General features: G+C 46.3%; 1 protein-coding gene and 1 long non-coding RNA gene across 3 annotated transcripts; one reads left to right on the forward strand and one right to left on the reverse strand.

Moving 5' to 3' along the window:
* Positions 1–7667: 7667 nt before the first annotated feature.
* Positions 7668–67298, reverse strand: LOC147666012 (uncharacterized). 2 transcript variants are annotated; one of them, XM_086949324.1, is made up of 4 exons: positions 67153–67298; positions 12894–12965; positions 12182–12234; positions 7668–11659 (listed from the first exon to the last, which is right to left on the reverse strand). In XM_086949324.1, exon 4 carries the CDS (start codon positions 10560–10562, stop codon positions 9087–9089), a length of 1476 nt encoding a protein of 491 aa, XP_086805450.1. In that variant the 5' UTR covers positions 10563–11659; positions 12182–12234; positions 12894–12965; positions 67153–67298; the 3' UTR covers positions 7668–9086. The 2 variants fall into 2 exon arrangements, with proteins under 2 accessions (XP_086805450.1, XP_086805451.1); XM_086949325.1 differs by lacking the exon at positions 67153–67298 and adding an exon at positions 39468–39561.
* A 59900-nt stretch (positions 67299–127198) lies between these two features.
* On the forward strand, positions 127199–127754 carry LOC147666013 (uncharacterized). The gene is made up of 3 exons (XR_015304939.1): positions 127199–127268; positions 127507–127608; positions 127693–127754. It is a non-coding gene; the product is annotated as an uncharacterized LOC147666013 (long non-coding RNA).
* The last annotated feature ends 16425 nt before the right edge of the window (positions 127755–144179 follow it).

The following is a 144179-nucleotide window of genomic DNA, read 5'->3' on the forward strand; positions in this document are numbered from 1 at the left end:
TAAAGTCGCAGGCCGAGCGATGGCATGATGCTAGAGAGGAGATTCTAGACATTCAGAAGTCAGCGACAGAGGCGGAACTCGCAACCTGGGCAGCAGAGGGGGTGCTGGATGATGAGGGTTGTTGGAGGAGCAAGGACATGGAACAATGGAAATTGCCTGCAGCTTACTTGCAAGCGATGGTTCAGATGACACATGGGTTGGCACATGTTGGAGCTCTTGCAATCACTCGACTGTTAACACGAGTTTGGGAGCATCCTGAGATTGCCAACACTGCTAAGAGAGTAGTGCAGACCTGCCTGATATGTCTACAGCACAATCCTGCAAAAGGGACTCATACTCCGAAAGGAGGGTTCGTTCCACCTTCTGCGCCATTCGAGGTACTCCAAATGGATTATATCCAGCTTGAGCGTTGCAATAACCTTAAGTATGTTCTAGTGGTGGTATGTGCTTTTAGCAAATGGGTTGAGGCATTCCCCACGAAGGATAATACAGCTTTGACAACGGCTAAGGTGTTGCTCAAAGAGTACTTCCCTCGCTACAGCGTTTGCAAATTTTTGTGGAGCGACAATGGTCCTCATTTTGTTGGGAAAATCGTGGAGTACGTGCTGAAAGGATTGGGGATTCAGCAAAAGTTCCACGCTGTGTTCCACCCTCAGTCAGCAGGTCTTGTTGAGCGGTATAATGCTACTTTGAAACTAAAGTTGGCTAAGATTGTGGCATCCACGTCTCTGAAGTGGCCGGATGCCTTGCCGTTAGCATTACTCTCTATTAGATCAGTGCCCCATTCTCGAACTGGCCTCACACCTTATGAAGTGGTGTTCGGAAGGCCCATGAATATATGGGGAGCTCCTAAGCCGCGGTTGTTACATGATGTGCCTTGTATAATGATGAACGACTATTTGGCACGATTAACAAATGATTTGCTTTCTATTCATCAACAGGTTCGAGAAGCGCTCCCTGACAACTCCATTGGAGAAGCACACAATCTTCGTCCTGGTGACTATGTCATGATTAAGTCGTTTGAGAGAGCGAACAGCTTGGAACCGAGGTGGCGTGGCCCGAGCAAGTCCTGCTTGCGACTCGAACGGCTGTGCGAGTGACCAACAGGAAGCGGTGGGTGCATTCAACTCACTGCCGTCGCGTCTCTCCGGACTTGGTGAATCCTACTGTGCTGATTGACTACAGAGACATCTTGGACAAGGAAAAGAGCCCAGCTGCAACGTTGGCCGAATTGGAGGGAGCCTTCCCGGACCACACCGTTTCTGGACAACAGCGTTACAATCTGCGGCCAAGATAGAAAGAAGATTTTTCTTTTGGTGCGAGACTGGTTGGTTACCGCTCTGGGGTTTGTGAAACGGAAGCCGGGAATCTCAAGGGGGGCGGATCAGTTCTGCCAAGAGTAGCGACACCCGTCTTGACCCCGGAGAAGAAAACAACGGCTACCTCGGAGCTCAGCACCCACATTTTTATTTTTCTAGGTGTACATATTTGAGACATTGTGAACTCTTTTTGAACTATGGCGTCTACTGCATCACGAGATAAAAGAATTCTTGGTGCTATGTTGTTCGTATTGACAATTGTGGTGATAGCAGTGATAGCCTGGGTAGTGGAACTTGTGGTACCTGTACGAGAACATTTGCTGCCGACTACCCCGGCTCCATCTGAACATTTTCATTTCACCTCACCCTACCATGAAGAACGGCACCAACAGACTTATTTGAACAATAGTTTCATCCAGATCTTGCATCATACTCATAATATGACGAACACTTCTAATTGTTGGGTATGTGGGATGTTGCCTGGGCATCAAAAGAGAGGAGGCACACCGCTCATCCCACTTCCATTTTCCCATAATGGATCTTGTAATGCCTGGTATACTCTTTTGTTTACTTTACGCTGGCCAACCAAGGGGGGTTGCTCTTCCGTTTGAATAAAATCTGCTACCATGACCGGGATGGATATCGACAAGCTGAGGGTACTCGGTTTGAATGGGAGGAATACCGCCCCGACAATGTATCTGCACATCGAATTTACAGTAATCAACGAGATCTTAACTTGTCCAGCTCTCATGTTATAAATGTCATAAACACTAAGGCTGATCTTTGCATACGTAATAAAGGTACAATTCCGGTTGGTAAAAGTGAATGCAACACTACACTCACCTTTGACAGTCCAAATGGCATTTCATTCATAGCATCCCGAAATACATATTTTATCTGTGGCAATAAAGGTTATCATCGTCTCCCGTTAGGATGGTTAGGTACATGTTATATATCCTTTGTATTGCCCCCTGTATTTATTGCCCCACCAATGTACCATAATGATTATGTCTTGTACCACGACTTTGTGTTAAATAGAGTTAAACGTGCCGTAGTTTTGGAAGACATCGATCAAACCGATACTGCATTGCAGCAATATGTGGATTTTAATTTGGGACTGTTTTCCTTTGTGGGGGCTGCTCTGAACAGTCGAAAGATACGACGACTGACCCGTGTTGTTGAGGCTGTAGCTAATGATACTGCTTTTGCATTGGGGAATATAACTGAGGAGCTTCAAATATCAAGAATTGTCACGCTTCAGAACCGGATGGTTCTAGATGTTGTTCTAGCAGATCGAGGGGGGGCATGTAGAATCATCGGAAGTAGCTGTTGTGTGTATGTTCCAGATAACTCACCATCTGTATATGATGCCATCTCGAAACTGCATAAAATCGCTGCTGAGATACATCCGGACAATGGTACGTGGACTCTCTCGGGGTGGTTCAGGTCCATGCTTAGTACATGGGGCTGGAAGCTATTGACAATCTTATGTATTGTAGTGGGGATATTATTCTTCTTGTGTTTATGTATTCAATGTGGCCCTGCATTATGTTCTATGTGTTTATCAGCTTGTGTCCCATCTAAACGAGCTCTTGCTCAAAAGGAATTTATGCTTCGGAAAGAAGTAGCCCAAATAATGTCAATTGATATAGAAGATGAATATCCGGACTATGTCCACTATGAGGTAGCTTCAGCTACACGCTAAAAGGGTCGTCTGTCGTAATTTGACAATGACTGGGTTAGCGTTTAGCTTTGCTACACGTTTTTCTTCTTATCTTGGCCTTACACGAAAACGCCATTTTGTATGTTACGGCGGCCATTTTAGAGAATGAGCCGCCTCGTGGTCAGCATGCCCTTTTGTCCTTTGTCCGTGTTACTGACCACTCGAGTTTGCCCAGCAACAGGCTATTTTTAGTAGCGGTCAAGCTTGTACATGCACAGTTCCGACTGACCAGTCACCCTTTTGGAATGTTCCGCCAAACTTACCAGTGGTCTTGTAACCCCTCCCATGAGTTGGCTGTGCTCCAAAAATGACCATATATGTACCTAAACTCTGTAACCATGTACCGCCTACCTTTTTATTACTGTAAATGTGTATAAAAGAAGAACTCTCACCGATGTTAGGGGTGATACTTCTTGCATTGCCGAAGGGTGCTGTAGGAATGTACCACCACCCCATGGGGTCTTAATAAACTTGTCTTTTGTACTTTTCAGTTTCCGTGCCAACAGTTCTTATGGTGTAAGTGGGTGTTCTGCGGAGCATGTAGGCCTTGGGAACCCAATACCACAGGCCCCCAAATAGAAGGGCCCAGCTCAGCCCCAGGGGCCCCGGATAGAAGAGCCCATCTCAGCCCCAGGGGCCCCCGGATAGAAGGGCCCAGCTCAGCCTCAGGGCCCCCGGACAGAAGAGCCCAGCTCAGCCCCAGGGGCCCCGGATAGAAGAGCCCAGCTCAGCCCCAGGGGCCCCTGGATAGAAGAGCCCAGCTTAGCCCCAGAGGCCCCCGGATAGAAGAGCCCCGCTCAGCCCCAGGGGCCCCCAGATAGAAGAGCCCATCTCAGCCTGGCTCCTGCAGAGATTCCCTCCAGGATTATTCAGTCTATTTCTACAAACACAGCAGAAGGTGCTGACAATCTCCTACCTGAGCAGAAACCTGTCCAGGCTCTCTCCTCCCCCTGGGGCTTGGGGGGAGGGGCAGATATGAGGTCTGGGAGGGGGCTGATCTGGGATCTGAGGGGGGCAGATCTGGGGTCTGAGAGGGTCGGAAGATGAAGGTAACTGCCCAGCAGACAGGGGTGCCTTTCCAGCTCTGGAGCAGGCTAAACACACCAGGAGAGGCTGGAAGTGATGTCAGCATCGCTGCTGGTGCTGTTTTTGCCACCGCAGACCCGGAAGAGGAAACCCTTCTCCTTTCATCCAATATGCAGTTCAGTGGGTTTCATCAGCAGGCGAGGAGCGCCCTCTGGTGGCCGCTGATGGAACAGCTGCCTCCAGGCTCCAGCATTGAATATTTCACATAAGCAAGCATTTATACCTGTAAAGACCTGGGGTTTTAGATTTTTAGATGTTACAGACAGGATTGACACCTAAAACCAGCTGAGATGGCAACACTAGTCACAGACATGGATGGTCTTAAGACACACAATAGAAAAATGGCATTTACAATCCAGCACGCCACACAGATGCAGCATTACTAGGCTGTCAGGGCGATGGATATGCAGTTTGTTTTAACTTCAGGGATTATTCATCTTGGGGAATCTTGGTTGTGTTAATGTATTTTTATTATTGCATTGGCTGGTCTCTTTTAAAGCGGGTTTCAGTGGGAGCCTGACTCATGCACAATCTAATATTTAAACACAGAGTTATATAATATTTGTTTTGGGTGAGTGTCCCAGATGGTATTTATGTATTATGTATACACAGCGTGATTGCGAGAGTGCTTGCATTAATTCAGGAGTGGAGTTTTAAGTGTGATTGTATATTGAAAATTTCTGTATGAAATACAGATTGTGAGGAAGGATTTTGGATAGAACTGACCAGGATTCAACCACTTGGATGTTTTATAGCTGGGGACTTTTCCACAGGTTTCTTGCGAAATAGGACCGGCTGGGTACCTTCCATTTAGGGGAGATGGCTGACACAAATTTAAGGAAACCCACCCCTTCCATAAATGAAAAAGGGAGACGGTCCATTGCTAACATTTTAGCAAGCTTCGCATTGTACTACCGTGCCTTTGGGTGGTTGCGTTGGAACTGCCCCTCCAACCTAAGCATGCTGTTAATGGTAGGATGGATTACTTTCCTTTGTGGTGCTGTTGTTTTCATTAACCCACTTAGGCTCATGCTTCAAAAGAAACTGAGATCTCTGCCTGTCCAGATGCGGGCCAGCGTGTTGGTGTAGAGGAGAATTATCCAGTGCAGTATTTATGAACCTAGTTTCACGCGCATCAGCACTTTCGTTAAGTAAAACTACCCCAACTCAACCCATTGAAGTTGGGCATGAAGAATCAGGGGATGATATTATTGCGGTGGAAGGTGAAGAAGAGGGAGGCATTTCTAGACCTGTCCCGAGTAGTGTAGTGGTACCGCCCACATCCTCCTCAGCAACATCTGAGTGGCACCGCAGTAAGAGCCATACTCAGGCTGAGACACCACCCTTAGTCATGGACCTGTTCGCTGGCCTGTTTCATTCGCAGGACCCAGCAGTCGGTATACGGAGTGGGCCAAATTGGGAGGCCATATCAATGTATGCTGATGATGTATTTGTGTACCTCAGGAATGTGCAGGCGATCTACCACAGGTGATGGATGTTCTAGACGTTTTTGGTAGGACTTCTGGACTGAGGCTAAATTGGACCAAATCCAACTTATATTCAATGTGCAAACTCACAACTTAGAACAGGAAGTGCTGCCCCAATTAGCACTGGGGTGGCACCCTGACATCTTCAGGTATTTAGGGGTGAACGTACCACACCGATGATGAACTTACACTGGGCAACTTAGGTGATGTCCAATGTTAGCAGCTCCCTGTCGTTTTGGGGCTCCCTGCCACTATCGACCCATGGGTAGAGTGGAAGTTGCAAAAATGCTGTTAATACATTTATACTGATTTTCGACACCTCTAGTTTACCCGCCTTGGCGCTTCTTTAGGACATTGGACTCTGTTTCTGTTCTTATGAACTTAATCTGGGGAGCGGGCCACAAGAGAGTCGTGCTTCGCAAACTATACTCTACCTTGGAAGGGAATGGGGGGATGTACATATAAAAGACAAATAAAGAACTACAAACTACTGTGTGACTTGGAAGACAATTATTTCTCAATACAGCCCTTGATTGTGATCTTGTTACAGTTCTCACATTATCATCCGCACTAGAAGAGATGGGAGTGTAGTGTAGTTCCTATTTTCCCAATAGGCCCTGCGCATTGGAATAACATAAACAGTAGTATGGACGTAGAAGTGCGGATCTTCCAGGTCTCCACTGACTATGCTAAACTTAATTGGGTTTGTTACCAACTAGCTCAGAGGTCACTGGAAACTTTCTTGACTGAATAGGAAGTGATCAGCTTCCCTGGTACAGACAAGAAGGGATTCAGTTTTCTAACAACCGCATAAACATGACAACTTTGCTCCTTAGAATAAGAGTCAATCTCTAGAGTCGTGTGAAACAATAGACAGTTATTTTACTCAGTCAGTTTTGTGCAGATTACTTTCACCAAAGTGCAGAGAATAGAGAGATAGGCGTTTTCAATAAAAAGGTATTATTTATTGAACAGTCTTTATTCTCATACAAGAGAAATGAATTGCCACAATTGCAAGACTAGTTATTATAAAAAGTGTGTACAGTAAAATGAGTATTGCGAAATAATACTGTAAAAACATTGATATGGTTTCTTAGCCATACAATGGTTTAAAATGAATAAAACATATATTCATTCATATATACAGTAGGCTAACGTACTCAACTGGTGCTTCTAACTACGCCTACCCCAGTGTACCTGACCTAAGCCTAATACTTGGGAGGGAGTAAGTAAGTAGCAGTTTTAGTTAAGTTGGTTTTGCCAAGGTTTGCTTCAAGAATTCTCTCTAAGGGTTTAGTCAACACCATACCTCTGGAAAAGAATGTTGGAGGTCTTGTATCTCCTTCCAGGACTCGATATCCCAGTCACTCGCAAGAGTGGGCTGGAAACGCCAGAGCTGGATTTCTCGGCAGGAGAAAAGACAGCGTCTCTCTCAGCGCGTCGAGGAAGAGGAGGAGGGGCAGCGTCCGTAGGCAGCTAGTATCTGCTGGGCTCTGCAGGGGGACAGCTGTTCTGCTCCTATGTTCACCACACCATCGCTATCATCGATGTCGTTGAGGCAGCGATAGCATCAGCATCAGTGTTTGCTTAAGGCAACATTGGTAATATTTATACCTGAAAGGTGCCTGGTTTGACGTAAGTTTTTGGACATAAGACGTCAATAAAGATGTCACTAGGAAGTGATCGTCTCTTAGTGCTCATTAGAGTTCTATTACTAATCAAAACATAGCAAGCGGGGCTTTCCCAGGTTGCTGAGTTTTTATCTTGTTGAAGAACTCGGAGTGTAATCTAGGAATCTTAGATAGTGGCTTCTGCTGTGTCATTTGCTCTAATGAGCTGCAGAGGAAGCTGCAGAGGAAGTGATTCTGAAATGTGGCTCTGATCGTGTGAGGCCAGAGACGAGTTTCTGAATATTGCATTTGATCGTTTATGCCAATATAGGGGAATAAATAGATTATAGCCGTATAGGGGCATAAGGTCACAGTATTGATCGGGGTCCTAGATTAGAACGCGACAGGAGCATGGTGTGTAGGTAGAGCCAAACAGTGGAAGTCACACATTTCAATACAGTTTATTAAAAATGGACAAGGAACTTTAAGATTCAAACCAAGTTTAGATCAAAAAGAAAATTTAATAATTATTCAGAAGCAAAATCTAAAGGTGGGCTGTGATGTAAGGATCATTAATTAGCAAAAACAACTGTCAAAACCAAACAAAAAGGTAAATGAATAAAAAACTAGTAGATCCACTGAATCAATCAGGAAGTCACCTACAAAATTGTAGTTGACTTCGGTAGCTATGCTCGAGAGGGCAAAGATAAGTTTAGTCTCTGGTGATGATTAACACTGGAATTTGATGCGAGGTTTTTGGCTGAATCAGTCTCAGAAGGTGATGAGCTGCACAGAAGTGGCTTGAAGTGCAAAATTCCCACAGAGTAGAGTTGGGTCATCAAGTTGAACCTGAATCCACGGCCATCAAAATGTGTGAAACTTCAAGCAATTACAACAGCTGCCAAGTTATGGAGATGGTTCAAGGTTGATGATAAGAGCCAACGCATGGAACGTGGCAGGCCTGAGGCATGGTTAAAGGGATAGCAGGTTCTATTTGAAACAAAAAGAAGATGGAAAGAGGCCACTCATGTGGATCTTTGTAATACGAGGCCATGTCCCATTGGAACAGAAATCATTAGGACTATTTAGGGTGGGGCCACGAATGGTTTGCATATGGTTGGCCTTGTCTTTAGTGGCACGGAGAATAGAAAATGTTGTGGCGGGATGTTGCCAAGATTAACTACCAGTCCACCCATCACCTTTAGTTTTTCTCAATGATCAGCCCTACGTGGTACAGACATGAACAGATATTGGTCCCATAGAGACCTACGACAACGGGACTTCTGCTGCAGCCCCCTGGTGAGGCTCGTTAACACTGGAAACAGTTTGAAGTTACTTGCATTCCAGATCCTAGCAGCGTGGGCTCAAAGTTCAGGATCGAATGGCCTTTGTGGGTCAGAGCCACTGCTTATAAACACTCAGGGAACAAAACACACTGAATGGAATGAGGCTACAAATAGTTACAAAAGAATGAGGTTAATTCAAGCATTTCCATCCCTCGCTGTGCGCTGTTCTCAGTAGACAGTTTGTTGGACAATCAATGGATTGATGTCTTTGTGGCTGCTTCATGTAAATGTTTTGCAATGCTGAAAGCTCCTCCTCAGGGTTGACAGTGAGCACCTTTTATTCTCCCACATTGTCTCTCTTATGTGGAAAGTTACATTTACAGCTGAAGTTTTTGTCACATTGAGAGCACGGGTCATTTTCTTTCACATTGTGGGTTCTCTCTTGTTGAATGAAACTGAATCTCCAGCAGACCCTTTCCTGGCATTTAGAACAATTACAAGGATTTTTCCAGGTAAGTTCTCACAGGTTGAGTGGGACCAGATTTCCGACTGAAACTTTTCCAGCATTCAAAGAGCTAAGAAAGTTTTTCCCCAGTGTGAGTTCTCTCATGTCTAGTGAGAGTTGATTTCAATCTGAAGCTTTTGTGGCATTCAGGGCACTGATATGGTTTATGCCCAGTGTGGGTCCTTTCATGCACAGTAAGGTTGGATTTCTGACCAAAGCTTTTTTGGCATTCAGAGCACTGATAAGGTTTTTCCCCAGTGTGAGTTCTCTCATGTCTAGTGAGAGTCTTTTTCAGACTGAAGCTTTTCTGACATTCAGAACACTGATACTGTTTGAGCCCAGTATGGATTCTCTCATGTAGAGTTAAACCGAATTTGTGATAGAAACCTTTTTGGCATTCAGAACACTGATACCGTTTATGCCCAGTGTGGGTTGTTTCATGTACAGTAAGGTTGTGTTTCTGACTGAAGCTTTTACAGCATTCAGAGCACTGATAAGGTTTTTGTCCAGTGTGGGTCCTTTCATGTGCAGTAAGGCTGGATTTTTGACTGAAGCTTTTACAGCATTCAGAGCACTGATACGGTTTTTGCCCAGTGTGAGTTCTCTCATGGTGAGTGAGAAAATGTTTCCGACTGAAGCTTTTCTGGCATTTAGAGCAGTGATAGGGTTTGAGCCCAGTATGGATTCTCTCATGTTGAGTTAAACCGGATTTGTGATAGAAACCTTTTTGGCATTCAGAACACTGATACGGTTTCTGCCCAGTGTGGGTTCTTTCATGTGCAGTAAGGCTGGATTTATAACTGAAGCTTTTACAGCATTCAGAGCACTGATAAGGTTTTTGTCCAGTGTGGGTCCTTTCATGTGCAGTAAGGCTGGATTTATGACTGAAGCTTTTACAGCATTCAGAGCACTGATAAGGTTTTTGCCCAGTGTGAGTTCTCTCATGTTCAATTAAACTGGATCTCTGACTGAATCCTTTCCGGCACTCAGAGCACTGGTAAGGTTTTTTTCCAGTGTGGGTCCTTTCATGTGCAGTAAGGCTGGATTTATGACTGAAGCTTTTACAGCATTCAGAGCACTGATAAGGTTTTTGCCCAGTGTGAGTTCTCTCATGGTGAGTGAGAGTTATTTTCCGACTGAAGCTTTTCCGGCACTCAGAGCACTGATAAGGTTTTTGGCCAGTGTGAGTTCCCTGATGGTGAATCAGACTGCAACTAAAACTGAAGCTTTTTTGACATGTGGAGCACGGTTTATGCCCAGTGTGGTTTCTTTCATGTGAAGTGAGATTGGATTTGGCACTGAAGCTTTTACAGCATTCAGAGCACTGATACGGTTTAAGCTCAGTGTGGATTCTTTCATGTACCGTAAGGCTGGATTTGTGATTGAAGACTTTCTGGCATTCGGGACACTGATAGGGTTTTCGTCCAACGATAGTTTTCTCATGTTTAGTGAGGTGGGATTGATGACTAAAGCTGTTCTCACATTCATTGCTCTTATTAGAGTTGTTTGTTTCTCCAAGTTGGGTTTGTTCCTGGGTACATGCCATCTTAAGACTAAATTTGATTTCTGATTGTGTACTTGTTTATGTTACAACTCAGCATTAACTTCTAAAATACATTTCAGATGCTCTTCTTAACATATGTATTTTAACTAATGATAGTTTTTACCTGGAGATCATTTTCCTACCTTTAAAGGCACCTATCTAACTTGTCTTATTAACTTTCACTGAGGAGCCCCTTGTATTGATTAAGAGGCCCCTCATGGATTCATGTTCTCCAAGTTATGCCGGGTGAGTTCTCTCAAGTTTAATTAGTCTCATTTAGTGATTCTAGTTTATCACATTTGATTTAGGAGTTTTAAAAGCACTGATAAGGTCTTTGGCCTTTAGTGTTTGACTGTTAGGTATGTTTTTTCATACAAGTAATGACAGATGCTTAGGGCTTGCCAGGGTGGGTTATGAATTATCAACAGCGTAACACTGGCCCCTTTTATACTTTCTGTCAGTATATGCTTTTTTTTGCTCAGTGACTAAGACAGGTACATGATCCACTTTGGAGTTACAGGACCCTTTGAAACCCCTCGGATCAACCTCAAGAGACAGAGTTGGTGGGGGAAAATCTTCCTATATTGGAAATGGTAAGCCAGCATCTTTGGTGAATTGACATCTGAGAAAGCGTATTTACAATGACTTTCTTTTAAACAACCTTTTCTCTCCTCTCATCTTCAGGAGACAGAGACAAAAGCCTGCTCTTGTAAACCGAGGATATTAGTCTTTTTGACGGTTCTGTCACATCACAACACGTCTACGGATGCTGATCTGTTGTGGAGGGTTTACGTCTCCAAAGTATTTCTCATAAACCATCAAACAGAATTTACAACACTGAGTATTCCCATGCGCACTGCGTGGGCATCAATTGTGGCCAATGTTCTCCTCAATCTCAGTTACTGACACTTGGTAAACATTTATGGTCATTTTCCTTTAGGGATTAGACAACTTTCACATTCACCAGTTTCTTCCGCTCCAACATCCTCACCATTCCTGGTACATAGAATGTGTTTCTTCTCAAGAGCTCAAGAATGTTTTAACTTTCCTTGTGTTTCTCTAAATTTAAACCTTCTTTTTTCTGTTCATGCTTCAGTCACCTGTAGAAACGGAGTCAGAAATTGTAAATGAACACAAAGAAAAAATATTTATGACCTTATACTTTGCACAAAGAATATACTGACAAAAACAAGCCAGGAAATCAGTTGAGTATCATTTCTGATAGTGGTGAAACAGCTCGGGGACACTGTAAATCGGGAGCTTCGGATCACTGGAGCTCATGGATGTGAGAGAAAACGTAATTACTATTTAAGAAAGAAACACAAGTTGCACATATATTGTGACACAGATTCTCAGCAGCAGCCAACACTATCAATTTACAATTTCTGTGGCAAAAGCTTGCATCACAATGAGATATTTCTAATACTTTTAATGAATTATCTCCTGCCCACCTAGACTGTTAATCTATTCCTTTTTCCAGTGATCTAGGAAGGGACATTTTATTGAACAAAGGAATTCGCTTTGTTGTAATCACTGCTTTAAATGCCACTGTAGACTGACGCTGTGTCCAGTTAGCTCAGTGGAATTCACTATTTCAAATTGTGCGGATGATAAGGACTTACTTGGTTCCCAGAACTCATCACACTCCTCCGACAGGACCCAGGCACTGCAACACCTGAAAAAGAGAAAAAAACAGCACAACAGTAAAGGAAACAAATAAGGGTCTAGAAAAGAAAAACACAAAACAGAAGAAAGAGATAAAAGGCTATCTTCCACTCTCACCACATGTTCCTGCGCAGGAAACTGTGCAGCAGATGCTTGTAAACCCATAGGTTAATTCTAAAGGCAGTGCCCCCAAGGTCAGCACTAGGTGCAGCTCCACCGGTTGCATCACCCTAAAGCAAGCCCTGTGTGCATGTGTCTTCACACACATATACTGTGTCTTTTGCTTGTAGTAGATAAGACAGAAAAGGATAGTTTAGGAGGACATAAAGAGATGGAAGTTAGATCAAGAGAGAAAAGACGCCGAAAGAACAGTCAGAGGGGGGAGAGTATCACTTGGTGTAGAGGAGGAGACAAATGTGCCAATAGTTAAGGAACTGCTGGGCAAAACCGACCTAAAAAGGAATCGGACCTGCACTACACCCCCAACATTTCCAGGAGGAATGTGGCTCCATCATATTATTATCAGAAATTTGATAACAACAAGAATAGTGTACAGAGGGAGTCAAATGTTGAAGCTGAAGAGACAAAAAAAAAGACTGAGATCAAGAAAGGGAATAGAGAAAGAAGAAACAGGGGAAAAGGAAACTTAAGAGTTATAGGAATCCTTACCTGACAGTTATATTATATTTTGTTCCTCCAAGGGTGGCAGCCACGCTGCACTGCCTGGTCATCCCAGAATACCTTGAAAGGAAGTAAAGAAATAGTTTTGCATCAGACGACTATCACACTTCATCACATTTTACAAATAACCATCCTGAACTTACAATACAAAAGAATCTCTTGTTCTCTGGAGGCCATTGTGAAGCAAATATGGGTATGAATAAATACTTTTTTGGTTCACCAAGAACCATGATCCCTTGCTGGAAAAGGTCTCTGTGAATGTGGAGTGCACCCACAGTCTCAGAGAACAAACCCCAACAACACAGTCCACTTCTTCATAACCCCCATCTTTCCATTTACAGACCATGAAACTTGCAAATCAAAACAATCTGGTTGGCAAAGGTATGTTAAAGTCCTTGAACATAATTCTGCCCACACTTCATAAATCAACCAGACTCTTATATTTATACAAACCATGCTCTCTGAGCAACTGCAATTCAAGGTCAAACTGATGCAGAGTTTGAATGCCAAGCAATGGAAGTAACAAAGCATCAATGTGTTGGCGCTTTTTATCTATAACTTATCTGAAGGGATGATGCGGAGGGTCAGCATAAATAAATCTTTCACGAGACAAAGCTTGGAACATTGAAATGTTTAGATCTCCATTGAAGACAACAAAGCAGCAGCAGCCTATACAACCTGATATAGGCCCGCTGTTCTCAACATTACAATGTCCTAATACACAGCCTCTGCCTCTCTGAAATATATGGATTGGACAGGAGAAGGCAGAAGATAGAGCCTGCAGCAGGACACACAGGAGCCTCCCCCCTTCCTCCTCCCGTAGCTCGCAGTGTCACTGGCATCTCGGAAGGAGGGGGGGTTCTGCTCATCTCCCGTATCTCCCGACTCACCTGAATGATGAAAAGCAGTTTAGCCAAGCCCAGGGAAAACCAGGGGCTGACTTCAGCCTCCTTTCACAGCGATTGTTGTGATTGCTCAACAATTAACCCCTGTGGTCCTGCATGCGGCTGTTAACTGTTCAACATTCACGCTTACAGCAGTTCGGAGTACCGGAGGAGTTTCAACCCCCTGGGTCTCTGGGACACCGTTGTTTTATTAAGTAACACATTCTGCCCTCATAGGTCAAAAAGTGTAATGACCTTATAGTCAGCTGTGGCAGGCAATACTGCCCATTAAAGGACCGTTCCCTTGGTAAAGACACTTGCCTTTGGAGCTACAACAAGCTACAAAGCTATATTAAAGGTTTCAAATTATTACTGAAGGCATAAACATGGTTACTCAATCAGAGAAATAATGATCATAATATTTGCAGGAGGATCACATAAAGTTAACCTCTAAAGTATATCAAAAGACAGACTCAGAAATAGCTCTAGCTGTAAAGTCAATAGACAAACCACCACAACAAATGTGTGCTAAGAAACAAGAAAACTTTTTTTATAATATCAAATAGCAAACTGACTAGAACCTGCTTAGTTAAAAATCAAGGAAACGTTCTTAAGTTTTTAGACAGAGAGAACACATTATTAACATGGTTCATGATGAGGTAAAAATGACAGCAATCAATGAATGTTCATGAAAACATGGCACAACAAAATGTAATTTAATAAACCACACCCACAAAATGAATAATGAATTGTGACTCTTCACCTAAAAGCCACCAATCATTTTACAAGGTTATTCCCTAACATAATAACTGGATCTTAATCACAGTTTAAGTTTGTGGCCATTCATCAATGACCCAATTTGTATGGGAACATTTGCTGACAGCTTATTAGTTGTTTATTAGAAATGCCTACAAATTGGACTTGTTTCCCAAGAGGGGTGGGTTGGGAGCTCCCGTCAGTCTGACTGTGGAACGGGAGGCACATTTATTGATTAAAAGAGATGCTGGATTCCCATTTACTTATTCTACAAAAGGGCCCTCTGGGTGACCTCAAGGACTGCACCAAGCACGCAATCCTTCTTCCATCTCAGGCACTGTCATTGTGTCTGATTCAGTCCAGTAGAAACTCCTAGTGTAGATGCAAGTTGTGGAAAATCCTTATTACTCACTAAAGGATGTTGTTGAAATCTTACATTTGTTTAAAATTTAGCGTTCTATTCTGCACTGGGCTGTGGGGCCATCGGGACTGAAGGCATGTTCCAATTATCTGCCTTTGATTCTGCATGCTCGGCACACAGGCCAGTTGGGCTGGGACCACTGACTGTGACATCCCATTCTGTGCCATCTGATTCATGTTCCATTTTCCCAGGTTCCTGCAAACATCGCAAGGATCATGTCTTATTCTGCACATTATTAGTGTTTGAAGTATTTAAATTGCCACTGTCAGTAAAACCTATATCCTGAGCAGGGCCGGACTGGCCGCAACGGGCTTCTAGTGGTTCCCCGGGAGGCTGAAAGAGTGGGGGCCCATTCTTCAATGCTGGGAAACATATTTCTTACTGGGGGCGGTTTTGCTGTGGTGCTGCTATATCGCCCCCAGCAACAAAAGAGGCAGGGAGCTGGTCCGTCAAAATTGTCAGGCCTGGTTTGGGTTCTCAGTCCGGCCCTGACCCAGAGGAACAACATTTCCTCCTTGCACATACTGAACATCATTACTCTGCACACCAACGCCGTGCATATCCAAATTCACACTAGCAACAAACCCAGAATCAAAACGAGAATACAATCGGTGAGAACCACTTTTGTCACCCTTCTGGATAATTTTTGACTGAGCCATCATTATTATTATTTTGACATCTTATGCTTAGTAATACAATTGTCACTAGAGTACTTTGGTTACAACAAAATCTCATCCAGAATATTAGTCTGCAGCCCCTCACATTAAGCACTAACATCTGGATGCATAGCTAAAAGATGCGCCCTCTTTTACCCGGTCTTCGACCTTGCAATATTGTCTGTAAATCTGCATTAATTTCTTGTATATATAATAAAGTATTTTGAGGCGCTTCACTCTGTGGCTCTTCAATTGGCCAGTTTACATGCAACTTACACTCATTCCACAAATCTCTTGGGACAACAATTAACAAACTTAAACTCAGCTCTCGACCACCCCGCCTGGACGAACATGCCTCATCTCCACTGCATCCCTCCTGGACAGGCCCACCTTCTATGAACCACCCAAACACAGGACAGGCCTCACCTCATCTGCACCCCTGGAGAGGCCTCACTTCCTCTGCACCCCTGGACAGGCCTCACCCCCTCTGCATCCCTGGACAGGCCTCACCCCCTCTGCACCCCTGGACAGGCCTCACCCCCTCTGCACCCCTGGACAGGCCTCACCTCTTCTGCACCCCTGGACAGGCCTCACTTCCTCTGCACCACTGGACAGGCCTCACCTCCTCTGACCCATGGAGAGGCCTCACCTCCTCGGACCCCTGGACAGGCCTCACCTCCTCTGCACCCCTGGACAGGTCTCACCTCCTCTGACCCCTGACAGGCCTCACCTCCTCTGACCGCTGGACAGGCCTCACTTCTTCTGCACCCCTGGACAGGCCTCACCTCTTCTGACCCCTGGACAGGCCTCACCTCCTCTGCACCTATGGACAGTCCTCACCTCCTCTGCATCCCTGGACAGGCCTCTCCTCCTCTGCCCCCCTGGACAGGCCTCAACTCATCTGCCCCTCCTCTGGACAGGCCTCTCCTCCTCTGTCCCCCTGGACAGGCCTCATTTCCTCTGACCCCTGGACAGGCCTCTCAGTGAAGGATTCTCATTAAGGACAGAGGAGCCCAGAGTTCATTCCACACCATACAGCGCCTCTGACTCCGCCCTGAGCCTCGGGACGCTATCCACAGGCCCCGAAGAGAGACACTGCTCCCCAGGACCTGCCCAGAGGCGCCCCCCGGTGGCAGGACTGTGGTTCGGACCGTGGCGCTTTAATACCACACACCAGACACGAGGCGCTACACACGAGGCACGTGTTCATCACTCAGAATGAGGGAAATGTCCTGATCCATTTCCATCTTTCAGCCCCGGGGCCTGGTTCGGGTGATGCTGCTGCCCCCCCCCCAACGATCCGTCCCCAAAAAGTGACTTTTAACCATGAAATGTCCTCTCCGGAGGGGGCAGATCTCTGGGGTATTTCTGACTTGTGGTGATGATCGTGTCTTGTGCAGCTGACACTGCACCCCACTGTACCCCACTCCTGATGTCTGTCCCTCTGGGGGTGTTATACCGTGTGTATCTCTTCTTGTCACAACTTGTGATAATAAATGTTTAATCCGAGGCGCCTTGGCCCCCCCCCCTCGTTCACGCTTTATAAAGATCCTAAAATAAAGACAGAATAATCCCTTCCATGGGTGACTGCTGCTGCCTCCCCCTGGGGACCCCTGTAGAAGGATAGGAGGGGCCCCTCTGCTTCTCCATATGGGAGGGGCCCCTATGTTTCTCCATATGGGAGGGGCCCCTCTGCTTCTGCTTATAGGAGGGGCCCCTCTGCTTCTCCATATGGGAGGGGCCCCTATGTTTCTCCATATGGGAGGGGCGCCTCTGCTTCTGCTTATAGGAGGGGCCCCTCTGCTTCTGGGAGGGGCTCCTCTGCTTTTCTTCTGGGGGTGGGAGGTAGAAATTAGATGGATGGAAAGAGAGGAAGAGGAGGGGGAGGCTGGTATATCTTAAGGATTGTGAGGGCCCTGGACCAAACATTTTTGGGCCCCTGCTCAGACCAGTTGTGGGTTCCTGATCCAATCAGACTGCTCCAGACTCTAAAGTGTGTCCAATGACCCAGCAGCAGCTCACTGACACTGCACACAATCCCTGCCACCCACCTGTAATACAAATATATGAAAACAAACTGTGTTTAAAAACCATTCAAGGTCATCAGGGCAGGGCTGTGTGGAGAACAGAGCCAGGTCTATCAGGGGCCCCTAAAAGGCCGGGCCCGAGCCCACTTTGCCAAGGCGGTCAGAGATGGAGGAAAGAAGTGGAGATGGATGGATGGGTGGGCAGATGTGTCAGTGGGTGGGTGGATGGGTGAAATGGATGTGTCAGGGTGGATGGATGAGTAGATGGATGGATGGTTAGATGGATGGGTCAGTGGCTGTGTGGGTGAGTGGATGGATGGTTGGGTGGGTGGATGGATGGGTGGGTGGATGGATGGATGTGTCGGTGGGTGGATGGATGGATGGGTGGATGGATGTGTGAATGGAAGTGTCAGTGGGTGGTTGGATGGTTGGGTGGGTGGATCGATGGGTTGGTGGATGGGTGGGTAGATGGATGGATGGTGGATGGGTGGGTGGATGGGCGGATGGATGTGTGTTGGTGGATGGATGGGTGAGTGGATGGATGTGTGGGTGGATGGATGGGTAGATGGATGGATGGATTGATGGGTAAAAGTCTGATGAGGAAAAATAAGTGTCAGCTTCCAAAAAGAGAGTGCTGAAGGGCCCCACCTCCGACCACCACCTCAAACTAAGCTCTAATCTACATCTTACCGCTTGCTTGACAAATGAAAGAATTTTGGGCCATCAGGTGGGGTGAGGGGAAGAAAATCAGACAGGAAGGAGAAGAATGAAAGAAAAGAAAACACGAAAAAGAGAATGCTTGAGGAAGAGAATACATGCGAGTCACCCCATGACCACATCTCCTCGACCCATCTCTGTGGACTTCTGATACAGCGAATGTCTTCGTCTTAGCTGTTGCTTCTTGCTCAAACGCTATGGTGGTCTCATGATCCTACGGGTGGGGGGGGGTAATCAGGTCTGGCTCATGGTGGCCTCATGATCCTACGGGAGGGGGGTAATCTGGTCTGGCTCATGGTGGTCTAATGATCCTATGGGTGGTCTGGCTCATGGTGGTCTCATGATCCTACGGGTGGTCTGGCTCATGGTGGTCTCATGATCCTGCGGGTGGTCTGGCTCGTGGTGGTCTCATGATCCTACCGGTGGTCTGGCTCATGGTGGTCTCATGATCCTGCGGGTGGTCTGGCTCTTTCGTCCAAACATCTTGTGTCGGTGTAGATGTGGCCAAAGAATGTGATCTCTTCTTTTTCTAGTTGACGCTCGACTGGATTCAGTCAATCCAACGCCGTCCTGCTGCAGGTCTCTCCTCCTCAGTCAGGAATCCCAGAGACTCTGGGCCTAATTTATGAGGTTTTGGGTAGGGCAGCACCACAAGGAATCTTGCTGCACTGTCCTATGTCAGAACAAAAGGGTAGGAATGCACCGTATCTATGTGATTCAGCGCATTCCTGTCCTTTTCCCCAGTGCAGGTGTAAGGCAAGGGTGCCCGCGTTGCAGGGTTGATTGATTGTAGGGAGACGTTCCTGCACAAAGTCAATCACAAGAGACGATTTCCTATTACTATAGGTGTGTAGCAGAATGCAGCACAAATAGAAAAAGGAAAGCCCGAGGAGTAATAAAAAATACATCTTCTGGTTGTGCCTCCCTAATGCCACCCACAGTAACAACTATGGATCACCCGTTTCATGCAGTGCTCTGCGTGAAAGGGGCACATATTTATAAGGCCATGAAAAGCCATGTAAAGTGTTTTCACGTGGCCTTATAAATATGCAGTGGCACATTGCGCCACTGGAGCTTAAAAAAAGTGAAGTTCCGGCGCCGCAAAAGTGCCAGTCTCTGGGTTCTACGTACACCAGCATGGGACCTGGCTAGGTGCCAACCATCTGGTCAGCTCTCAGCTTGAGTTGGCTTCATCTTGCCAGGCACGAACGGCATCTCCTTTTGGATTCTGGTGTAGAACATGTTAGCCCTGTGGGACCCCGATTTGCAACTTGTGATAACGCCCATTGTCCACAATTGTGTGTCCTCCAGTTTACACTGTGGGAAATGTTGGGGAACACATTTCGGTTGAGGTGGGGTTTTCCGCTTCACTACACCTTTCTTCCCATATCCTTAATCCCTCCCACTCTCAGGAATATTCACCATGACTGTTCTGAAGCAATTCTTACCACCCATCACTGGTCAGAAGGGTGTGGTACATGGCCTGCCTGCGCCTCTCCATGTGCCACCTGCCACATCTGCCTCGAGTGGACCTTCTTTCCCAATTGGAAAGTCTGGAGATCGAGAGGGGGAGGAAAGGCACCTCGTTCTCCAGAGCCTCCACCTTCATGCCTGGAGATTGAGAGGGACGGGACCCGCACCTCGGTCTCCAGAGCCTCTACCTTCATGTCTGGAGTTTGAAAGGGGCATTGGAGCTCCTTCCAGCTGCCAATGGAGGTGGTCGATCTAATTTTATCAGCTTGTTGCCCCTCCACCTAGTCAGTCTCTTCTGGAAGATAAAAATCATACATCGTCTGGCGTGTTGATCATACCGTGAACCCTTCAAAGGCTCTCCTTTCAAAAGGTTTCCATTGTGCTCTGTCGCTGGTCCTGCAGAGTTGAGCAGTAGACGAAGGATACTTTGATTCCCTGTCCAGCATGCCTCATGCAATCTCCAATCATAGATATTTGAGGGGACTGGCACATATCTTTGCACCTATTCCATTGCTTATGCGTCAATGGACTTGTTTTCACATTTCTGAGCCCCTCCATAATTACCAGCTATGGTTACTGATCCTGTACACCGTTTTTTGTGGTTATTATTTTGATGATATACAACAAACAACAATGGTTCGCTGTAGACTTATTATGAACTAAGACAGTTTACAAACCATAGAAGGAAATGGAGTGTCTATAGCGCCTGGAAGTAACTCGAGGAGTCGAGTCATACGTCTTCACTTTGTCTCGGTGCACCCCTCACTTCTTTATTCACATGAGCAGCTGTTCACTTCTTGCGCACTTTATTTCATGATTCTTGCTGATTTCATTTGCTAAATTCTGTGAATAGATTTAATCAAGTGTGATTGTTCTATCTTTGCTTTTGAACTGTATTTTCCATACTGTCCACGTCATGTCAGCAAATGTTAAAACTGTACATTTCTGGTTAATGGACCGCTCTTGGTATTTTTCAGAAATCACTCTACAGTGAAGCGTTGTTGCTTGTTATCTGCTGTTCCCCCAGGTTCCTCGTCTAGCAGTTTGGCTATACCTTTGTACTCTTTATAGCATCACTTTGTTGCGGCGCATCAGTGAGTTACAGGCACTGAGCGTGTGGCCGCCCTTCACATTCTTCTTCCTGGAGGAATTATTCCTCAGAACTACATCGCCTCTCCTTCCCAAGGAGTGACCTCTTTCCATCTGAGGCGATCTGTCACCCTTCCCACCTTCTACCCCCAGAGGAGGCGACATTACATCAGTAAGAGCCCCAAAAGGAAGTCTACATTTATATTGGCCGACTGTAGAGGCTGCAAGAAGGGCACCTCTGCCCAGAAGTGGACCTTATCTCATTGTATCATCTTGTGCATCAAAAAGGAACTGACTGAGGGAATCTGCGCTCAGTCCCGCAGAGCAGAGTCCTCCGCATCAGCACTTGTCAGGGGTGTTCCTGTGGCTGAGATTTACTGTGCGGTGACATGGGCTTCCCTCCACACCTTCGCGAGGCGTTATTGCATGGATTCAGAGGAGAGGAGGGAGGGCCAGTTCAGACATTCAGTGCTTCAGGGCATTAAACAGAGTTATTTAACACCGTAATGACTCTTGGTGCGATTCTAGAATGATGCAATCTTTAGGAAACTCTTACAGTCACGACTCAAGACCTGGACAAAGGAGAAAAATATTCTCTCTAAACTTCAGGCCGGATTCTGAAAAGGCCAAAGTAGAATCGACCAGGCTCTGAGGTTGTACATAATCTGTGTGAAATACGTGTCCCTGGAAGCTCCCCACATACCCCGGCAGACCATTTATATTGGAAAACTCATCTGGCGAAGTTGGAAACAAACTTGACGCCACAATTCTACATTTTGCTAACTCAAGCAGCAAGAGACCAATAAAAGGAGCACGGACGCATTCAAGACAAACGCACGGGTGGCTTGTTCTTCTGGTGCCAACTGTGAGATTATACGAAAGTTCAGGCTCTTCATAAACTGGGAAACATCTTCTTGTGAAGTTTACTGAACCTGGGTCCTGGTACCCCAATGGCAGCATTAACAGCTGAGCTGGGGTTCACCACACTGGAGGATCTCGACCCCGTAAGACACCGGGGGCGAGTGTGACCGACTCCAGCTCTTGCCTGATATAGAATGGAGCTGCAGGAACTGCGATGATGCAGGAACTATAATAGTTTACCCTGGTTCAAGCACGTTAAGAACATTTTAACATCCACTTGTAGGGTAGAGCAATAGAATAACTTGGAACTGATGAGTAAGGCAACCCTAGAACTGGTTACAAAGACATATTGGTCATTCATGTGGAGCAAGCAAGAAGCCGGGAGAGGCATCCTTCCGACTAATTACCAGAAAGTAACATGTGAACGTCGCTGGGGGCCGTTCTTGGACTTGCCGTTCCCTGCTAAGAAAATGGCTTTATATCTCATGTTCAGATTAGGAACTCCTTAGGTACGGGCCTTTACTAAATCACGGGTAAAGCCCCTGGAGGCGGATCTGACACGTGCCCCCGAACATAAGGGGGACCCGAGTCATTTATGCGTGTTATGCTGTTGTATGATATGTTGCATAAAATCCGAAGGTACTACCTACGTCCCCTTTTGCTAGCACGTAAACTGAGATGCTGCAGTGCAGCACTATCATTATGTTATAGAACTGATCGTGTGGAGATTTACCAGGCAGTTGCTTTGTATATGCAGACCTGCCACACACAGCAGCGAAGGAAGTGGGTTCAAACCATAAACCAACTGTAGTGATGGTTTTACCATTTTCGGTTTGTCTCTGGGGGCTGTGGTTGTTCTTTGACATATCTGCCCTCATAAAATGGAGCGTGGCTCAACTCCGGCATTAAAGGCACTAGGGCACTATGGACGACCTGGAGCCCCTTATTGACTGAACAGAGCATCGAGAGGTATTGTTGCACATTTCTATTTGCACCTGCACTTTATAAAATACTCGCTTAGGTGTTGGCCGTCTATTGGCGCATATCTGAGGGTTAATTTCCATTGGGCTGTCAGCAAAACTGTCATTATTTGGTCAATCTCGCTTTTCTACCATACTATGTAACGTCTGCGCCACAAGCTTGTGCTCTTCTTTTATTTCTGTTGTTTATAAGATAGCTTTCAGGCTTCCTAGCAGGTTTACTTGCTCTGAGTAGGCAACGAGCAGACGGAGATGCCGGTATCTGCACCTAGGTACGCGCTTGTGAGCTGGTACGTTTTGTAAGATCTAATGACCGCTCTATCTAATTGATTGGTTTTAATAGTGATGTACGTCATCCGTTTGCACTTGCACTTAACGTCAGATCATGGACGATGCACAAGGTGTAGTATTTATATCAACTGTGCTTAAGTTGTTTTAAGTGAATACAAATTGTGATTGTTTTATTATGTGCTGTAAATATTAATGTTTTAGGCATTATGGCATAAATCGCTGACAATAAACTTTTGCCATCAAGTACCACACCTGCAGGAATGCTCAGTGGGTTGTGCGCTTCTAGAATTAACATGGACTTCTGTGGAAGTGTGTCCCTCCAGAAAGCAGAGTAGAACATACAGTGGAAGTCAAGAAAGGTTTATTTAAGTATCACAGCTACAGAGACCCCATCCATCATCAAGCTAAGACTGACCGACAAATGTCTCTATTCCAGCCACCACCTAGCAACCATCCCCACATTCCAGAGTATCATGACACAGGACGTCACCCCTACTCCCCCCTTACACATTCTAAACTTAAAGAAAATAAAAGGAAACTTAACTATGAATGCAAAGAATGCTGAGAACATAATAGAGAATGCAGTTACGATCTTTGAAGAACTCAACAAAGCGATTTCATAGGCAAAGAGAAAACTGGGGTGCATGGCAAATGGAAAAGCGCTCACTTTAAGAAACACAATCGTGCAAACGTCGGGGAATACCTTTCAAGTAAAATGGTCCAGAGCCCCTTTCTCATGCAACAGGCTCTTCCACCTCAGAGCCCGAATCAGGCCCACCAGTTGCGGTGCTAGTATCAAAACTAGCACTAGCCTGACACTTTGCCACGCAACTTAAATTCCAAATTCTATGGTCCCTGGTCTTTATTGCAATTTTGAAAACCTTGATAACATTAAATGGAAGAATGAATTTGGATCTGCCTCCGCCTTTCCTGGGAGACTTAATCTTGCCCTAGTCTCCCACGTCGACCACTGTTCTCTTCACAGCCATCCTTTTATCATACAAGATCCTTCTTTTTTTCATCACCCCTTTCTCTCTTTCCAGCCCTCCATGCTGCTCACCTTTTTATCCACTAAGGTTCTTTTGGTCGTTACCCACAACCGAGTGACCTCCGTGTTGGGGACCCTTCCTTTAAATAAACGAAAGGGAGTTTCAACAGTGGACGATCAAGAAGTGTACCTATACTCGCGAACCTTCTTCCTCATGGCTGCAGGTCAAGGAAGTCACCCTCCAAAGATAACCCCTGCTCACCCCCTTGGTAGCTTGGCACGAGCAGTCAGGCTTATCCCGGAGGCAATGTGTGAAGCGTTTGCGCGTGCACCCAGCAACAACACCCAAGGCCCACCACAAAGGAAACTCGACACAAGGTTATATATAAAAATAGCCTTTGTAATATACCAAACACATTAGATAATAAACACACAATTTACAATGTGCCAACTGGCACGGGCAGAATTTACAGGGGATTATATACACGGGACAGGGCCACGTGGACCACTGTCAGGAATAAGAACTTTTAGAACTAGCACTTGGTAGAAATAGCACTTTGTAGGAATAACACTTAGAACATAGAATAATTGTAGCACCAAATAGCACATGTAGCACACAACCAGTAAACACTGGTAAAAGGTACGTACACACTACGCAACCCTAACCACCGTAGGCATATATCACGCAGGGCACCATGAATTCACTAGTATAACTATACTAGGTAAAACAACCTCCTAGGCATAAAAATACATTTAGGGGTATAGGCAAAAAGCATTGCATATTATGCAGAAATCACAGTAGGTAAGTAATCACACATTTGCGCAGAAAATCATATATCTAACCCCAGGCCAGCTTGGCCTCTCAGGGGTTCACAGGCCCAATGTCCAGAATGTCTGGGCTGGCTGCGCAGGCAGCCAAAGAAGATTGCACAAGGCCTAAACGATGCAGCTGCCCACTAAGTGCTGGGCAGCTGGTGAACTGAGCCTGGCTCTCCTCTGGGGCTCTGAATATAGGAATGCGACCAAACACGACGTGGGAGCCACGCAGGCTCTAAGCTCCAAAATGCCCCCTAATACAACGTGGGGCCTCGTGGGCTCTGAATACAAAATGCTCGCTGGAGCCTCGTGGGCTCGAAATGAACGGGGCCCCAACACGTTGGAGCCTCTTGGGCTCTGAAACAAAATGTGCCCGGGTCACGTTGGAGCCACGTGGGCTCTAAAACAAAGAGTGTGCCCAAGTCACGGTGGAGCTTTTCAGTCTCGAAACCACAATGCCCCCAGGAGCCTCTCGGGCTCTAACTAAAACAATGCCCCGAAATCAGGTGGAGCTTAGTGGGCTCTAAACAAATGCATCCTTTAGCAGAGGAGCGACTCGCCGAGACGCCCGCACTCACCGGCTGTTGGGAGGTGGCGTCTCCGCTGGCTTCCCTTCTCCTTCCTGCGGCGGTTCTGCGGGGCTGCAGGCGGTGTCCGTGAGAGCCTCCCGGACTCCGTGGGGGCTCTCAGGTCTCTCAGTTTCCGCCGCGGGTCCCAGGCGGTGCAGCCTCACCTAGGGGAAGCACCCCCTGGCTCGAGGTTGAGGCTGGCTGGGCAACCAATCACTGCACGGCCCTTCAGACGAGCCTCTAGGCTCCGGGGCACTTGAACCAATGGCAGCGCGGCCCGGGAGACGAACCTTCAGGCTATGGGGCGCCCTAGCCGATGGCGGTGTGGCCCTCTCGATGAGGCCCCGGGCTGCGGCGGTGAGTCCCTTGGCAAGATATGGGGTAGGCTCCAGTTTAGAGGCAAAAGTCCCTGGTGGAGTGGGCACCCGCTAGGGATTTCAAATCAACAGATGCACGGAGGAATCCTGGTCTATCTCCGATGCGGCTGGCGAGATGGGGTGGACTCCCGCGCCGTAATTAAGCTGCCAGTCACCACCCACGTGGGGTAGGCACCCGCTTGAGACACAGGAAGCAGTGTGGCACCCGCAAACAAGCGCCAAGTCTCTGGCAGGGTGGGCACCCATCAGGGGCACAAGACGTCACAAAGGCAGGTGGTCCCCATGCCGGGGACTCCCTCTGCAGGACGATCTCAGCTCCGTGCTGCAGTAAAAAGCAGAAGCACTCCCTGGAGGAAAACAAAGCGCTGTAAAGAAATAAACGATTCAGAAAAGGGGGTGGTGATGAACAGAGTGTCTGAATTAAGCAGACCACTCTTACCCAGTCCAAAGATCAGGGCTTGATCCATCACCGTTATTTAGCTCACTGCACCATCCCAGCTCAGAACCTGGCTATATGCAAATTAGTCTGTCCCTGGCCCGGTGCATCATGGGAACAGGGCAGACCAAACTACCAAGCCAATTCTTCACCAGAAAGGAGACAAGCTTCCGGGGACCGGTTTCTGGCATTTCAGCCGTCGTCAGCCCGGCTTGCTTGAATCCTGATGGTGCAGTGAGCAAGGGACTCATGTCTGAGTATACCCTGCCACACCTATAGTGGCCAAAAACGATTCAGAAAAGGGGGTGGTGATGAACAGAGTGTCTGAATTAAGCCGACCACTCTTACCCAGTCCAAAGATCAGGGCTTGATCCATCACCGTTATTTAGCTCACTGCACCATCCCAGCTCAGAACCTGGCTATATGCAAATTAGTCTGTCCCTGGCCCAGTACATCATGGGAACAGGGCAGACCAAACTACCAAGCCAATTCTTCACCATAAAGGAGACAAGCTTCCGGGGACCGGTTTCTGGCATTTCAGCCGTCGTCGGCCCGGCTTGCTTGAATCCTGATGGTGCAGTGAGTTTGGTAGTTTGGTTTGCCCTGTTCCCATCATGCACTGGGACAGGAACAGACTAATTTGCATATAGCCAGGTTCTGAGCTGGGATGGTGCAGTGAGCTAAAAAATGGTGTTGGATCTAGCCCTGATCTCTTGACTGGGTGAGAGTATTCTGCTTATTTCAGAAACTCTGTCCATCACCACCCCTTGTTGTTAAATATTTTGTCCACCCTAAGCGTGGAAGGGTATACTCAGATGCGAGTCCCTTGCTCATTGCACCATCAGGATTCAAGCAAGCCGGGCCGACGACGGCTGAAATGCCAGAAACCGGTCCCCGGCAGCTTGTTTCCTTCCCAGTGTAAGAATTGGCTTGGTAGTTTGGTTTGCCCTGTTCCCATCATGCACTGGGACAGGAACAGACTAATTTGCATATAGCCAGGTTCTGAGCTGGGATGGTGCAGTGAGCTAAAAAACGGTGTTGGATCTAGCCCTGATCTCTTGACTGGGTGAGAGTATTCTGCTTAATTCAGAAACTCTGTCCATCACCACCCCTTGTTGTTAAATATTTTGTCCACCCTAAGCGTGGAAGGGTATACTCAGATGTGAGTCCCTTGCTCATTGCACCATCAGGATTCCAGCAAGCCGGGCCGACGACGGCTGAAATGCCAGAAACCGGTCCTCGGTAGCTTGTTTCCTTCCCAGTGTAAGAATTGGCTTGGTAGTTTGGTTTGCCCTGTTCCCATCATGCACTGGGACAGGAAAAGACTAATTTGCATATAGCCAGGTTCTGAGCTGGGATGGTGCAGTGAGCTAAAAAACGGTGTTGGATCTAGCCCTGATCTCTTGACTGGGTGAGAGTATTCTGCTTAATTCAGAAACTCTGTCCATCACCACCCCTTGTTGTTATGTAAAGAAATAAAGGCACAGCGCACCCAGGCGCTTGAGGTGCACAAAAGTCCAGGGCATTTTACATGGGGTCACAGCCCCTTTTTATACACATAACTCCTTTGTCTGAGGCTGCAGGGTTAAGGGAAAATCAGACGCAGCTGGTTTTGGAGCACTTTGTTGTGCTCAGCCCCTCTCCCCATTCACTAGTCAGGCTAGGGACATCAGTCGCACCACAGGGGGCGAAGCCAGCATTGTGTAGGGAAGGCCCAGCCCTATTCAGGTCCCAGGTGCACTCCTCCCACCCATCTGGCTGTCAATCTCTCTATTCACCACCGGTGCAGACCCATCCCGACTCCTGGAGCCAGCCAATCACAAGCCAGACAGTCAATTCATCTTTATTACACAGACCTGCCAACTTCTAGTTGATCACACGAGTCCGCACATATCAACTCGACCCTACACTCCCCATACATCAGGAACTAACATGGAAACACACATTCCCCTTGCATTCCTATGGGAGGGCAGGCCAATCTCACCACACGCACTCAAGAGTGCGCACGCACTTTACACTGGGACACAGTGAAAGTGCGCAGAAGCCAAAAAAATCTAACACAAGGTCACAATTAAAAGCAAAAAGTTTAGGGGTATACCTGCCAGAAGGGCCAAGTCCAACAATGGCCCAGTCCCAACTTTCACCACAGGCAACAGCTTGTTGCATAGTCTCTTTAATAACGTTGACAAACCTTTCCACCACACTATTGCTTTGTAGATGGTACAGGGCCGCGTTCTTATTCTTGATCCCCCTGGAGCTTAGAAACTCTTCCATGACTAAGGATGTGAACTGAACACCATTGTCAGACAAGAGTGTTAACGGGAAACTCTAGAAACTCAATCACTACACCAGACTCAACGGAATTAACAATATTGATATCAGGCCAAACGGAAAACATATCAATACACACAATCAAATAGCAATCCCGAGTCTTCAACTTCACAGGTCCCAAAATATCGATTGAAATGTCCGTCCACAGACCAGAAGCCTGTTCTCTAATAACCATGTGTTGCATCTTGCACTTCAATATCCTGTCACACCACGCACCAACCTCTCTACATGTACATCCATGGCAGGCCACCAATATGCTTACTTGATCCTTTCCTTTGGCATGGCAATGCCCATGTGCGAGGTGTGAGCACTCTTTACTAGCTTATCCGTTAGTACAAGGGGTGCAACCAACATACTACAGCGCATGAGGAGACCATCCTCCACCGTCAGATCTTCCCTAACTTGCCAAAAGCCTTCGAGGACCTCTTCACAGTCCTTCTTTTCACACCAACCACCTTGTGACCATGGTTAGAACTGTCTGCAAGTCTAAATCGTTCATCTGAGGTTCCCTGTACTCACTCTCAAGAATCAACCCTTCACTAATCAGACACAAATTAATTCCTTCATCCAGTTATTCACCTCCAAACCACTCAACATCATCCGTCGTTTCACACTCCTCACCCCGAGTCTTGACAGAAAGTCTGCCAGAACTGTAGAGTCACAACCCACTTCAGTATCCTATGGGAGACAAAGTCAATGTCTTTCTTGGAGAAGACCTCCCTAAGAGGATTGTGGCCAGTAAGATTTCTGAACCTTTTCCCCCACAAAACCTTTCTTAGCTTGGGTACCGCCCAGAAAACACCCAGAGCTTCTTTCTCCACAACAGAACAGTTGCATTCAGCACCTCTCAAGGGCCTAGAGACGAAAAGAATGGCTTTATCCTCCCTATCAAGCATCTGCAAAAGAAGTGATCCTAACCCCTTCGAGCTGGCATCAGTGATGAGATAAGATGCCTTTGTGGAGTCAAAACTTGCTAGACAAGGTGTTTCATTCAGATGTTTCTTAATGCACTCAAACACTTTCTCACAGCCCTTTGACCCAACAAATGTGCTTCGCTTCTGGAGGACAGACCTCAAGCAAGAGGTTTTCTCTGCAAAGTTCGGAACGAACTTTTGATAAAATTCAGCTATGGCCGGAAACTTTACAAACTCTTCCTTGTTTAAAGGGGTGTGCAAATTACAAAGGGTATTTAGCAATGACACTTTGGATTCGATGCCTGCATTGGACAAAAAGTGCCCTAAGATATCAAATTTGCACTTGTCAGCCCTAAGAGTGCGGTATGCATCACATAACTTCTTCAATACGGACCTCAGCCTCCCATCATGCTCCTCAAGATCCACACCAAAGATGAGCACATCATCTGGGTACACCTTGACACCCTGAAGGCCATCAGGAATGCCCTTCATCGCCCACTAAAAAACTGAGGCTGCAGAAATCAGTCCAAAAGGCATTCTTAGAAATCTAAAGGTACTAAAGGGTGTTTCAAAGGAGGTAAAGTCCTGGGAAGAGGAGTGAATTTTCCGAATATTCTGAAGAGGAGTGAAGCCTGGCCTGGTGAAAGGGAGAGGTCAAGTCCAAGGATGAAAAATGCCTTGCCCCCTCATGAGAACACAGCATTTTAGTTATGTGGTGTAAAGGGCAATGATCAACAATAACTGCTTCATTGAGCTCCCTCGAGCCGACACAGAGCCTTTCCTCCCCATTGGCTTTGAGGGCCATAACAACAGGAGAGGCCCACTCCGTTGCTTCAACTTCTTGAAGGTTTCCCTTGGCTAAGAGATTGTCTAATTCAACTTTTATACTCTCCCTTACTAACAGACGTGCATTCCTGACCTTAGCTCCTTAGCTGTTTTTAGAACAGCGTTAGATTTAACCTTTATCCGATGTACACAGTCTTGATTAGCATTACTAACAACCCTAATTGGTGGTAATTCTTTTAGGCAGACAGATCTCATTGGGATCAACGCAGATATGTAGATCATATTGATGGAACCAACTTATGAGCGAGTCCCCTTTCATCAAGACATAGATTTTACCAGGGATGACTCTCCTTTTGAAGTCAATTGTGCCCCAGAAATAACCCAGCAACTCAATAGTCACCCCACCTTAACCTTTTGGTCTAATGTCTGGCTTCAACAGGGTGACTTTGCCCAGCAGATTACGCTCATAAAATGTTTTGGGGACTAGCGTTACCTTGGCCCCAGAGTCGAAGAGCATGTTCACGGGAGCATCATTGATCAAAACTAGCTCCTGAGGGCAATCATCAGCATTCCCTGTGACTGGGACAATATTGATTTCTTCCAATTCTTCTTCATATAGATCAACTTCCCTGACTTTTTTATGCCTGTGCCCTTTCTGCAGTTCTTTGAGACATGACCTTTTCTCTCACACATTTTGCACATGGCCTTCCAGCATGGGCAGTCTTTAAAGTTGGCCACATGGCCTGGCTGCCACACCTGAAGCACTTCCCCTGAAAATTGTTTGTATTAAAGGGCTTTGAAGTGGTGCTCGATTTGGGTTTAACAAATCTATCCATCACCACCTTGACATTAGTGTTCTCCTTTTTATCACCTGAACTGTCTTTGTGTATAATATTACCACACGCTTTTGAATGCTTGTGACTTTTGGCTATGGTCAGCACTTCTTGAAGCAATGGCGTGCCTTTTTGCCACAGGGCGTCTCTCTTTTTATCGAGGACTCATCCCAATATGAACTGATCTCTTAAGCGCTCATCTAAAGCTGCACCAAAATTGCACGTGGAAGCCAATTTGCGCAAGGTAGTTATGTACTGTTCTACCGACTCATCCTGCCATTGCATCCTTCTCCCGAAGTGATATCGTTCAAGGAAAGTACTCACTATGGTGAGGTAGTGAAAGTCCAACTTTTTGTTGCAGATCTCGTATTCATTAAGAGTGGCAGAGTCACTATCAGAGAGTTCAGGAAGGTGTTCAATGACTTTTTGTCCCTCAGAACTGAAGGAAGTGGCCCTTAGGGGCCACCCGGGTTACTAAGAACCACCTGCTATGCCTTCCCAGGAATGAAGAGTCGTTCAGACAGTAGAGAATATAAACAGGATTTATTATCAGTTCTCGGCAGAGAGAGATCCGGTCAGACCTGAACCCTAAGATGGTTGCCGAGTGGACTGCCTTCCAAACTGGTTACAGTAGGTAAAGAAGCTTCCCAGCCATCTCCCACCCCGCCCACCATGGAAATGTACTGGCTCGAGCTGGACCCGAACAATGGGGGCACAGAGAGATGCGCTACTACTTGCGAGATGGGTACACCTTATCGGCAACTCACGGTTATCGTGCTGGGCCTCAGCGTCTCTAAACGTGGGAGCAGAGCTACACGCTCAGTTTGGTATTTGAAGGGAGAGCACCTTATTCATTAGCAAGTCGAGAAACAACCTTGGACATAAAAGAAAATAACAGTGAAATACAGTGTTCAGCTGAGGCAAGCAATTCTGGATACATGGGCCTAATGCTGGTGCAGCCTATGCAGTCTAAATAAGGATTACAAAATACAAAAGGGAGCCACACTTGCTAACTGAGACTTGCACATTACGGGGATAGCTCAACGGGTTGCATACAAACGTGGCAACGGCTACTAACTTAGCTATATAATGGTAATCTAATATAGCACAGTTCAAGGATAGCAAGGGATTTTTCAGACTAACAGACCCTCCTTTTAGCATTATATGCTAATTAGCTTTATTTGGCTATCCGGTAGGGTCTTTACAATGATAAGGGGAAAAGGATATAGTTATCTATCCATAGTAAATGTGAAAAGAAAGCGAATGCAAACATCATAAATTGTAATCAATATTCAAAGACTCCCTCGTCGATTAACATTATTGACTGTATTTCTTGCATCATCATGAGAGTGTGCTTATTATTACTTTTTGGTAGTGAGACACTGGGAATGAGTCTGCTTATGCAATACGTGCAGCAAGCTGGGTGGCAATTTATGCATAGACAGCATGTGAAAACAAACCCTGCAATAGCTATCAGGAAAAGGAGTATTTTCCAACCCCATAATGTCAATATTCCCCAGAGCTATCCCGAGAGGGGCCAGGTACCATTGTCTTCGTGAATTTCTGAAGCCAGTCTATACAATTTCTGCACTGCAGATTTTACAGTCGGGGCACTGACATGTATGTACACGCAGCAGCTGCTGCTGACGATGACATGGCAGGCTCCACCCCTGTCAGCTAAGATAAAATCTAAAACCATACGATTTTGAAGCGAGACACGTCTCGTAGCTTGGAGCTCAACTGTAATATTAGTCAGTATACCTGCAGTGGTGTTAAAGACTCCCTCATCTATTCTAGTCAGGCGTCGGATATTGCGGGAATTGAACATCGGACCCCAAGACAGTATGATACCCTTCATTATGTCAGTAAACTGCTGCAATTTCTTTTTTAGCTTTTTTAGTTGGCCAGTATTATCCACAGGAGTGGGAGATCACCGGCTGGACTAGGAGACTGAGCTGAGCTAGTCTGTTGTTGAGTTGTCCCACTTTTAACTTTAGAGCTTTGTGACATAGCACACCAGCTTGGCTGTCTACTAGTTGAGCACTGGGGTGCATCTGTGTAGCGAGTGCATGGATGGTGCGTCAAAGCCTGTTAACATTCTTTCACTCCTGGACCATGCCCAGCACGTGAAACACTCTCTTAAAAACATCTCTTAAGTCAAATGGCTCTGTCCAGAGGTCCTACACCTCGGCTGCCCTCCACTCTTGTATCCATAACGGTAGGCCCGGTTCTTACATTTATTCACCTGCTCCACACATGCATTGCCCTGCTATCAACATTCCTTTTCCAGCCGGAGGCCTGTGAACAAGATTTTCAAACCATGTATTTCCCATGACTTTTCATGGATCTCTCCTCCTACTCATGCTTTTCATCATCACCTGTACAAACCACTGTGGCCACATTTAATGGAACAATACTGAGGTGCGCTTATTCTTTCCACACGATGGAGAATGCACCCCAACAGTGCACGCTGCACATAACACCTAATAAATGCCTTCTGCGACTCTCACACATTCCCGGCAAGTACACAGCCCATACCCAGCTTTTGCAAAGGCCCACATGCTTAGAACTGCTTTACAAATACACAAAATGCCCAAGGCACAGCTCCACAATGTAAAATAAAAAGAACTCTCAGTGTGAAACACACCAGCAAATGATACAAAGCGTGCTGCATGTTATGTTATGTTATGTTATTGTTTTTTATTGTGCGCACAGCTACTCCAGCCAAGGAGCGTCCTGGCGCATAGACAAGGAGAAACATAACACAACAGGGAAAAAGAAGACTAAAAGGGACAGCTAAAACAGAAAAGTTTTTATTGCTTTCCGGAAGGTCGTAAGGTCCTCCAGCAAACGGATATCAACCGGAAGAAAATTCCAGGTTAGTGCAGCTTTTACGCTGAAGGAGCGTCCTCCCATATGGCTGAGCCTGAATCTAGGGACTACAACAAAGGCCTGGCCTTGAGAACGGAGGGCGCGTGCGGGGACATAGAAGGAGAGGCAGCTGGACAAAATTTCGGGGCCTAGACCTCTCAAGATCTTAAAGGCCAGACAAAGGACCTTAAAGAGAATACGCTTCCTCACAGGAAGCCAGTGTAGGGAGCGAAGAACACTCGTCACCGGGCAACATCTGGGCAGGCCAACAATCGCTCTGGCCGGCGCATTTTGAACCCGTTGCAGGCGAGTAAGCTCAGCCTGGTTAGCCCCGACCAGAAGAGAGCTAGCGTAATCCAGGCGAGAGATGATAGTAGCCTGGATTACCAGCTGTCTGGTTGGGGCATCGAAAAATTTGAGCACAGGTCTTAAGCCTCTCAACAGGCCAAAGCAACAGGCTGCTGTTCTTTTGGTATGTCCTACAAAGGAAAGGCCAGCGTCCAGCCAGACCCCCAGATTTTTCAACTCTGACACCGGGATCGGAGTAGGTCCCAGCTCTGGTGGCCACCATTGGTCACCCCACAACTCCACTCCCCTTCCGACAATCATTAGCTCCGTTTTAGTGGCATTGAGCTGGAGACAGTTTCCCGTCAACCAGCTGGCCTCCGCCTTCAGTCCATCCTGGAACCTGGGGGCATCTTGTTCCGCTCCCCGCTGAGAGTAACCGCCAGCTGTGTGTCGTCGGCATATGAGACCAAAGTTAGGCCCCACTGCCTAGCGACATCAGCCAGCGGTCTCACGTAAAGATTAAACAATGTGGGGCTCAGCGAGGACCCCTGCGGAACCCCCATGGCCAGAGGCTGGAAGTTGGACTTGAAGGGAGGGATGGCAACACAGAAGGAACGATTGCCGAGGAAGGAGCGGAACCATTGCAGCGCCTGACCACCGACGCCAATCTCCTCGAGCCGATGCAGGAGGATGCTGTGAGATACTGTGTCGAAAGCCGGCGCTGAGATCTAATAATATCAGCGCCGCCGTTTGACCAGCATCCAGCCTCGCACGGAGATGTTCCACCATCACAAGAAGAGCGGTCTCCGTGCTGTGCCCAACACGGAAGCCATTTTGTGTGGGGTCGAGGGCGTTGGTCCGGGCTAGATGTTCTGACAGGGCCAGATTGACATGAGCCTCTGTTATCTTTGCCGGCCAGGGTAGCAACGAGATGGGACGGTAACTTTCAGGCTTAGACGGGTCCAGGGAGGGTTTTTTGATAATCGGGGATACCACCGCCTGCTTCCACTTAGTTGGAACTACACCCGACTCCAGGGAGAGGTTGACAAGGGAACACACAGCAGGGCGTCCCATAAAGGCCTGATCTCTAAAGAGAGCAGGTCTTACTGGATCAGATGGAGAACCAGATTTAACTTGCAACGCAAGCTTGTCAAACCCATCCGAGGTGAGAGGGGGAAAAGAGAGCAGGGTAAACTGGTGAGGTGTCCCATTGGAACTTCCCAGGTCGATCCCTATGCTAGGGAATGTCCGATAGATGGCTTGGACTTTTCCCAAAAAGTAAGAAGCAAGGGATTCACAATGGGAGATGGAGCTCACGGCCACAGGGGTCGTCCGCTTCGCCATGAGATCTTTCACGGCCTTGAAGATGGCCTTCGACGGGTTAGTGCTGTTTCGAAATTCCATGCCACAAGGGTCTTTATTATATCAGCTGCTTCATCCAGCAGCACAGCTTAATGGCACCAAACCGTTCTTCCTTTGAAAAAGGTGCTATGCATGTGGTGTTTGTACAGCACAAACCTAACCTAAAAGCAGCTGAGCTCCCTATCGGTCCAAGGCAGGGACAGAGTCAATGAGTGATAGGTGAGGCAGCTGGATAGTGGAATTGTTACTGCATTGTGATCAAAGGGCCTGAATGAATGAATGAAATAAAATGTATAATGCGCAACTAAAACCCGGAGGCATCAAGGCGCCTAACAAAAACAGGTCAGAACACAGAAGGCAGAACACAACTACGAGTATGACTTCGCAAAAAGCTGAGTTTTCAGAGCCTTTCTGAATGACTGCATTGTGGGAAGGGACTTAAGATCCACCGGAAGGATATTCCACCACTTAGGTACCAGAGTGGAGAAGGCTTTGCCACCCCATTTAGCTCTGCGGGTGCGGGGGACTAATAATAGAGATTTGTTAGTAGAGCGTAAATTCCTCGAGGGGCTATAGGGAGACAAGATGGATCCGCTCCCAGTAGCACTACCTCTGGCCAAGGCCCCGTAGGTCATGCACATTGTTTTAAAAAGGATCCGATCTTTGATGGGGAGCCAGTGTAGCGATTTTCTGGTGGAAGTGGCCGAGGCACGTCTGGGCAGGTCTAAAACAAATTTGGCCGCCGCGTTCTGGACCATTTGCAAGTGCTGCAGCAGACCCTTGTTTAGTCCCGCATACAGCGCATTACAATAGTCCAGACGGGAGTCAATGAGTGCAACCACTACCTGTTTTCTGGCCTGCTGAGAAAGATAGTGTCTGATCTTCCTCAGTACATGGATAATTCCCCAACAGGTTGAAACTGTCCTATTGACCTGTTGACGCATGCTGATGGTGGGGTCAATCAGGACTCCTAGGTTTTTAGCTGATAGAGCAGGCCTGAAACTAGCAGCATGTGTGCTAATTCCTCAGCAGTTTCTCCTCTATGACAGGTAGAGCGATGCAGGCCCAGATCAGACAGAAATTATACATTTATAGCTATGTAGTATTTTGAGATAAAGAACTGGGTAGTAGGACGCTGGCTTCCAATAAGACAGCACCGAGCACCCCACCTCAGCTGCACATGGGGACTGCATTGGCAAGATGAACACTGTGCTCTTGCAACCGCTCAATTCATGCCTGCGGCCGCTACAACATGTTAGCGAAGGGTTACTTGAATCCTCGATTCCAATTCACATAATTGAACTACACACATCACAATTCTCTCCCCTCACCGTATCCAGCGCATGTTTCCTGACTCGACACCAAAGTGCTGCGCGGTAAACTGGGTAACGCCGGCTTCTAACATATGGTGTGGGGGTGCCCATCACTACAGATGTCATGGCTTGAGGTTACAGCCACCATATCGGAACTCGCAGACCATACACGGTCACCTACTCCTGAATCCTGCCTGCTAGGCCTTCGCCCTACAGCAAAGGGGGGTAAACACTTACACCAGTTTACAGACCGTGCATAGGTACTTTTGAAGCGCCAAATTGAAATTGGGCTCTAAGCGGGTTTAAGATAGAGTTACAGGAAATGCAAGAACACACTTGATGATGCTTCAAATGCAGAGAGCGGTTAGCTGATGATGTGATCCTCTCCTCCTGATATTTAGAGGTATGGGCCCGCCCTGCTAAAACCCAAATGAGACCTTCGTAATATAATATAATATGCTAAATAGGAAGGTGAGAAATAGGTGTTGTTAATTCCTATTCATTTTAGCATTATAATATGCTATCACCGTTTGCGTACTATGGACTAGTAACTATGCTGATAACTTTGATTCTTATAATCTGTTTGTTAGTATTATATAAGATACTGTGTTTGAGAACATTGCATTGATTATTAAATATTTCAAATATGCACGTGTCCTCTTTACTCCATGTTCTGGTTTGAAATGATTTTAGATCGAAAGAGTGTTTATGTGTTCCACGATACCTGAGGTAACCTAAGTTCATGTTCTGGTTTGTCTAAGTCATTGGGAGTTTGTTATGACCAATGAGACACTGTAGCTAGTTCGGTAAGGGGATTTTGGATACTGAGGTGAGTTTTGGGTCACCCTAATTCACTAAGGTTCTAGATCTCTATGCACAGTTCTGTGGGAGAACGGAAACCCTGCTACAATGTCATGGCTTGAGGTTACAGCCACCATATCGGAACTCGCAGACCATACACGGTCACCTACTCCTGAATCCTGCCTGCTAGGCCTTCGCCCTACAGCAAAGGGGGGTAAACACTTACACCAGTTTACAGACCGTGCATAGGTACTTTTGAAGCGCCAAATTGAAATTGGGCTCTAAGCGGGTTTAAGATAGAGTTACAGGAAATGCAAGAACACACTTGATGATGCTTCAAATGCAGAGAGCGGTTAGCTGATGATGTGATCCTCTCCTCCTGATATTTAGAGGTATGGGCCCGCCCTGCTAAAACCCAAATGAGACCTTCGTAATATAATATAATATGCTAAATAGGAAGGTGAGAAATAGGTGTTGTTAATTCCTATTCATTTTAGCATTATAATATGCTATCACCGTTTGCGTACTATGGACTAGTAACTATGCTGATAACTTTGATTCTTATAATCTGTTTGTTAGTATTATATAAGATACTGTGTTTGAGAACATTGCATTGATTATTAAATATTTCAAATATGCACGTGTCCTCTTTACTCCATGTTCTGGTTTGAAATGATTTTAGATCGAAAGAGTGTTTATGTGTTCCACGATACCTGAGGTAACCTAAGTTCATGTTCTGGTTTGTCTAAGTCATTGGGAGTTTGTTATGACCAATGAGACACTGTAGCTAGTTCGGTAAGGGGATTTTGGATACTGAGGTGAGTTTTGGGTCACCCTAATTCACTAAGGTTCTAGATCTCTATGCACAGTTCTGTGGGAGAACGGAAACCCTGCTACAATGTCATGGCTTGAGGTTACAGCCACCATATCGGAACTCGCAGACCATACACGGTCACCTACTCCTGAATCCTGCCTGCTAGGCCTTCGCCCTAAAGCAAAGGGGGCAAACACTTACACCGGTTCATAGACCTTGCATACATACTTTTCAAGCGCCAAATAGAAATTTCTTGTAACGCAACATCTGTGCTAAGAGGCAGCTGCATACTCTCCTGCAATGTGCACGAGCAGAGGCCAACACAACACACATGCTACTCACTAGAGGAGTAGGGAGTGGATGGGGGGAATATGGATATCCTTAGCATAGAAGCCAAAAACTAGTTTCGACCACCATGCAGGAACTATGGCCGGGACCTTATGAATGCATAACTTCTGTACAATTGTACCAAAGTATGATGTATATCCTCCGGTCCATGCAATCGGCGTTCCCCTGAGGACGGGAGCCATGCCGGCATATGGCATGGATTAGACATCATGTTGATCTACCCTTATGTGTTCGATGCAGTCTCCCCCTTACACCTGCTTCCTTATATTGAATTTTTTTAGTGATGCGCTGTCTGCGATTAGGATTGGAATGTTTTATTGTCCTCCTTGCCTTGTGATCACCCTTTATCTCAGTAGCTCTTGCTCCGACACTGATGTAAATAGCAATGCTGCCGAACCATGATGTGTTTACATATGTCACATATATTATGTCATTGATGCTGCCTGCAACCTGTATCCCTAATTGAGTTTCCTCTTGTTGATGTTGTAAAAGAATAAAAAATAAAAAAACTTTCACCAGCTGCAATCAAATATTTATGAGATAATGAGATGCAAACATACCTCCATCCTGCACATCCTGGGACTAGACTGCTGGAAAGCGATCAATGGGAAATGAGACAGGTTTGGATGTGAGCAAATCAATGAAACATTACCTGGAAGAGCAAATTCAAAAAAGAGAGTTAGGAGAAGATAGATGGATATTGGTAATGGCACTAGGGACAAGCAAGAGAAGGAAATAAACTCAACTTTCTTTGGAAAAACACCAGCCTTGTGAATTTTTACAAAGCAAAAATGTTTTAAACGTTTGTAAAACACTGAAAAAACACCACAATTTAGAACCTATATAAACTGATAACAGAAAAGCTTATGCACCTTGTTTTCAATGTGCATTATCAGAGAAGAGGAATTGCTGCATGCACGGGAGGATTTACAACGAGTGTGCCATGACGGTGCATCAGGTTCAGTTTTCCGTAGTCATGTATTCCAATGGGCTCTGGGAAGTGCAGTCTTTTTGTAACTGTGTTTAACTTGGATGCTAATAAAGCAAGGGATGAAATGCATAATAGTTGAGACCTTCTGAATCTTTACACTTAGGAATTCTGAGCATGCATACAACACATAATGTGAAGTGCACACTTGGATTAGAACAAACAGATGACAGACAAGAAAAGAAGTGGAGACGAGCAAAAGGAAGAGAAAGAAGCTCATTGAACGCGGCATGAAGCAAGGCCGTCCCCTTTCACACATACTCTTCCTGATAGCCCCAGAGACCCTCACATTCACCCTATACTGCTCAGAAGGCATTTGAGGAACTGAAACCAAAGCCGGCAACCTGGAAATTATGCTGTAAGCAGACGACATACTCCTGACTTTAGCCTCTCCAGAACGTTTGTTGTCAGCACCGATGTTCACCATATCAGATTTTAAAGCGTTTTCCAGGTACACAATGAACTGGACCAAAATTTAAGAAACATAGACAAGTTACATTAATGGCGCAACAGGGCATAACATAGTCAAATCCAATTCTCCAGCATCTTGCCTCCCACTATGAGTCGAGAACACAAACCGGGGAGACTGGTTTAAAACATGGATTCCAGACAGAGAGCTATACCCGTGCTTTAATATAGAGAGGACTCACAGGACGCAAGCCCCAAGTCAGCCTAAGTCATCATCACCTGGAGGAAAGTACCCTTTTGGGATGGTTACCCCCAATCTTTTTGCTCCAGATACTGCTGGTTAGGACTCAAAGTGCACTGGAGCAGGCTGAAATTGCTATATGTGAATTGGCATCCCCAAGTGGCAATGACTTTATCACCCTTAGAAGTCTCTAGTATATGGTACCAATGGTACCCAGGGCATGGGTGTTAAAGGGGATACTAGGGACTGAAGCACTATTTATGCCACCCTGAGTAGCCCAAGTAAACTACTCACATGAGGACGGCCAATGCATACTGCAGAAAAGTGTAAATTGCTTGATCTCGACTCTGCCTTCACCATGTGTGGTAAAGTCAAACACTATTTTTATTATATATCAGTCACCCCTAAAGAAGGCCTCCTGAGGCAGACAAGTGGCTTGGCTTGCTTTGGCCCGAGGATCCGAGTAAACTCCAAGCAGAGCTAAAGCCAGGCGTCCTTCACTGGCTCGCCCACCTCTATAAAATAACGTTATGTTATGTTAAGGATATTTATAGAGCGCATGGCTACCAGAAGGCGTCCCTGTGCTAGCAGAGATTTATGGCAGGCCACACCAGCTTAGTCGGTGGGTTTTTGGAATAACCAGGTTTTCAGACGTTTACAGAAGGAAAGGGGGTTGGGTTCTGAACGTAACTGGGGGCCCGGGGGGTGGGGGGGAGAAGCTAGGTAGAGAATGGATAATCAGAGGCATCTGTTAGGACAGTAGGGGGAGATGATGGATCGGAGGATGGGGGGCATTTTTTCCAGAAAGATTTATGAGCAATACATAGGGGCTTGAATGTTATTCTTTCCACAATCAGGAGCCAGTGCAAGGTTTTCAGGGCAGGTCTTGCAGAGTGGCTGTTGCAGATCTTAAGAAGCATGCGTGCTGCACAGTTCTGAATAACTTGCAGTTTGTTTGTTGTCACCCCTGGAGCTCCTAGATACATCTTTGTAGTCGAGGCGGGAGAGGATCAAGACCTGGACCATGAGTCTCCTTGCTGAGAGGGGGAGGAGCGGGAGGACTTTAAGGAGCATCTGTAGGATGCCATAGCAGGATGCGGCCAGTTTTGTCGCCTGATAATAAATTGTCAGTGACCGATCTAGCCACATGTCGAGACTTTTGATCTGATTTTTGGGCGTGGGTGGAGAGCCGAGACAGTTTGGCCATGCTAAACCGATATCAAATGTGGGTGACTTACCCAGCAGCATAATCTCCGTTTTATTTCCATCCAATTTAAGGAAGGAGGGTTCCATCTATTTGGGAACTCTCTCCAGGCAGGAGCCTAGGCATTGTGAGGAGTTTTCTGGATGATTTAAGGCCACCACTAATTGGGTGTCATCGGCGTAGGTGACAATTTCTATCCCAAAAGGGACAACAATCTTTGCCAGGAAGCTCATATAGATATTAAACAGCATCAAGCTCAGAAACTAGCCCTGAGGAACACTGCAGTCAAGTGGGATCCGGTTTGAAATGTTACCCCCTTCAAAGGCTTGGAAGGTTCTATTCTCGAGAAGAGATTGCAGCCAGGTGATAACACTACCTGATAGTCCGACATTCCTAAGTCTATGGATCAGGATGTCATAGTTAACAGTGTCAAAAGCGGCGCTGAGGTCCAAAAGGATGATAGCTGTCGATTTACCTTTGTCGATAATCATTTTGGGCTTTTCAACAAAGCCAGTAGCGCGGTTTCAGTCCCATGTTGGCGGCAGAACACGGTTTGCAAGGAGTGAAGTATGTTGTGAGATTCGAAGAAGGTGGAAATAGCTGAATCAACATGCTTTTCTAGCATTTTACTGAACCCAGGAAGGAGGGAAGTAGGGCGGTAATTCCCAAGAATGTCGCGGTCAGCGTTGGGTTTCTTCAGTAGCGCCTTCACTAGGGCGTGTTTCCAAAGTGGCGGTACTAGTCCGGTCAAGATGGAGGAGTTAATCATCTTTAGTAACACCGGGAGGACTACTTCCTCAGCCTTGCTTAGGAATTGAGGGGATGCCCGGTCACAGGGAGAGATGGATTTTACTAAGGAACAGATGTTCAATAGGGTGTCCATAACCATAAAGGCAATTCCCTTGAGAGCATGCTCATCGGGCACGGAGTTCTCCATGGAAAGCGGATTAACAGTGGAGACCGGAGGGGGAAAGAAATTGTAGATATCCTTGATTTTATAGGAGAAGAACTCTGAAAGTGCATCACACCATGCGTGCGAGCCCTCAAGGGGGGCATCCCTCATCGGTAGCTTTAGGAGATGCTTAGCAATTTAAAAAAATTTGTGTGAGGAGTTTGAAACAGAGTTAATTCTTTCCTCATAGTAGGATGCTTGTGCATCCTTCACTTTGGTTTGATAAATTTTTATGGAGTCCCTGTATTTCAGTTTACCTGTTGCGTCGTAGTTTCTTCTCCATTTCCTCTCAAGTCTTTTACAGGTTTGTTTGTACTCATGCAGCTTGGGGAAGTTCCACGGAGCAGGGTTATTCCTAGTTTTTTATGAATGTGTTTCCTAGTTATGACTAGGTCCAGGGAGGAATCGATCCAATGGTTAAATTTGTTATTCGGGACAGGAATCTAAATTAGGTATGGAGTTTTCCAGAGCTGAATTCCAAGAGTTCAACGGAAGGTTGGACAAAGAGCATTTCCAGCTACTGGTCGTGCCGGTGGTAAGAGCGGTTTTCAGCAGACCCCGGGAGAAAGGGACCAAAAAGTCGTCAGACCATGGCACTGGGACCGGGTCTCCTACTGAGAGTTCCTTCCAATTGGAAAAAATGGGGTCTAGGAGGTGCCCTTTTTCATGGGTGGGGCTAGTAACACTTTGCTTCATCTGGATACCTAGGAGATTCTGGATTAGTTCAGTCACTACTGGGTCTGAGGGATCGTCAAAATGCAAGTTGAGATCCCCTAGTACAGTGAAATTGGAGGGGGAGCTTGCCATGTTGGAGACAATTTGTGGTAAAACTTTGAACAATTGTCCATGGGGTCAAGGGAGGTGGAAAATCAGAATACTCGAAAAGGTGTGGGTGAGGGAAAGCGTGATGGAGAAAGAACATTTTTCACAATCCGGTATGATGTTGGAGACGATGTGACATTTACAACCCTCTTTTAAAATAATGGCAATGCCTCCTCCCCTCCCCTGTTACCGGTCACTCCTCAGTATCCCGGTATGAGACATTGGGAGTTCAATCCATTGACTCCATTCTAAGAACGAGAGTTCAATCCATGGACTCATCATTACAAGGATCCTATGCCTGTGACCCTATAATCAACAAACTGAGCTCCCTACCGGCGGTTCTAGAACAGATAATCAGTATTAAACAAGCATTGGAAATGCAATAGGTCTCGCATTAGAAAAGTTGGAGCTATTGGTCTTGTAAATGACAAATATTTTATTTATGTGTTGGTTTTTAAAATAGCTAAATTGATAGCTTTGTCATTTACAATGCCAATAGTTATAACTTTCGCGAATGTGACACCTATAGCATTTGTAATGCAACATGTTTTGTATTTACGTGACTTAGATGGCAGCTCTGGCCGTTAGGCCACATCTCTAGAGAGATGTACGAAGTACTGAGGAAGACAAGATAAACTGCACTTCAATATTGATGTCGAAATTAAGTTAGTACCTCTTTGATCGTTTTACTGCAAAATTGTGAAAATTATGAGACTCTAGTTCAGAACAGATCGAATTTAGCTGTAGGACAAGGCAACCCAAGAAGTGCCAGTGCAAAGTGTTGGAAGTAACTGTGGCCAAGCATCTACTGTAAACAGAGGCCACGTTGTCAGTAAACTTGGGAAAATATGTAGCCTGGCCCAACATTAAATGTTTCAGTCACTGGGTGTAGGCAATAAAAAAAAACAAGTTAAAAAATAAGGAGACACGGCCTGGCGGCAGTGAAACTGAAAGCACGGCCGGCCGGCCGTAAAAGCCTTTGATGCAGCAGGGGGCGGAGCGGGAAGAGCTGCTGGCGGCACCAAGCTGGACAACAGAAAAGGAGACACGGCCTGGCGGCCGTGAAACTGAAAGCACGGCCGGCCGGCCGGCCGTGAAAGCCTTTGATGCAGCATGGGGTGGAGTGGGAAGAGCTGCTGGCGGCACCAAGCTGGGCAACATATGGCTGGCGATTTGATGCTGTGCACGTGCATTTTAACTCATTGCACTTGCGCATTGAGCTAAAAGCGCACATGCACTGCATCAAATCGCCAGTCTAGTTAAACTCTGTTTAAGCCCCTATAGTCTCGCAAGCTCAATGCGCATGCTCATTGACAGGCGAGACCTAAAAAGTCAATCTAGCTAACACTGCATCTACCATCGCTAAGCAAAAAGAACACTTCAGACCCATCACAAAGCAACATGGGTCACTTACAGAAACACAGCAACCAACGGAAACACTAAGCGACTTACAAAGACAACTGGAAATAAGGTCAGCACTGCCAGAGATCCCGCAAATCACCCCAGAAAGTAAATATGGTAGAGCACAAAACTCACTGACTCGTCTTCAACCGTGCATGGTCACTCCAAACATGCCGCTTTGTAAATTAATGATAAGCAACTACACGGTCTTGAGCACCTTCGCTTTGGCCGTTGCCTTTTTTAGATTGCGGTCACGGAAGTCTACATTTGGGTACGGCTTCCGGTTAGTCCCCTTTCTACTTCCTTTAACCCCTTGGGCGTGGCCGCGATTCTGCGCCTGTGCGGTGTTTTTCGAAGTGGGCGTGTTTATGACGGCCCCCAGCCGTCATCAGCACACGAGCCCCGTGATGAATGACGGCTGGGGGCCGTCATCAGCATTGAAGGGTTAGTGAAACTAACTGTCCTGCATGCCAGTGCATACAGACACATTGATTTAGCCGGTTCGTAATGGAACTGTAAGAGACTACGTGGTTAGTTTCTTTAGTTTACTTTATCCCCATAACGACAAGTTTGGATCGCTTCAGCTCTGGGCAGTTTGATTTTCATTTTTATCACAAACGGAAAACTTTAAGCTACCGCACTTTGGTTCCACACTTTGCTTACATTTCACATTTATATTCTCCTGAACACCTTTGATCTGGGCTGTTTTGAGCATGTGCACTAATGTTGTTATGCCTCATTTACGTTGCACTTAAATGATGTGATGCAGGCGTCCAGTGCTGATTCCTTTCCCATATGTTCCCATGCTCATACTTTGGTGGTGATATGATGATGCAGGGATGTCTTCCTTCTAGACCTTGTGTGTAGGTCCCATGCGACTGGTGTGCATTTACGCCTAGGGAGGAGCCTCATGATTTATGCAAATGTGTGGAGGCCCTTGCACGGATGGTCGTTGTGCATAATATGCCCCTAACGTTCACATGTTTATGCCCACAGGTGTATGCCGATTGATAATGCTTTATGTTTATGGCAATGTTGCTAAGGCTAGGCATAATGGACTTATGATAATGCTGTGGTGTTATGCTGATAATGTTTTTCCCCTAAGGCTAAAGCTGATGGACTCTACATCTATTCCTTAGACTTATCTGATTGTCCCTGCCTTGTAAATAGTTCCATGTGAATTATTACCTAGTGCCAGCTGGCACAGTTTATCTGCACCTGTGATTCCCTTCTGATGTGTTCATTCGACAATACACATACTGTTTTCCACCTAACCTGGTGAAGAGTCTTTTTGTAGTGTGCCTTTTGTGTCGCCTGTGTGTGCTGCGCGGATGCTTTATACATTAGGTTTCATCCACCAGAGTTGCCACAATCCGCAGATTCATTTTGCATCTCTTTAACTACCAGGACCGCGACCACATTATGCAAGTCGCCAGGTCCATGGGCCCCAGGCAAATTGCCCAAGGCTGAGTGACCATCTATCCAGACTACACTGCAGAAGCACAGAGACTGAGAGGTTCATTCTTGCTGGTCAAACAGGCCTGGAATGTTCTCTTATGTACATGGCTACATTGCTCCTGGTGGACTCTGAAGCCATGCTATTTTTCACAAAACCACCAGATGCCCAAAGTTGGCTGGAGACTAAAGAGGTGTAGCCAGCGCCTACATTCAACCGAATACAGACTAGAAACATCCAGATCACAAAGGCATGAGCACAGGAGCAGGCCCTCCAGCGAACAGGCGGTTCAACAACGCACTGTTAACATTGGAAAATACGACATCAATGCACGTCATGATACATGTACGTAAAATAAGAAACTCGCGTCACCACCACTCTCTTGGGCAGAGATACAAAGGGAAACACGTTTATCGCATTTAAGCGCAGAGAGTTTTAACTTGAAAGAAGGTTGGGCACTTTGTCCAATCATAATCTCAGGGATCACACCTGCGGGTTCCCGGAAGTCTTTAGGACTCAGTAGCTCTTCTTATAATGTTAATAAATAAAACTAGTCAAGGGGGAAGTGGTGCCAAATAGAAACTGGACACCTCATTGGGTCTGTCCCCTGCTACTGTGTTTCCAGTTCAAACACCTCTTAGCCAATAAAATAAAATGAAACCCGCCAGGTAATTCTTAACCAGGCATGCGTAGAATTGCACAGTCGTAAATGCAGCGCACGCGTGGCTTGCCTTCTCAGTTTGTGAATGGCCACCAGCTTGCGAGTATATGAGCATTCACAAACTCAAATCGGACCTTTCCCTGCGCTGGAAATGGTTAATTCTACTGCAGAAAAGGATGAAGAAACTCTCAGTGGCTGGGAAACCTGGCGGTGGCATCGAAGGGGCATATCATGGGAAAATGGAGAAATAACAATGGGCACAACATTTCCTCAACAATTAACTAACTAAAACCGACAATGACCATATATGGCCATAAGGAAACCTTAGTCATGCAATTAACTAATTAACTCCAACCCGGGAAAAGGTATAAAACCCCGGTTTCAAAATTACTTCTGGCATTATCACCGGAGCCACGTAGGGATCGATCGGGAGGTATTTCCTCGTAGAAATCGTGAGTAGAAAGGTCTGATGATTGTGAGCACTGCCACCACTACATGAATGTAAGTTAAACCAAGACCTGAATATGCCTTTCTTTCTCAAACAGGTGCTAGTTAGCACACCAGATCCTGACGTTTTGTCTCATGAGGTTTATCTACAGCTCCAAAACAGTATGTTTTAAATATGTAATGGCATGAAATTGACATTGTTCCTCCTCACTTTACAGGGATATAACACAAACTTTGTCCTTTCCCTCTTTACCAACAATAGTGTTACCACCAGGAAATGATTTGAAAACATCTGATCAAAAATTTCCTCATTAAGTGTGTGTGCTCTATGTTGTGTGTCAGTGAGTCTAGTGTGTTTTTGGTAAAATATTTTTATCCCACTATAAGCACTGGAATACAGCTATAGTATGTCACCTGTAACCACTGGACATTTTACCTATGGATATGGAGAGAGAGACCACCCCAAAAAAATGTTTTGTCTTCTTTCCTTTACAGGTTGATCAATAGAGTCAAGTCAAGTCAAGTCAAAAGATTTATATAGCGCGCTACATACCCAGAGGGTCTCAAGGCGCTTGAAGAAGGGTGGGGAATTACTTGTCAAATATCCAAGTTTTAAGTTGCTTTCTGAATGCTAGGTGGTTCTGAGTGAGGCGAAGGAAGGGAGTTCCAGGTTTTAGCTGCTAGGTAGGAGAAGGATCTACCGCCCATGGTGGTTTTGTTGATGCGAGGTACAGTATCAATGGCTTGGCTGGAGGATCGTAGCTGGCGAGAGGGGTTGTAGAAGGAGAGTCGTGTGTTGAGGCATTCAGGTCCCAGTTCGTAAAGTGCTTTGTGTGCGTGGGTTAGGAGGCGGAACGTGATCCTCTTATTGACGGGGAGCCAGTGGAGGTTTTTCAGGTGACCAGAGATGTGGTCTTTACGCGGGATGTCTAGTATGAGTCTGGCTGAAGCGTTCTGGATACGTTGGAGTTTTTTTCTGGAGTTTTGCGGTGGTACCGGCGTATAGGGTGTTTCCGTAGTCCAGGCGGCTCATGACCAGTGCGTGGGTGACTGTTTTTCTAGTTTCGGTGGGGATCCAGCGAAATGTTTTTTTGAGCATGCGAAGAATGTTGAAGCAGGATGATGAAACGGCGTTGACTTGTCTGTTCATGGAGAGTGAGGAGTCCAGGATGACGCCCAGGTTCCGTGCGTGGTCCGTCGGGATGGGTGCTTTTCCAAGGGCCTCTGGCCACCAAGAGTCATCCCAGGCGGAGGGGGAGGTACCTAAGATAAGGACTTCTGTTTTGTCTGAATTCAATTTCAGACGGCTGTGCTTCATCCACTCGGCTACTTCTTTCATTCCTTCATGTAGGTTGGTTTTGGCGGTGTTAGGGTCTTTGGTGAGTAAGAGGATCAGTTGAGTGTCGTCAGCGTAGGAGATGATGTTGAGGCTGTGTTGGCGTGCAATGGCCGCGAGGGGGCTCATGTACACGTTGAAGAGGGTGGGGCTGAGTGAAGATCCTTGTGGTACACCGCAGATGACTTCAGACAACATCTTTTTTTTAGGTACATTACTTTTACCTGCACTGTAATTTTTCCTCACTTTTATTAGAAAATTCTGGTATTAGTTAGAGAAACGTGAGTAAGGTGGGGATTTGTGCACCCCGTCCTGAAGAAGGTGCTTCTGGCACCGAAACATGTTGACACACACAAAAAGGAGGTAACGCACATTGTCAGCGTAGTGACCTCCCACCCTCATTTTTAACAGCACCAGCCCGGGGGCTTATTAAATAATTTTTAGTTACCCCACGAGCCAGGTTCTTTTTAACTATCACTATTTCCCAAACCCCACAATACACTCACATTTATTCAAAATACCCCCTCACCAACACCACACATAGTCTAACAAGTGCTCCCGCGTCTCCGTAGGTCGCAGCACGCCGTACCCCGTAGAGGGGTACGATGACCCCGATGATGAAGCATGACACGCCCGAGGCAAAACAGCGGGAGCCGTTGAGAGGGTGAGTGTCTCGGACGGGGCCACAGCTGGTGCAGAGATAAGCGGGACACCCGGGACCCTGCGAGGGGAAATTGAGGAACAGCGAGAGGGCCACACTGAAAGACGCCCAGCCGGGTAGCGGCGGAGGAACAAGGCTGAGGAGGCCGCAGGCAGTGGGAGAGCACCTGGGGGAAACTCACAACTCCCGGCGGTGGGAGGAGACCGGCCGGCGGGGTGCCCGGACGCTGACAACCCGAAGAACCATGGGGAAAAAGGAGACTCTGCCGAAAGGACCCAAACAAGGCCCGATGGACAACTTTGCGGCACCGCGCCAGGGGCGGAAGGTCCACCCGCGCCCTCGAATACGCGTTCAGACACTGAGCTACTGATGGCGGCAATTCAGGCCTCCCGCACCGACATTCAGGAGCCCAGGGCGGCACTGGAGGTCAAAATTGGCTCGGTGGGCTCGGAAGTGACACTCTTACGACAGGACTTCCGTAATCTATCTGACAGGGTCACCGCTGCGGAGGCTCGAGTGGGAGAAGCCGAGGATTCGATCACAACTCTTCGAAGAGACATGGCGGAACTTGCGGCCACGAATCGCCAGCTCACCTGGAAGGTGGACTACGCCGAAAACAGGGCCCGGCGCAACACCCTACGCTTTGTAGGCTTCAGAGAAGGAATTGAAAAGAACAACATGGTATCCTTCCTTCATGCGTGGCTACGAGAAACATTCCCCCTGGCGCAATTCTCACCATGCTTCATAATAGAGAGGGCACACAAAGCACTCCTCGCGAAACCGCCTGAGGGAGCAAGACCGCGTCCGGTCATTGCACGTTTTTTGAACTTTGCAGACAGAGATTTGATACTGAGGGAGGCGAGGAAGATGGGGGAGATTCGTCTGGAAAACTCGCATGTTATGATCTTCCCGGACTATAGTCAGGAGATGCAAAAGCAGAGGCGAGCCTTCGACTCAGTAAAGGCTAAAGTCAGAGACTTAAAAATTCCGTACATGTTACTGTTCCCTGCGAAGCTTAAGGTGATATTCAATGAGCGGACACTCTTTTTCATACACCCGGAAGACGCTTGGCAATGGCTGGAGGAGCGTCCGATCCTCAACAGCAGGGAGAGTGACGTGCTAGATAGGTCACGGAAAAATGCGACACACTGGGAGCATACGAAACCTCAATGACTGAAATCCAGGCGATCTAAGAGGCAAACCCCAGCGACGCCATACAGAAGCCGCGGTACAGGACAGGCAAGGAAAGGGCGCTCCGCTTCTCCAAGAGGTGCAGCTGCATCCGGGTCGAGAGGCGCGGCGTTGCGCACCACTGCACGGTCGGAAGGCGAGGAGGAGGAGACACTGGTCAGCCACTCACCCGGCGGAGAGGGAGAGGAGGATGACGGACAATCAGACCATCCGCTGGTGAAGGAGATACGGGTCATGGAACATGACCTATCAGGACAGCACAGTGCCCCCGAATCTGAAATTCCAGACTCCAAATCCTGACGGAAGAGAGACTGCTGCACAAACTACGTTCTGAGTCTGGAGCCATGGGGAGTTAGGTGAAATATCGTTCATTTGGAGGACTGGGAGGTCTGGAGTGGCAGCCTGCCAAAAGGAAGCACGCAAGTTAACACGCCCACTTTATTGTGCTTTGTTTGACACGTAGATAGGGTTGTTGGGTGTTTACTAGGGTGGGTTGGCAGGTGGGCGACAGGCCTACTCCTTCGGAAAGCTATGTCCTGTGTAAGGACACATCTGGAAGGGGAGGGAGGGGGATGCTCAAGTTGGTGGGGATGCAGGGGGGAGGGCATTACAGTTATTTGTATTTCAAATTTGTTGGGGCAGGGTACGGGGAGGGACTCAGGTGGGAACACTGAAGACTCGGGTAGAAAATCACTTCAGCAATTTATGTCTTCGCAACACTGCCAACCGTAAGTGTTGGGTCACACATGGTCACTGCACTCTTCCATGGCCGGTACCGTAGACGCATCACACGTGGCTGGCAAGAGGTTGAACATACTGACGTGGAATGTCAATGGGTTGGGATCGAAAATCAAGAGAGGGCTGGTAAACGCATACATTAAAAAGACTGACCCAACATCATTTTTCTGCAAGAGACGCATCTTAGGGGTACTCAGTGTTCCTTTGTTGCTAGGGGCAAATACAGGATGTTGGTCCATGCGGGTTACACTTCAGACTCCAGGGGAGTGGGAGTCATGATTAAAAAATCCCAACCTTTCGCCATCACACATACGTGGCTTGACCCACAGGGTACCTATGCGGGAGTTCAGGGCAACTGGAATAGGCACACCTATTCCTTGATCTCTGTTTATGCACCACCTAAGCTGCAGTCGCGCACAAATGCCTCAGTCGCGAACATCCTCTTAGACACAGCAGACACGATACAGGTGGTGGGAGGGGACTTTAATGATGTCATGGACGTTGCCCTCGACAGATCAGGCACCACAGTTGACGGCGGACATAGGACGGCATTGTTTGATCTGATGTCCTCCTTGGGGCTGACGGACGCATGGCGGTGGCTTCATCCGACGCAGCGCGCCTACTCCACCTACTCAGGCGCGCATCGGACATTCTCCCATCTTGATTATGTTTTCATGCACAGGCAATGGCTGGAAGTAGGGGATGTAGCTGACTACAGAGCCAGGGGCATCTCTGACCACTCACCTTTGTATGTTAGAGTAGGGCGTGACAGAGCTGAGGATGCGGGGTACTGGCGACTCGCGGCCTGGGACCTCCAGAACGCAAAAATACTGAAAGATGTGAGGACAGACATAAAGATATACCTCGAGGACAATGTAAAAAATCACATTATGGGAGGCCCTGAAACCAGTCATGCGCGATAAGATTAGGCTTCGACTAGGGGAAGACAGACGGCGACTTCAGGCAGAGGTAGCAGCCCTGGAACAGTCTATTCTAAAATAGGAAGGCGAAAATCTAGCCCATAAGTCCGAAAACTCCCTGCGGCGGTTACTTGATGTTCAGAAGCAATATTGGGAATTGGTGACTAACGAAGCCAAGACCTAATCACAAGCGACCTACACAGATTGTATGACGTGGGGGATAAGTCAGGGAAATTACTGGCATGGCTCAGCAAGAAGGAGAGAGCAGAGAGGTGGATAGATGGCATAGCCCCGATGGGAGGTAATGCGGTCAAAACTGACGTAGAAATAGCGGAGGCTTTTGCTACCCACTATGAAACCTTATACAAAGCGCGCGACCTGGCGACTTACGAGGAGGCCCTTCAGTATCTGGACAACACCACCTTGCCGGTCCTTCCACCGGAAGACGTGGACACATTAGAAGCTGACATAACCTTAGAAGACATCACAACCGCTATTGCCAGACTCCGACCGGGTAAAACACCGGGCTCGAATGGATTCCCGGCAGAACTCTTTAAACGCACATCAGACCTGCTGACCCCCCACCTTCGGGGCCTCCTAGTAGACGCCCTTGAGATAGGAGAACTCCCTCCGGATCTTACTATGGCCACAATTATACCATTATACAAGGAGGGTAAGCCACGAACTGAATGTGCCTCCTACCGGCCGATATCTCTACTCAACACAGAAGTAAAAGTGCTGGTGACCATCCTAGCGGTTCGCTTGAGGGCGGTCATAACAGGTCTGGTACATATGGACCAGTCAGGTTTCCTACCTGACAGGGCAACGAAGCTAAATCTCCGCAGAACTCATAACTGGCTCCAGGAGGTAAAGGAGAGGGAAGACCCACACTGGTTCCTCTCCCTGGCGTTCGATGCGGTACATTGGCTCTTCCTGTTTGCAGTGCTCTGGAGATTTGGATTCGGTCCAAAGTTCACGGCGTGGATCAGACTACTCTATACCGGCCCAAGGGCTAGGGTGAGGGTTAATGGAACACTCTCACGAATATTTCCTATCCAGAGAGGTACAAGGCAAGGATGCCCCCTGTCCCCACTTCTCTTTACACTTGTAATAGAAGCCCTAGTGGACAGAGTCAAACACAATGCAAATATCCACGGCTTCACTGATGGGGCGACGACGCTCCCCCCCGAAAAGATTTCGCTTTACGCGGATGACGTCCTGCTCTATATAACAGAGCCCGAGACGACCGTACCGGAGCTCTTCCGAGAATTGGAACAATATGGGGAGATGGCGGGCCACAAAATAAATTGGCACAAATCAGTACTATACGACCCGAAGGGGAGAAATCAGTGGGGGAGTTTACCAGGGGAACTGACGACGACAGCAGAAGGGTTCCAGTACCTGGGGGTTTATATTACGACGAACATCCCTCTCTCGTTCCAAAAAAACGTGGAGCGTATCATCATGAACGTGGTGGCAGATATGGACCGTTGGAGACGGCTCCCTTTAACACTCCTGGGCAGGGCGGCCATGTATAAAATGGTTGTCCTACCGAAATTTCTATACGCCCTCCAAAACGAGTACTATCCGCTGCCAACTACGGTCTTCTCCAGGATCCATGCAGATTTGTGATCTTTCCTCTGGCTGGGGAAACAGGCGAGGGTGGCCCTGGCCACACTACAAAGACACCAGTACAACGGGGGAATCTCGCTTCCCAATTTGGAAGCCTACTATTGGGCGGAACATCTGACTCCAATCAATGATTGGCTCCATGCGGCAGCGGACCACCCGACATATTCCCTGGAAAGAGCTAAGCTGGCGCCCAGAAATATACTGCAGTATCTCTATGGGGATGCGAGGAGAGCCCACCTTCTCCCTGCTACATCCATAACGCCAAGGGCCTGGACGAAAGCTACAAAACGCATGGGGTGGGAACACAAACCTACAAGGCAGACACCACTGTGGTATTGTCGCTGGCTACATGAGTTACATAAAATACGTGGATTCCAGAGATGGGACGACATTGGCATTTCTACTATTGGAGATGTAATAGCCAAGGGGGAACTAAAGTCGTTCAGGGCCCTCCAAATGGAGTTCGGGTTGCACACCACGCAACATTTCAAATAGGTACAGCTGCGCCATGCCTGGCAGACCCAGAATATCTTGCTGCTTGATATTCCCGAGTATGCACCACTGGAGGGGAGACTGCTCCAGGAACACATGGTTGGACAGGCGGTGTCCCTCACATATAAAACACTGACGAACCATATGTTGGGTGACCTAACAAAACTTAGACAGGTATGGGAGGCGGAGGGAGGGGAGATGGAAGACCTGGACTGGGAGATAGTCTTGACACACCCCCGGGAAGTGGCCATCAAGTCCAGGCTCCGACTGATCCAATTTAACTTTCTCCACAGACCATACTTCGACAGGGTACGTCTATACAAAATGGGGAGAATAGAGGGACCAAGATGCCTTAGGTGCCGGCGGGAGGAGGGGGACTTCTTTCATACAGTATGGACCTGTTCTGTCATACAAAGGTACTGGTCGCAGATCTTTCAGGAACTTGAAGAAGTCCTCGGGGCCCCCATCCCTATAGACCCTAAATTGGCGCTGCTTAGTATGACGACCGAAGTAGACCTGACCCGCCCACTACTCATTTTCCTGGTCCTGGCATTAGTAGTTGCCAAGCGGGACATTGCAAAACATTGGGGAGCGCCAGAATCTTGTATGCAGAATCCGAATTAGGACTTTGGGACACAGTTACTAATATTACTGGGGAAGACGACGCCACGTACAGCGTTCCGCCTTCTCCCACATCGACTTACTACGAGCCTTCTGAGACACACGCAAGGTATCTATACGAGCAGTTTTGTGCGTAGATTTACCTAATATATGGATTACCATGGGTTACAGTGGTTTATATTACTAAACGCAGTATAAGACTTGAGTTCGTATAATAATAATGCATGGCAAGTTTAGAACTGATAGATATTTCCCATGATAATCTGGTACAACAGATGAGATATCTATAATTTTAATAATACAGACAGGTTTAGGTCGGTAAAATGGGATCAGCACAGCGATTCCATAACTAATAGTTGTGACGGAATCCACTCCCGTTTTTAGTTTTTAAGGATAAGATGATACACAATAGGTTGGCGATTGATTTGGAGGAGTCGGTAATGGATGAGGATTATGGTGCTCGATGGAAATGTTATGAAGACTGGAAATAATGGACAGGTATGATTCTGTTTCAGAATTTCTGAGCATACGACATAAGATACCTACATCCTCACCCAGGACGACAATTGGCCGGTGTTGTGTGGGGGTGTGTGGGCCTAGCCAGACACAGATGGCCGCTTGCGCAGGGGTGTTGACGCGCAGCGGCAGCCAGTGAACCACACACTCGTCCCAGTCGGAAGTGACGTGCCCGAGCGCACGCCTTCCTTTTATTGATCCCCGCAGGCCACGCCTGGCCTGCGGATGCATGGATGCGTGCGTGCGTCCACTAGAGTGCTAACCGCACTACATCTCTATCCAACTATGCACAAATTCGAAAATGTTCAAACCAAACTGTTCATAATGTCACAATAAGTTAGATCAGGCGCTCTGTACTTGCGTGTCCCTTTGATGACGGCTTCAGGGTCTCAGCTGACAGGCGTAGTCGTTGAGTCTTTGACTGGGGCGGGGATTGGGCCTCAGACTGCATCGGGGGGTGCGGCCTGGCCCTCGTTCCCCGCTGCGCGATGGATTCCGGATGGGGGTGGACATAACGGATGTTCCCCCTCCCGGCTCTGGCACCGGCCCTCGGGTGTCATGTATTGAGTTGCCCTCTTCTTCTTGTGTCGCTGCTCGGGGTGGCTCGTTGATTCCATCTATGGCTTCGGTGGTCGCGCTCGAGCTAGGAGGGACCATTTTGAACCATGAGGTGTTTCTCGAAACTTCTTCTCCCTCTCTGCTGGCAGTCACCATGGTTCCCTTTGTGTTGGTTACAGTCCACGGGCCTGGTTCATAGAACGTCTTAAACTTCCCCCCTGGGCGTCTGTTCCTGATGACAACCCGATCTCCTCGATGTAGTTGCTTTGGTGTCGCTCTGCGCCGGTGGCTCGCTCGCATGTTGTTCCTGCGTCGGCGTTCCTGAACCTCCCTCATGTCGTCCCTCACTGGTGTCGGTCCTGTGGAGGTGGGAAGGAGGTCTCTGCGTTGGCCTTGAAACATGAGGGACCACGGGCTCTTCTGAGTAGAGCAGTGGGGCGTTCCTCGATTTTCTCTCAGAAACTCGTGCAGTCTTTGCTCCGGGTCAGCTTCCTCTACCACTGCAATCCTGAACATTTTATTGAGAGTCCGCATGAACCTCTCCGCCTCCCCATTAGCTTGTGGCCATTGGGGGGTGATGCGCCGGTGGGTGATGCCTCTTGTTTTCAAGAATGTGGCAAATTCCGTTCCCTGGAATGGTGGTCCGTTGTCGCTTTTAATCTCGCCGGGGAATCAAAACAAGGAGAATATTTTTTCTAGCGCTGGCCCCACGTGGGTGAACGCCGTGGATGGCACTCTTTCCACAATGGGGTATTTGGAGTACGAGTCAATGACCACCAAAGTGTGGCCCTCTCCGGGGAAGCTTCCAAAGTCCACGCTGACTTTAGACCACGGGGTCGTGCATGCTTCTTCAGTGATTATGGGGACCGGCCTTTCAGGATCACTAGTCAACTGGCAGGACATGCAGTTCTTGACATACTCTTCCACGGTGTTTTCTAGTTCGGGGAACCACACCTTCTCGCGCATGCGCGCCTTCATTTTTGTGGCACCCTGGTGGCCCCCATGCGCGAGCTGGGTAGCTCGGTGTCTGAGGCGTGTAGGTATCACTAGGCATGTCCCTCTCATCAGTATGCCCTCTTCCGTGGCGCTGAGCTCATGACGGATGTACCAGAATTTCGTGAGGGCTTCCTTGTCCGAGGCTGTCCAGGTGTTGGGGGGATGCAAGTAGTCAGTCCACGATCCCTCTTGTACCGCTTGCAGTGACCTCATGTACGGGTTATCGTCCACTGTCGCCTCCTTAATTTCCTCGATGGTCATGCATTGGGGGCAGGATGTGAGTGCCACCCACTGGACATATTCTTCGCAGTCTCCATCAGCAGCTGCTGGCTCTTGGGGTAGTGGGTGACACGATAGGTAGTCGGCTGGGTTTTTGGCTCCCGGCCTGTATACCACTTCCATGTCGTATGTTTGCAGCTGGATCATCCACCTCTCAATGCGTGGCGGCGGATGGGGAGCGGTGCCCTTGAAGAGCGGCCCTAAGGGTTGACGATCGGTGACCATCACATTGATTGCCCTTGTAAATAAAGATGAAAGTGGCTGCAGGCCCACTTGATTGCTAGGGCCTCTCGCTCAACCTGTGCATATCTGGTCTCTGTCGGGGTTAACGCCTTGCTGGCAAAAGCCAGAGCCGTCCACTTTCCTGGTTCATGTTCTTGTGTCAGGACTGCTCCAAGGCCCACCGGGCTTGCGTCCACGATGACCTTGGTCCGCTTGGCGGGGTCAAAGTATGAGAGCGTTGCGTTTTCAAGGAGGGCGTCTTTTATGCCCTGAAATGCCTCGTGTTCCTTCGGGCCCCATGTCCAGGTGGCATCCGTCTGCGTTAGTGCTCGGGGGGGCTCGCTGCGGGTTGCCAGTCCCGGTATGAAGCGGCCACAGTACGTGGCCATCCCAAGGAAACTCCTCACCTCCGTTGGGGATTTCGGCGCTGGGGCGTCTTTGATAGATTTTGACTTCCGTGGATCAATTTGGACCCCGTCCTGGTTGAAAACATAACCAAAGAATTCGATTGACGATTGGAAAAATTGGCATTTGTCTTTATGGAGGGTTGCTCCATAAGTGCTTAGTCTTTTTAGCACATCCCGCAGTTGTTTATAGTGTTCGGATGCGGTGGCGGAATGGATGAGGATATCGTCGCTTACATTGATTACCCCCGGCAGTCCTGACAGCAGCTCCCTGATGGTATTCTGGAATACCTCCGCTGCCGAAGATATTCCAAAGTTGAGGCGTTTGTACCGCCGGAGGCCAAGGTGGGTACTGAACGTAGTGATGAAGCGGCTTTCCTCGGCAAGGGGCAGTTGGTGGTAGCCCGCATTGAGATCGATTTTCGAGAACCATCTCGATCCATTCACGTCGGCTATTATGTCGTCCATCGTGGGTGTTAGGTGTCTCTCCGTTCTGATTGCGGTGTTCGGCAGCCGCATATCGATGCATAGTCGGATCTCGCCAGGTTGCTTGGGTTTCTCGACTATGACCATGGGGGAAACCCAGGGGGTAGGTCCTGATACTTTTTCGATGACCCCCATGTTCTCCAGTTTTTCGAGTTCCTTTTCCACCAGCGGCCGCAGGTGGAATGGTATTCGCCGATGGCGTAGGGCTGTAGGGGTGACGGACTTGTCGATGTGGTGCTTAATGGGGTCGCATTTGATGCACCCCAGACCTTTAAATAGTTCAGGGAAACGCTCCAGTAATTCCTCTACCTGATGATTCCGGATACGGTTGGCAAAGGCGATCAACTTCAAGTCCTCCGCCGTGTGACTGCTCAACAGCGTGTCGGCTTCTCTGTCAATAATGTGTATCGTTGCGGTCACTTCAGCCTCGTCGGCTCGTATGGGAATGATGATTTTTCCCTTCAGAGGGAGGGGAGTGTCTGCTCCATAGGCGAAGATTCTAGTCTTGGAGCGTAGGACCTCCGGACGAGGACGTAGCTTGTTGAATTCCTGCAGCCCCATGACGTTGACGGTGGCGCCAGTGTCAATGACAACTTTTACCTCGTTCTCTCCCACCTGCACTACACACGTTGGCTGTGGTCGTCGTCTGAGTTTTAGCTCCCGAGCAAAAGAGACTACATACGCCTCCTCGTCTTCCGACTCTGACTCGACATAAGTTGTTGGCAGGAACTTGTCTGTTCTCTCCGGGGGTGGGTCTGTGAGTGATAGTTGGCGGACAGCTTTGGTAGGTGTCCAAGGTTTCTTGGAATTCCTGGGTTGGCTCTTTCTGCGACAGACTGACGCGAAATGATTGGGGATTCCGCAGTTCCCGCAGGTTTGACCTTGAGCGGGGCAGTCTTTGGGCTGCATGTGGTTCATGTCCGCAGTATCCACAGCGGCTTTGCGGTGCGTCTCTCCGGTATCCCTTCTTCACCTGGCCACGTGGTCGTGGGCGTACCGCGTCAGCGCGCTCAACCTTGATGGTTTCCGTTTTGGCGGGAGTTTTGTGTAAGGCTTGCTCCATGGCCGTTGCTCTGGCATCTGAGAGTTCATGTGCCCTGGCTAGGATGAGGATGTCTTCTAGCGAGATTCCTGGTTTTCGCAGGATATGGCCCCTCAGAGTCTTATCTCGGCATCCCTGGATAAGTTGACGTCGTATGGCTTTTGGCTGGTCTTCATCCGTGGAGCTAGCCAGCTCCCGAACTCGGGTGTGGAACTGGTCCATAGATTCACCCTCACGCTGACGGGCTTGCCCTAGCTTGAAGACTTCGAAGTCCACATTTAGTTGAGGGTCAAAATGGTTGTTCAGGGCGGTAACAGCGGCAGCGTACGTGGTCACCCCGGTCGGGTTGGGGAGGTGTTTGAAGAGCCTGAAGACCTCGTCTCCTGCGTAGTGGAGAAGCAGCGATCTTTTTACCGCGTCATCTGTCTCCCTTGTGACCACAGAGTAATTCTCGAGTCTTTCCAACCAGATTTTCCATCGGGGCGAGGCCGTAGATGGATCACTTGCCTCACTGAACGGCGGCAGCACCCCAGCGGCCGCATGCTGGAATGGGATGTTGATGATGGGGGCCACGGCGTCTCCGTCCCCCATGGTGGTGGTGCCCAGGGACTATTTAAGGTAAAGTCTTGATCACCCCAGCTCTCACGCGGGCTTGTGGCAAAGTGCGTACCTTGGCAGGGGCATCGCTCTGCTCGTCGTCCAGATCCACGTGCCACGTGGTCCGTGGGTGAAAGGTGGTCACTGTGGCATTAGGGACCTCCCATCAGGCAGGGGTCGACTGCAGGCTTCAGCAGGCTCCCACGTGTAGTTGTGGCGAGGCAGGATAGTGGATGGCCTTTCTTCGGGAGTTCCCCGTCGCCCCAAATCACCCCAAATGCGTGAGGAAGTGCAATGGGCGGCGTTCTCGCGTACTACGCGAGATGCGTGGTATTCGGCACCACGTGGGCCTCGTTGGAGCGCTCCGCTCAGCCTTCCGCGGCGGTCGCCTGGTACATGCACACGCTCTGTTCTTCACCCCCGAGGCAGGGCGGTGAGGGCGGACGGTCAGCGCCCTCCAGGAGGCAGGGGCAGGCAGGAAGGAGCGCGCCGGCTCCCGGGACGCAGGAGAGTGCGTCTGGACACACGCGGTATGCACCGCGGGGGCGAGCAGACTGCTCCGCTCGAGGTACGGTGTACGGGCGAGGGTTGGGCCCCCTCCGCTCGTCGCCAATGTTGTGTGGGGGTGTGTGGGCCTAGCCAGACACAGATGGCCGCTTGCGCAGGGGTGTTGACGCGCAGCGGCAGCCAGTGAACCACACACTCGTCCCAGTCGGAAGTGACGTGCCCAAGCGCACGCCTTCCTTTTATTGATCCCCGCAGGCCACGCCTGGCCTGCGGATGCATGGATGCGTGCGTGCGTCCACTAGAGTGCTAACCGCACTACAGCCGGGACGGAATTACAATCGGTCGGAAGGTAGGCTCTTTTGGTGACATTTTGATTATATGTCAACTAGTTAGGAGTGATTACGTTTTCTGATGTTTGCCCGAATACTCATATTGGTCTTATGAATTACAGGCCAGCTGATCTCGATTCCAGTATCTCAGGTATGCTACTCCTGGGGTATACACTGTAAGCCCTACAGATAGCATGAAGAATATGTCTCACTAAACTCACACTTTGGGGGTGCTTATCCTCTACCTTAAAAGGGGACTGAGGGACTATGTACACATATGCATAGATCTTGATGCAAAACATATGTGTGATGTTGTTACATCGCATTATATATATGTTTTACAGCCCTGATGAAGTCGCGGGTGAACTACCCAGGCAGCGACGAAACACGTGTTGGCAACAACTTTTTGAATAAAGAAAAGAAAATATGAATACAGAGATTGTTTACTGCTATTTTTTGTATATATATATATATATATATGAACAAAACGGAATAAGGGTTTATGTGTGCTAGGACATTGTAACAAAATTTGTACAGTTCTCATGTGGAGTACTGAATGATGAGGTCAAGGATGAGGACCCCCTCCCTAAGCACCATAACACACTAAATAGTATAGTACAGATACACCGATAATCAAGTGAGGCGCCACTATCACTAGACTATACTCATCCTCCCGAGAAAGAATATAGCAGCCATCGTTGCTGCTTTTTTATTTAATGCAACTAACAACCATAGACAAATCCAATAGTTCTGGCTTGTTACAAAAAAACCTGATGGCAGTGGTACACAACAGCCAGCACCTCCGTAAAAGGTTGCCACAAAGTTAACAAGATGAAGCGGATTTTCTCCAGCGGGTTCAATACCAAGCACTGTGCCATCCACAGTGCTAATCTATATGTAGAAAATCTTCATATAGCAAAACAATAATCTGAATGACAGAGCACAGCTCAAACACGTTATAAAGGGGACTCAAGTGGGTCCACAGCTCTGAGAACAATAGTAGCACAAGTCCAATTATATATGTAACAGAAATATTTTATTCATAAGTCTTCTCAAATGTTGACACGTAGAGACAGAAACAAGAACAGCCGACACGTGTTTTATCTTGGGACGACTTTTTCAAGGCTGTTTAACAGAAAAGTACATTTCATTCATAACTTTTTAATAATTATTCGCAAAAAACGTTTTTGTATGTAGAAAAATCTATTAAGATTCTAATAAAAACATGCCTGTAGAAGAAACAAGAAGGGGTAGAAAGGAAGGTCTTAAAAGTGTTGGTTAAAAAAGGGAAACGAAGGGAAAATGTTGGAAATATCCAGTGAATCACAAAGACACCCAAGTACACAAATTGAAGCTCCAAGTGAAAGAAAGAAAAAGTCAATTAAAATGAAAAATAGACCCAATCTCCATATAGTAAGCCAATCCCAAATCCAAGGATAATTGGTGAAGTGAAAAAATTCCAGAGAGAAACATATAAGTAAATACCTAAGTTGAGAATGTTATAAATATCATATGAGGCACTTCTAAGCTTTTCAAAGGGTATTCTGATGAGGTAGAATGGCTGCCGAGCTAGAATATGTTCTGCAAATACGTAGAATGTATACTAAAAATAAAATAAAGGCGAAAATCCACGAGTTATTCCTATACAATCTTCTTATATGTTTTACAACTAGCTCCTCAAAGTCCTGATTGATCTCGTCAAAACATAGATCCACATGACCTTTCATACCAGCTAAAAAATATATTTACTGGAAAGGTATATATGTGATGTAGTATAGTAAAAAAAAAAGAAATATATATATATATATAATGTAAGATACAATGAATGGTTTACCTCATGTGGGCTGCTTAGTAACAAGCCAAAACTTACTAAATCCAATAAAGAGTACTGGGCCCGCAGACCAATAACCAGCAGTAAGATGGAGCATCCGAAATATGAGACCCCTCACAGCGTAAGTACCAGCAGCTAAAGAGATCAGTATAGGGGATAGTAAATGTAAAGTATCAAAAGATGACTTAAATCACCTATCTCTAAAAACTAGCTATATAGAGAGGAGTATCTGTGGCCCAAGTAGTCGGTCAGAAATATTTTCTCTGTGTCGAGTGAACCTTCGTAGTAGTTATACGTAAGTAAAGAGTCCTGGAATGACAAGTAAGTAGAAACCAGAACATTGGTATGCAAACTATTGGACAACAGGTAGTGTGCTCTTGCACTTGCCCTAATCGTCAAACATCGAAAAGCCTGAAGAAGCCATCAGATACAGGGAACACTTACTCATAAATATTCAGAACGATCTTCTACTTCAATATTGGTGAGAGCGCCATGATAGCAAGCATAAACCACTTAGTAATGGTATGGTCAGAAAGCCTCCGGGTGTAGGCAGCTAAATGGAAAAACATTTAAATAGGCCATTAGGTCAGCGGTAGTATCGAGCATATAGAGTGCCTTGAACGCACCAGGTTGAACAAACAAACCAATGTTGAGACAAAACAAGAACAATACAAACTCATCATAGAAATAATGAGTAGATGTTACGTCCTCTGTAGTTGTGTCCCTCCGTGGACACCGTTCTGCCATTGCTTTCTTGATGTCCCTGTGCGGATACCGTACCAGCCGTGAGGTCATCAGCTGACAGTTGGCAGCTGATCACTGCTTTGACAAGTTACTCTATAGCTCCCCTGGAGCCTGTGTTGACGATTATAAATAAAGAACTTCTTCGCTTATTATCTGGTGTGTATCAGAGTTCTCTACAAAGTGGCGACGAGCACCAACACGAGAACTCAGCACTTAAGGAAATATACAAGGATACAGTCATAGAAGATACGCGATTTCAAGTACCTCGTGTCAGGTGAATTCCAAGATTTGCAAAGAATAAATTGATGTTGTTAACATCAGTGCACTTAAGGTCGGAGAACAGTCAAATATGTAATTAAGGTAAACACAGTAAACTCAAACGAGTAAAAATTCTGAAGAAAAAGAAACTTGATAAAATTTGGACATGCAGAAATGAACTTTGGCTAAAATACTTACTTGGAACTTGCAATCGAAATAAGAAGTAACAAGGAAAAATTATCGGAAAAAAACGTACTACAACAAAGAAACCAACAAGAATTTTCAGCGAGCCACAAGCCAAACTTCATCTAAAACTCTAAACAGCAAGTAAGCTTCGAGCAACACATTTCAAGGTAATATTAAAAAATTTGACACTTTCTCTTCAACTTTTAATATTGCTGGAATTACATTCTGACTGGAAAATACACTTGCTGAGGTACACAACTGCCTTAACGAACACTCACCAACTGCTGCCTTGAATTATTCTTCCTACGTCATCAGTCCATCTGTGTAAATGTCAGCGACAAAGACGGATGCCTCTAACGTCAAGCGGCCATCTTTAAAGTAATAAATCAGCAGTCCAGTTTACCTGCCTTGTACGTCAGCGCCATTTTAAAAAAAAATAAAGAAGGAAAAATAAACACTTCTCATCCACACAGCCGGAGCGTAATTAAGAAGCATCTTACTAGCAGAAGGGATCTTCAAGGATATATAAATAAAGAACTTCTTCGCCATTATCTGGTGTGTATCGGAGTTCTGTACAGTAGATCTCTGGTGGAACAGGTCACCCACTCCACCCCCATCGAGGAGCGAAAATCCTTAGTCACTTGGCAGAACTTTGCAGCAATCTCAGAGGTTGAGCTCCTCAAATGCATCCGCGAAATCAAACCCTCCAACCATTCTTCTGACCCCAAACCCAGTGGCATCGCCATTAATTTCTATACTGACACTCTCTCCTACTGGACCAGGTTAGTCAATCTCTTCCCCAGTCAAGGATCCCTCCCAATTGTCCTCAAAACTGGTCAGGTTTACCCCCTTCTAAAAAAACCCTCTGCAGATGCCAATGACCTCAATAACTTCTGCCCCATCACCAATCTCCCTTTTCTTTCAAAGATCACAGAAAAATGTGTTGTAAAACAACTCTCCCAACACATTATGGACAATAATCTCCTCAACATGTTCCAGTCTGGCTTTATTCAAAACTGCAGCACTGAAACAACACTTCTGCTAGTGATCGATGATGCGCTGCATATTCTCAATTCGGGGGTATTGTGCCTTCTGATTCTTCTTGACCTCGCTGAAGCTTTTGACACTGTTAATCACAACACCCTCCTTAACATTCTCCGACAGAGAATGGGCGTGGAAGGCACAGTACTCAAATGGTTTGCCTCTTTCCTCTCGGACAGATCCCAAATGATCAAGATTGCGAACAGTCTGTCGTCTCCACTGGTGGTTGGTCAAGGCGTACCTCAAGGTTCTATCCTTGCTCCCACTCTGTTCTCTACCTGGAATCATTAGGGAACCTTCTAAGCAAATCTGGAATCCTCTGCCATCTTTATGCGAATAATACCCAAATCTACCTCAAGGTGTCTTCCCCTCATGATCTCTCACTACTCAGCTCTACTCTCAACGCTATTCACAACTGGATGTTAGCTCACCAAGTCATTCACAATCCCTCCAAAACGGAATTCCTCCTCTTATCTATCTCTCTCTCTCCGCCTCCTGTTCAATCCTGGATGGATCAATCAAATCTACTCAACAGTAAACCCATCATTGTGGACTGCGCTAAATCCTTAGGTGTCATACTTGACAAAAGACTCAACCTAACCTCACACATTAATTCCATGGCCAAGAGCGCATGTTATCAGCTGCGCCTTTTATGGGGGATTCGCCGGTTCTGCCCGGAGAATGACCTAAAAACCTTGGTCCAATCGCTAGTTCTCTCTAGACTGGACTATTGTAATTCTCTTCTGACTTGGCCTTCCCAAATCTCACCTCTCCCCCCTCAAATCCGTCCTCCATTCAGCAGCTCGCTTCATTTCAGGGTCCAAACGAAGTGACCACATCACTCCTATCCTATCTTATCTTCTCTCCGATGGCTTCCCATCAAGGCTAGAGCTATCTACAAAACAGCGTGCATCACCCACAAAGCTTTGCACTCTTCCTTCCCTCGGTATCTGGCGAAGAAACTGAAATTGGCTGGAGGCTCAAGACCGTCTCGCAATGCGGAAAAGTTCCTGCTTGAGCCCCACCTCCATCAAAAGGGAAAAATTGATGGCACAATCGTTCTCAGGTAATGCTGTGAGAATCTGGAACTCGCTTCCTCCTTCGCTCCGCTCCGTGCCATCACCTCCATCCAGATCTTCAAAGCGGACCTCAAATCTCTTTAATTCCAAAGACACTTTCAGAACGAATTCCCTCCTTCTCAGTAAATTCGTCACTTATATTTATATTTTTGTTTGTACATCCTGTGCTTGCTGCGGTTAATATTGTGTTTTTTTTACCTGCGTTGTTTTGATTCTATGGCCTGCTATTTTTCGCCAGGAAGTGCTTTAGTCATTGTAAAATTTGTAATATATATTCATATTTTTGCTTGTACAGTCTGCGCTTGCTGTGCTTGAGATTGTGTGCCTTTTTCCTGCGTCGCTTTGATTCTATGGCATGCTATTTTTGTTTGTTCCATTCCTGTAACCGTTCTCTCATGTAACGTAACTGGTTCTATTGTAAAGCGCTCTGACACTTTCGGGTAAAGTCCGCGCTTTATAAAAATGCATTAACCCTTTCCGTGCACGTGACGGAACCACTCCATCACGAGCTACGGACGCGCTGTGCTGGTGACGGAATGGTTCCTTCACGACCCGGCCGCCGCGCCTGCGTGGCATCAATTCCGCGCCTGCGCGGCGCGTTCAATGAAGCGGGCGGGGCCGTGACGGAACTACTCCGTCACAAGCATATCGCGCCCGTGGCTTGTGACGGAGTGGTTCCGTCACGAGCATGGCGGCGCCGCGCGCTCCCCCCTAGCGCCGCCGTGGAATTACAGCCACGGCCAAGGGGTTAAAAAAATAAAATAAAATAAATAAAAACAAACACCAGTAATCAGACACCAGGGACATTACCTGGTATTCCACAAACACACACACGGTGAATGGGATTATATGGAATTGTTTGACTATGGCGATGACGTTCATTGTCTCTATTTTGTTCTTCATAAATAACAACAACAAAAACAACAACAAAAAACATAAGATCCACTAAAAATATTATTAAACACACACACATGGTTGGGCGCTTTGCGGACACCTCACCTCTCCTTATGCACCGGTCAGTGGGGGCTGCAGGGCCTGGGGTAGAGGGAGCACACCCAGGGCCCGGCCCCCCTGAGTCCGATACCGAGGGCCCGGCTGCCTGTGAGGAGTGGGGCCCGGTGTGTTATTCCCCCGAACGAACAGGACATGGCGTCTCACAGTTGCGCAGGCGCAGCACCGCGCGTCACAGCTGCGCATGTGCGGAGCAAAGACACTACTCCCTATCGCAGAACAATCAAAAAGTGTTGGGCCCTTACACTGACTGCAGACTGTGAACAGCCCTGGACAGAGGACGCTCAGCCACACTGCGCTTGCGCAGAGGAGAGACACCCCCTCATAGAGGAGCCGAACCGAGGAGCTTTGCACTTCAATATATCTCAGCGCGTGCTGTATCTTCAATGTGTCCCTGCTCGGACCCCGTCCCACCTGCACTGGCACTGACATGGAGCCCTTTACTGCGCTCCGGGCCTGGGCTGCGCTCCGTGCTGTGAACTACATAAAGGAATATTTCTTGCAAAGACTTCTGATGTTCGATTGTGAACAGTATGTTTGTCCTTAGCGCATGCGCAGTTGTTAAGCCGAAGCCTATTTTACCCACACTGTCGGAAGCGCTGTCTATACCCGGCGCATGCGCAGTTGTTCATCCAAGACATAAGCCTTTCCTGAACTCGGGCTCCGTGGCAGGAGTTACTTCTGTCCTCGGCGCATGCGCAGTTGTTCATCCAAGACCTAAGCCCTTCCTGAACTCGCGCTCCGCGGCGGGAGGCAGTGTCTGCCCTCGGCGCATGCGCAGTTGTTTATCCGAGGCCCTCTTTCACCCCGACCCCAGCAGGGCCCACGGGACCCACAAGAAACCCCAGGTGAGGTCAAGAGATACCAAGATTGTCTGCTGCTGGAGGGTCTCGAGCCTGCTCTCCGGGATTCATTTGTTCTTGTTGTTTTTGTATTGAAGGATGATTATTTTGTATCAAAAATGCTCGTTGGCCCTCAGTGGTGGAATTGGGTCACTCTTTTGAAGGCCTCAGCAAACGGTGACATTTTGTCTGTGTGATGAGAAGATCGACTTGAATTCCGTTTGTGGCTTTCACCGGAGTAAAGGGGGGCAGCCCCGTCAATTGAAAGTGAAAGAACACACTCCCAGGCAGCACAGACTGCGCCTCAATGTACCTGGGCCTGCAGAGCATCATCTGATGAGGCTAAAACTCCCCCAAATATGTCTCAACCTCACTAGGGCCTCAGTAACCAGGCAGCGGTCAGCCGATGCCCATCAGGTAAACAAGTATTGGCATCGCCAGTACGTCTCGCCTTTGGGACCTTAAAGTGTTTATTTATCCAGCACAATATCCTTGGTGCAACAACATCAACTGTTGCATGGCTAAACACTTATAAGGTCCCAAAGGCAAGACCTATTGGCTATGCCGATGCTTGTTTTCATTGGTTCCCTTTTGTGCCTTTTTAGAGATGCATGCTTCTATTTCGTCTTCTTGTCTAACTACTCCCGCCTTTTGTTGATCTAGATCACGGGTACTCACATTTTCCCGGGGGCCGCAAAGTTTGGTCTATGGTGTGACCGAGGGCCGCACTGATGCCAGCGGGGGTGTTAAGTCTGGGTAGGGGAAACCCGAGTAGGACCCTAAGGTCATCAGAGGATCTTCTTATGCTACAGGGCAGAATAAAAAGAGCAAAATGGGGAGGAAGGCCCTTCAAGCACTTGGGTCCTAAAATGGGGAACACACTACCCAGGAAAATGCGCATGATAACCAACGAATTAGCATTCAGGAAAAGACTCAAAACATTGCTCTTTCCCAAAAAACTCCAGATCTGAGGCAACTTGACTTAGTCCACCGTAGTTATGTTTCTCTTAGCGCTGGGAAGCCTAAGGGCAGCTATGCACCTTACAAATACATAAACAACGGATCTGAGCCTCTTGTCACAATGCATTTAAGAATAAACAGACTCACGAAAGAAATGTTGCAAAAATGTAACTGACTCACTCAGTAACCAAGAATGACTCAGTGAGCAGTAAATGAAAGTATGCACATAAAAAGCAAGTTACATTGCTATATTGTTTAGACAAAGAAGGTTCAAAACAATATTACACTTAGCCATGATTAGAATGTGAAGCATGATAATACAAAACAATATGTAGTTTGAGGTTACAATTGAATTCTTGACATCCTTCATTTAATTAATTCTGGCCTGAGAGGTCCTGACAGTCTGGGGAAGGAGGGCGTCCATGTTTTTTGCAGGGGGGTAGTGGGGGGAGGGCTCAAGTTTTATTACACTACTGACCTGCACAGAAACTTAATACACAAAACGTTGTGACTCAGCTCTTGTTATGTGCCTCTCAGAGAGCCCTCAAACTTGGAAATTAATTATCTGCTAACTGCAGGAACATGAGTTATCCACAGAGCACTGTCAGGGAAAGCCATAAGCAGCAGCTAACTTAAAGAAACCCTTCTAATCCCATTCAAGAGTGAGAGGACTGAATGTAGCCGATCCAATCTCAATCCAAAAGACTTTATTCAGATAGCAACGTATCCATAAAAGTAACAAATGTACAGGATAAAAACCATTAGAAAAATAAATCGATAGCGCTCCATTGCCTGGTGCTCCACTCGCTGTTTGACATCCCTCCCCGTCGTAGCAGGAAACCTCGACCTCCACAGGCCGAATCAGTGGCACACCGAGCTGACTATGATCCCAGGGTATCGATTTGAGAAAGAGCCACCGTCACTGATCCTGTCACATTTTGTGACGTTGTTGCCCGTTTCTCTGAGGAGGAGTGGAAGGTTTTACAGCTCTGGCAGAAAGATCTTTACAGGAAAGTGATGAAGGAAATCCATCAAGTCTTGATTGCTTTTGGTCGTTTGATTGTGACCTCTGTCTTTTCCTTAAAACCAAAAAAAAAGCAAGGCCTGTGTCCTCAAGACATTCAAGACTTATACGAAGGAGACAGAGGTAACCCTTTTTCAGTTTGTCATACAAGTAAAAATATACCAGTCCTGGTTTGCCCTTGCTAGCCCACGATCCTCCTGCATCAGACACAGCCCGTGGGGGCTGCACCGACTATCTTCCCGCAACAGAACAGCCCGTGGGGGCTGCACCGATCATCCATTGAGTAGGGGACTCCATTACCCAGAGTCCCCTAGTGATGCCTGAAGCGAGCGTCATCTCTTAGCGCCAGGAGGCGCGTCATAACCGGAACAGGGATCCCGCGGCGTGGGATGCGCCAGGGCCAGGGGCGGGCCCATCCGCGCCCTTTTTAGCCTGGATAAGACTGTACTGGGCCATCCCCTTGAAATCACATCCAGTGGTGCCGAGTGCCTCCTCTGTCTGGTAAGAGAACGAACTTGAGAGAGATTTCAGGCTTATGGCTAATGGAACAACGTGCAATAACTTTTTTCGCTGAAGAATCATCTTACGGGACTTGTTGCTACCGTATAGGCAAGTTTCAATATGTTCATGCACCCATCGAGGGAAGACTGTTTTGAATTCTTAATGATCTTGTGCATGTATTGTTTTGTACCCGTTAATGGTAAACTGTGCTAGATAGATACTTGGTACTTGATCCATACTTGGCGTTTAGGAATCCATATTTGTATGTGAAAGACACTACTAGCACCTAAGAGCTTGTCGTGCACATTTAAGCACTCCCTTACCCCCTGCGCAGATTCACTACTAGCGTTAAACGTATACCAACAATGGGCAAAAGGAAAGCAGCGGAAGCTATCACAGGTAGGAAAAAAATCCCAATGACACAGAAGCTGCCAAAATCATCAGCTGAGAATTGCACGCTTGCAGCCATTGATAACCTAATTGAAGAAGTAGAGAAGATGTTGTTTAATGGTAAGGAGCCTAGCCATAAAGGAAGTAATAAAATCTTTTCATACTATGGCAAAAAGGATAAAACCATAAGTGGAAATACCAACAGCCATATAGTTACAGTCCATCAGAGCAATGGAAAGGCCCACCCCCTTGTAACATTAGTTCCTAACCCCCAAGAAAAAGGGATTAACATAAATAAAACTAATACCAATAGTGATGAAATATTAGACAACCTAGATAATGGTGTTGGTTCTCATGATGCAATCATAACCATTGAGTGCTCTTACAAATACTCAGTGTTAGTAGAAAATTCAGAAACAACGATAGGGCCTTATTCGGGGGGATCAATTACATAGCAGAATGCTGCCCAAACCATCCCCCCCATATGCCCAGGTGCAAACTCACGCCATTGACACACGCAGCTTGTTGTTAGCACTGTCCAATAAATTAAGTACTGTTGAGGAGGAGGTCAGAGCGATTAAAAATATGATAGAAGCTCTTACCAGCAATCTCTGTATATGTGATAAGGGTCTAGCTTATACGCCTGATGTGACTAAACCTGTAGAGATAAGGATGAAAAATATTACTACTGGATCTGATAGGCCCAAAGAGCAAACAGAAAGAGCAGAAAATTCCCAAACTGATAACCTCCATGGGCGGCAAAACACAGGTTATACCCGTAGCCTAAGACCAAACCTAGGACATCCGGTGACCACCCTACGGGAATGACATATAGCACACAGAGGGCAGCAAATCCCCCCGCACAAGAAAAGCCCCCTGGGTAGTCTACCACCCGCAAGCTTACGAAAGGGGGACAGGGAATGGGGGAACAGAGGGAGAAAAGAAGCACCTCAACAAGCACCAGACACGGAACCGCCGCGCCAGCCCCATGTGGGTTTTCCTTCTCATAACGTTTTTCTTACAAACGTTCCTAGATTGAAACCAGGAACCAGGGAGGATGGGGACTCCCTGGTTAACAAGGTTATACATTGGATAAGGACTAAGCGCCTCTGCCTTTCTGTTATCAAATCTGACTTAAAGAGCGCCGAACGGCTACAGCAAGAAGGAGGGGGCTTAGATGATATTAGGGTAACATTGTATTCAAAAGTTATAGCTGATAACTTAATAACCTTGAACCTAAGGGCTCACTCATTATTCAATTCTAACATTTCCATTCGGCAAAATAAAGCCTGACCATCTACCACATTGCTGCGACTGCGCTGTACCAGCGCTGTGTTATTTTAAGCTTTCCTCGTTTGGTATTTCAGTTACTGCTTGCTTTAGAAATTACCCCTGTTTTTAAAATCCGCTATTTGCAGCTAGCGCCCCGCTCCCCTTACCGCATTTAAAACGTGCACCTCTGTGCCTCAAAAGCACCACCACTTTGGTGGGTCCGAGTTCCTGGGCTCCTTTTCACGCGCCATTTTGGATTGGGGATTGTTTGTTCGGCGACGGCCGCCATTTTGGACTGGTCGCGCGCGCCAAGGGCTCACTGGAGAGCCTATTTAAGGCGGTCCTTCGAGGGGCGTCGCTCCTGACCATCTACCACATTGCTGCGACTGCGCTGTACCAGCGCTGTGTTATTTTAAGCTTTCCTCGTTTGGTATTTCAGTTACTGCTTGCTTTAGAAATTACCCCTGTTTTTAAAATCCGCTATTTGCAGCTAGCGCCCCGCTCCCCTTACCGCATTTAAAACGTGCACCTCTGTGCCTCAAAAGCACCACCACTTTGGTGGGTCCGGGTTCCTGGGCTCCTTTTCACGCGCCATTTTGGATTGGGGATTGTTTGTTCGGCGACGGCCGCCATTTTGGACTGGTCGCGCGCGCCAAGGGCTCACTGGAGAGCCTATTTAAAGTCGCTCCCCACGCGCAGCGGGACGCGCAGGTGGACGCCTTCGCTTAGCCTGAGTCGTGCCGGAGTCCTGCCCGTCAGCGTTCCGGAGGCGGCAGGGCGGCGTAGGACTCTGGTCGGGCGAGGATGATCCACTATTCTTCGGCGACGCTCCGCGCCTTGCGCACTTCATCTTGCCTGTGTCGCTCAGTCTTCCCTGGTCGGTACAAGGGTAAGCGACACTGTCCGGCCTGCGGCTGGTCGCCCACGAGGACGCTGGGCTCCGCCCCTATGGGGGCCGAGGTGCATGCAAAGCATCTGTGTCTGTTACTCAATACAAGGTCGCTAGGAAGACATGCCCTGCACATCTATGATCTTTTGGTCAGGGATAATCCTCTTTGTCTACTCCTGACCGAAACTTGGCTAGGAGAGGCGTCCAACCCGGACATCTTCACTGCGATCCCTCCAACCTATAACATCTTTCGCCAAGACAGAGCAAAGGGCAGGGGGGGCGGAGTCGCGGTGGTGGTTAGGAAGAACGTTTCTTGCTCTGTTCTTCCCGTGAATTCCATTGGGGGCTCTGAATCCCTCGCTTTTATGCTTAAACTGTCTCCGGGCCAAGCGCTCAAGGGTCTGTTAGTTTACAGGCCTCCTGGTCCGGTGGGCTCCTTTTGGGGGGACTTACAGACAGCCATCTCGGAGCTGGCGCTGTCTGCACAGCACTGTTTGCTGGCAGGCGATTTCAATTTTCATCTAGATATCACGGACGATTCGGATGGGGCAAAATTGCTGGATATTACATCACCGCTCGGTCTGGCACCGTTTGTGTCGGGGCCTACACATGAGAAAGGGCATACCCTTGATCAAGTGTTTTCCTCTGTCCCTATTGTCGACATTGAAACGCGGCCTGTGCTCTGGTCGGACCATAAGCTGATTGGGTTCTCTGTGTTAGAGAAGGGACGGTCTGACATCTGCGCCCCCTTGGTGCCCAGATCGGCCTCGAGAGCATTACATAGAGTGACGCCAGCCATGCTAGAGCAGGCGCTCACGGAACATCCTTGCTCTCTCTCGGGAGATCCGGAAAGAGACACGGAGGCCTTGCAGCAATGGCTGACTGAGAGGTTGGATGACCTTGCTCCTAGGGTAACCCCTCGGTCCTCGGTGAAACGGCAATCTGCGCCCTGGTTCACAGAGGCGCTACGTATGGCTCGCAGCCTATGCAAGGTTGCTGAGCGGGCCTGGCGCCATCAATATGATGGGGAGGCCAAACTTGCCTACCGGTCGGCGGTGAAGGCCTATCATCGCGATATTCTTGTTGCCAAGCGGGAATACCTCGCCAGGAGGATTGAGGCATCAGCGAACTCCTGCAAGGAGATCTTCACGATTGTGAAGGAGTTCACGTCTCCCTCCTCTTATTTACCCCCGCCTGTGTCACCCGATGCGTGGGCGCGTGATCTTGCCACCTTTTTCACCGACAAGATTAAGGCTATTCAGGCCTCCTTTTCGGAGAGCACGGCGGAGGCTTGTTGTGATCTTGGGGCAGGACTTGGAACACCGGCCACGCCTGTGGCTATCCTGGAGGACTTTCCATCTGTCTCCAGTGACATGTCCCGGACTCTGTTAGCCAGTCTTAAATCTGGATCCCCACTCGACCCCTGCCCCGCCAAATTTTTGGCTGGGATGGCGGCAGTGGTGAATCCCCTGGTCAACCCGATCCTCAATGCCTCCTTGAGCGAGGGGAGTGTCCCACGCTCCTGGAAGAGGGCGATGGTGATCCCCCTCCTGAAAAAGCCTGGTCTTGATGCCGAGGTCTTGGCCAATTACAGGCCAATTTCACTTCTCCCGGCCTTGGCCAAGATCACTGAGAAACATGTTCATGGCGTCTTGTCGAACTTCTTGGAGTCTAACAATCTGCTCCACCCATCCCAATCCGGCTTCCGTCCGAATTTCAGTACGGAAACAGCGCTGGTGGAGGTCTCTGAGATCATCAGGGAGACCTTGGATGGGGGTGGCAAGGCCATGTTAGTCATGTTGGACCTGTCGGCGGCTTTCAACACCGTCCCCCATCAGGCGCTGCTCGCCAGGCTTTATGACATCGGCCTAAGGGGGACGGTGCTCAGATGGTTTACATCTTTCCTGGAGGGCCGCCGCCAGACGGTCTGGGTATCCCAGAGCTCAGCCGAGATGCCGCCATTGGGTGTTGGGGTTCCACAGGGCTCTGTGTTGAGCCCGACATTATTTAACATCTTTATGTCCCCTCTGGCGGCTGTGGTTGAGGCTTACGGAGCCCAGATCGTGTCCTACGCCGATGACACACAACTCCTCTTCACTTGTGAAAAAGATCAGACATTTGATGGGGAGAGAATCCGGGACTGCTTGGACAGGGTCTTCAGCTGGTTTCAGCTAAATTGTCTGAAGGCCAACTCCAGCAAGTCGGAGGTTCTATTCTTTGGCTGTGCCTCCGATCCCGAGTGGCGGCAGTGGTGGCCGGCCGCCATGTGTCCTCCGGCACAATCATCCTTGGTTGCCAAGAACCTGGGTGTTAAGCTCGACATTAAACTTTCTCTGAGAGCGCACATCCTTGGCCTGTCCGGCACCTGCTTCGGTATCCTCAGAATGCTCCGCAAGTTTCTTCCCTTACTGTCTGCGGAGCACAGACGGATTACGGTGCAGGCGCTCATCGGATCTAGGCTTGATTATGCCAATGCCCTTTTTCTAGGCCTTCCGGATTACTTAGTCCAGCGTCTGCAGGTGGCACAGAACTCGGCAGCCCGGGCAATCTTCGGTCTGCACAGACGAGCACGGGCTTCTGTGTTGCTGCAGACGCTCCACTGGCTTCCAATTCGGAAGCGGATTGTTTTCAAATCTATGACCCTGATGCACAAGGCTTTATTTGGCTCAGGCGCTGGATATCTGAAAAAAAGATTAGTTTTCTATCGCCCGGCTCGCTCACTGCGTTCAGAATCCCTTTTCACTGCTGTGGTTCCACGCGTGAGAAAGGCACGCACTGGGGGGCGCTCTTTCAGCCTCAAGGCCTCCCAGTTGTGGAATTCGCTTCCATTGGCACTGCGTAGCACCCCCAACCTGCTTCAATTTAGGAAGAATTTGAAGACGTGGCTTTTTAATCTCTCTGCTTAGGTGGTTTTCTTTTTTCTTCTCTTTCGGGCTCTGTTTTTACTTGTTATGTTGATCTTACACTGTAAGTTGCCTGTGGAAAGCGCCGGGACACTCTTTTAGAGTAGCCGAGCGCTATAAAAATGCACTTTAACATAACATAACATAGAATGAGCTGTGGTTCCCCCCTAAACTCTACTGTGACCAAAATTAACCCTGGAGCCCCTGGAACCACCCTGATTCCCCAAAGCGGTCTCGAAGCAGTAGAGTGACTAAATTCATCTACTGACCAGACACCAACAAGTCTAGGGACACAGCGTCTTTGTTGGGGAACTCACGAGACAACAAGTTTGAACAGGGAAATTGCTTATGATGATTATGATGTTAAGGGCGGACCCATCTTTGGTTCGAACCAAGGATCAAACTTAGTTCCGGATAGTGGGCTAACTAGAGAAGAGATTAGTGCCCCCAATATAAATGGTGTTAAATTATTGTCCTGGAACATCGCTGGTTTAACAAAACAACACCTGGAATCTGACTGGCAAGACTATATAGATAAATATGACCTATGCCTCTTCCAAGAGACCTGGGCATTGGAACCCCTATATAAGGTGGGATATCGAACATTCAGTATCGAGGCAATTCAACCAAAAAAAGGCAGACCCTCAGACGGGCTCTTAATATGGGCTAAAAACCAAGTAAACGCCAAAATAGTTGTCCAGTTCAGATGATATCCAGGGTGTATGTTTAAAGTTCTCCAACACATCTATGATCTCTCTCCTTAACATATGCATAAGACCAAGAGATCATTCGAAAGAATCACCATTAATTATACAACTAGGAGGGATTATTGATTCTATTTCAAATAATAACTTCATTGTAATTGATGGCAATTTTAATTGTTGTTCTGAACCACTAAAGGGCATGGAAACCATACTGGAAGAAGAAGAAGACCTTGCATTGGGCATCCCATTACTCAGCTCTGAAAGACCAGCGCGGTGCACCGCTTCAGCCCTGCAGATCTTTAACTTAACAGTAGAAAAAGGGCTACGGGCTTGGAATGGGAGATGTCCCTCTGATTTTGAGCGCACAAACACTTTTCTGAGGAGCCAATCGTCTTCAGCTATAGATTATATCATGTTAAGCGCTGCGCACTCGGCATACGTGACTTATTTTAGAGTAGCGGCTAGGAGGGAAAGTGACCACCTCCCCCTAGATGAGGCTTGCAGGTATCACTGCCTATGTTGTGCAACAATAGAAGGGCAGTTAGATGGCCAATCATTTTAGGGAAACTTGAACCCCTTACTTCCATTTATAATATTTTTAGTGACCTTCTATCTTCTTTTCTTTTTAACGAGAATATAAATCCAATCCCAATTACCCAAACCCACGTAGCATTATTGGAAAAAATTGAACCTCATCTTACTAGAGCAGTGATGGGTAAAACCTCTTCAAAGGATAAGCTGATTCCGGTCAATCCCTGGTCTAATGAATTATGCAGAGAAGCAAAGAAGAACCTAATCAAGGCCTTGGAGTTGAAAGAACCAATTAAAATTAGGCAAGAAAGGAAAATATACAATAAGATTCTTAAACAAGAACGTAGAAATTGAGAGGACTCTGGTTGGGAAGGCTTGCTAGCTGCTGCAAGGGCAGGAGATAAATCACTTTTTTGGCAGATTGTTGCAAACGGCAATAGGTCGAGCAAGCCAGCCCAGGACTACCATCTAGATCCTAAACCATGGTTCAAACACTTTGCACATATATATGCATGCCCGGGTTCCCCTCCAAGCAAGAACTTATGCATAATTAAAGAGCTGACAATGTCCAAGGAGCTTGAACCACTATATTTTAGTATCTTAGGTACTAAGTATGCTATAGCCGCCATTAAGCCGACCAAAGCTCCAGCCCCAGATATTATCCCGGGAGACCTCTTTAGACATGACCCAGAGGTATGGGCACTGTATATCAACTTACTGTGCAATGCAATTAGCAGAGGGCAGCCTATCCCTATATCATGGAAGGACGCGGAGATCGTCCCTATATACGAAAAGGGCAGTAGGGACGATCCCGCTAATTATAGACCTATCAGCTTGATAGACATTACCCAAAAGGTCTATTCAAAGCAGATACTGGACAGGCTACACAACTGGCTAGTTGACAACAACATATTATCCCCATGCCAGGCAGGATTCAGAAAAAGAATCAGCACCATAGATCAGGTGTTTAGGCTGCTAACCATTGCCTGGAAGTATACTAAAATAAGATCCGGCAATTTGTATATGGCCTTTATTGACCTAAACGCAGCTTTCGATTCAATTCCTTAGATCTGCTGTGGATAAATTTGCTAAATCAAGGGGTCCCAAAAAACATACTGGTGGGTCTCATAAAATTACATAAAGATAATTTTGCAAAAGTGTGCTGGGGTATGGGTGGGGAGTTGACAGAGGAGATACCGGTGAGGAGAGAGTCCGCCAGATCTGTGTCCTGGCGCCTACCCTGTTTCTCCTCTATGTTAATGATATGGTGGATTTCATATTGGACACAAACCACGATTCCCCAAAGTTAGGTGGCTCTCATGTATGTGCTCTGACATTTGCGGATGATACCATCCTCCTCTCACAGACCCCAGTGGGACTGCAAAGTCTTCTGAATAAGTTGGTGGTGTACTGTAAACAAAAAGGATTGGAAATAAACCCATCAAAAACAAAATACATGTCCATCAGGCCACACAAAAGTTTTAAGAAAAAGATGATGCAACAGTTTGTTTATTCAATTCCCTTTCTAGTCTTTCCGCGCTATAAAGTGCGTACCATGCTGTCTTTAAAACTTTTTTGTCCATTGTTACAGCTGTGTTCGAATTGGCAAACAGTCTACCAAGGTTAACGCTTTCCAGACTCTTGACTACCCCAGGAAGCCATGGAATATCCATCCCTTTCTCACAGCGAAGCCTCAGGATTCTTCATTATGGATAGCCAAAATAGTGTGGGGCGGGCCCTTATGATGTCTTCAATGTATCCAAATTTCAGTTCGCCTTGACATATGTACAGAGGGGTGGAGATTGGCGCGCCAAGAGTTTTCTACAAAATCTATTTTCCTCTGATTGGACGCAAAAGCATTTGGCAACACTCCATACCTCTGCCCCATAGGTAGCTATTGGTACACACTGGATCTTAAAAATCTTTAAAAAGGCTGGAATTGTCCTCAATCTTTTAGGGCGGAGGAGACTGAGGATTGAGTTATAATCCCTCGACAACTTACTTTTACAATATGCCAAGTGTTCACACCAGGTGCCGGTTCGCAGCGAAGACCATTCCCAGATAAGGTAAAGTAGCAGTGCAAGTTAATTTTTGGTCACCCACAGAGATAAAATTTAAAGGACATATCCTTGGCCCACAAGGCATTATAAAAGATTTTTTTAAAATTTGTGCATAATTCTAAGCCGGATATAAAATCTGTGAAACCTCAAACTAAAGTGCGTAGTGCATTTGGTGTGCGACCAATTAAAACCGCATCATCTGTGTATAAAAGCACTGGGAGAGGTTTGCCTTGAATTCTGGGAATATCATTAGTTAGTGTGATCAGTGATTTATGTAAATTGTTTATATATATGATAACTAGAAAAGGAGCCAGAACACACCCCTGTCTGACCCCTCTGTTTACACTGTAAGTGGAAACTTCTCCCCCACCACCAATCCTGACCCGCGCTTTCAGGTCCGTATGGAGATAGGCTAAAAAATTAACAAGGGCCTCATCCAGTCCATAATCTAAAAGGATGGACCATAGACTGGACCTATTGACAAAATCGAAAGCTGAGGACAGGTCCATAAAAGCTAAGTAAAGTAGCGAGTGCTGTACAATAGTGTACTTCCCTATGATCAAATTAAGATTAGGACTTTGCTCGTTTGTGCCAACTTTACCCCTGAAACCTAGTTAGCATTGTTCTAAAATCTGATTGTCCTCTGTCCAGTTTAAAATGTTTGTGTATAAAACTCTGCCTAAAATTTTAAGGGTGTTATCTATGAGGGAGATCGGTCTACAGCAACAAGGTTGTGTGCAATCGCCCTTTTTTAAAAATGGGAACGATCGTGCTATTAGATGATATATGTCTTAGGCAGTGGGGCATTGGTTAGAATATTAAAAATATTTAACATCAGTGGGGCCAAAAAATCTGCTTTATATTTAATAAGATCGATGGACAACCCATTAGGGCCTGGAGGTTTTTTGCCCACACTCTGACGTATAGCTTCCTCAACCTCGTTTATTGATATGAGACTCAAGGTGGCACCCTGTTAATAAAAGGGTCGGATTAAAAAGCAGACTCTTGGTAAATAGTGGAAAAGTGACTTTCCCAGGTAGCGCTCATTATGTTGCATCTGATGGGAGTGAACGGTTGTCCCATTGATCTTAACTCTTTAATGGTAGTCCAAAATATATTCCCATTATTTAAACTGGCAACATTAATGATCGCATCCCAGTGCTCACCTAAACTGTTCCTTCCTATTAGCAATAGCCAGCTTATATGTCAACCTTAAGGACTTGACCAAATCATTAAACCTAGGGGTTTGACATAGGGCCTTGCGGAGCTTCCTGTTGACAATTGAGCACTCCTGATTGAACCATCTAGGTTCGTGCAGTACTGTACAAATGGGTTTAGACAGCAAGGATTTAATGGCTCCACTGAGTTCGGTAAAGGTGCTGATAGCCACTGGGTGTGGAACAGGGCCTCTAAGCAGATGTTAATAATATTCATGTTTCCCCTAACCATAGAACTGAATAGGTCTGCGTTATTAATGCCTCGCCATACCAGTCTGCGGTTATCTATGGACGGTGATAGATCTCCAGCACCACATTCTGTCTGAGGCATTGGAACTAGAGACATCTGTAACGTTACTTGTACTGGGTTATGGTACCCAAAGATTGTGGCCATAATTTCGGCTTTAAGCAAGCTTGCTTCTAAAGCGGGGGAGATAAAAAACATTATCAATTGTAAATGAACAGCCCCTCCCTCTGAATGTCGGTTCAGGGGGGGCATTATCTTTTGTAGTTGCATCAATTTCCATAACATTAATTAAGTTATGGGTGTTCAAATGGTCCATTAGCTCTCTACCCCTATTGCATGTTTGTCTGCTGCTGTGTGAATATTCGCTTGACCACGAGTAAGATAGCTTAGCATTAAAATCGCCCTAGACAGATTCCTACTGACTTGAAAGAGTCTTTGGATTTTCCAATAGGTGCAATAAAATTAAACAAATTTATAAAATGCATATTTGGAACAGAATGAAAATCATTGTTATAAAAATTAATTATCCAAAAGGAAATTCCCCTATTAAATAATATGCCTAGAAAATTATTGTTATCTGTATGTACAGTTTTTATGCATCCCCCTGTCTTAATATTGACCCAGATTAATAAACCCCCAAATGGTCGACCCTGCTTGGGGGTTGTTGCTAGGATATTATGGCATTCAAACCCCTCAATGTGCAATTCTTGTGTGGCCCATGTTTCCTGAAATAAAAGGATATCTTGGTCTTTAATAAGTTGTACCCAGTCTGGCTGGTGAAGTTTAGAGTACAACCTTGCAACATTCCATCTTAAGATACGGAGGTCTGAACTTGCTGAGGCCTTCATTTGCATAGGGGGGATAAGTGGGGTGTGGGAATAGTACACTCAGTTACTGGCAGGGCATGAGGTAACCTAAAGGCAAGATCAGTATTTTCCCCAAAAGTCGATAGTCAGTCTTGGGTTTCTAATCCAGACAAGGCCTGGAACCTATTAGAGGTAGTAATCAAGAGGAATTGTTCATCAAAGGAGCATGACTTGGTTTGCAGAAATAAACAAGGGGTAGTGCGCATGTGTTAGTGCTATTAGGTGTAATGAATTAGCAAGCCCTTAGTAGGTGTCTCACCAAAGAAGGTCTGCAAAAGTTAATTAGAATACTGTCCACTTCGATATTTTTTGTAGATGCACTGACTCACCCAACCCTGCGTGCCATAATAATATCCTTTATTTGGGATAGATGGAAGCTTCTATGCCTTGATAGCCAGTCCGCACATTTAATGCGTAGCTGGTCCCATGACTCATGCTGATCCCTCTTTAAAGTAGGTACTCCTGCCAGTACCAACACATAAGGGCAAGCAGCGGGCGTCAGACTCAGGACATCCTGATTAGCCATTCATACTTGGGCCGGCAGGAACATTAATCAGGGGTGTGGAATTTAATGAAATATGTACTTGTCCATGGGACAAGTAGCTTCATAAATCTACTTGTCTTGTAACAAAATCCACTTGTCCCTTTGGTGCCACGTAGTGCGCCGTCAAATAATGGCAGCAGTCTCATTACAGAAGAGCTCTGATAATAGCCTCTCTGGTTATGTCAGGCTAATACTATAGAAGGATTTGAATTTTGGGGTTTTTCACCAGCTCTTCTCTAATCTTTCCCATACTGAGAATGGTCAGAAATTTACCCCCGACAACGGCAGAAGTAAAGTTCTTCCAGGGCTGGGAAAAATGTGGTTGGAGAAAAAGTGAACTTGTAAACACTCAACAGGTTTCCTCTGGGGCACATTCATATTTGCTCATGCTAAGATGCAATTCACAAATATTTTCTAGAACTACGATTTCCTGGCCTACTTATGGAAATTCATGTGACTTGAAAAAAATGTAAATCTGCATTAATACAAAGACATATATCATGGGTGAACCTTTGTGACTTTCTTTAACATTTGAGCCCCTAATTAAATCGGAGTTGACCAAGACCTTTTAAAATGCTATCTCTTCCTATCTATCAGCTGGCTTCATTGCGTGTGACCGCATTCTGCTCTTTTTTCAGTGCCAGGAATTTCTATGGCAATGTAGCCTTTATGAGACCAAATACTGGGGTCTAGTAAGAACACGCTGGCAAATACTACCTTATAATCCCCAGGTAGAGAAAGAAGCATAGTGTAGGCCAAGTGAGTAACCAGAAGATTAAACTACCCCCACTTTGATCCAAAGTTCTTATTACACCAAGCAAGCAAAAAAGTCATTGCAATCCTTTCCAGAATAGCTCTCTTGTCTCTTCCATCTAAGCATCTATCCATTCATCCTTTCACCCACTGATATCTAGCATTTCACCTTTACATTGGCACCCATTCATCCTTTCATCCATTAGCCTTTTACCAATCTGTTCGTCCATCTGTTTATCCGTCAGTCCATCCGCTCACCCATATCCAAACCTACCCATCTATCTAAAACCTATCCATTTCAACCATTCATCCATCTGCTCATCCATACACCCACCCTTTCACTTCATCTATCCACCCTCCCTTTCACTCATCCATCCATCCATCCTTCCTTTCACTCATCCATCCATCCATCCTTCCTTTCACTCATCCATCCACCCACCCTTCTACCCATCCATCAATCCATCCTTCCTCTCATCCATCCATTTATCCTTTACACTCATACTTCCTTTCGCTCTCTAATCCTTACGCCATGTAACCCATCCACTCATTCACCCTTTCCTTCATTATAACATCCTTTGTCCATTCACCATCCCGTCACTCAACCATCCCTGTTGCCCATTCATTCATCCATCTAGCCACACTTACACTCCCTCATCCTTTCACCCACACATCCACCCATCCTTTCACTCACACCCTTTCACATTAATTACGAGTCTTTGTCTGCCGAGCTGCAGACAGAAGAGGCCCATCAAGAGCTCCACCTCTACTGTTGCTACTAAAGCGGGGCGTTCACGAAGCCCCTGTTCAAAGCTATCCTTCCATCTCCAAACCTATCAATCAAACTGATCCATCCCACCTTCCTTGCACTCATCCATCCTTTTGCTCATACGTCCATCCTTTCACCCCACACATCCACCTTTTTGTCAGGATAGTCAAGCTGCGCCACCCAAATTGGGAACTACATCTCCCAGAATTCTAGTGTGGAGGCGGGGCCTTATATAAGCAGGGCGGCCCCTCTGCAAGGTGTTCGTGATTTTGTCTTTCAACAGTGTTGGGAGAGACTGTGAGGAGCGCGAGCTTGGCGTCCTTGAAAGGAAGATTCTGGTTCTGGATTCGTTTTGTGCGCGTTAGCTAGGATTAGCTAAGCGCTGGTGAACTGTCGTCTCTAAACATCCTTGTAGCGCGAGGACGGCGCTTCATGATAATTTTCCCCACGGCAGTGCGAGGTCAGCGCCGCATGAACTATCATAACCCTCGCCGGAGTGCCGAGGTTGCTAGTATTCCCAGGCGGGAGAGCGAGAAGCCGGGACAACGAGGAAGCGCTGAAGAAAGAAGCAGCTCCAGAGTCGTGAGTAATTCTCCCCGAATGACGCGTGAGGTTTAACGCGTGTGCTGAGAATTAATTGCGCTCAAGCTGTCTGGATACAGGCTCAAAGAATCAAGAAGCCTGGTTTGTTATTTGTGGATAGGGAAGGACATTGAACTTCTGTTTGGTGAGAACGGAGTACAGCGGATTATTCAAATCAGCGTACTGCCGTTACGAAAATAATCACTAGTGGTTACCGCTGCAAGTGCCAAAGGTGAAGGTAGTGGGGGGAGATCCTACACCTTACCGTGTTTGGAGTGGGACAAGTAAAGTACACTGAGTGTGACTAGAGAGCGGGAGACAGTAGTTGGAGGCTACGTCTCGCCGTGTCCTTCCTGGATCTTTGTTGGAACTGTATATAGTTGTGAATAGACCTTTCTGAGAAGAGTATTGTGCGGAATTCACTGAGGTGTTGTGGGGTCACGTATTGGATTATGATTTGAATTCTTTTCACTACAAGGCAGGGTAGGTCTACTAGGATTACAGTATCATATAGAATAGTTCTAGAAATAGAGCTTGTCATTAACTGTGTTTGTGTTCCCCAGGGACTAGGGAGAAGTGCATCAACATTCAGAATAGAAAAACTACACAGGGAGGAGGAGGAGCAGTCTTCTTTACATAAAGGTGAAACTTCACTCGTATTTAGTAAGACTATACTGAGTATAGGGTTTCAAGGTGAATCTGAATAACCTGTGTGACTGTTTTCTTGTCTTCCAGCTGTCCCTTCCCTGCAGTCCCCTTCCGTCCCTTCCTTGTTCTGTTTCCTGTTTTTCCCTCGCCCTATCGCTCGAACACGCTGTGTTACTATTACTAGCGTGTTGGTGAGATCGGGAGGTGGAGTCCTATGTGCATCAAACGGAGTCGGCAGCGTGGAGTCTGACAGAATCACGAACCCACGAATTGCATTCTGCCGGGTCTGTTTGGAGTACATATGGCCACCTTGGATGATGTGTTGAGGGCCTTGGTGGTGGTTCAGCAGGAATTGGCGGCTTCAAAGGCAGAGGCTGTTCTGCTTAAGGACAGGGTAGAGCAATTGTCCAAGAACCCTTTTTCTACGGGTCCTGCGCAGATACAGGTTACGGTTCCCCCGCCTATCCCGTTAGCCACCCCTGAGAGATATGGGGGGGATCCCAGCAAAACGCAGGCCTTTATGACGCAAATAATGCTCCATTTTTCTTGTAAACCTGCATCGTTTCCCAATAACCATTCCAGAGTGGCGTTTGCCATATCATACTTAGTGGGAGATGCGGCAAATTGGGCTGTACCGCTAATAAAACGTGATGATGCTATGCTGTCCAATTGGACAGCTTTCAGAGAAGAGTTTGAGAAGGTTTTTGACAGGAGGGCCACCAATTTCAGTGCGGATAAGGAGTTATTGTCCCTGCGGCAGGGAAGGAGTGATTTGATAACCTACTTAACTACGTTTAATCGTTTGATTGCCGAGACTGAATGGCCGGAGGGCAAAAGAATGACTCTGTTTTACCAGGGGTTGAGGGAGGAATTGAAAGACGCAGTGGCCCATGTAGATCCTCAGCCCACGACATGTATAGATATGGTGAATCTGGTCATGAGGTTGGATGGTAGGTTGACTGAGAGAAGCGGGGATCGAAGAAAATGGGACAGGGGATATAACCGTAATGCGAGTTTCCCTACTAGAGCTTTGGGGTCAGCAGAAGCAGGAATAGAGCCGATGGAGATAGGAGCTATCCGACCTCCCCTGTCCAAAACAGAAAGAGAGAGTAGGAGGGTAAAAGGCCTCTGCATGTATTGTGGGAAGAAGGGTCACTACGTAAGAGAGTGCCCTTCCAAACCAAAAGCATCGAATACTTGGAGTAAGAATCAGAGAGTAGCCGTATCAAATACTGCCAGGGAGGGCGAGGAAAGTTCGGTGCCTTTGTCAACCACAGAGGAGAACCCTGATTGGAAGCTTACGTCTTTGTCCTCTTCGGGCATAGGGGAAACTGAATCCCATCTAGTATTGGTTATGACTTTGGAGTGTGAAAACAAAGCACATCAAGTCATGGTCATGCTGGACTCCGGGGCTACCGGAAATTTTGTTGACAATGGGTTGGTGTCTCGTTTAATGATTCCTAGAGTACCAAGAGGAAACCCAGAGGAGGTCTTAGCTGTGGATGGTCAACCAATTAAATCAGGGTTGATCACGGAAAAAACGGCTGAGGTAGAGTTGTCTATTGAGGTGTCTGAGGGGAGGCATGTGGAAAAAGTGGAGCTGAACATCATTGAGGCTCCTCAATATGAAATAATTCTAGGGATGCCATGGTTTACATTCCACAACCCTACCATTGACTGGAAATCTCGCACGGTGCATTTTACTTCGGGGTATTGTAAAGAGCACCTGGTACCTTACGTATCGTCCCCGGTTGAGGCGTTGGCTTTGAAGTTTATGGTGGCTACAGCCGCTGAGAAGGAGGTGACCCTTCCAAAACAATACGAAGATTTCCAGGACGTGTTCAGTGAAAGGCGAGCGGAGGAGCTGCCGCCGCATAGACCTTATGATTGCCGGATAGATCTGATAGATGGGGCAGTGATTCCTACGTGCCGGGTTTATGCCTTATCTGTTCCGGAAACGGTGCATTTAAAGGAATACATCGATCATTACGAAAGCATAGGTTTCATAAGACCGTCCCGTTCCCCTGCGGCTTCTCCACTTTTCTTTATTGCTAAAGCGAATGGGGATCTGAGGGCATGTGTGGACTACCGCGTCTTAAATAAAAATACCATACGGAACCGTTACCCTCTCCCCCTCATTACGGTACTGATTGACCAAGTGAGGGAGGCAGTGATCTATACTCGCTTGGATCTGCGAGGAGCCTACCACTTGGTCCGGGTGCGTGAGGGGGATGAGTGGAAAACGGCTTTCAAGACGCGGTATGGCCTTTACGAATATCTGGTCATGCCCTTTGGGCTGTGTAATGCCCCCGCGGCTTTTCAATTTCTGATCAACGATGTATTGAAGGAATTTATTGACATGTTCGTTGTGGTTTACATCGACGATATACTGGTGTACTCCATGGATGAGGGTGACCATGTAGAACATGTCTGTAAGGTACTGAAGAAACTGAGAGAACATCGTCTCTTCGTTAAACTCAGTAAATGTGAGTTTGGGGTGTACAGTGTGGAGTTTCTGGGGGTGATGATCAGCCCCTCAGGGTTGCAAATGTCTGAGCGTAAGGTGGAAGCAGTGAGAGATTGGCCGGTACCAAAAAATGTGAAGGAAGTCCAGAGTTTCCTGGGCTTCGCTAATTACTATCGGCGCTTCATTTTGCATTTTTCCTTGCTGGCCGTGCCCATTACAAACCTGTTGAAGAAAGGAGTTCCTTTCGAGTGGACAACTGCTGCAGGGGAGTCCTTCCAAACACTAAAAACTTCCTTTATTACTGCCCCGGTGCTGTCACATCCCAACTTAGAACATCCTTTTGTGGTCGAGGCGGACGCTTCGGATGAAGCAATAGGGGCGGTATTATCTCAGAGGGACAGTCAAACAGGTCAGTTGCACCCGGTGGCCTTCCTGTCAAAGAAATTGAGTTCGGCTGAACTCAATTATACCATAGCTGAAAAGGAATTGCTTTCTATTAAGAGAGCTTTTCAGGAATGGAGGCACTATCTATGGGGGGCCCTGCACACCATTACGGTGTACACAGACCACAGAAATTTACAGTTTATGTCATCGGCTAGACATCTGACAGCAAGACAGATGAGATGGACGCTATTTTTTGCTGAGTTTAATTTCGTGGTCACTTTCCGCCCAGGGTCCGAGAATAGGAAGGCAGATGCCCTATCTAGACAGACAATGCCTGGGGTGTGTGTGGACGAGAAGCAGGCAATCATTCCATCAGGCAAGGTGTTGTGTGTGGTGAGGGCAGAATCCTTTCTGGACGAGGTGAGGAAACATCAGTATCCGGGGGGATGGGGGTCTTGGGCCCATGACAGACTGGATTGCAAATTGAGAGACGGGTTGCCGTTCTTTCAGGGCAAGTTGTATTTACCCACTATCCCATTGCAACAGAGAGCCATAGGGTGGTGTCATGAAGGGGAACTGTTAGGACACCCTGGTATAAGGAAAACTCTCGATACAGTCAAAAGGCACTTCTGGTGGGCAAACCTGAGCAAGGATGTTACGGAGTGGGTGGCCCGTTGTGAGGTGTGTGCTAGAGCCAAGGGTACGACGACCAAAAGAGTAGGGAAACTGATGCCCATGCCTACCCCCCGTCAACCATGGCAGCATATCAGTCTGGATTTTGTGTCAGGGTTACCAATAGATAAGGGCTCATCAGCCGTGTTGGTAGTGATAGATAGCCTCACCAAGATGGGTCACTTTATCCCTTGTAAGACCCTCCCTAATGCCAGTCAAACGGCCCAGTTGCTAGCTAGTCATGTGGTCAGGTTACACGGAATCCCTAGAGTGATCGTGTCCGATAGAGGGCCACAGTTCATTGCACGTTTTTGGCGCATGTGGTGTAAGGCCCTGAAAATAGAGTCCCATTTATCTACCAGTTTCCACCCCCAGACTGATGGGCAAACAGAACGTTTGAATCAAACATTAAAGAAATATCTCAGATGTTATTCCAAAGAAGCTCATGAGTCTTAGGTGGACCTGCTTTGGATGGCGGAGCTGGCCTATAATAATGCTTGGCATAGCTCAACGGGAATGTCCCCTTTCAAGGCCAATTACGGGTTTGATGCTAATACCTTGCCCGTGGACATCCCCGCAGATCTTAGTGATCAGCCAGCGGTGAAAGACAGGATAAGGATGCTGAGAAGGGTCCATAAGGGGGTACAGGTGCATTTGAACAAAGCGAAGGCGATGTATAAGAAGTGGGAAGACCGTCACAGGATAGAGAGCCGCCAGTATGTGGTGGGGGATAAGGTGTGGCTGTCTACAAAGAACATCAGGTTTAAGTTGCGCAGTGTGTTCCATCCTAGGTACATAGGCCCGTACACCATTGTGCGACAGGTGAACCCCGTGACTTATAAGTTGAAGTTGCCGGGGTCAATGCGCATACACCCAGTGTTCCATGTGCAACTGTTGAAACCTGCCCTTACTTCACGCAGAGTAGCCCCTCCTCCGGTGGCATGTGATGGTGGTTTGGAATATGAAGTGAGGAGTATCAAAGATGCCAAGTGGTGTAGGAGAGGGCTGAAATATCTGGTGTCCTGGAAGGGATATAGTGCGGAGGATGATTCCTGGGAACTGAGCTCGGATGTGCACGCTCCTGCTGCGGTGCGTTCGTTCCACAGGAGGTTTCCGAATAAGCCTGGCCCTAGAAGGCGCTAGGAAGGGGGGCATTCTGTCAGGATAGTCAAGCTGCGCCACCCAAATTGGGAACTACATCTCCCAGAATTCTAGTGTGGAGGCGGGGCCTTATATAAGCAGGGCGGCCCCTCTGCAAGGTGTTCGTGATTTTGTCTTTCAACAGTGTTGGGAGAGACTGTGAGGAGCGCGAGCTTGGCTTCCTTGAAAGGAAGATTCTGGTTCTGGATTCGTTTTGTGCGCGTTAGCTAGGATTAGCTAAGCGCTGGTGAACTGTCGTCTCTAAACATCCTTGTAGCGCGAGGACGGCGCTTCATGATAATTTTCCCCACGGCAGCGCGAGGTCAGCGCCGCATGAACTATCATAACCCTCGCCGGAGTGCCGAGGTTGCTAGTATTCCCAGGCGGGAGAGCGAGAAGCCGGGACAACGAGGAAGCGCTGAAGAAAGAAGCAGCTCCAGAGTCGTGAGTAATTCTCCCCGAATGACGCGTGAGGTTTAACGCGTGTGCTGAGAATTAATTGCGCTCAAGCTGTCTGGATACAGGCTCAAAGAATCAAGAAGCCTGGTTTGTTATTTGTGGATAGGGAAGGACATTGAACTTCTGTTTGGTGAGAACGGAGTACAGCGGATTATTCAAATCAGCGTACTGCCGTTACGAAAATAATCACTAGTGGTTACCGCTGCAAGTGCCAAAGCGGAAGGTAGTGGGGGGAGATCCTACACCTTACCGTGTTTGGAGTGGGACAAGTAAAGTACACTGAGTGTGACTAGAGAGCGGGAGACAGTAGTTGGAGGCTACGTCTCGCCGTGTCCTTCCTGGATCTTTGTTGGAACTGTATATAGTTGTGAATAGACCTTTCTGAGAAGAGTATTGTGCGGAATTCACTGAGGTGTTGTGGGGTCACGTATTGGATTATGATTTGAATTCTTTTCACTACAAGGCAGGGTAGGTCTACTAGGATTACAGTATCATATAGAATAGTTCTAGAAATAGAGCTTGTCATTAACTGTGTTTGTGTTCCCCAGGGACTAGGGAGAAGTGCATCAACATTCAGAATAGAAAAACTACACAGGGAGGAGGAGGAGCAGTCTTCTTTACATAAAGGTGAAACTTCACTCGTATTTAGTAAGACTATACTGAGTATAGGGTTTCAAGGTGAATCTGAATAACCTGTGTGACTGTTTTCTTGTCTTCCAGCTGTCCCTTCCCTGCAGTCCCCTTCCGTCCCTTCCTTGTTCTGTTTCCTGTTTTTCCCTCGCCCTATCGCTCGAACACGCTGTGTTACTATTACTAGCGTGTTGGTGAGATCGGGAGGTGGAGTCCTATGTGCATCAAACGGAGTCGGCAGCGTGGAGTCTGACACTTTTCACTCATATTCATTCACCCTTTCACTCATCCCTCCATTCACACCATCTATTCACTCCCTCCATCCTCCTTTCCACTCATCACTCCACCTACCCTTTCACTTCCTCCATTTATGCTTTCGCTCATCCATCCACCCTTTCACCCCATTCATCTTCCATTTTGCTCATATATCCATCCACCCTTTCCCTAATCCCTCCATCCACCTCTACACTCAACTCTCCACCCACCCATCCATCCATCAATCTATCCATCAACCCTTACACCCACCCATCCCCCTACCCACTCAGCCATCCATTCATCTACTCTATCTCTCACCCATTAATCCACCCTTTCAATATGCCATCCATCCTTTCACTCATCAATCCACTTTCAACCCATCCATCCACTCACCCATCCCTTCATTTACCCTTGCACTTAACCTACTATTCTTTCACACATCCATGCTTTTACTCATTCATCCACGCATCTATCCATTCACCCTTTGACTCCACTCATTCATCCATCTATCCATCCAGCCTTTCATTCATTCATGCATCTATCCATTCACCCTTTAACTCATTAATTTATGCATTTATCATCCACTTTTGAACGTATTCGTCCACTCTTTCACTAATTCATGCATGCAACTATCCATTCACACTTTCACTCATTCATCCATGCTTCTGTTCATCCACCCTTTCACTCACTCATTTCAGGGCCATTATGGGCCTTTGTCTGCGGACCTGCATACTGAAGAGGCCCATCAAGAACTCCACAGCTGCTGTAGTTGCTACAGCGGTGTGTTCACAATGCCTCTGGTGGAGGCACAAAGTGAGATGAGAGGCCTAATGCAAGGACAGAATTGGGGGGTGGCCTTCAGCCTGCAAGAAAGCCTCATGGGGAAACTAATGAGTTTGAATGTAAGCCCTCGATGATGAAAGATATGAGAGGCCAAGGTGAGCAGGGCAGGGATGTCTGAGAGGGCGGCAGAGGGTGGGGGTGGCGTTAGCAGGTTCAGGCACCGGGTGTAACATACGGTCTATAGGAAAGGCAAAGTGCAAAGGAGGGGTTGCTTCAGAAGGGAAAGCAAAGTGAGTTTGAGATGAGCAGGGATATTGGGGCCCTATGAGGCCCAGGAGTGGAGCAGAGAATACAAGGCAGGGATCAGACAGTTCAATTCAGAGCAAGGGGCCAAGAGGCAGCTAAGGCAGCCTCTTACATGCCATTGCTGTTAGTGCACTGGAGTTTTTAGAAGCTCGATGTTTGTCTCATGCTTGAAGAAAATAAAAGGACCAGGGAAGGGCCTAGAAGCCAAACGAGTGCAGGCCCCAGCTTTTGCATTAACCCTTTTACTGCCAATAAACTGCTCAGAGCAACTTATTAACTGGCTGTGACCTACAGGGTTGAACAGCTGTGTATCGGATTACCATAAAACTGTCTACTTGTCCTTTGAACAAAATACAAATTAAAACCTCTTGCCCTCCTAGGAAATCTAGATGTCTCGGGCGTCGGGAGATAGGAATTCCCCACCCCTGATTAATGCACGGGGTACTAGACAACCTGATCTGATTCGAGCCCCTGGGCCTGTTTAACCTATTAGCACCATCCCTGGCGGGGTTGGTATTTGAAATGGTTATTGGCATAGGGGGGTGGGGAGAGGGGAGGACCCATTTCCATCTATAGGAAATTGAGGCAGCCTCTGGATTTATCGTCTATCGGGTGAAGTGTGATTGCGGGAGCAGTAACTCTGGCGGTTTGCGACACAATTTCGGCATCTAAAATACTCATACCAACACCTACACTATCGATGGCCCTGCTCCCATCAACCTCTTTGATTTTGGCCACCTTTTCCTCCAATGTCCCCTTAAAATATTTGGCTACTAAAATAGCCACCCGCCTTCTTATCCAGGGTAGATGAAAAGAACTGCTGGGGAAAGAGCCGTGACCTCATTCTATGCCAATCTTTGGAGAGGAGCTGTGTCTCCTGGAGGAGGCACACGTCTGCCTCCATGTTATCCAGGTAGGAAAGGATGGACCTCCTTTTATTGGGATTGTTGAGACCTCTCTCATTGAGAGAGAGAATTTTCAGTATGGGCTGGGAAATAGCGTGTCATAGTGAGTGCACCAGCATTGGCCAGTATTTGGGTCCCTGTGATCCCTCTTCCCCCTGAGCTCCCAACATCTGCCCAGCCTCCATTGCCCTTTGATCCTCTCTTCAACGCCTTTAACCTGCATACCTGTTCTCCACCCTCTCCTCCCTAACCCCAACTTAGAAACCCATTAACCTCAAATTGTCCAGGGCCCGCCATTCGTGCGTGCCGCCCACCCAGCCATGCCAATGTCACTTATCTGTCCCTCAGTCGTTCACGGTGTCATCATGGGGGAATGTCTCCTTCGACAATGGCCTCCGGTTTCCTCTGACTTGGCAGTCAGCTCCAGAGAGACGAATAAATGCCTGGGCCCCTCATCCAATGGCACCTTGTGATTCTTACAGCGTTACAGTTCATATCTCTTTCCCCTTATTGGATTTTGACATTTTATTGTCATTTTGTTCAATACATTTTACTTTAATTTTCTATTTCGGTTTGGGTTTTTATTGTTTTGCATTTTGACTTTTACCTTTTTGGTTTCTGCATAAATATTTTACATATTACCTTAAGTTAAGCCTGCCTTTTCGGTGCTTAGGTACCAGGGGGTTCATCCTAGGTTAATTAAATGGCTTTTAAAGTTCACTCTGACAACGGTTGTGATTGTTCCTCATCTACCGCAAATAATAATTCAGTTTCTTACAGAAACGATCTGAAATTATCTGCAAAACTGCAGTTGATAACCTACCAGGGTTGAAACACCCTGTGGACAAACTGGAATATGGGACTAGTATTGTGTGGCAATAGAACCTCTAAAAAAATTCAGCTTGCAGATGAACCAAGAAGCACACTTGAATGTCACACCTTTTTCAAACAAGATAGCCAGGAAAGTGTGAGGAATATATTGCAGCTCTTTGCATTTTGACAGCCCTAAGCAAATTTGAGAACAGAGTGGATGTATGTAGCAGAGATGAGTCTGTTCACCCAATGTGAGTGGTCAGTGAGGGGGGGTGCTGGGTTCTTGTCTCTACCGGTTTTTGATGCCTGCTTGTGATGTTCTGCCAATTTCTTTTTTGTTTGGCTCCTGAGGTCATAAAATCGTTTTTTCAGGTCCTCTGTGTCTCTGGTGGTCACCCCAAACTGCATTTACTTTGTCCAAAATGTCCAGCCAGATTTTTCTTTTGGCAGATTCTGCCACAGTGAGGGACTGCCTGCCAAACAGTTTGTGTTGCACCTTCACCATCTCCTCCACAAGGACCTTCAACTCCATGCTGCTGAATTTGAGTTTTCTTCTCCTCTCAGGCTGCTCTTTATCTTTGCTGCTTGACATTTTGAGTTTTAAAAGTGCACCAAACCCTTTCTGCTGCTCAGTGACTCAGCTCAGCTCCAACTGCCTTTCCAGAAGCTTCTAATTAGTTGCAGCTGCCTGTGTAGCCACTTCCTGGTAGGGAGGGGGGTAGCACCTGATTGGCTGCCTACTCAAGTTTCACTTTTGTTTGCTTTCCGAATCGGTGTTTACCGATTCGGTCGGTAGATACAGAATCGGTGAATACAGAATCAGTAAATACAAAATCAGTAAATACTGATTCGGTATTTTCCGATTGTCCGATACCGAATTTTACCGAATCGGTATTTTTTACCGATTTTTTTCTACATACCATTTACCGATTCTAAAATACCGATTCGGTAAAATTTGGTATTTTAGAATCGGTAAAATCGGATTACCTACATCTGGCCCTAGATGTCTTCTTGGACCACTGTGGCTAATTACTGCGCTATGTGCTTGCAGGCCATGGTCTCCGGTTTCCTCTGACTTGGCAGTCAGCTCCAGAGAGACTAATCCATGCCCGGGCCCCTCATCCATTGGCACCTTGTGATTCTTACAGCGTTACAGTTCATATCTCATTCCCCTTATTGGATTTTGTCATTTTAGTGTCATTTTGTTCAATACATTTTACTTTAATTATTCTATTTCGGGTTTTTTTTTATTGTTTTGCATTTTGACTTTGACTTTTTTGGTTTCTGCATAAATATTTTACATATTACCTTAAGTTAAGCCTGCCTGTTCAGTGCTTAGGTACCAGGGGGTTGATCCTAGGTTAATTGAATGGCTTTGAAAGTTCACTCTGACAACGGTTGTGATTGTTGTTCCTCATCTACGACAAATAATAATTCAGTTTCTAACAGAAACTATCTGAAATTATCTGCAAAACAGGCAGTTGATAACCTACCAGGGTTGAAACACCCTGTGGACAAACTGGAATATGGGAATAGTATTGTGTGGCAATAGAACCTCTAAAAAAATCAGCTTGCAGATGAACCAAGAATCACGCTTGAATGCCACAACTTTTAAAAACAAGGTAGTCAGGAAAGTGTGAGGAATATATTGCAGCTCTTTGCATTTTGACAGCCCCAAGCAAATTTGAGAACAGAGTGGATGTATGTAGCAGAGACGAGTCTGTTCACCCAATGTGAGTGGTGATATCCGCTTTGCTGGTCTGCCTGAAGTTGTGATGCCGCTGACAGTAGCGTGTCTGCTAAAAGCGATGGCGTGACTGGTGAAACTATAAAACCAAATAAGAAAAAGTTATCTTCCGACACCACAGTCTTCATGACTGAGACCAGTAACACTGAAGACTCTGAGACTCACACCAGTAATTTCTCCTTTCAGAGCGTTATTGCTGCAGATGGAGTGAAGCCCAGAAGTAAGCACATTACTAAGGTACCAACAAAGTTTAATATTGTTCATTTGTATTAACTGTTTCTCTTTTTCAGCATTTGGAAATGCATTTTCTAGTTTTGTTGCTTTTTGTTTAGTTTTTTATCGTAGGCTGTTATCTTCGTTTTAAAGGGAAAGATGTTGTAGTGCGTGACCTTAATGCTGCAGTTTCCATTTCATTACCATCATTTGCTTATCCTGGAGAATCTCCAGGGTGTAGGAGGCTTGCTGTTCCAGAGTTCTTTCTTCAGCTTCTGGGCATTTGTCGCTCTGTGGCGATCTGTGGTCCTGTTTCTCTGCTCTTCTTGTAGCAGCTCCTATCAGAGTTTCATCCTCCCGCCAATAATAATATGATGCCAGGCATCACCCTGCTTTGGAAGAACAATGGTTCGGGGTAGGCCTCAAGAGGTCCTTAGTAGGGAGTAGAACAGGAAGCGAATACTTAATAAGTCGCTTGGGAGCAGAAGTGGGAGGTACAAGTAGGAGTATTTTATTTTACTCTTTTTTCAAGGATATACATAAATAGTCATACTCTTTTTCAGGTGCTCAAGTGAATAGTGTGGTGCAGGAAGTGACATAAGTGATCAAAGTGAACGAACTGTCACACAACAACAACAAGGATAAAAACACAACAATTATGTACAGATAGAACAAGTGAAATTCCTTGGGTAGGTCGACGGCGTTTCGATCTATTTTGCTTTAGATCATCATCAGGACAGATGAGCCTCCTGAAACTTGCCTTTGCTTGTATAGGCAAGGAAAATTGTTTGGTAGTGCAGCTGCTTGACTGCCGTTGTTCTCAGTGGGATTTAAGGGATTCGGCAAAAAAATCCCGAGTTAGTGTGATGGGGTTCCGTTTAGCGCGTTCGTCGCTATTGCTTTAAAAGCATATAGTCGCCTGAAATTAATCCTGGCAGGACTTCGGCAAGAGAAGGGGGTCCGAGTACCGCTTCCGTGGCTGCTCACCTACTCGGTACTCCGGATAAAGTTCTCCGGACCCATCAGGCTGTGAATGTAATGTACCTCCTTCCTGAGTGGCTCCAGACTGCTGTGTGCAGGCCCGATAGCTGGCAGCACCCTGGAGGATGTATGTATAAATCAGATTATGTTGGAAGTAACCTGCAATACAGTGGCAGCAGCACCCTGCCATAGAGTAGGATTTCTCATAGTGTTTTATTTCCTGGCACATTAACGGAGATTGTCTTTTAACAGGCAGAAGAACAACACTGACCATACATTTTTCTGGGTTTGTCTTTTAAATGACATACACATTAGGAATGGCACTTTGTTCTGCTGGAATAATAATAGTTATCTTGCAATCTATGTTGTTGCACGGATTGTTGGCTGCAATGCATTCCATGTTTCATTCAAACGTGCTTTCTACAGGGCACATACATGATTTTTTGCTGTAGAGAAATAATGCTCCTGTGTACTGTGGCAGACTCAGAAATATTGAAAAACTTAATGATTTCTCTTTCAGCTCTTCATAGTAAAACCTTTCAATTTTTGACTCGGTCATTTGGCAGAAACATAACTTTGTACCATTAACATAGTTGTGATGGGAACATTCATGTGGGGTTAGGACTGGCTCGACCAGAGTGCTTGCTGACTCGGAGGAGTATGGAGTTGACCACCTTGCCTGATCCGGTGTGGAACCAAGCCAGCGATGCTTTGCTGCAGGCTCATTTGCCCTGATAGCTGGTCATCAGTTTGAGGAGGAGGAGGAGGTGAAGAGCTGGCTAAGTGTGCCATGAGGCTGGCATTTCAGTACATCCCTGAGAAGTGAGCTTTGAGTCGATGTAGTGTTCCTCTTATACCACGTGCAATTCACCCTCTCCAAAGCCTCAAGAATTCCTGAGTGTGAAGGGCGTCTGATTCTGATTGGGTGCTTGATAGTTTTCCAGAAACTCATGTTCTTGATTGTTCATGTTTGTCTATAGTTGATAAAACAGGCCCAGGCGTTTTATCTCTTCAGTTGACACAAGCTGCAATATAAGTTTCTTTGTCGTTGCAAAAAAATATGATTGGCCAACGAGCCTCTGTAGGTCAAAGAATGGAAGGGCTGGGGAACTGTCAGTCATCTCACTGCTAAGCAGAGCAGTGTCATGCTTCATCCTCCGTCAGGCCTCTGATTTTAACTAACATCGCTTAGAACACTGGGACTTTAGAGACTATCCTTGTAATGAGAAAAACAAAACTACAAGTCCCATAAGCAATAGTGGTGGAAGGTGTCACACATGACCTAGGACAACATCCGATTCAGCACACCCAGTTCCATTTTTTAAGTATTTGACACAATATTGAATTTATAACCTTTGTTTTTTATGGTCATGAGTCACCAGAATACTAAAAACATGTCTTTTATTTTCAAGGTCAATTAAGTAATGGTCACCAGCTTGGAAGCTCTGTTAATTCTTCAGTATTTGTCATTGATCTCCACATGTGGCTGGTTTGGGTCTGCCCCTTCATCGTTCCCGATAACTCGCACAGGTAAGGAGCTTTTAGCAGCAACATGATAAACCCATACTCGTCTGTAAGAAGTGCGCTCCGAGGCAGGTATCCGATCATTTTTGTGAAACATGGAAGGGCCAATATCTGCTATGTACATTTGTTAAAATAAAACAGTCAAATCACAGTATACTGTTCCGGAGGTTCAGTCCCAGAGACATTATCTGTAACTGAACGCAGACACCCTAGGAAGCATGTGCTTTTAAGACAAGTTGCGTTCACTCACCTGATGGTGACATGCTTCATCATTGCGCTATACTCCTCACCAGGCCGGCGCTACAATGCCTGACGGGCTCCACAAGAGGGCACTTTGTCGCAGATCTTATATTAAGTACGCCGGATGAGCATAGCAGGACAGAGGATGTTGTGTCATAAGATGTGAGATTGGTGAAAGTCTGAATATAAGATCAACTATCGACCAGTTGCCGTAATATAGTTAATGTGATCTTCCTGGTCCATGTTGAGATTAAAAACAGTGGCAGAGAAATTGAGGAACTAATAGATAATGTCTGTGGGACTGAACCTCCAGAACAGTATACTGTGAGTTGATTTATATGAAGAATGTGTATACTGGACTGTCATTTTCCTCGGCATCTCTTGTGATATTTAAAATAAAACACAACACACCGGGAGGCCAACAAATCTATCATACATTTAATGCAAAAATAGCAAAAGGCCAAGCAAATTCAAGTGGTGATTGCCCTCGTTCTCTCCCGGTTAGATTTTCAAACAGCCTTTATTTGGGTCTCCCGGTGGGATTATTAAAACGTTTACAGATGGTCCAAAATTAGGCGGCAAGACTGATTTGGAAACAACCAAAGTGGCACTCTATCAGAGCTGGGTTGGAAAAACTTCACTGGCTGCCAGTGGCCCAGCGGATTGCATTCAAAACAGGATGTATCACCTTTAGGGCGCTCCATGACAATGGCCCTAGATTTATTAGGCAATCTTTCACTAACTATACACCTTCGCGCAACCTACGCTCTAAACACCTATTTCTTGCAAATGTCTCCTCATTCAAGAAAAAACGCCAGGGTGGCAGCTGCTTTCACCATCTGGCTGCCTCCTTTTGGAATGCTCTTCCCCTCTCGATCAGACAGAGCAATGACTTACTGACGTTTCGAAAATCTTTAAAAACGTGGCTGTTCCAACAGGCTTATGCTTAAGAGTGGTGTTAGTTGTCTTGACTCTATAGCGCGAAGAAACCCAAGGGTCTATGTGCGCTCAAGAAATGGTTATTAACATAACATACGTGTATCAAGAGGGAGAGAGAGGACCAGATAGCTAGTCCAGATCCCCGGTTTATATGTCAATTAATCAAAAAGAGACTAGCTAAGGATGGGGTTGGCATGATATTTATATTATAAGAATCATGGTGACTCAGTTTAGTTTTGTCAATTGGTGGTGGCACCTGCTGGGTGTCTTTAGAAAGCCCTCACCCACCAACCTAGTTGGTGGCATGCTTCATCATCGGGCCCACCCAGTGACACCTAGCGTGTCCCGGGTGTGCTACGACGCCTGATTACAGCGGAGCAGGTATGTCACTGTGTGTGCGGTGAAGGGTGATAAGATTGTGAGTTTAAAACGGCTTGGCGGGGGTCCCAGTACCCGGAGGGTAAAGACGCTTTATTATCTGGGCCTCCGTCAGCGGTCAAAAATAAGGCTGTGGGACGTTAGAGGCGAGTTACGATCTCCCACGTCCTTTAGAGTGTCAACATGTTTCAGCCAGTGCCTTATCAATATGCTGGCTTTCTTCAGGACTAATAAAAGGGTGTGTGTAATTAAAACTAGTGGGTGTGTAGTGCAGGCTATGTGTCTACACGCCCTAAAGTGTATCTAACTGTGAGAGGGGGGATTCCCTTCTCAAGATCACGCTAGTTTTAAGTTGTTTATCTCTTCAAGGTTATTGAAGTGGCAAGGGGTTGGCCAGGATTTCTGGCCAGCGCCGGCTTTGGACCTGTTGTGCCTCCTTCGCAGAACCCTTTTATCAGTCCTGAAGAAAGGCAGCATATTGATAAGGCACTGGCTGAAACACACAGGGGACACGCTAGGTGTCACTGGGTGGGCCCGATGATGAAGCATGCCACCAACTAGGTTGGTGGGTGAGGGCTTTCTAAAGACACCCAGCAGGTGCCACCACCAATTGACAAAACTAAACTGAGTCACCATGATCCTTATAATATAAATATCATGCCAACCCCATTCTTAGCTAGTCTCTTTTTGATTAATTGATATATTAACATAACATAACATAACATAACAAATTACCGAGTGACAATTGTCTTTGCAATGGACGAGAGCATCCACCCTAAGCAAGTTGGAGTATATAATGCTAATGCTCCCCATGTATTTTTATACACTTTTCTCCTAGTACAAGTCAATGAAACATGAACACGTGATAGAAACAATTACTAAAACAACACTAATGAGTAGGAGGCAGGATCTTCTCTCGAGAGGAATGTGAGGAGTCCGTGAGGTGCAGATAAAAGCTACACAGACAAGCTGCAGAATTCACTGTTTCTGGAAATAACACTTCTGTTTGTCAATATTCAATTTACTACAAGATGCAGGAAAGTGTGCAGATGGACATCACTTAATAAAAGGGTTCTGGGCCCTAATAGAATCATGTAACTTTGCAGGCATATTAAGGCAAACAGTCACATCAAATTAATATAAGAATATTATAATTTGGTAATGTAATATATCAATGCATGTTGTGGCTTTCATGTGTAACCAATTATCGGTATTAAAGAAACCAGTATATCCAGTTATGCTTTCTCAATTCCTTCTTCCTAGAGGCCACCACTGCTGCTAGCCAGCTGTATTCAGCAGTGCCTCCTGTGACCTGTAATCCTGCATTTAATCAATACCAAAGGTTGACAATGCTTCTAGCCAACTCCGGTCACTGGTGCCACTCGCACCCCACCACCCTTGGGCCTGTTATTCTTTTAGCCAGCTCCAGTCAGTAGTGGCCCCTTGGGCCTGTATGTAAGCCTACTAGCCAGCTCCTGTTAGTACTGGCCCCTGGGACCTGTTATCATGCTAGCCAACTTGAGTCATTAGTAGCACCTTGGGACTAGTGATCATACTAACCAGCTTCAGTCAGTATTGGCTCCCTGAGACCTAGTATCCTGCTAAGTAACTCCAGTCAGTAGTGACCCTGTATCTTTAAATCCTGCAAATATTCAAAACCAGAGGTCAACTCTACTGCCAACCAGATCCAGTCATATTGACATGTATTGTTACCCTGCTTGTAATGAATACCAGAGGCCAGCGTTGTTGCTAGCCAGCTCCAGTCACCAGTGGCCCGTCACATATTATCCTCAATAGGATCAATGCCCAAGGCCTGTGCAGCGGCTAACCTGCCCTAGTCAGTAGTGACCTCCCAGACCTGTTATTCTGCATATAATCAGCAGGGCTTCGGCCCTAATAACACCACCCCAATAATTTATTTACATCATACGGTGGGTACCGCACTATTTCACACGATCCCAAAAACAAAGATCAAAATCAAACCGTTCAGCACTCCACCTTGTCAAAAATGACCAAATCACACCAAGCACTATAGCCTACCACATCACATGGCACACTCAGCCACAACATGACCAGATACCACGGCAGGGATTTGGGGCCATTAATCCTCTGTTCGAGGCATGTATGCTGTAGATGCACATGCTTTGCATACTCCTGCCATCTTATGGTGGGTCCGTTGTTTGCAAGTTGTTTTTCTTTGAAAAAGTCTTTCCAGTCACGAGGTAAGGTGACTCCTCCTTTCGGTGATAGTGCGCATGGGCATCGACTCCATTGTTAGATTGTTTTTTACCCCCAATGGGTTCGGATGTGTATTGCTGCCCTCTGAAACCGCTCTTCGGGTTCCCCTCAGTGCGCAGCCCACTCTACCCTCAACGGTAATGTTTCAGTACCCGTTTACCTGTTCTCCGCGTTTCAAATAGATCGACAAACTCCCCATTTTCAATAGAAAACCTTGAGGGCAACCGTCGGGCCTTGCTGCATAGGGCCAGCCATCTGCAAATGGAACGGGCTCCATTCCATTTCTGTCCTGGGTGCCACGCCAAATACCCTCACACCGACCTACATCAAGTTTGTAACTTGTGCCTCTCTCCAGCGCACAAGGAGGAAGACTGCGACGCTTGTAAGTCATTCTGGTCCAAGAGGACTCTACCCGATCATCAGGCTCGACGACGAGAGAGGCTGCGTCAAAGCATTCAACACACTTTGGATATCTTCGGGGAAGAATCTGACCAAGATGAGATAGAAGCGTCTGCCGTAGAAGAAGAGGCCCATCTCTATGCCAGAGCGCAATCGATGGGGCATGCTGTAGCGGCCATGTGATCGCAATTCTACATCATACCAGTACCATAGGCAACTGACCAAATGTATAGGTTATCTTGTGCTCTTCTGGCATCTAAAGAGGCCTAATAAACAGCATTTGGGTGTCAGCTCTATACTTAGTTGTGTGGCATGCACCATTTCCTCGACATCTAGTTGCCAGTAGGAGTGTATTTCATCGCAGGACCATGGTTAATGTAAGAAATCAGACCCCACAGTGTTGCAGCGCAAGCATACATCTGGGCAAGACCCGACCGTTCGAAGAAGGTGTTGTGGCGTTAAGTAGGTTCTTTGCAGAAAATTATAATGTATTAGTTGAAAATGGGCATTACTAGAAACCATGCGTATTAGTTCACAGGCCCGCTGCCAGTCTTGATCTTCCATTGGAATGCCAAAGTCTAAATTCCAGGCCTCTCGGGCCCGTGTGTAGTGTCTACTGTAGGTGTCGCATTGTTCTGTAAAGATGCATAATTAGGTGTCTACACGTGCCATAGGTTAGCAGTACCTCAAGGGTTTGAGTATTCGGCAGGGCTGTCGGATACCATGGCCAGGTGTGCTTAGTTGTGTCTGCCAAGCCTGCATATTATTTTTGTTTTTAAAAACAAAGAGCTTTTCTTGCTGGATCCAAAGCAGACTACTATCTTTATTCACCCAAAGCCACCTACAAAGAGGAAACCAGATCATTTACCACAAATTCCAGTTCCTCCAAAGAAGATTCACAGAGCGACTAACACTTCACCGCCACCACCTGTTAACCCTAATTTTATTATTTCGCCACCATACTCTCCAGAATCAGAGGATAGTGACAATTCACAAGGGCATGGGCAATTAGATGAAAACATAATGCCATTAGATCCTGATGATTCACCACACGAACCAGACCCATGGCATGATTATAGTACTGATCCCGATCTAACAAATGATCCGGACTTCTACCCCTCAAAACCATCCCCACCGGATGACAATGTGGGGTTTGCCCAACTAATCAACAGAGCTGCTACATATCACATGGTCAAGCTTCATGTAGACCCCGTAGAAGAACATTTATTTTATTGGAGACTTTTGCCCAACCACAAAAATCTACTCATGTCGTACCCATGCTACAAGGCCTCCTTAGACATGCTCCTGAGGTGTTCAAAGACCCAGTTAGAGCTAGGGGTCTTAACCCCAGAGTAGATAAAAAATACAAGGCAGCTCCCAGTGACCCTATGTACATTAAGGGCAAACTTCCCTTAGAGTCACTAGTAGTTGCCAATGCACGCAAACGTGCAAACTCCCAAGGGTCAGGTGACACACCACCTCCTGACAAAGAATCCAAGATATTAGACGCGTCAGGTAAACGTATGGCGTCTCAAGCTGCTAATTCTTGGAATATAGCAAACACACAAGCCCTTCTAGCAAGATTCGATAGTGCTCACTATGATGAGCTGGAAAAAGCTCATTCAACATCTGCCCCAAGAATATAAGGACAAAGCCAATGACCTTATACAAGAAGGCAAACTTATATCAAACGTGCGCTTGACGCAGCAGACACCGCGTTGCGTGCAATAAATACTAGTGTTCTGCTACATAGACACGCCTGGCTCAGGGTATCTGGATTTAAGCTAGAGGTGCAAAATACGATCCTAAATCAACCATTTGATAAACAGCACGTCTTTGGACCTGCATTTGACGCATCTCTAGAAAAAATTAAAAAAGACACAAACAGCAAAGTCTGTGGGAGCCTTACAGTCACCATCTGCCAGAGGCTCCTTTGTCGCTCATTTTATAGAGCCGGTTCCAAAACTAATACATCAGAACGCCCACATCATCCTATAAAAGTCCCAACCAGGGCTCCTTTTCTAGGGGATACAATAGAGGAGGTTACAGAGGTAACAACAATAAGGGTAGAGGCAGAGGTAATAACACCCGCATCTCCCCTAAAAATAAAGAGTGACTTCCCTGCGCTTCTCCCGATCAGCTCACTCCTGTCGGGGGATGCATTTCACAGTTCCTACCTGTCTGGAATTCCATCACAACAGACAGGCAGGTAAGACAAATTATCCAGTATGGTTATTGCCTGGAACTCACTTCTACTCCCCCCAACATTCCTCCAAGACCGTGTCAAATGCCATTAGAACACCTAACGCTCCTCAAACAGGAAGTCTTAGCAATGTTGCAAAAAGATACATTAGAGCCAGTTTCGATAATTCATCAGGGGATAGGAGTCTACTCCCTTTTTCCTAATCCCAAAAAAGGACGGCTCTCTAAGACCAATACAGGACCTCAGACCTCTCAACGTTTACATTCGATCAGACCACTTCCACATGGTCACTTTACAACAAGTGCTTCCACTACTACAGCAAGGCAACTTTCTCTCCACTATAGATCTAAAAGATGCCTACTTCCACATTCCAATACATCTCGCTCAAAGGAAGTATCTCAGATTTGTGGTAGATGGTCAACACTACCAGTTCAAGGTGCTCCCATTCGGAGTCACCACAGCACCCAGGGTTTTCACCAAATGCCTCGTGGTAGTTGCAGCCCATCTCAGAAGACAACAAATTCATGTCTTCCCCTACCTAGACGATTGCTTCATAAAAGCAAACTCTAACAGCAGCTGTGTTCAACACACACTCCGGACAATACAGTTGCTTCACAGTCTGGGATCCACAGTACATCCAGACAAATCCCATCTCCAACCATCTACAATGCAACAATATCTAGGGGCAACAGTGAGTACTTCCACAGCCCTAGCATATCCCAATCCCATCAGGATAAATGCTATATAAAACCTAGTTCAAAGATTTCAGCCACAGCACGCACTATCAGCAAGAGTGTTCATGCAGCAAATAGGTATGATGGCATCTTGCATTTTTCTCGTCCCTCATGCAAGATTGCAAAGGCGCCCTTTACAAGAATGTCTAGCACGTCAGTTGAACCAAGCTCAAGGTCAACTAACAGATCTGGTGTTGGTGGACGACCACACCCATTGCTCTCTGCAGTGGTGGATCACAAAAAATCTTTCCAAAGGACAGTCGTTCCTCACGCTAGTTCCACAGACAGTGCTAACAACAGATGCATCGCTCACCGGCTGCGGAGCACATCTCCAAATCCATACCATTCAAGGTTTATGGACCTCTCAACAAAAGCAATTCCACATCAACTACCTGGAATTGTTGGCAATCTCTCTAGCGCTAGAGTCATTTCAACCACAACTCCTAGGCAAAGCTGTCCTATGTCGTACAGACAATGTGACAGCAATGTATTACATACAAAAACAGGGGGGGGGTGGGGGGGGACACTCTCTCCAGTTACCCCGTCTAGAACAGAGCATCTGGAGGTGGGCCATTCCACGGAAAATATACCTCCTAGCAGAACATCTATCAGGAGTACACAATCAAATAGCGGATCTGTTCAGTTGCCAAACACAACAGATCCACAAATGGGAACTTCATTCTCAAATTCTTCTTCCATTCTTTCACATGTGGGGACAGCCAGACATAGATCTGTTCGCCACACACCAAAAAGCTACATGCCCAAGCTTCGCATCCAGACTAATGGGTCCTCCATTTGAACCTTTACACAAATGTGAACTACAGTACCTTACTTGGAAAGTAGCTTTTTTAGTCACCATCACTTCTCTCAGAAGAGTGAGCGAACTCCAGGCATTAACCAAACAAAAACATTTTTTCAAATCTTATCATAACAAGGTAGTTCTTAGAACAAACTCACATTTTTTACCCAAAGTAGTATCTGCCTTTCATCTAAACCAGTTTGTTGAACTACCAGTATTCTTCCCCCAACCAGACTCAGTGGCAGAGAGAACTCTACACACCTTTGATGTTATAAGAGCATTACTTGACTACATCGAAAGAACACAACCCTTCAGGAAAACCAAACAGCTTTTCGTAGCTTTCTCCCCACCTCATAAAGGCAATCCTATAGCCAAGACAGGAATTGCAAGGTGGATTGTAAAATGCATACAAATATGCTACCTTAAAGCCAAACGTACGTTAACCATTCCCCCTAGAGCTCATTCTACACGCATCTGTGGCATTCTTACGGAACATTCCCCTAGATGACATATGCAAAGCAGCAACTTGGACCACACCACACACCTTCACAAAACACTGTTGTGTAGATGTGCATGCAAAACAACAAGCTAGTGTGGGCCAGGATGTATTAAAAGCACTTTTTCAAACGACTGCAACAGATACAGGTAGCCAACGGTAAGCAGGATACTGCTATATAGTCTATGCATAGTGTACAATCTGCAGCTCATATGCCTCGAACGGAAAATGCAACTTACCTGTATACATCTGTTCTTGCATGTAGAGCTGCAGACTTGTACACGCCCACCCTCCTCCTACCTTTATCTGATCCAGTATTATCTGAATTAGATACATCATGCATTTACACCTTTCTATTTCTCACTTCTCCATCTTACCCTACTGGCAAAACAATGTTACGATGGAGCCGAAGCCCATGCACACTGTCGACCGAAGGAGGAGTCACCAACCTCATGACTACAAGACTTCTTCGAAGACAAAAACAACATGCAAACATCCGAGTCCAACACCAGATGGCAATGGCGATGGCGATCTATGCATAGTGTACAAGTCTGCAGCTCTACATGCCAAGAACAGATGCATACTGGTAAGTAGCATTTTCCTTTAACTGCAAATTGCACTTTATGACTTTTGTATGATTTTTCATATTTATTTGTATTACTTGCTTGCTTTTCTTATGTCTTGTTTTTTCTTTCATGGCCATATCTGGCTTAATAAGGATCTTTTTATAGATAAGATACCAGTATGCCTGGTACAGTATATATAACTATTCCTTCTTTTACATACAACAGTTCATTTACTGCTCCAGACAGCATTCCACACCCTGCTGTGTCATACTACACACAAGAACATATGTTGTGGTGCATCTGGTGCACTATGGTGTGATAAGGCAACAAATTATATTACACTTTAGCGCAACAAACAACACCATGCCCCAACGCACCATCCCACGTATGACCTCTCTGCCTAAAGTACCATCTCACAATGTTCCACACGCTACCACAACATAGAACTTTAGTTTAAGACTCACCACCCTTCGTAGCATCACACCATAGGGTACCACACAAAGCTTAACGACAAAACAAAGTGTTACACTATGCAACCCCAAGCAGACACAAATATAGGACTCAGTAAATGAGGAACGGAATCAAGACTATAGGTAAAACACAGCGACTGAATGATGTGCCTGACCATCTGCCCATGTATACAATGACCCTCCTGGACAGTTGCCCCTGCCATATTCGCTCCAAGCTTATGTTGCTATTCGTGTTGCAGATCGGCCGGGCCGTTTCACCTCCTAAATGACAATGCATGTTTTATTATTTATTTGAAATGAGTGGAAAGTAATTTCGATCAGAAGCATCAAACAAAAGGGTAAATGTGGTATCTAACCTGATAGGCAGATATAGTCAGTAACATAAACCAAAAGGGAGTGGGTGTGGGCAGGCTCAGATCTTTTAGACTGGCCGCTAGAATTTTTCCACGGCTGGTTACTGACCTCTTCGCCATCTCCGTATTTTTACCGGTAGGGACACTGTTGAAATACCCGGAAATAAACAGCGGACAATGTGAATAGGATCTTTGCATTGCTTTAATTACGGCCAGTAAACTTGCATGTTTCTCCTTTTGTGACTTTCTGTCTGGGTGGATATAGACATTAAATATTATGAGTTGCCACAATTGAGTCCCGGATGGTAAAGAATCTGAAATTCTAGTCACTTGAACCCAGTTTAAACCCACATCCAGCTCTTCTGATAACCAATTATATCTTTGGGCTATGTAAGTCGATAAACCACCACGAGGATGCCCAAAAGCTGAGAGGCGTTCCGCAAAAATATGGAGTTCTTTAAAACCAGGGATTGAAGTTGGTGTTAGTTTCCATGACTCCTGGATTAAAATTATGTCTTGTTGTTGAAAAAAACCCAGTGTTACATGATCCTGCGCCATTTCTTGGAAGCCGTGCACGTTCCATGAGCAGACTGAAACGCTTCTCTGCTTTTTTGCGTTCTGAGGGGGCCTCTTAGTATACATTCCTGGGTTTGAGTCAGGGTTAGGAAGATTTGTCACTCAGGACCATGGGTATCCAAGACCAGTCCGTTTTGTCAGAGATGTAATGACCGGGTGCTTGCGGAATGTCTGACGAGGGTGACCTAGAAAATACTGGCGAGGTGGCCCGGGCACCTCGCAGACAGGTGATTGGGCGTCCTGTATTTTCCTTTCCCTTTTTTTGAATGCAGGTACTGTTTTGCAAGGGGTAGGGATACCTTGGGCGCGAGTGATTTATGATAGAAATGCCCCATAGTTCAAACTGAGATCTTGCCGAGTATATCTTTTCCGTTAAGTCTTTTGAGGCCCAGGTAGTAACGGTTTCCTCAATGTCCGAGTTCTTTTTGTTTCGTTGAAATTCAACAGCATGCAGGTCCTGTGAATTTATCTCTTTTAGAGAAGATGTTTCTTTGAATAATTTTAACAGGTTGCCTCGATTGAGGATATCCTGTGGCCCCTCAGTTGGATATTCCGGGATGAAGGTTAATTTGAACTCAAACTGATCTAACCGTTGGGAGAGCTCCTTTGCTCTTTGATCCATGTTGAAAAATGACTTTTTATTAGCTTGAATGTTCGTGCCCATCTTGTTGGTCGTTTGTTGTCCATGTGCTTCAGGTGCTCCATCCGCTGAGTTTATTGTTTTGTGTATCGGTCCTGCATTTATTGGCTTTATTATATCCGTATGTGCCGTCCTTTGTCGAAGCGAGCATTTGCGTTCCTTTTCGAGAACTATAACTTGCAAGGGGGGTATTGCGATTTTGAGACCTGGACCTGCTGATTCCCCGGATGCTTCGTATGGATTTCTTTCGACTGTTGGACTTGTAGCCTGCACTTTTCTGACTGTCATGGCCTGATGAGGGCTCCTCTTAGGTGTACATTTGTTATCCTTACTTTTATTTGTCGGAACTGGTGCAAGATCAAATTGATTGCCACCACCAAATCCCGCCGGTTGTAAAGGTTTTGAGTTTACTTGCCGCTGCTCCTGCCCTTCCTGTTGCTGCTCCAAACTTATTTCTCTGTGAGAGTTAAGACCTGTGTTTGGCGCTGAGCCCGTCTTTCCTATTGACTGGATGGGAAGATTTTTAATTCCTTGGATGGTGCCACCATTCCTTGGTGAATTTAATGTGATTGATTTGTCAACTGAATTGGTATGACTCTTCTCTCCCTCCAATAAGTCAATTGGAGAATTTGATTTGTTAACCTGGAGGCTTTTAGTTTTGAATATGGGAAAGAGGTTACCCAGGTCTGTGTTCGGTTGCCTTTTATACTTAAGTCTGGCCTTTCTTGCTTTTTTCCTTTGCCTCTTTGTGGGCTTGTCCTCAACAAAGGATTTTTGGGAGGGCATGGTGTCTTCAATGACTAAGACTGTGTTCCCTGAACCCGCTTTCTTTGATGATCGGTCTTGATCTGTTGTTTTTATGGCGCCTTTTACGTGCTTACTCATGACCGTTAATGAATTGTCCTGGTTAGGATTATTTTCTTTCTCTTGGGTATTGCTGCGGGATTGTTTTACCTCTCCTAGGATATCCATCAGAATAGCCGGCAGGGTTGCTAATTTGTCAAGTATTGTTCCGCATCCACAACTACATTGTTGTTTACATAGGCTGGTGGTAGCCTCTGATTTTCCCCCATTTGTTAGCAGCGAGGACAGGGAATCCAGTTTTGCGTTTATCCCTGAAATGTGACCTGCCACTAATGAAATAAGGTCAATCTGAACCTCCATTTTATTTGATTGATAATTTAGCACCCTTATGGCTTGGTCTAGAGTGCTCAACAAGGCTTGAAACCATGGTGTGGATGCCTGGTCTTTTTCGAACTTGCTTGGGTTCTTAGGTTCTGCATTCGAAGTGCATCCCGATGAAATTGAGATTAGAGCAGCCTGGTTGTTGTGGAATTGGTTTGGTGACGTGATGATGCGGTTATCAACAGAGAGTTGTCCATGGTCATTTTTCCCTACATAGCAACGGGGGGTTGACACCATCATGCCTAGGCTTGTATGGCAATCCTCGAACCCCTGTTCTAATCGTGGGGCTCTCCCTTGAGAGTCAATATACTTTGTTATTCTCTCAGTAAGTTCCTCGAGTTGGGAATCGTTTGATAAAAACAAGGGTTTTAACCATGGATCCCCTTCTTGACCAGATGAGTTGAAAAAGATTCCATCCCCAGTGATTCTCTCCTGGCAGCCTTTGAGTGCCTTTGTATGGTCACTAGCTTCAACCAACTCCGTGATTGTGGAACATTTGCTCTGAATCAGACGAATGTCCTTTGGAGGGGAGCCATCAATGGAGGCCTTGTTAACTCCGCCTCCCATGTTCTCATTTATCACTATCGAGGTGGTGGAGTGATGCACTTAGGCAGTTACTAGTTCCTGTTTACCCTTAGCTGATTGAGCCACACACGCTGTAGGCGACAAAGACCCAGTAGGGTCATTAGTCCGGTTCTGCGGACTTTTGGCCCGTGGGGAATTGGCATTCTGAGGCGCAATAGGGCTTGGGAGCTTGCAGGCCTCAGCTGTTGGTGCATACATCTCTGCCATTGGATCCTTTAAGTAAAAGAATTTTAAAAGCCCGGTTTTCCGTCTGCAGGGAAATATTTGTTCTGGAGTTGGTGCTGAAACCAACCTGTCCCTTGAGTTTTGCCGGATCCCTATTTCCGATTGCGGTGTTACATCCACAATTTGCTTCCTTGATTTTTTCCTCGCTTTTTTATTTTCCACTGGTTGGCGCGTTTTCCCTGATCTCATTTCCCCAAAAAACAGCACTTTGCGTTCTTTTTTATCCTGCTCTGGGGTCTAGCTGGGTGCGTAATGACGGGTATTCCTTGTGGCTCAATAAATGAAATAGAGACCTGCCCCTTTCAGTGTCCGTGAGCAGGCCTTTCAATGTCTGGAGCTTGTGTTACTACTTGCTGCCAACTTGGTTGAATGTGCGGGTGTGGGAGCCGGATTGAACCACTTCCTCCCTTGATTGCTGGCTCAAAAAGTTGTGCACTAATATTGCGGTGCTGGTAGCAAGACCTGCTAGTCTTCCTGCCTTCCTCCAAGTCCCTTCGTGTTAGAATAGCAGGGTTACTTGCGCTGGTCTCCACAAGGTTAGGAAAAGAGTGGCATGCTCAAAAAGCAAACCCGGCTCCAAATGCAGAGAACCGCGGCGTAGCCACGCCCACTCCACCAGCGATCAAACACTCACCCAACAATGCCGGCGATATCCCCCTTAGGATACAATTGCCTGTCCCAAACGTACTTCGCTGAATGCCTTTTGATTCCCGGCCGTCCTCCGGTTATTTACGGACAATAAACAGCTCAATTTCACGTTGTTGGATAATGGCGGCAGAAAATGCAGTCAAGCCGTCAGTCCGTCAATCTCCAATGTGCACATACATAAAAAGCAATTCCAGAGAGTGTAATACTCTGTGTTTTTAAATCTTTCTTTTGCAAAGTTTCACTGGGCTGGAAGTATAACCTGTTGGTCTTACTCGTTAAATCCAGCTCTCTTAGTGTTGCACTGCATGGGTACCTCGCATCTGTCAGTGCAAAGTCCGGACCAGAGTGGCAAACCCAGCGGAACGGAGTCAGCCACAGCAGCAAAGAGCCGCGGAGCTGCCACACACAATCCGCCAGTGGTCGCTCACTCACCAAACAATGCCAGCGATGTCAGCGATGTCCCCCTTTTAGAGTTCAATTGCCTGCCATCACTCGATTAGCTGAATGCGCCCCTGGCCCCCGGCAGTCCTCCGGTTCGTTGCGGGCAAAGCAGCAGCTTAGTATCACGTCAATAAACGGCAGCAGCACAGTGGTGGCACAGAAAAAGATGCCGATTCGGGAGTACAATCGGCCACAGACAAAAGATGCAGATATGCAGGGGGGCTGGGTGGCTCCCGCTGTGACCCGAGGCAGCCTGCCGTGCCCCCCAGCCTCAGAAGCGGGAGAGGTGGAGACGCTGTAAACTGGCCGCCGCACAACCGTGGAGGAGCCACAGGGAACTACACCAAGTGTGCCACGTGGGAGTCCAGTGATACGGCTGCTCAGCAGTTCTGGTGAATCAGGAGGTCTTTGGCAGGAGGAAATTTCAGCTCGACTGCTCGACTGCTGCACACTGCTCAGGGGACGCCATTCGGGACTTCAAGGCCCCCTGGCCCCCTGGAAATTAAAGCTTGAGATGCCCGGCTTTTTCCAGAACAGCTCAAACCGCTCGTGGCTCCTGCTGCTGCACACACCTCACTGCTGCGGCAGCTCTGGAACTCTGCTGCTCTCTGCTGCTCTCTGCTGGCCTACACAGTGGTAATCTGGCGACTACAGCAACTCAGTAGTGTGTCTGAATGGGTATCGTTTATAGATATGCATTTGAATCCTACTCCTAACTTGGCTGTGAATTCTACTGATTGGGCTATAAATAGAATAGGAGGAGAAAAGAATAATAACTGAACAGAGGTAACAGAAAACCAAGTATGTAAATTAATAAAGAATCAGAGATCCAATTGTGCCCCCGGCCCACATGGGATTCCCTCTGTGTTGTATAAGGAGAAAGCATCATATTGGTTGAGCTATCGAACACCAGTATTTAATCATGCTCTCCAATCAAGAACCGTCCCCGAGGTATGGAAGGGATCTATCATTTCTCCTATATAAAAAAAGTAGGGACTGGTCCCTCCCATCGAATTACAGATTAATTACGCTCCAAGATATTGAAGCTAAATTAGTTGCATCGGTTCTTCTTAAGGAGTTAATTGATTTGGCTAATGAAAACCATTTAATTCCACCGAACCAATCAGGTTTTGTACACGGTCAAGGTACAACAACAAACGTGTTAACACTGGGAATTTTAATGGAAAAATATAAAACAAGAAAACAGCCATTATATTTATGTTTCGTTGATTGTAAAGCTGCCTTTGACTTCGTAAATAGGCAGATTTTATGGAGGAAACTGGATCGTTATGGCATTAGCTCAAGCCTTTTAAATGCAATACAATTGTTATATACTGATACCTGGACAAGAGTCCGGCTAGGGAATGGTTCAAAGCTTTCGAGGAAAATTAAAAAAACTCAAGGCCTAAAGCAAGGGTGTGTTTTAGCTCCATATTTATTTAATCTATTTTTATCACACTTTACCCTTGCGATGAACAATGAGTTAGCAGACTCACCAAAGCAGGCTGAGAAGCAAATATTGAACTTATTATACGCTGATGACGTCGTCCTGCTAAGCCAAACAAGGGTAGGACTGCAGCAATTAATAAACAAAACATCAATCTTTTCAATTGAGAGCAAAATGACAAAAAACGAAACAAAAACAAAAGTAATGGAAGTCAGTACCAAGAATCGGAAGGGCAGTCAATACAAATGGTCACACAAAAAGCGAGAGCTAGAAAAAGTTCAATGTTATAAATATCTTGGGATACTGTATGACGAGAAAGGATCTTTTTCATACCATAAAATGGAGATGAAGGAAAGAGCCATAAGTCTACAAGGGTCTTTTCGCCTACTTTATAGCTTCTTGGGAGGCGCAACTTATACCCCATTAATAAAAGCAGAATTGCTCCCGAGCCGTATATGGAAGTGAAATACTCGTGGCTTGATGCCGCCCAGGCGGCGTGCCCCAGCCCTGAGACGCTGGCGCTGCTTTGCCAAAAGCATACCGAATTCTCGGATGAAGCCGGCCGTGAACTGTCCTTCCTTGGTAGAGAGGGTCGAGCGTGACGCTTTGGGGAGGGAGACCACCCGGGGTGTACCCTTGCTAACCTCCTACATCCACCGCTCGCTGCCTCCTATATAACTGCTCTCAGTGTTAGAGCCTGGACAGGACCACCTCTCCGGAAGATTTAAAATCCCGTTTTCTCGACTTTTACTCTCACCTCTATTGTGTCGGCACTCCCTTGCCACGGGAGGAGTTCGACCAATATTTTGAGTCCTTCGCCCTCGTCTAGCTCGAAGACTACCATCGAAAATTTCTTGTTGAGCCATTCTCCAGGGAAGAAATATTGGCAGCCATCAACAGCTTACCTAGTGACAAGGCCCCTGGCCTGAATGGCCTGCCTGCCTCATTCTACAAATCGTTCGCTGACATCCTGGAACCACATCTGGAGGCCATGTATAATGAGTCTTTCGACACCGGGCTATTGCCGCAGTCCCTGCGCGAAGCATTGATAAATTTGCTCCTTAAACCCGACAAGCCTGCCGACCGTCATGACTCCTCCCGTCCTCTTACCCTAATATACATAGATAATAAAACCTTCGCCAAATCTCCCGGATCAATCTGGCTCCATACCTAGCAGGGCAACCTCACATAATCTTCGCACCATTTCCTCGGTCCAGCATCAAATTAACCCTAACTTGCCACCCGTGGCCACACTGCTCGATGCCACCAAGGCATTCGATACGTTGGAGTGGCCGTTCCTGTTCAGCATTCTACCGCGTATGGGTTTGAGCGCTCACTTTCTGCATAATATCAAACTCCTTTACACCAGTTCCTCCGCACGTCTCCGCATTAATGGTCAGGTATCCGACCCATTCAACATTGCCCGTGGCACTCGCCTGGGGTGTCCGTTATCGCCCATGCTTTTTGCAATCGCCATAGAGCCCCTGGCTGCCAGGCTACGGCAGCACCATACACACAGGGGCATTGTTTTCTCTTCCCGCTCTCTCCTGGTCTAAATGTATGCGGATGACGTCACCCTATATGTCAGCCACCCCCAGGAAAACCTTATCCCCCTGGTTCGGGAAATCATACAACATACTCCTATAATTTTTATACTATCAGCTTGCTTGTTTAGGCATTTATTTTTCATAACTGCTTGTACCACCGATAGATCTTTATTAAATAGAGGGTAAAAGGGTTTTGTTGGAGACATTTGTTTACCCTCACCTTCACAATATGATATTTGGTCATGGTTGTTTCCAGTGTCCAATCTCACTATATCTGGTGCATTTGTATTTTTTTTTAATACTTTTAGAAGCTTTATTTCTTGCTTTCTATTGTTTTTTCCTCTGACTTTTTAATAGTTAAACTTCCGGAGCTGCGTCTGTCATTGTTTTTTTTTTGAAAATCTTTATTGACATGAAGATATCAATGACACTTACAATATCGCAGAAGGATGTATTCTGGTCTCATTTCACAGTATACTGGTATTACAATATGGAGATGCGTGTTCGAACATGTATTGGACATAGTTCCTACAAATATTTGGGTCCGTATCAGTAATCGGTCACAGTACAGTGTGTGGAACAACACTAATCCGTCTCAGTTCTAACTAAGGTATCCCCTTCAAAACTTAACTTCATGTGTAGCCATGTTTGCAATCATTTGTGTGGAAAATATAGACAAGAAAAAGCAAAAGAAGCGTCTGTCATTGTTGATTGTGTCGAGCATAGGTTTATCACTTCTTGATCTTTTGTTTTATCATCTATTTTTTCTTTAACAACAACAGTATTGTCTTTACATTTTATTGTATCTTTAGAGGGGCAGTCGGTCTTGATGGGTTGAATTTCCACATTAGGAAAATTCCCTTTTACATTGTCAATTATTGTTATTAAAATATCCGGAATGGTAGCCAGTTTGTTAATTAGCGGGGCACAACTACACTCTGCATACGTAGATATTGGCTGAGATTGTGCCCTTACTATTAGATTATTTTGTGTTTTTATCTTCTGCTCAGTTCCGGCAACAGAGGATGCCGTAGCACTCAAGAGATCTATTTGGACCTCCTTTTTGTTGGACTTATATGTTAAAGCTTCCAGAGTTAATTGCGAGGTTTTGAAGATAAATCCCAAATTGCTCCCGCGTTCCCACTTCCTGGTACCTGAGTACCTGGGCTATGGTGTTGCCCATTTATGAATGATAGGTCCCTATACTCCTCTTTTTGTGGTCCTTGAAAATCATGCCCCTCGTCACAAGAATTAATGAATTGTGGACTACTCTTCAAAACGTCTTTTTGATACGGAGTACTCCAACGCTGCAGAGTTTCTGGGTTGCTGTTGTATTTGTCCTTATTAATTTGAGATCCTTTATTTTGATTACATTTCGGCTGGTCCTGTTTTTTAACTGAATTTATTTTAGACAGAGTAAGATCCGATTTCAGTGGGGGTATTGGCTTCCCTTATGATTTTGACCCCACCATTTAGTTCATTTGGAGCTTCTTGCTCTCGTTGATTTATTTGTCCCAAATTAGATGGTTCCCCTATCCCGTTAGCTGTTCTGATTTTTACTTGCACTTCTATTGGCATTGGATGCCTAGTTGGTAGTAATTGCTGAGTATCTCTCATTGTTAGATTTGTGCATTTTGCGTCCTCTTGTTGTGAACGACCAGTAAGTGAAATAGTTAACATCTCTAGGTCCGTTATTTGACCCCAATGGTTGGCTTGATCCTTAGTTGAATTTGACATTAGTTCGACTTCTGCTTCAGACTCAGGGTGGCCTCGTTCACTTACTCCTTGCTTAGGGGATATAATATTTTTTCTACTCAGTGGTTTAATCGGAGTTTGAAGATCACATGGGTTAGTTAGCAATGTTAGCATAGCACCAGTTGGATCTTTCATAAAATCAAACTTTGACGGCGACTTTCCCAGTTTCCCAAATGTATGGACCTTAGATGATTTAAAGGACTGTATGTCACCTGCCTGTTTTATTTTAAACATATCTAATATTAGTGTTTGTTGTATTTTTCTTTTCCTTTTGATAGGAGGGAAAGGTGGCCGATACTTTACTGAGCTCATAATACACCCTCTAAGGAGAAGAAGCCTTGCTTCTTTCAGAGAATCAAACGGGCTAGTGACAAGATCAAACGGTGCTTTGATTGGACAAAAACACCTCCTAACACCTCCAAGGAAAACACCCCCAAAGCACACCTCAGTACAGAATCCACTGGTGCTCCTGGTTACTTATTTAATGAACTAACTAATTAATCAATTGATTAATATCCGGGCTCCGGGTAGGGCTGTAGTCTAGGCATGCAGAGTAATTAAGGGGTCGAGGGGTGCTTCAATAGGATCAAACTCTATTGTCACTTTCCCCTTTGCATAATTTCTCAGATTTTGTATTACAGACTTATTACAGACTGAAATGGCTCAGTGACTTACGGACCGATCAACCTTAACTACTCGCCTCATGCCACACACCTCTTGCCACTCACCACTCACTGTTCATTGCTTGTTTGTTGCTATTCATCGCTGTCAAGAGTACAATGGAGAATGCTGGCAATCGATCAGGAGCAGGAGCGGGATCCAGAGCCAGTCCACCTACAGACGGCAGATGTAGGCACTTCCCTCCACTCCTCTGCTCAGCTCTGCTCTCCTCAATGATTGGTGTATACGTAAAATCAGACGGCCGTTCCCTGAGTTCTGAGGAATGATTGAAGCGTGCGATGTCGGACCATAGATGCGTCCATTCCTCATCGGAAATAGGACGGCAAATTAAGTCTTCCCACATAGACATATACCCGGGCGTGGGGAAAGCACTGTTTTAAGGAGGAAGCTATAGGTAAATGAGATCATCCCTTTCATGTTAGCAGTCTTGGTGGAAAGGCCTCAAATTTTGTGAGAGTCGGAGTAGCAGCCTCCCGTATCTGAGGTGTGAGGGCCCAGTGCATTCATTGGATATACTGATATCTTTCCGTGTTCTTCAATACAAAGTCCCTTTGACATTGATCAAAAGTAAGGGGATCAAAATCATGTAACAAATGTATTAGAGCTAAGCAGCCTCCCCTTCTCCAGGCATCAAAGGGCCATCATGTTGGGCCGGGGGGAAAGCTGGATTGAAATGGATTGGAGTGAATGGGGATGGAAAAGAAGTCCACCTGTCGTCGCCCGAAATTGAGTCCCATACTTCAAGTGTGGTGCATGTGGGGCAGCTAAGGTCACCTTGGCAGCCGCCTGGAAGAGAAGGGGGGCTCCAGCTATATCCCTTTGGCACTCTCGTCTTTGGAGACTGCTTAGCCTAGAACGTATGGCTGATATTTTCAGGGATAATGATAAGAATTTCGAATTTAAATGGGGTCCCCTTGTCTCCTTCCTCTCCCAGGGCCGTCCGTCTGCGGTGTGTCCCTCCACCATCAGAGCCTGCCATCTCTTCCAGTTTTGATCACAATCCCAGTGTCGACCAACCTCTCGTTAGTATGAACACGCCGCCACCATGGGTGGGGTGGGAAGTGTTTTTTTTTTTTTACATTTTCAAAAACCTTTATTGTGTCAAGACAGTTTCATACAGGCAGTAAAATTGTACAGCTAATCAATTGATTTTAGCATTGGTGACATAAAGCCCAATAAGCAGAGTACAGTACAAAGGTACATGTCATGATTATTTAGGGACTACTTCAGGTACAATAAAGGGTAGCCAGTGGTATCATCACACATCAGCTGTACGTGTGTAACTGTCATGCCGTGCTATTGCATGCCGAGCCCTTTCGTGTACATGTGTAGTTAGGGACTGACCTCTGGGGAGGGGATCTGTAAAGGAGGTTCACATATGTTCCCACGGAATTCGTTCCATTTACCCCATATTCTAGTCCATTTCTTGGGACAGCCCCTGTGCGTGTAAACTGCCCTCTCAGACACCATTGTGTACGTGTAGGTGTTATCGCGGAGCCCCAGTATTTTGCTATGTTTCGCTTCACGATTGTCGCCCCCAATGTAGCCCAGTTCTGTAAGGCTAGGTTTAAGTCGGTGGGCTGCCAGATATTGAGGAGGAAACACCTGGGATCACAGGGAACTTCTGCTCCTCCCACCTCTGAAATTATCGCTAATACTCTTGACCAATAGCGGTTTATGATAGGGCATTCCCATATTATATGGTAAAATGTTCCAATACCTCCACACCCTCTGAGGCAAAGGTGATCTGGTGTGTGTCCCAGCTTAAATATCGTGGTGCGAGGATAATATGTTCGGTGGAATTTTTTCAGTTGAATGAGTTTAAGTGGGGATGAGATCGCTGCCTCTCGGGCTGATGCTAGGGCGTCCATCCAATCAGATTCCTAGATATCTCCCAATTCAGTCTCCCATTTTCCCTTTAGTGCTATCAGGGGGTCTGGTTGATTATTGATCAGTTTCTTGTATGTGTAGGAGGTTGCCTTTATTTCCATGTAGTCCATGAGGAGCCTATCCTCCAGAGGGGAGGATTCCACCAATTTGGTCTCTGGGGGAATTGCACTTTGTAATGCGTGTCGTATCTGTATGTAACAGAATCGGTCCGAGTCTGCAATCTTATACCTCGCTTGCAAGTTTTCAAATGATATTATGTCTCCTTTCGCCCATAGGTCGCCTATTTTAGATATACCAATTAGGTCCCATTCTTTGAATCCCTTTGTGTTCGCCAGTATGCCCAGTTTTCTCGTGTCCCAGAGGGGAGTGGCTTGTGTCAACACTCCCTTCCCATCCCAAGGCCCTCTGTGCGGTGAGCCATATTTTAGTCGTGTGTGCCCTTGGTCCTGTAAGTCCTTCCTGTTTTCCGTAGGTGTAAAGCGCCCTCATCAGTCCGTCTGCCGGCAGGAGGCTCCGGTTCAACCTGTATGCTGGTTCGTCCTGTGGGACGTGCAACCATTGATTTATCGTCACCATTTGTGATGCCCAGTAGTAGAGTTTAACATTCGGTAGAGCAATACCACTGTCATACCAACTCCGGCCCAGTTTGTGTTGTGCTATCCGGGGGGGTTTACCATCCAACAATAGGGTTGTTACTTCCGCTTCAATGGATTTGAAATACTTAGGGGGGGACAGGAAATGGGGTATTTTGTAGGGCATGTAGGAATCTCGGAAGGGCTATCATTTTAAATAGTGCAGCTCTACCCAGGAGCTCCGGGAGGGATCTCCAGTGTTTTACGTCCGCTTGGAGTCGTTCCAGGAGCCTCATTAAATTTTCTTCCATGAATATGGATTCTGATGGGGTGACATATATTCCTAAGTACTTGAAACCTCTGGTCACGATCTGCAGTTCGCATCCCGCCGGGATTTTGGGTGTAGGCCCGTGCAATACATAGAGTAACGATTTCGTCCAGTTAATAGTGTAGCCGGATACTTTCCCGTATACAGTAAAAATGTCTAGTAGGAACACTAATGATCTCGCCGGGGATGTTAAATATACGAGCACGTCATCCGCATATAGCGAGATACGATCCTCCCAGTCCTCCTCTCATCTTATTTCATGAATGGAGACGTCCTGCCTGATCCATGCAGCAAGCGGTACCAGCACTAGGGCGAATAGCATCGGCAACAGCGGACATCCCTGCCTGGTACCCCTTCCTAGTTTGAATTCTCTTGATATTCTTCCGTTTGCTACTACTTGCGCGAGGGGTTCCGTATATAAAAGTTGTATCAATGCACAGAATTTCGGGCCAAGTCCCAGCTTCCGAAGTACCGCAAAGAGGAACGGCCATTCTACTAAATTGAAGACCAAAGTGGCGTCCGAGGAAAGGATGGCTGCATCTTTCTGTATCTCTGGTGTACGGGCTATAACGGCATGCACCCTCCGTAGATTAAGGGAGCTGTTACGTCCCGGCATGAACCATGATTGGTCCGGGTGAAGCAAGTCCTTGAGGTGTGGCTGTAGTCGGAGTGCCAACGCTTTGGCCAGTATTTTGGCTTCCGCATTCATTAGCGATATTGGGTGGTAAGAGGCTGCCAAATGCGCAGGTTTGCCCGGTTTGTGCACTGCCACAATTGTGGCTATTCGCTGATCCCGTGGCAGCCTGCCATCCTCCAGGCAGTCATTGTACATGTTAAGTAAGTGAGGTGTGATCAGACCCGCCACTTTTTTGTACAGCTCTACTGGTAGCCCGTTTGGACCCATTGCTTTCCCTGTGTTGAGTGCCGCCAGTGCCCGCCCCAATTCTTCCAACGAGAGGTCAGCATCTAGGTCTTCCCTGGCTTCCGGGGAAAGCGTAGGCATCCTAATGTCTTGCAAGAAATGTGTATTGTCCTCTATTGTGGTTACCGCCTGCGGTGTGTATATTGTTTCAAAATGCGTAGCTAACTGTTCGTCAATGCGTTCGGGGTCTGTTGTGAGAGTACCGTCCTTTAGACAAATTTGTGCTATCCAAAGAGAAATATTCCACAGCCGATCAAACAACCAGCACCTCTATTTTCCAGCGTCTCTCAAAGTGTTCAGTTTTGTTGTGCTGACAACCTCCAGGACCTGCTGCGGTTCAGTCCCACTGGAATACCAGATAGAAACTTTTGAGAAGAATGGAGGCAGCACCAAGCACGAAGTAAACAGGACCAAAGTTGTATCAAAAAATATATTTTTCTTTTTATTTTTTCATATTTTCAAAGTGCACAGGACAGCCAACGCGTTTCGCTCCCCAACCGTGGGAGCTTCGTCAGGGCTGAAAACAACGTGAAATGATACACATATATTAATGACATATACTCAAATTAAACAATTACAACAAAGAGACATACAAAATTAAAAGCATCAGATCAAGCTTCCGAGAGAAGAGATGACACAACACCTAAAAAGATCACAATAGCAATCCTATTTTCTGGAGAGCATGTTACCCAAATTTGAAATATCCATACAAAAAAGGTAGTGCAACATGGTAAATACAGTAATCACATTTGTTATGCGAAATAGTATACAACCATATATCAAGGGTTGAAAGAAAGATAAGTCAATAAAAAGAGTAAAAATCGAGCGGAGGTCAAGAAGGGGCGGGGAAAGATACTGGAATAGAAAAAAGGTAGGAAATGAAAATCCCTTTAGATGGAACTATGCAAAATAGGAAATGATCACCAATGCTAAAAAACACACAAACACGCGCCATATACTGGGCCCAATTGTTCGAGAATATATACAATATATTTCTCACCAAAGATACTGGTTAGTCTTGATGTGACACAATGAAGTTGACAAGAAAGCTGGCCAATGAAGTGGTAGAGATGCTGAAATAACAGAGGACAAGATATATAAAATATGAAAAATTTAAATAAGCAGAATAGGTGTACTGAAATTCCTATTCTCTCACCTAATACAAAGATCCCAATATTAGGAATAGAGATGTAAGCAAACGTCACGGGCCGTCAAGTTGATAACATCAGTTGCATGAAGGGTAGTATCTCAATTGAATCTAAAAAGATAATAAAATTAGAGAAGTGTCGTGAATATCGCGACTTGCAGATAGTATAGACCAAAACCGAAATATCAGCAACTAAGTTAGTACTGATCCTATTTTGTACATACAGTGACGGGGGGGTTTGACGTGAGTGGTAAGATGGTGGAAGGAAAAGATAGTAAGGGGGGGGGACAATTGTTGATATTATATCATGTCTAGATATAATGATGGACGTGAAGAGATGGCACTTAATTTGTTTGGACCCAACAATCCTAGGGTAACATCTGCCCCGGAACAACTTGGCAAAAAAAGTTTAAAGAGCCTTTTTCTAAAACTAGAGAGATTACGCAAATTGGAGTTAAGTAGATGGTGGGATGGGGGTAACCCTGACACAATATCTTGAGAATGGAAAAGTCCCTAGGGGATTGAGGATCCTCATATTTCCCACCTTTGAGGACTTAAGTGAAAATCTACTTAAAGAGTGGGAGAGTAATTTAGGGGGAGCCTCATCTATTATGATGAAAATTCTGGTCAAACACTCGCTAGAAAAGGGTGTAAGCTACAGGCGGAGATTGAACAAATAGAGAAAGAGATTGGTGAGTTGGCGGAGAAGGATTTAATTGAGAACAATTTTGCTATCTTGAAAAAAGTAATGGATAATCACCAAGTCTACCTTAAGGACAAAACATTACGAAAAATCAAGAGAGATGACCGTGATTACAAGGACGGTCGTATTTATACCTTTGCCAAAAAATTTGATAATCTCTCTGTGGCCGAGGATAAAAAAAGAACTAGGGAAGAAAGGGATGATGGTGAGGATAACCAGTCAGTCAGTAACATCTCCATTTCCTCAACCAGCAGTGCTGCCTCTTCTATTACTATACCTGAGGTCCCTTTAGGCGAGGGCTCCTCGTCGTTCCAGAAGGAACTGGCAAAGTTGAGAATGTCAAGCCGCCTTCAACAAAAAAGGGAACAGTCAAAACTAGGAGGGTGGTAGGAGGTGGAAAAGCAGTAGGAAAGACCGACAAGCTTGTAAAAACAAAGAAATAGCTAATACTGCTGATTTGACAAATGTTACTGATGGTATACAAGAGTTGAAATTTGTAAATTTATCTAATAAAATTCTGGATACTATTGAGATGCAAGTTTTGAGTAAAGGATTGAATTTTTGCCCTACCCAAACAGGAGATTTTGCTGATGTACACGTTGACTTGTTCAAATTCACTAGACTTTTAAAACTGAAGGATTTCTTTTCCAATAGAGCTGTGTGTAGTGCCACGCCAACAAACCGGATGACTGAGAGTGAACATACTGTTGCCTCGATCCGTGCTGTTCACTGCCTCATGACTATCGATGAGGAGGAACAGACTGATTTACCCGCTTTAATGACGGAACTTGGTATCGGCCAAGAAATCACCGACCCAAATTTATTCCAACATTTGGATATCACTCTAATATAGATGCCTTTCATAAAAAGGTCACAGAAGATTTGTATAAACTTGACACTTCCAACCAGTTATTTACTGGAACTAGAGCTAATATAACTCACTCTGAAAGAAAAGCCCTCAAAAACCTCAAGGATGACCCTACTATAGTCATACGAGAGGCCGACAAGGGCGGAAGTGTGGTAATTATGAATCGGGTAGACTATCTTAGTGAAATCAAACGTCAATTAGCAGATCGTCACAACTATAGGGAGATAAAAAGCAACCCGATACCACTTGTAGTTAATGCCATCAATGAAAGGCTCTGTGAATGGAAAGATTCATGTCTACTTACGGAGGATGAATTTAAATTTCTACATGTTTCCCACCCTTCCTACCCTTGTATATACATCCTCCCTAAAATTCACAAGGGGGGAGAGGGGTTTCCACCTGGTAGACCCATTATCTCGGGGGTGGGCTCACCCACCGAAGGTCTTTCCCATTATGTGGACCTTAAGTTGCAGAAATATGTTCTAAGTCTTCCTTCCTATATTCGAGATAGCAAGGATGTCTTGATCAAACTCAATGATTTTGAGTGGTCGGATGACCTTAGTTTCGTGACACTGGATGTCACCAGTCTCTACACGTGTATTGACAGAGTGTATGGGAAGATAGCAGTCCAATTGTTTCTAGATAGAGAGGATGCCCAGCTCTATTCACAGAACGAAATGATTTTGCAGATGATAGACCTCATTCTGCTGAATAACTTTTTTCTCTTCGATGACCGCTGGTACCAACAGACCAGTGGTACCGCGATGGGTTCCAGGTTTGCTCCTTCCTACGCCTGCCTCTTCATGGGGTGGTACGAGAGGGAGCATGCCTGGGCCCGATGTGCCTCCCCTTGGACCAATCATATTGTGTTCTGGGGGAGGTACATCGATGATGTGATTTGTTTGTGGTCGGGAACTGCTGAGGAACTAACCAACTATCTTGTCTACCTTAATGATAATCCCTATAATGTGAAGTTCACCGTGTCATATAACATGAGCAGTATTAATTTTTTGGACATCACGTTCTATTTACAGAACGGTTGGGTCCTCAGTAAACTCTATCGGAAGGAAACTTCCTGTAACTCCGTACTACATGCGTCTAGTGCGCATGCTAGTTCGGTAATCAGAAACATTCCGTTTGGCGAGCTCACAAGAGTGCGCAGAACTTGCAGTGAAGAAGATACATTCAAGGAAAATGTAAATGCCACCAAACTGAGATTCCTAAAATGAGGTTATGACCAACAGGTTATTGACAGAGCGGTACGTAGAATTGAGACTGTGGACAGGGAATCTACCCTTACAAATAAGAATGAAAGAGCTAAATTGGATAAAGGATCTAGCAGAGTGAGGTTTGTCACCCAGTAAACATCTCATAGTGACAAAATCTTTAACATATTCAGGAAGAATTGGCACCTGTTAACTGGAATTGAGGGCCTAAAAAACCATATAGGTGAAAAACCTCTGATCACTTACAGGAGGGGCATCTCTTTACGTAAAGAATTGTGCCCGAGCTATGTGACTACACCCCCCAATGAAAGAAATTGGCTAGCTCCTAAACCCGCAGGCTTCTTTACATGTGGAACCTGCAATGTTTGTGAGATGGGTAAGAATAAGACCACCACCTTCTCATATAATAACGACCGCAAGTTCAGAGTTAACCATTTCTGTAACTGCAATACCCCTTACACAGTTTATGTCCTAGGATGTCCCTGTGGTCGTATATATGTGGGCAGCAGTATACGACCATTGAAACTAAGAATCCAAGAGCATCGCAGGGCAATCATCAACAGGGACATCAGGCCCCCAATAATGGAACATTACAATTTGGAACATGTTAATGATAACACCTTTTGGTTGACCGGTCAACTCTACGGATCCGGGGGTCTAACTCGTTTCTTTATTGTTTCATTATGTACTCTGGTACTCCCCTTTTTTACTTTGCACCATTCAACATATTCTATTGCCGACCGAGATTGTCTTTACAATATAGTAGTAACCAGTCCACAAGGTTGCTGCCCTTTTCCACCTGTTCGTTTTCCTTTTGATTCAGTTCTATTATGCCTTGGGTCAGTTTAAATTGTTTATGTAATCAGCCTGATACAACCCTCCAGTGGACCACTGACCAGTCCATCATGGCAGCCACTTCAGTGCGTCACTTTTGCCTTCTTTTCACCCTTCACAAAGGTTGTTTTTGCAATAACAATCTTATTTACTTGTTCGCCTTTACCTTAATTTTTTCGGGATTCTTCCCTGAATTTATGGCAAAACATTGCTCGGGTTTTATACCTGTTCACTTACATACTGTCTACACTACAACATTTGGGCATTCTTGACTAGTCCATCATGGCCGCCCCACTCGGATGTTCTGCTGTCCTTTTTCCAGCTCTTCACTCCATGCAGGGCTGGGTTACATGTCGCTACCTCTTGCAAACACTCAGGTGTTTGTAATTATGTACCATGTGACCGGCGCGCCGGTTTTTAAAAACCGGATCCGATCTGGCAGACCCTGTTCGATCGAATCCGTCACGGGCCATTGCTACAAGACGAAGCTTGGAGGTAAGTGCCAACTTCAAAATGCTTTTGATCAACCTCATTCTGCCAAGTCAGTTTCCTTTGGCACTTCCCGGTCGGCAGACTCTATGTGCCCGCTTTGAATGTCTTTTTAGCTTACTTTAAAAATCAATTTTTTCCTTTAATGTGATTGTGCACTTTGCACTTGTAATGACTTTTCCGTTGTGCGCTAATCTTTTAAGCCGGCCGCATTCGTATTTGGAATGCGTTCGCCTCTTAAAACACTTCCGATGTGTATTTGGTACATCGGAAGTATATTTTAATTTTCTGGTGTGTGCTGCCCCGGGGAAGCAGGGTAGTATTTACTTTGCATATATACATGTTACGCTGGGCGGCTTAATAATCGCACAGATGTTACCAATGGGCACTTGTAAGACACATGTTTTTGATATTAGATTGCTAGGGATTAATATTATAGTTTGTCTACTGTCAAAGGTAGACACACGTTTTTTTCACCTTGATTGTTCATGGGTGTAATTTATATGTCTTTGATTCTTATTTTCTACTGCAGCACGTGTGGTAGCAGCTTACTAAGGACTGCACATACGTCGCCCTACGTACAGTCTACTCTAAATACTAATGTGAGTTATTTCTGATATTCTTTTTTATTGAGACCCTCCCCTGCTCCCCTCCCCCTCCACCCCCCCCTCTTACTATCTTTTCCTTCCACCATCTTACCGCTCACGTCAAACCCCCCCCTGTCACTGTATGTACAAAATAGGATCAGTACTAACTTAGTTGCTGATATTTCGGTTTTGGTCTATACTATCTTCAAGTCGCGATATTCACGACACTTCTCTAATTTTATTATCTTTTTAGATTCAATTGAGATACTACCCTTCATGCAACTGATGTTATCAACTTGACGGTCCGTGACGTTTGCTTACATCTCTATTCCTAATATTGGAATCTTTGTATTAGGTGAGAAGATTAGGAATTTCAGTACACCTATTCTGCTTATTTAAATTTTTCATATTTTATATATCTTGTCCTCTGTTATTTCAGCATCTCTACCACTTCATTGGCCAGCTTTCTTGTCAACTTCATTGTGTCACATCAAGACTAACCAGTATCTTTGGTGAGAAATATATTGTATATATTCTCGAACAATTGGGCCCAGTATATGGCGCGTGTTTGTGCGTTTTTTTAGCATTGGTGATCATTTCCTATTTTGCATAGTTCCATCTAAAGGGATTTTCATTTCCTACCTTTTTTCTATTCCAGTATCTTTCCCCGCCCCTTCTTGACCTCCGCTCGATTTTTACTCTTTTTATTGACTTATCTTTCTTTCAACCCTTGATATATGGTTGTATACTATTTCGCATAACAAATGTGATTACTGTATTTACCATGTTGCACTACCTTTTTTGTATGGATATTTCAAATTTGGGTAACATGCTCTCCAGAAAATAGGATTGCTATTGTGATCTTTTTAGGTGTTGTGTCATCTCTTCTCTCGGAAGCTTGATCTGATGCTTTTAATTTTGTATGTCTCTTTTTTGTAATTGTTTAATTTGAGTATATGTCATTAATATATGTGTATCATTTCACGTTGTTTTCAGCCCTGACGAAGCTCCCACGGTTGGGGAGCGAAACACGTTGGCTGTCCTGTGCACTTTGAAAATATGAAAAAATAAAAAAATATATATATTTTTTGATACAACTTTGGTCCTGTTTTACTTCGTGCTTGGTGCTGCCTCCATTCTTCTCCAAAATTTGTGCTATCCATCTACTTGCTTTTTCGCGTTTTTCTATCCATGCCAGCATTTTACCTGTTTTGTCTCCCAATTCGTAAATTCTGTGGAAGGTATTGGTACTTTTGGCCTTTGCTGTTTCCCATGCATAATTCTTAAATTCTTGGCTAGCCAGCGCCACAGCGTGTGCCGTAACCTCAGTGGGGTCTGCGGCGTGAGCTTTCTCCGCTTGCTGGGTGGCCTCCTCTAGTTCTTCTATGGTCTCTCTTTGTGAGCGTTTGTGTCTCGTGATCGTCGAGATGGCCTGCCCTCTAATAACGGTTTTATATGCCTCCCATAGTGTGCTGGGGGATTGAACGGACTGAACATTTTCTGCAAAGTATTGTGTAGTGGATTTAACTAGGTCTCTTGCAATCTTGGCATTTTTCAGGAACCCAGGAAAAAGCGGATAGATCCTCCGTCTGCCAGGGATATAGGCGGTGTATATGAGTTGGACTGGAGAGTGATCTGATATGCCCCTCGGTAGATGCTCTACCTGTTTCACTTTCTCAGGCGTAATACCCAGTGTCAATATATAATCTATTCGGGAGAGGCTCCTGTGTGCCATGGAGAGAAATGTGTATTGACGCTCTGTTGGGTGCTTAAGTCGCCGAATGTCAGTCACTCCCATTGCGTGTATGAAATCTTGCAGGGCTTGATTGGAGCGGCTTGCTTCCCTGGACGGGTGGCGGTCGATGGTCGGATCCATTACTGTATTAAAGTCTCAACCCATGATCAGTTCTCCCTCTGGAAGGTCCAGCAGGAGCCTCCCGAGGTCCTGAAATGCTTGCTGGTGAAGTGTAGGGGGAACATAAACGGAGAGCACGTGATACAACCTACCTTCCCACTGCCCAGTTAGTACCGCAAATCGTCCCTGTGCATCAGTCCAAGTGTTCTTAATCATGAATGTGGAGCTCTTATGGACCAGGATTCCCACCCCTCTAGAGCCAGATGTGAACTCTGCGTGAGCTACCATTTTAAAGCCCCATCTATCTAGTGCCTTGCATGTTGTTCTTGTCAAATATGTTTCCAGGAGTAGAACAATCGAGGGCCCCTTTTGCTTCAGGTACTATAGGACCAGCCCTCGTTTAATCTTATGACCCAACCCAATCACGTTCCACGAAATTATGGACAAGGGAGGGCCCGGCTGAAGTGGTAACTGAGTGTTGGTCTCCTGCCCCTCATGTGGTGTCACGTCGTGCTTGATATGTATATCCTATGGTCAGTGACTACTGTTGATACCTGCTGTACATGACCTGCCCTGTGTGCGCATAGATTGTATAGTTGACACGTAAACTTGTTCCTTGAAATAACGTAACATATTAAACGTAAACACTGTAACAGTTGCTTCAAGAATCCTTGGCCCCTAATCCCAAACCCTGCCCTCCCCCCCCATCGTTTCTGTGACTGTCCCCATCTCCAATTGCTCATTATGGCCCCCGATAAACAATTGTAGTCCCTGAAGAAAGTGGTCATTGTTCACCAGAGACCAAAACAAACCGAAACTTATCGCAACCAAAATCCCAACCCCCCCACCCTGCCTCGCGGATACAGAACCATCCACCACCCCCAACTGAGCAGAGTGCTTACTTCCCAGAACAAAATGTAGTGTTCGTGAGGGTGAGACTACCGTGACTGTTATAGCCTCCTTCCCACCCATCAATGTCCATGCAGCGCTACCAACATCACGGTAGGTCCTACCTGTAGGAGTCTTCATAACTTGCCTGTGTATCACGTCCTTAATCGACCCATTGTAAGGAAGGTCAATGTAACAGTACCCATCACCCTGCGCTCACCGCCCAATCTCGGGCCGTGTCCATATCATAGTCTCCTACTGCGGTGTTGTGAAGCGTGGCAGCCTGTGAGGTCCTTAATCCTTAAAAAGCCAAGTCATAGCGTCGCTTCAGTGATGCAGTTTGTTGTAGGCTTCTGTCTTTTCCATTATCGGTTATTATGTCTTGCATCCCGGTTCCTGGGTTTCCCTGTCTGCCGCCAGCCCTCCAACCAATCTTGCGCATCTTTAGACGATTCAAAAAACCAGGTTTTTCCCTCCGCTTCAACACGCAGCTTCGCTGGGAAGAGCATTGAGTATTTGAATTCTCTAGAACAGAGTTCCCTTTTCACTTCCGTGAAATTTCGTCGTCATTGTGCCACCGCTGCCGTGTAGTCTGGATAGAAGGTGACCTCTGCATTGTCAATTTTGACTGGTGGAGCCATTCGAGCTGTCTGCAGGATGGCATCGCGGTCACGAAAGTTGAAGATCCTCTCTAAGATTGGACGCAGTGGTGCCCCTGGTTTCGGTTTCCCCCCTGGCACCCGGTGGGCACGTTCTACTGAGAAATAATTTGACAGGCCCTTCGGTTGCAGCTTTGTTTGTTGTTTCCGGTACACCCACCAGGCGTACTTTGTTGCGCCGTGAGTGGCCTTCCTGTTCGTCAAGTATCGCCTTTAATAGCAGATTGTCATCTTCCAGTTTTTGTACTTTGTGTTTCAAGGCCGCTTTGTCGTCAGTTAGCCCCGATGTAGCTTTTTCCACCTCAATCAAACGGTCTGACAACTTGGAGAAGTCCGCCCTTATCAGGGAGATATCGGTGGAGAATGTGCCCATTGAAGTTTGCATTGTGTGCAATGCCGCCATGACGTCGTTCAGGGTGACCTGTTCGGCGTCACCATGCGGGTTGGTCATCTGGGATGATGTGCGTGGCGCTTTGCTTTCGGGTGACCATTCTGGGGTTCTTTTACATAGGCATATTTTTCCAAGCGCGGAGGCTGTTGCACCTTGGGCCCCCTGCCCGTCATGGTACTTGATCGCAGTGGACACGCACCCAAAAATTCGTGGGAACAGGAGAAGAGCCCCGTTTGCCAACTGTTCCTCAATCAAATTCAAGGCCCTATGTATAGCCTATAAAACCCTAAACCACTCAGGGCCCCAGTATCTAAAAGAAGCTCTTCGTCCAGTGGAGCAACGCAGGACGCTACGATCTTCCACAGCCCTCTTGCTGAATGTACCTCGTACAAGAAAGGCCACCTGGGGAGATAGATGTTTCACCACAGCTACAGCTAAACTGTGGAACACTCTCCCATTTCATATCAAATCTGCCCCTACGCTTCTTAAATTTCGAAAAAGCCTCAAAACATGGCTTTTCTCTACCTCCTAACCAATCTTGCGCATCTTTAGACGATTCAAAAAACCAGGTTTTTCCCTCCGCTTCAACACGCAGCTTCGCTGGGAAGAGCATTGAGTATTTGAATTCTCTAGAACAGAGTTCCCTTTTCACTTCCGTGAAATTTCGTCGTCATTGTGCCACCGCTGCCGTGTAGTCTGGATAGAAGGTGACCTCTGCATTGTCAATTTTGACTGGTGGAGCCATTCGAGCTGTCTGCAGGATGGCATCGCGGTCACGAAAGTTGAAGATCCTCTCTAAGATTGGACGCAGTGGTGCCCCTGGTTTCGGTTTCCCCCCTGGCACCCGGTGGGCACGTTCTACTGAGAAATAATTTGACAGGCCCTTCGGTTGCAGCTTTGTTTGTTGTTTCCGGTACACCCACCAGGCGTACTTTGTTGCGCCGTGAGTGGCCTTCCTGTTCGTCAAGTATCGCCTTTAATAGCAGATTGTCATCTTCCAGTTTTTGTACTTTGTGTTTCAAGGCCGCTTTGTCGTCAGTTAGCCCCGATGTAGCTTTTTCCACCTCAATCAAACGGTCTGACAACTTGGAGAAGTCCGCCCTTATCAGGGAGATATCGGTGGAGAATGTGCCCATTGAAGTTTGCATTGTGTGCAATGCCGCCATGACGTCGTTCAGGGTGACCTGTTCGGCGTCACCATGCGGGTTGGTCATCTGGGATGATGTGCGTGGCGCTTTGCTTTCGGGTGACCATTCTGGGGTTCTTTTACATAGGCATATTTTTCCAAGCGCGGAGGCTGTTGCACCTTGGGCCCCCTGCCCGTCATGGTACTTGATCGCAGTGGACACGCACCCAAAAATTCGTGGGAACAGGAGAAGAGCCCCGTTTGCCAACTGTTCCTCAATCAAATTCAAGGCCCTATGTATAGCCTATAAAACCCTAAACCACTCAGGGCCCCAGTATCTAAAAGAAGCTCTTCGTCCAGTGGAGCAACGCAGGACGCTACGATCTTCCACAGCCCTCTTGCTGAATGTACCTCGTACAAGAAAGGCCACCTGGGGAGATAGATGTTTCACCACAGCTACAGCTAAACTGTGGAACACTCTCCCACTTCATATCAAATCTGCCCCTACGCTTCTTAAATTTCGAAAAAGCCTCAAAACATGGCTTTTCTCTACCTCCTAACCCTTCCGTCTTCAGTAGTGAGCTCTGAGTTCTTCAGCGCCGAGACACCCGTATGGGTATTTGTTGCGCTTTAAAAATTGCAAAATAAATAAATAAATAAATAAGATGTGTTGTACAGTGTGTTCCTTGGTGACTCCGGGAATGCGTGTGGGCCTGCGTTGCGCTGGGCTGGTCCGCTGTGTAGAACCAGCGGCCTGTGGTACCTCCAGCTCCTGTCTTTCAGCCGTGGAACTGCTCCCTATAGCCCCCGCTAAGCTCGTGAGACAACGCCGGGTGTCTTCGCACAGTGCTATCTAGGGTATGCCCCTTAAAATGCCTGCTGGTGTCACTGATTTGCAGCTAGTGCTGCGTGTGAGGCAGGTGAGCGGGCTGGTGTGCTCAGCGGCGGTAACAGAGAGGCCGGTGGTTCCAGGATTAAGCTGCCATTTTGTGCCGCCGTACTGCGGCGTCCCCAGTCCACAGTCCCTGCCCGGAAAAGGTCGGGTTTTCACTCAGAGCCCCCTCGCTGCCTCCTCCAGCAGTCGCCAGTACCTTGTAGTCCGAGGATGTCCTGTGCGCGCAGCCACTTCCGTTTTGGTTTTCGCCGCCTTTATTCTGTGTCCAGGAGCAGTTCTTGTCGGGTCATCTGTATCCCGGGCCGCCGTGAAACTTTAGTCCCCGGCTTCCGTAGTGCTGTTAGGCCCCGGTTGCACTGTCTCGTAGCCACTTGAGTTTTAGGAGTCTGGAGTAGCGGATTGCTTCACCGGGTCACCGCAAGATCTCCCGTTTTGTATACAGCCGTAGCAGCGCCTGCTGAAGTCAGGATTATTGTGCGGATTGTCTGGGAAGGTGCCCTGCAGTCACAGAGCTCTGCTAGAATGCAGCCATCTTTCTCGGCCGGTAGCCACGCCGGGAAGTGGTTTTTTATTAGTTTTTTTTCTTTGTTCCTTGTTAGATTCATAATTACTTATCCCATATTAGGATGAGTTTGTCCACGTTTTTTGGCTATTCCGCATACAACACCTCGGTGGAGCAACCTGGAGAAATTACCGTTACAGAAGGCCGTTGAGTTTTCTTTAGACCTATCTGCTGGCTTAGCAAAGTTGCATGATCTTCTTTTTTTCCTTTTTTATCTCTCTCTCTAAGCTCCGGGGCACTTAGAAGCTGTATCTTTCATTTGGCTTATCTAATAAGAGGAAGAGCTGATTGATATTGATCAATGCACTTTGTCCACCTGTTATAATTCTGTTGAGGCTTTCTGATCCCCTGCGTGGGACCAAGTGATGATGTAATTTTTGCCTGTGGACTATGGAAAAAAAAAATTAAACACATTTTTGACATAAATCAGGTGGCAGGCCAAGGCTCCTCTGTGCTCCTCGGTGCCCTGCAGCAGCCGCCGCACGAGCAGCACCATCAGCGCCTTAGCACCGCGGTGCTGGCAGCGGCCGTTCCTGCCTCCATCGCAGATCCTTAGAACTTAAAGCGCCCGTATAACAGGACGCGGGTGAAGCGGGAACCGGTCACAAAACAAACCCTGGCAGTCGTCCCAGGCTCTGCTCCGCTTGCTCGTCAACTCCTCCTCGGCTCGGCCCCTCAGCTCTAATCGATACGCTCTGCACTCAACACCGAATCACAGGCCGACAACAACTGTGAACACCAACAGAGGGAAGAATAGTGTGTTTCCCCCAGTTAGTGAAAAAAAACCAGCATAAGTCTTGGCTGCTTCTGCTGCACCCAGAGTCTTATGCGTCTTTTCAGTCTAAGTTTTCTGTCTGGAAAAAGGTTGTGTCCTGGTTTTCTGCACCCAGTAAATCCAGGTGCAGAAAAACCTAACAACTAATGATCAGGTGGAATAAAATGAACACATGAAAGTACGCCTTAATTTCATTGCCCTTGATTCACACTCTGGACCATAGTTGAGGGATAGGTCTAGGCATAGTCCTCGCAGCACACAATAGATTTGCTTGAGGCAGAGGCCAGAGCTCAAAAGTCAGGAAGCCAGATACAAGTAGGTGGTAACTCAGGGCAGGGGAAAACGCCTGTTGTCCGTGGAGGAGTCATTCCCTTCCCAGAAATCTGCATTACAAATTAATTAATAGTATATCTTTTTTTAATATCTGTTTGGTGCCAGTCCATATGACTTTCATATCTGCCTTTGGGATTCTATGTTGCAACTCCATAGGGTACATGTATCCTTTGTGAGCTTAATAAAATGTTGAAAATTCTACAAAACCTCACTCCTACATCCAAGTACTCTCATGCTACCATTCTACACTCTGCTCTGTCTGAAAAACAGCTCAGCATATTCAAAATTCTGCATTGATTTGGCTTGTAAATTATATTTTTGGAAATGTACATGTATTAACTATTTAATTTTAATACTATAGGTGATTGAAATTACTGACGAAGAAAGCAAGATTTAGCACTAAGCAACTGAGTGTCAGTGCCATAAGAAGGATTATTTTGAAAAACTGAAGGACATCCAGCATTCTACGTTTAAACAATTTCCAAAAATCTAAGTGTGGCGAGGAAAGTACTATACCTGTAAGTGAAGTCTCAATTTTGTATTTCATTAACCCAGAGAAAAGCCATATCTGTGCACACAGCATCAGAAATAATGTAGAAAGACCGCTTCAGCATCCTCATCTGAAATATTATCAGAAAGACAAATTGCCTCAGCATGACAGAATAACGTTCATCTAAAGCATCATGTAATTCCAGAGAGGAAGCACACACTGCATAAAAGAAAGTTATAACAAAAGGTATCTTCTGCATAACATCAAAGAAAAGACGCTGAAAGAAGACTCCGAAGCTGACACATTAACAACCAAAAGATTGGAAAATCACCTTTGTTCAACAACCGTTTTTAACCAGTTACGCAAGTTTGAGACTATCTGCCTCGGGATATAACACCTTGACCCACTCTGCTCACTCTTGCGAAAACCTTAAACATTCACCACTTTATTGTGTTAATGACCATCTCAGAGTGTTTCCTTTTTATTGTGTACTGTTCTGTAATTCTATGTAAATCGCCTCAACATTATCTGTTGTGCAGGAGTGATATGTAAAACGGTTAAATATATAAATGGATTAAAGGAGCACCGTTGCGCTATAGCTAATGTAAATAAATCCTCATCCTCAGAACTACTAACCTTAACCTTACCCTAAACATAGAAAGGGTAGAAGGAACTGATGTTCTGCGACTAATGATCCACAATAGTACTCTAACGCCCTCAGTTACTGCCAGTACACCAGTGCAAAAAGGTACTTATCAGTTTAATCATTAAATATCAGACTAACACCTTATTACTGCATTGCTAAGAACCTATACAAATAAATTTGAGAAAAACTTCAGTCACAAATTAAGTTGCTGCCGGAGAGGCTATTACCTAAAGACTATTATCTGTTAGAAAATTTCAACAGGTGTTACAGGACTGCTTCCCGACATTTTTTGCTCAATTCAAGTGTTGAGAAGATTACACACAATTTGTTTTAGAGATAGTGCTGAACATTATCTAAACAAGCCTGACTCTAAAATTGAGGCAAAATAACCGAACTTAGGGAAAAAAGTTACCTGTGCCCAAAAAGATACAGCCATAAATCTTATCTCTCAGAATTTGACAGAATGCACACAGGGGAAAACCACTCTCAGTGCAAAGTATGCCAAAAAAGTTTCAGGCGTAAATCTTATCTCACTGAGCATATGAGAATCCACACTGGGGAAAAACCTTTTCAGTGCTCTGAATGCCAGAAAAGGTTTAGTATCAAACCGAGTCTATATCGACATGAATTAACCCACTCTGTGGAAAAACGTTATCAGTGCTCTGAATGCCCAAAACATTTCAAACATAAATCACTTCTAACTGCACATGTGAGATTCCACACTGGGGAAAAACCTTATCAGTGCTCTGAATGCCAGAGATGTTTCAGTGACAAAATGAGACTCACTAAACATACAAGGACCCACACTTGGGTAAAACGTTATCGGTGCACTGAATGCGACAAATGTTTCAGTGAAAAAAAACATCTCACTGTGCATATAAGAACCCACACTAGGGAAAAACCTTATCAGTGCTCTGAATGCCAGATATGTTTCAGTCAAAAAAGTGGTCTCACTCAGCATATAAGAATCCACACTGGGGAAAAACCTTATCAGTGCCCTGAATGCCAGATATGTTTCAGTCAAAAAAGCAGTCTCACTGAGCATATAAGAATCCACACTGGGGAAAAACCTTATCAGTGCTCCGAATGCCAGATATGTTTCTGTGTAAAAAGCCGTCTCACTCGGCATATAAGAACCCACACTGGGGAAAAACCTTATCAGTGCTCCGAATGCCAAAAATGTTTCAGACAAAAATCTCATCTCACTGAACATGTGAAAATCCACACTGGAGAAAAAAAATTATCAGTGCTCTAAATGTCAGAAAAGATTCAGAGGTAGAGATGGTTACAAGCGCCATAAGAACACACACCATCAAAATAATCAGTTCTCCGAAAGCCAGAAAAGCATACATTTTAAACTCAATCTCACTCTACATGAGCAGACGCACACAGGGGAAAAACATTACCAATTTCTGTGAATGCCCGAAATTCCTATTTGATAGGCACAGCCTCACTAACCATAAGCGACTCCATACTGATGAAAAACCTTATGAGTGCTCTGAATGCCAGAAAAGCTGCAGAAAAAATGCTATTTCACCATGAGAAACTCCACACTAGAGAAAATCCTTATGCCATAAAAGGTTGAATCTGAACGACAGTGTTATGCTTTATGAGCGATCTCACTCTGGGGGAAAAACCTTATGAGTGCTCGAAATGCAAGCAATGTTTTGGGTACAAATTACTTCTCACTTGACATGAGCGAACTCACACGGGGGAAAAAGCCTATGTGTGTTCTGAATGTCAGATAAGGTTTAGTCTTGAATACAATGTCATTTCACATGAAAGAATTCACACTGGACTAAAGCCATATGCAGGAGGGGAAAGCCAGAAACGTTATACTCAGAAAGGAGATATCACTAAACATGAGAAATGCATCCACACCAGGTGAAAAGTAAGGCGTATCTTGAGTTGCAGAAAAGCTTCTAACAACCTGACTTTACATGAGAGAGCACATATTGTAGTTGCAATAGAATTCATCAAGAAACTCTTGCAGGATAACTAAGGCTGCCCGCATGCAACCTCCAAAAAAATTTCAGGCCTGGAAATATTTTTCATTGAAACAGAATCCACAATTTGAGTATCTGAAAGTTACAAAACTCTCAAGGTCTTTACTTTACACAGAGAAGTGTTAGTGCTTGCAAAAATCAACTAATTGCCCAAAAAATCACAATAATAATGTCTTAAATTTTACTCCACCCAAAAGGTTTCTACTCACCCTTGTTTCTTAACATATGACTGATATCTATTTTTTCATGATATTATTAAGCTTATGCAGAGTTCCTCAGTGAGGAACTCTGCAAAGTGACAAAAAAACTCTGGCGGTCTACGCGGAGTTCCGCAAGCAGCGGAGTGCGTAAGGGTCATGCAGTTTGTGGTGATTTCATCCCATGTCGGAGGATCATTTGGCCCTTCAATTCCAGGAAGTTATGGATCTCTTTGTCAAATGCGTCCCTGTGCCAGAAGTAGGTCGGGGTTGCTACTCCCACTACTTCTTGGTACTCAAGAAGGACAAAGGCCTGCATCCTAGCTTAGTCCTCAGGGACATCAACCGCTTTCTCCGAAAGGAGAAGTTCAAGTTGTTAACCTTGGCTCAGGTCTTATCTGCCTTCGACCCTGGAGATTTGATGGTAGCGTTGGACTTGCAGGACACTTACTTTCACATCCCCGTCTTGCCTGCCCACCGGCATTACCTATGGCTCACGGTAGGCCACGCGCATTTTCAGTTTACCTCGCTCCCCTTTGAACTTACCAGCCCCCCCCCCGCCCCCGCCCCCCCCCGGGTGTTCAGGAAAGTGATGGCGGTAGTCGCAGCTCATCTGCGCAGATCAGGGGTTCCAGTCCTCCCCTATCTCGACGACTGGCTGTTGAAGGCTCCCACCTCCAGACTACGACAGACTTCCTGCATTTGCTGGGGTTCTCAGTTAACGTGCTGAAGTCGCACCTGATTCCATCCGATAAGCTCCTTTTCATCGGAGCGGTTCTGGACACAGCACAGTTTTGGGTCTATCCTCCCTAGCAGCAAGTCCAGTATATTGGGGCTATGATACCGATGTTTCAGCCTCCATCCCGGTGTTCTGTGAGAATGACCCTGATGCTGCTGGGCCTCATGGCCTCCTGCATCCTGCTGGTGCATCATGCCAGATGGCATATACGTGCTCTGCAGTGGGACCTGAAGTTCCAGTGGGCGCAGCACCAGGGGAATCTTTCCGATGACGTTCAGATTTCAGAGGGGACTGCAAGTCAGTTGCAGTGGTGGTTCACGAACCAGGATTGGGTCAACAGCAGATCCCTCTACCTTCCCTAACCTGAGTTCACAGTAGTGACGGATGCGTCACTCCTGGGTTGGGGCAGCCATATGGGAATGGTGGAGATCAAAGACCTCTGGTCTCTGGCGGAGTCCAGGCACCACATCAACCCGCTGGAGCTCCGGGCGATTCGTCTTGCACTGAAGGCATTCCTTCTTTCTGTGAAAGGAAGAGTGGTGCAGGTGTTCACGGACAACACCACCGCCATGTGGTACTGCAACAAACAGGGCAGGGTGGGGTCGTGGACCGTATGTCAAGAGGCTCTTCGCCTTTGGATATGGCTGGAACATCAGGGCATATCTCTGGTGGTTCAACACTTAACAGGTTCACTGAACGCAAGGACGGACAAACTCAGCCGCCAGTGCATGATGGATGAAAATGGCATCTTTACTGGAAGGTCGTGCTAGGTCTCTTTCAGTAGTGGGGAGAGCCTTGGTTAGATCTATTCGCCACCGAAGAGAACGCTCAATGTCAGCAGTTCTGCGTGTTAGAGTTTCCAAAGAGACTCTCGCTCTGCGACCCTTTTCGTTGCGAGTGGAGTTGCGGCCTCCTGTACCACTTCTGCCAAGATTGCTGAAGAAGATCAAACACGATCAGTCCCAAGTCTGGTACCCCGAGCTCTTGAGCATGGCCTTCGATCCTATTGTTAACAGATTTCTGAAGTGCATTACTCATCTCTTTCCTCCTTCTTCTTTCGTAATACCCTAGTGGGAGTTGACCTCACTTATCTTATGTGTGCTCCCTTTGAGCGCCTACATAATTGTGCTCTTCGCCTCCTTAGAAGACTGCTTTTTTGCTTGCCATCACTTCTGCTTGCAGGATGAGTGAGCTTCAGGCTTATCTTCCAGACCTCCCTTTCTTGCTGTCCATCCAAACAAAGTAGTCCTCCGCGTAAGCCCTCTTTTCTGCCCAAAGTGATTGCCTCTTTCCACATAGTTCTGACCATCAGATTACCTACCTTCTTCCCACCTCTGCTGTGTTTTTGTCTGCCAGGCGCACAACATATAGACTGTTCACACACTTTCTGTAGTATGATTTGTTCTGGGCAGATAAACTCTAATCCCCACTCTACTTCTATCCTCGTGTTAGTGCAGCCCGATTTAAACAGTTATTGTAATGTATTTAGATTTACATAACACTTACTACCCCATACGAACTTTGAAGCGCTTTTTCGGCAAGTAGCACACTACTCTAGGATCCAAAAATGATTAGTGGTGCATTAGTATAGGGAAATATAAAATGTATATGAGAGCTGGACATGTTGGTCTGTTAGTTGGATTAAGAAAGATTGTGGGGGACAGAAGAGGGAAGGTTTTGCATTTATATAGCGCTTGCTACCCCTGATGAAGTGTGGAAGTGCTTTTCGGCGAGTAGCATGCTACTCCAGATCCCAAAAAGATGAACAGACAGATCAATTATGGTGGGGAGGTTGTTTTATTGTATACACACAACTGTACACAAATTAATAAAATTCCGTTGTAAAGTTGTATCCAAGAGGCAAGTATAATCTCTGATAATAATGTATACAATACTGATACGTTTTAAGTTGGCTTGCCATCAAGACTGATGCCCCGTAATGTTGATGCAAAGTCATCTGTGCTGGAATATCTTAGACTCTTGTTGAATTGTAACATCCACCTTGTAGGTGCTGCTATTTGTATCAGGTCCACGTTGTAGGCAGACACAAACGCCTAAATTGTGCACTATTTATATTAAGCATAATGTAAGTGAGCAGATGACAGTAACCACTGTACTAGCTGTATTAGGTGCTTAGAAGTAGAGTGACATAGAGGGCAATAAGCACTCACTAAATCTTTTTTATTATTATTAACAGTCCTCATAAGACCATACAATTCAATACGATGTACAAATAGCCCATTGGGGAACAGTTCAGGCATCATCTGGGGATTACACATCCGAGAAACACAAGTGTCTTTCATGAATACAAATTGACTACTCCTCCAAGGACTGCACTGTATTATTGACACGGGCGAAAAGGCAAACAAGCAGTCAGAAGGAGCACTGATTGTATACCCCCCACCTGACAGGATGGTGACAGACCCCAACCACCTGCAGGGGAAACGTGCCACCTCACTTAATAGCTGCCAGACGCTTTACTATGTAAGCAGACTGGTGGTTTACAACTGCGCCTATGTTGGGGCGCCACATGCTTTTTCCAGCATAATCTGGGGTACCCCCCCTGTGTGGGATGATAGCACCCACTGAAAACTGCACCGTTGTGTAGCCTGGGACAGTGCACCTTCCCTGTAATTCTGAACTGGGCCTTTAAATACAGTACTATTTTGTGTGCCTATTTAATTCAGGTATACAAAGAATGTGATACTACTTGTATACTAGGGTAGGACAAGGAAGATTGAATTTCTATGGTGGCAGAAATGTTTTTGTCAAAGTGCTTTATTCCCTGAATACTCTCCCGTACCCTGAACATAATGAGATTACGTAGATTACACCTCTGCGTGCCTAATGCTGCCATTTGCATTTCAAGACCAGTGATTAATGTGGCTTTATCAAGTTCAAAGCCATTAGGCGTTTCCGACCTGTCTGATACTTGCATATGGAAAAGATGGGTCATTTGAACCTAAAGATAGATAAACATATTCCTAGGTCATGACTTAAGTCTGCATCTAAAATAAAACTGTAAATTAGGAGAGGTGATAAGTGAGAAGTTAAAGGCAGCCGCTAATCGAGCTGCATTTGTACATAGGCCTTCCTATATTATGATTTCTATTCCTGCTTCAGTCTTTAATTGTAATGAATACTTTAATAGCCAGGCATGAAGTCATCGTCGAGCTGTTTAGATAATCCACCTGTCTTGCCACTTCTTCCCCACTGCATCCTTAACCAGTGGCCTAGCCAGTGTGCCCTGGGCCCAAAGGCAAGAAAGGAAATGTGACCTCTGCCGTTTATTTGGGCTGTGGAAAACAGCAATAATCATTGTTCTGTCGGCCCCTCCGGCCTTTGTACTGTGACAAACAGCAGTTATCAGGGTTCAGTGGGTCTTTAAGGCATCTGGGACCTGGTGCCACTGCACCTGCTGCACCAATAGGAAGCTAAGCCCCTGCCCTTAACAGCTTCTATTCTAGCCCCACTGGAGAACCGAAACAGCCAAGTACTGATCTGGCCATATATGCAGGCATGCAGCCGCCTCTTCCATTGAAGGGATTTAAGTCGCATGAAAGCAGCATGCGGGAAACAACCATTATCTGAGGCAAAGTCAACCAAAATCTCTTCTGTTCCAACCTGAATCCATTTAAAACCAGGGACAAAAAAACGGTTCATCGTCTTCTCCTGCTTATCAAAAGGGTAAAACAGATTCATCTAACATTACAGTGTACCACATAAAAAATTGTGATTCTGTTTACAAATTAAAACTAGCATGCATAAAGAAAGGGGAGCCTTTAGCCAAAATAGCCATTTTCCCTACCCATACTTCTAACACATCTTTTACAAAAAAATGTTAACTACATTGTCATCTGGAAATAGTCATTAGCGCCTACTCATAAGCAAATGACATTTAGAATTCTCTTTCACTTCAAGCTTTCAAAAGTAAATTGATATAAAAGCAGTATTGAATTTTTTTGACATTGTGTACATTATATGACACGCCATAGAAAAAAGGAGTTCTTTATATATACTAAACCTCCAGAAACATTTGATTAACCAGTTATAAAGTCACATCTAGCTTAGTTAGTTTATAGTCTTCTTTTTTTTTTTTCTTTTTTTTCGAAAACCTTTATTATACCTTCACATCTTTACACAGCCTACAACCCAAGAGGGCCGGCCGCTAATCTGGAGCGTCACATTGGAACGAGAGTCATAAATACAGACAGTGCAGGTTGTTGCAAAAGTCATATCAGTAAAGGCCGCCGGCGAAAGTAGTGAAGGACAAAAGCAAATGTTCCATGCAGGGTGAATGAGGTTCTCATTTTCCATTTTCTGAAACTAACTAAAAGAACAGTCGAACATTGGGAAATCACAGTGCGATCATTGACTATGTATATTGCTAGATCGATGCGAGAGTACACCTGGATTAAAACAACGTCATTTGCATCCATGAGTTAACATAGGGTGTAAAGGAAACATCGCCCCCCCCAATCCCTCCTGAAGGACCCCACCCCACAGCCAACCACCCTCACTCCAACCCGTCATCCTCATCCGAGTCCATTGGGTCATCTTCTGGCAGCGGGTCGCAGATGTCACCCCGGTAAGTGTTCCACGGGGTTCCACTTGCCAGGACAAGCTCGGTTTAAGTATACCGCCCTTTCTGTAACCATCGTTCTGTCCATGTTAATGCACCACTGTGATGTTGTCGGGAGGTCCGCCACCCCCAACGCTGCGCAATGTCTCGCTTTGCTACCATCATACCCAGTGTCACCCAAAGGCGGCCGTGCCGGGACAAATCTGTTGGTTCCCATACATTGAGGAGGCACCGTCGAGGCTCCGGTAGTACCGAGACCTCCAGCACCTGTGATACAGGGCGTAGGACCGGACGCCAGTAGTTGTGTATGCGTGGGCAATCCCAGAATGTATGGAAGAAGGTGCCCTCCTCCCCGCAGCCTCGCAAGCAAAAGGGATCAGGGGTCCGTTTGAATGCGGTGTAGTAGTGTTCTAGTGTAATATGTTCTATGGAGGACTTTGAGCTGGATTAGCCTCATCCTGGCCGATATGCCTGCTTCCTTGGGGGAAGCCAATGCCTCATTCCACTCATGTTCGTCAAGCGCGCCCACCTCTCGCTCCCATTTCTCCTTAAGGGATATCAGCGGATCCGGAGAGTTATTAAGGAGCTTCCGGTATGTGAGGGAGGTCGCCTTCTCTACCATATAGTCCGTCAGGAGGCGATCCTCAAGCGGGGAGGACTCAGGAAAAGTCGAACCAGCCGGGATGGCCGATAGTAGTGCATGGCGGATTTGTACATACCGGTATGTTTCGTGTGGTCCCAGATCATAAATCTCTTTCAAACGGGCGAAGGTGATGACATCC

This window comes from Lissotriton vulgaris, unplaced genomic scaffold (genome assembly GCF_964263255.1).
Source record: "Lissotriton vulgaris unplaced genomic scaffold, aLisVul1.2 SCAFFOLD_1209, whole genome shotgun sequence".
Lineage (NCBI taxonomy): Eukaryota > Metazoa > Chordata > Amphibia > Caudata > Salamandridae > Lissotriton > Lissotriton vulgaris.

What these genes read in the sequence shown, in the direction of transcription:
- LOC147666012 (XM_086949324.1), bottom strand. Translation starts at nt 10,562, where the DNA reads ATGGCATGTACCCAGGAACAAACCCAACTTGGAGAAACAAACAACTCT.